Here is a 144179-nt window from a genome sequence, read left to right on the forward strand (position 1 = left end):
TCTCGCATGGAATAGCCTTCATTTCTCAGAACAAGAATAGACTGACGAGTTTCAGAAGAAAGTTCTTTGTTTCTGGCCATTTTGAGCCTGTAATCGAACCCACAAATGTCGATGCTCCACATACTCAACAAGTCAAAAGGCCAGTTTAATCGCTTCTTTAAAATCAGAACAACAGTTTTCAGCTGTGCTAACATATTTGCAAAAGGGTTTTCTAATGATCAATTAGCCTTTTAAAATTATAAACATGGATTAGCTAACACAACGTGCCATTGGAACACAGGAATGATGGTTGCTGATAATGGGCCTCTGTACGCCTATGTAGATATTCCATAAAAAATCTGCCGTTTCCAGCTACAATAGTCATTTCCAACATGAACAATGTCTACATGTTATTTTTTATCAATTTGATGTTATTTTAATGGACAAAAAAAATAGCTTTTCTTTCAAAAACAAGGACATTTCTAAATGACCCCAAAATTTTGAACGGTAGTGTATATATTCTAAATGGTATTTTTCAAGAAATGATCAAATAGTTTGACAACCCTGTTTGTAAGCTTTTAAATTATATAAATCTCAACCGTTTATCTTTTCCAGTGAGGAAGACATGGATGACTCATGGTATGGTGAGGTATGCAATCAAAGTTGTTGTTGTCAAAAGTAATTGATTTCAAATGGATTGTATCCTCCACTCTTAGAAAATAATTGTTATTTGCGGAGGTTTAGGGTTCTACCAAGAACCATTTTGATCAGAAGAACCCTTTTTGGGCCTCCGAGTGGCGCAGCGGTCTAAGACAAATCGCAATGCTTGAGGCATCACTACAGACCCGGTTTTGATCCCAGGCTGTGTTGTGACCGGGAGTCCCATAGGGCGGCGCACAATTGGCCCAGCGTCATCCGAGTTAGGAGAGGGTTTGGCCGGGAGGGGCTTTACTTGGCTCTAGCAACTCCTTATGGCGGGCCGGGCACCTGCAGGCTGACTTCGGTCGTCAGTTGAACGGTGTTTCCTCCAACACATTGGTGCGGCTGGCTTCCGGGTTGAGCGGGCGGTTAAGGAACGCGGTTTGGCGGGTCATGTTTCAGGGGGTCGCATGACTTGACCTTCTCCTCTCCCGAGCCTGTTGGGGAGTTGCAGCGATGAGACAAGATCGTAATTGGATAGAAGAAGAACCCCTTTTGGAAGACGGGTTATTTGTAAGGCAAAGGGTTCTACCTAGAACCTTTAACATCAAAATAACTGTTTTTGGAAGAAAGGGTTCTTAGATGATTTTTTAGAAGGCAAGAAGGGTTCTACATGGAGCCATATGTAACATGCTCTATTGAAGGGAGATTTTCAGAATTGTTTGTTTTACTGTAATATCTGTGTACATTGATTGGTTGATTAATTGTATGCTACACAAAGATAAATAGCATACCGTTTTCTAAACTAATCCAATCTGTTAGTAATTGGATTTATTGCACCCGTTACTGAGATGGTTGTTCCAGTTTATATGATTGAGGTTGTCTCACTGTTCAATTTACCCTACCCTGGCAGTCATTCTGAATGCAGGCTGCGGTTGATCAGCAATTCCACTTGTTGGATATTCTAACTCTGGGCTGCATAATGTGACTTGCAGGCCTGATATGGCCTGTAAACCAGGAGATTCCTAACACCATTGTGTTACGGTATAACTAGGCCCTCAAAGAAAGGCCTTATGATATATGTAATGTATTGGCATAAATAATGACATTTTAAAGTCTAATAAGGCTGGCGGATCTATTCATAGAGGATTCTTGAAAGAACCCTCCAGAGATTAAAGGGTTCTCGGTAGAACCCTTCATAGAGGGTTCTAGGTAGAACCATATACAGGGTTTTTTTTAAATTACACTACATAGAGGGTTCTAGATAGAGCCCTCTGCAAAGGGTTCTACCCAGCACCAAAAATGGTTCCCTTATGTGGACAAACCGAAGAACCCTGTATGCCTCTACTGAGCACATTTTTCTAATAGTGTATTGTAAGCGTGCATGTGGGGGTTGGCATTATTTCATGACAGGCCTACAATTGACTGGCTCAGTGAAAAACCCAGGGTACTGTTCAGTAGGGTACAACGTTAAAATGTTCCTCAATGGGAAATTAAAGTGTGTGTTCTTATTGGAACTCCCTGACCTCCCTGTTTTACTCTGTTTCAAAAGGTTTTCCACTCAAGTGGATCCAGTTGGTCACCATATTTTTGTTAAACAGATTAGGTTACCTGGCACCGCCAGAGTTCAGATGAAGTGTACTAGAACACACACAAAACAATTATGCAAAGGATTGGCTTTACATTTCCCTGGAATTATGTTGCAGTTTAACTGTCCAATTGTTTTGTTACTTGCTAGTGTAAACATTCAGTGAAAAGGAAGTTTTCCGATGAGCAGACTCTTGGGCTAAAATGTGAATTATAGAATATAATAGAATTTAGTTCTAATGGAAATGAGTCTGCTATTTTCAAAACCAGCTATTTACTTTCTCCCCCTACTTCTCTCAGTGCGTTCATCTGTGATACAAGTCAGTATTCGAGGTCCATCCATGTCAATTGTATAAATCTGAAGTAAAATTGTAATAATCTAAAAGTTCAAATTCAACTATGGTGAGAGCACCAGCCATATGGACACATTAATACACTGTCATTTATTAGCAAGCTAAAGAAATGAGAGCATAGAACTCAGAGATAGCCTATAGGCCAATGCAGCAGTAGGCCTATAACTTCTATTTTCAACTAAGTAAAACACATAGGCATAATGCCAACAAAAATAAAAACAGTAGAAAATATTGATTCTTTCAATCACATTCTTCTCTCTACCACGCCTGTCTGCTTCCCTTTCTATCTCTTGATTTGAGCTATTGCTAGTGACGTGCAACATAGTGTAAAATACCGGCCTGTGGAAATTGCAACATTGTATCAACTAGCCTATTCCGGACCCTCAGAGTTATTAGTTATGTAGTCTACGTGATGAGTTAAGACAATCGGAAATCAGACATTGCACTACCCAAATTGCGGGCTTCCCAAATAGGCATAGGCCTACACACTTGTGATATGATTTTTTTTTTAAGAAGCTAATGATCCTCTGTGGCTAAGTCGTGCTCCCTGGTGAAGTATTTTAAATGATTTTGTTTAGAAATTAATAATTATATACATTTGGCGAATCCATTTACTTTAGGGCAATCCAGCATCCTAACAGTGCCAGCTTTCCTTTCCAATTCGCAAGAGGCTGACACCAGAGAGCTGTATATAATGACGAGATGCTTATGTCTCCACCATTAACAATGGGAGTCTTCGTCCCAAAGATGAGAAGCAGGCGACAAATTTAGATCAGCATATTATTTCCATAGAAAAGCACTGGGTTTATTATGGATATATTTTGCCACCAGTGAGCCCTCTCGCTTAGCCTCTTCCTCTCTGCTGAAACTATATCACCGGAGAAATCATCCGAGCGAGCGAAACAGCGCCCCTCTATGTGTAGCGCATGTATTTGAAGCTGTCTGGCCAGAAATAGTATGACATGCCATACTCTTTTGGTTCAGACAGCATCAGATACATGGTCTAAACATACTGAGACAGAGGGGCACTGTTTCGCTCGCTTGGATGCTTTAACTGAGATTGATGCATCTTTCTGTCGGCCAGCGTCTCGGTCAAATAAATGATCAATATTTCATTTAGACGGGCATGGCGGTACGGTAGGGTGGGCGGGTCTGCCCCCCCCCCCCATAACGCCGGGTCGCCGGCCCTGTGATAGAGGAGAGGGTTGCGTTGTTGTGAACCTGGATGGAGAGCAACTTTCTCTTTTTTGTAAGATTTTATTTTTTAAACAAAGCATACGCATACAAATGACAACATACAAAAGCACACAGATTTCCACAACTTCGCACCTGCAACACTCCACCACCTGGCATCAAACTGCACCATTTTGTTTCTCTCCATTGCCCACGCACTTTCAACATTTAGATCACGTGTCAAACACAAGGCCAGCAGGGAGAATCCGGTATGTGGCACGTTTCTATTTGCCCGCGCAATGATTTGGGTTGTCAACTAATTTAGGCTCGCTTCCATACAGCCCGCGATGTGCATCACTACAAGTCACAGCAAGCACTGCCAACTTGCTGCACGATAAACCGCAGTACATTACCACCACACACCTCTCCTCCCAGACCCACACCCACACATGAGCCTGCTAGTGGTTCCAACGGTCATTACTGTAGCCTACAGAAAATGTAATCTTGGTTGTCAAAAGGTTACAAGATAAAGGATTCACACCCCACGCGGGTATAAATGACTAATAAAGGACAATAGGACACACTAGCAAGTATAAATTAGTCAACAGTTGAGTAATTAGGAAATTACAGTGGTGTAAAGTACTTAAGTAAAGTACTACTTAAGTAGTTTTTTGGGTATCTGTACTTTACTATTTATGTTTTTGACTACTTTTATTTTTACTTTGCTACATTCCTAAAGAACATTCCTACTCAGAGCTACAAAGGGAAAGTCATTCTTCTTTGAAAGTTGATACACTTGTAAACTCACTTTTGAGAAAAGGGCCTTTGAATGAAGCATGTAATGCTATAAATTATGTCTGAATGTTGGAGTATGCCCTTGGCTATCTGTAAATGTAAAAAAAAAAAAAAATAGAAAATGGTGCCATGTGGTTTGCTTAATATAAGACATTTGAAATTATTTATACTTTTACTTTAGATACTTCAGTATATTTTAGCAATTACATTTACTTTTGATGCTTAAGTATATTTAAAACAAAATACTTTTAGACTTTAACACAATTAGCATTTTACTGGATGACTCAGTCATTTTCTATTAAAGTATTCTTACCTTTACTCAATGTTGACAATGGGTACTTTTTCCACCACTGTGAAATTACAGCCTGATGCACTCGCATTGGTGAATTCAACTTTAATTGCACTGCTGCTATTGTGTATCCAGTTTATCGCGCAGCAGAGGGAACGTATACAGACAGACACATGCCATAGTCCTAACTAGGGTACTAAATTGTTGCAGTCTGGCTTCGGTTTTTAAAGATTGACATTGAATAACCGAAAAACAAAACTTGCAACAAAACACAATACAAAGGAGAAACATGTAGGCCTATTACAGCTAAATGTAAGCAGTAGCTTAGGCAGGTTTATCAACTACAAGACATTTTGAGTGCACCATACAGAAATACTGCATTCATCTGCACTGGTGATCCATGCAGTGCAAAAAAATGAAAAACCTGTTTTAAGATTAATGTTACAACAACCTAGCTACATTTTTGTTATTTTGAGTTATTGAATGCTTTTTGATTAGCATATTATACAAATTTGCAAGCATAGCAGCAAAGGCTGGACAAATATGATTTATCTCTTCTTTTGTTTTAATATGTAGAAAATGCTATATACAGCATCCTATGGACATAAGTGGACATTAAAAAGGGCCTTATTTTTTCTAATAAAAACTAACAGAATAGGATATATCTGGCCTGGGAATTCAGTTGTGTTTTTTCAATATGGCACTTGCTCTGATTAAGATTGACACCCCTGATTTAGAAAATAATGCATTTAACCTTTGCATTGTGTTAATGATGGAGGATTGGTTGATTCCCAGTTTTTAAGTATATATTTTTTCAAGGTGATTGACAAAAAAAGTATCATCCAACCCATCTCACTGCACCCTTATATGCCATGTCTTGAAATAAGCAAACAGACAGATTAAAAGAACATTTACATTTGTAATACACCTGACAGCCAACTTTCTAACTCCTCCCATAACTTTTGGACTTTATAGCATTCTCTGAAGGCATATATTATTGAGTCATTGTTGGTTTTACACTTAAGACGTTTTGTTATTTTTGTTATTTTTGTCTTGTGTGAAATACATTCTTTACGTTAGTTTATACTGGATTAAGCGTGCATTTTTGTTAACTGTAATTTCGTTAGTTATGTTCCAACATTCCCTCAATCTTGTTCCAATATCAGTTATTTTTAAGTCTTGGTTCCAATAGTTTATATTTTTTCCTAAGCGACTGTCAGTTGGATAGGCTCTGCAAGGTTTTGTATATCTTACCTATCATATGAATATCCTTTTGTGACTCAAATAGGATTCTCTCAAGATTGCTCTGATGTCCAAAAGATTTAAAATCAACATTTCTTGATATTAAACTTTTAAGTTGCATGTAGGTTCTTTGAAAATATCTACATTGGTCAATCCAAAATTGCTTTTTTATCTCTGTCATGGAAATACATGTATATTATATTACCAAGTCATTTAAAGTTTCTATGCCTTTAGTTTTCCATTTTGACCAATTTATCTGTGAATTCTGAAAAGCTATCCAAGGATTGTTCCATAAGGTTGTGTTTTTAGGGAGTGATATTGGTTCTAGTAGAATATGTTTCAGTTATAGTGTTCTTTACTATGAAGTTGTTAATGTTCTTAGCTTTATCCTTTGAAAATAGACACATAAAAGATTCTGAGGATCAGCATGTGCATCTTCAATATATAACCATTGTTCCTCTTTAGTGCATTTAACTATATGTCGCAAGTAAAATCTCATGGTGGCGAGTTGATACAATCAAAAACCACCCTTTCATTACTACTTAAACAGGACCCAGGTGGTAAGTATAAAGATCCAGTCCAAAAACTGGAGGCCTCTTACACTTCAATGTTGGGATACGAAAATCCTGACAAAATGTATAGCACATAGAATAAAAATGGTTTTACCGGATATTGCTCATCCTGATCTGATAGGTTTTTTACATGAATGATATATTGGAGATAACATACTAACAATTACTTGAAACAATTGAACATTATGAAACATCAAAGATTCCAGGCCTGGTCTTCATAGCAGATTTTGAAATGGCGTTTGATAAAGTACGACTAGAATTGATATATAATGCCTGGATTACTTTCATTTTGGTGAATTTCTTATACAATGGGTTAAAGTTATGTACAGCAACCCCAGATGTAAAATAGTAAATAATGGTTACTTCTCAGAAAGTATTGAGCTTTTAAGACAAGGCTGTCTGTTGTCTCCATATCTATTTATTATGGCCATTGAAATGCTAGCTATTAAAATGATATCCAACAAGAACATCAAGGGGTTAGAAATGTATGCCAATGACTCAAGTTTTTTCTTAAGTCCACAATCTGGATCCCTGCACAGTCTCATTGAAGATCTTGATCACTTTTCTAGCCTTTCTGGACTAAAATGTAATTATGACAAGTGTACTGTATTACGTATTGGATCCTTAAAAAACACAGTGTTTACACTACCTTGTAGTTTACCAATAAAATGGACAGATGGTGAAGTAGACATACTTGGAATTCACATCTCAAAAAATATAAATTAACTTACCACAATCAATTTCAATATAAAGTAAGCAAAAATAGATACGATTCTGCAACCATGGAGAGGTAAATACTTTTCTATTTATGTAAAAAATAACATTAATTAACTCTTTGATCCTATCACAGTTTACTTACTTACTAATGCCACTGCCTACTCCAGACGACTCATTTTTTAAATTCATATGAACAAAAATGTATTCATTTTATTTGGAATGTAAAGCCAGACAAAATTAAACATTCCTATTTACATAATGAATATGAGTTTGGGGGGCTAAAATGATAAAATATTTAAGCTTTAAAGCTTTCTCACTAAAAACTTCACTCATACATAAATTATACTTAAACCCAAAATGGTTCTCCAGTAGATTTTTAAGAAAGGCTCATCCTTTGTTCAGAAATTGACTTTTTGCCTTAATACAGATTACAACTTCTAATTTCCAACTAATTGAACATTTAATTTTGTTAATGATATTACAAATAGAAACGGAGGAGTTGTGTCACATATGAAGCTATCGAAAATATATGGGAATATTTGCTCAATCCAAACATACAACCTACTGATTGCAGTATTACCACAAAAATTGTGGTTCAAATTATTTAATGGAGAATTGTGCTGTATACGGTGGGGTCAGAATTAATTGACGCCCTTGATAAAGATGAAAAAAATGACTGTGTAAAATACAAATACTGAGCTACATGGTGTGCAAAAAAATGGGAAATTATATTATTTTTATACTAATACAATTGCTCAGAGAAAGTAAAACCAAAAAAATGCAACAAGGTAGGGGTCAAAATGATTGACACCTCTGTTTTCAATATCTTTCAAAACCTCACCTTGTGAGGATAACTGCACTGAAGCTTTTATGAGTTGAAAAAAACATTGGGAGTGATCTTAGACCATTCCTCCATACAAAATCCTTCCAGATCCTTGATATCCTTCGTTTGCGCTTATGGATTGGTCTCTTCAGTTCAAACCACAGCTTTTCAATGGGTTTCAAGTCCAGACACTGAGATGGCCATGGCAAAATGTTGATTTTGTGGCCGATTAACCATGTCTTTGTGGATTTTGATGTGTGTTTGGGGTTATTGCCTTGATAGAAGATCCACTTGCAGAGGCAACCAGGTTTTTATCTTAAATGTCCTGGTACTGGGCACTGGCGTACCACATTTCCCCGCAGCCTTGTGGGGCCCAGGTGTTAAGGATCAGCTTGGTGGAGGTGAGGTTGCATACCTTCACCAACTAGGGTTGGCCCATCAAGAAGTCCAGGACCCAGTTGCACAGGTCAGGGTTCAGACCCAGGGCCCGAGCTTAGTGATGAGTTTGAAGGACACTATGGTGTTGAAGGCTGAGCTGAAGTTGATGAACAGAATTCTTACATAGGTATTCCTCTTGTCCAGATGGGATAGGGCAATGTGCAGTGCGATTGCATCGTCTATGGATCTATTGGGGCGGTAATCATTTGTTTTTCAACAGGACAATGACCCAACACACCTCCAGGCTGTATAAGGGCTATTTTACCAAGAAGGAGAGTGATGGAGTGCTACATCAGATGACCTGGCCTCCACAATCACTCGATCTCAACCAAATTGAGATGGTTTGGGATGAGTCAGACCGCACAGTGAAGGAAAAGCAGCCAACAAGTGCTCAGCATTTGTGGGAACTCGTTCAAGACTTGGAAAAGCATTCCAGGTGAAGCTGGTTGAGAGAATGCCACGAGTGTTCAAAGCTGTCATCAAGGCAAAGGGTGGCTATTTAAGTATCTCAAATATTTCATATATTTTGATTTGTTTAACACTTTTTTGGTTACTACATGATTCCATATGTGTTATTTCATAGTTTTGATTTCTTTACTATTATTCTACAATGTTGAAAATAGTCAAAATAAAGAAAAACCCTTGAATGAGTAGGTGTTCTAAATCTTTTGACTGGTAGTGTACACCTCCACCTTTCTTGTTGACCTCATGGTAACATTTAATTCCTGTCCTGCAGCTCAGTTCAAAGGGACGACTGTATCTTTGATGTGTCTGGATGGTTTAATATATAATCCACAGCTTAATTATTAATTTGACCACGCTTAAATAGATATTCAATGTCTGATTTGTTATTGTTACCCATTTACCAATTACTGCCCTTCTTTATGAGATTTTGAAAAGCTCCCTGGTCTTTGCAGTTGAATCTTAGCTTGAAATTCAATACTTGACTGACTGACCTTACAGATGTTGTATGTATGGGGGACAGAGGAAGGGTTATTCACAAAAAAATCATGTCAACCCTTATTATTTCACACAGAGTGAGTAATTGTAACTTATTAAGTGATTTGTTAAGCCACATTTTACTCCTGAACTAATGTAGGTTTGCCGAAAGAAATGGGCTGAATACTTATGTAAAATGTGTAGAATAGCGTGAAATTAGCTATTAAACAGCACATTTTTCTGTCTTCCCCATGACAATGTGTAGAATTGCAGGAAATGTGCTTTAAAGGTAGACTCAGCGATATGAAGTAGATACAGAAAGTAACAACTAAGATTGTTGAAGCACAAGGCTTAACTTCTCCCCTGTTTTGGTCCTGTACCAGTCTGCATGCGCAGATACTGTGTGTGACTGTGTGAGAGCAAAGTCTTGCATCTTGCTCATCTCAATATCTGCGGTGCTGCTCGTTGCAACGTGATTTAGCTGAGTCTACCTCTAAAACAGCAACATTTTGTCTCAGCCTCATTTCAAAATGTGTAGAAGAGCATGATATTAGCTATAAAACTGCAAATTGTTCTCTTTGACCCTTGGCAAAATGTGTAGAATTTAGTGTCATTTGACCAAAGCACCGGTTCCAATCCAAGTACATTTGTTGAAAATAGAGCCCTTTGGCAATGCACATTTTGACTAGTGGATCTTCCAGCAAGACAATAAACCCAAGCATACAACAAAATCCACAAAGAAATTGTTAATTGGCCACAAAATCAAAATGTTTGAGTCTACGGACTTCAGAACCATGGAAAATATGTGGTCGATTGTATATAGAGAGCGTGCGACTCTTCCTTTTTTTGAATCAACTTCACTTAAAATCACAAAAGTAGAAAGCTTGGAATTTCTAATTTGGTAGGCAAATGTGGTGTTACCTGGCTTACACAATGCAGCCTGGTTCATTATGTAAATCTTTGAGTGATAAGAAATCTTAGAAAATTCCCTCACGCCAATGGGATGTTGTTTTATTCACAAATCACAAACATTGTATAGATTACATCAAATTACTGAAGGGAACACATTTAGGAAACTCATCCTTTTACAATGAGAAGCCATGGCTGACAGCAAAGAGTTAACTGCCACTCTTCTTAAGAGAGGCGGGAAGTTAGGGATGTCGTCACGGAGTTGCTCATACACCTGTAGCTAGGTAGAACCACATTCATCATACTGTTTACCTAGGTGAAAATAGCTCCTTATAAATATGACCTGAAGTCACATTGAAGCAAGCATTCCTACGCGCGCACCCTCTAGCATGAATTTGTCAGTATAGTGAGAACTTCATCACAGATAAGGCTGGCTGGCCATGATGACCAACAACCTCGCCTCTAACCCCACCAAGCAGGCCAGCTGAGGACTCTCTCAACTGTCAGAGCAGAAGAAAGCACTCCGACCACCTGATAGTGTTTGAGACACGGCTCCAGGTATCCTGCCTAATCCCCCTCTCTCTCTCTGACACATCACTGCCTCATGACCTGAGGGCCACAATCATCTGTTACAACCTGACAACTGAAACAGCCAACCAGAGAAGACCACTAGAAGAGAGCCTACATATTAAACTCATCCACCACCAGAGGAGCTTGGGACTTGAGCTTCTGCCCATCTGCACTGTGACTCACTGTGGAACTCTTCGGGCACCTGTACAAGAAGTCCATTGACAGACGTGAAGACAGATATCCAGAGTGACAGTCTACCAGCTCAAACACCATCAGCAGCCTGCTCCTCTGACCAGGTATGTCTACGGACACGCCTGGGTTTGGGAAAGATATTGAGGTGGATTTTTTTTAGAATGAAGTGGTAGACTGTCTTGAACTATGCAAGGTGATGATGATGGAGATGTTGATCAGTATGATTACTATGAGTTATATTATTGAGGATGACATACCATGGAACCAGTTTGATAGGAAGACTTTCAGACAGGGATTTACACTGTAGCAGTGAACTGTCAGAGTGTTGTATCTACCATGCCACTCTTTGCAGAAGGGGTCACAGTTGTACTGGACAAAGTGTCATCAAGACACTGATGAAGTATGTTTGAAGGAAACACTGTATTCAGTTTTTCACTCTGTTACTGTTTTTGGCAATTACAAATTCACTCCGATTTTTTTGCAATATCAGAGGTGATTCTCTTTCTTGTGGCATTTTCATGCACCTCGGATATAAAGTTCACGTGATCTGTTTCCTTTTGATACATTGACATTTCTTTGTTTTTCCTTGCATCCATGGAAAGAGCACCAAACTGCTTTTTAGTACACACAGGTTAATCACACACCTGCAATGTTTTTCAGTTTTAGTAAGCAGGCCCCAAGGGACACCAAACCAGTTCAACAGGTGTAATGAGAGTTTCACCACCCTCTTCTAATGACTGTGTGCCTGAACTTTGTTTGGAGGTTTAGATGACACACACACAGATGCACACACACACACTGAGAAATTATTTTTTAATGCTAGTAAAGTATCGAGATAAAGAAATAGGTGTGAATTTAAAGTAGCCCTCCCTTTGTTTAATGTGTAGGGGAATGCAATGAGTAATACATGACCAAATATCTTTCATATCGACTGAATGCCTCTGATATCACTTTAGAAATGGTTATCTATCAAGGTGTATTTTTGAACCCAGTGCTTTGTTCTAAAGAAGTATTTAATTCACGTGTATACAATAGTCACACACACGCACACATACCCACCAGGAAAACAGAGAAATGGAGCGCGATTGTAAGACACTACCTTCTTCATTAGAATGAATATATCTCAATTCTCAAACTATTAAAACATTCATGATTTGTACATGATGTTATACTCAAACAATAATTTCCCTTTATTGAACTATTTCATTATCCATAGAAGGCCCCCACTTTACAGTATTTGGTCCTCCGGCTATTTTAACTTCCCTGTAATAACTCACCAATTATGTTACACTTAGTATTGGAAATGATAAGCAATCAGCCAAAACCCCTCAAGCACTAAATGTAATAAAAACCTAAACGCATTTCCCACTTCATCACACAACTGCACTATACTGCCATTTATACACCTTAGTGCCAATAGCAAGATACAGCACATGTCATACATACATTCTGGTTCTGGTGCACAGAGACACAGCACTTCTCAACAGTCTCAATATTGAATGTATGTACAGTTTTTCATCTGAGCCCTCCTATTTGCTGGATCATTCTATACAATGTGAATACGGCCAGCACAGTATTATGAGCTGTTGCGGTTAAACCAGCACGTCAGAGGATACAATGCCACCTCCACCTCAGCTGTTACTCACACCGTGGATATGGGCTGGGTTATTTATTGTCCACCTTTTGTCTAATATGCTGTGAGGGCAGATACTTTCATTTTGCAATTAACCTCAAATACGTTTTGTTGACCTAAAAAACTTAACCCTGTCAGTGTCCACCAGTACCTGAGCCACCAGCCAAACACCCCAGGGCCTCAGTCTATAAGTGCTGATTCAGCTATCATGGATACAGTATTGTATGACATTGTGGACATTTATATAAATGAACTTACTGTATATTAATGACATGTTTTTTTTCAATGGTTTTGGTGCAAGTACTGTATGTGGTAAATTTTCACAACTCTAAGTACAAAAATCTAAACAGGTAATCAAAATGGCTCATGTGCACCAAATCTCTTTCAATTTGGATACCTGTTCATACCTGCTTTTCAAAATACAATATTCACATTTTTGTATGATTTTATTTTAATTTGTTGACAATACATTTAACTATCACTTTATCAATCTGCTCAAAACTGCTAACTGCTGAATCAAAATCGCATATCAATTTCCTCCCGAGTGGCGCAGCGGTCTAAGGAACTACATAGCAGTGCTTGAGACGTCACTACATCCTGGGTTCGATCCCAGGCTGTGACACAGCCGGTAGTGACCGGGAGACCCATGAAGCAGCATACAATTGGCCCAGCATTGTCCGGGTTAGAGGAGGGTTTGGCCGGCCGGGATTACTTTGTCCCATCGCGCTCTAGCGACTCCTTGTGGTGGGCCGGGTGCCTGCAAGCTAACTTTGGTTGCCAGTTGGATGGTGTTTCCTCCAACCACATTGGTGCGGCTGCTTTCTGAGTTAAGCGAGCAGTGTGTCAAGAAGCAGTGCGGCTTGGCAGGGTTGTGTTTCAGAGGACGAATGGCTCTCGACCTTCGCCTCACCCAAGTCCGTAGGGGAGATGCAGCGATGGGACAAGACTGTAATTGGATATCACGAAATTAGGGGGGAAAGGGGTTAAAGTACCAACAAAAGAATAAGTGCTGAACACTGTACAATTCTATATTTTTACATCATAAATGTATCAATTGAAATCCATTTATGTTGGAAAGTAAAACCAAATCATATATGGATGTGGCTGTAAATACTACATCATCGTCCTCCATCAGCCAGTGTGCTTCAATATTTCAAAGTGGAAAGAGGCACTATGTGCTACCATTTGGAATTATAGTGTGTTGTACAATGCACTGCTATAATACCTGGGTTGTATATAACAATATATTCCACTCATCGTCTGAGTATTATTGATACACTGTGAGCTGATTCATTTTGCCAAGGAGAGAGACATGCGATGCTGTTATCAGTTTACTTAGAAAGGTGATCTTCTACAATGTTGCATAGGGCAGAAATGGAATACACAGCACCTTGCTACACATATATATATTTTTACAGTAGCCAACTGCTTTACAATACCCCTACAATACCGTTATATCGGAAAATCTGTTCCACGTATGTACTGTGTAAAGATAATGAAAGTGTAAGACTGACGTATTTCTTAACATGGTCTTAACCTGTCATTGGTTTGCAAAAACAAATTGCATGTCAAGTTACTCTGGATAAGAGCGTCTGCTAAATGACTTAAATGTAAATGTAAATGTAAATACTCTATAGAAAAAAAAATACATTTAGAAATGTGTATCTTGTGTTTTTTGCTATTGGATTAAAAGGTAGTTAAAATTAGTAAATGGTGAGGCTGTCATTATTTTGTCCTGTGTGGCTGAGATGGTAGAGCACAGTGCTTGCTACACCAGTGTTGTGGGTTCGACTCCCACGGGGGACAAGTTACAAAAAGTATGAAAAATGTATGCACTCACTACTGTAAATCACTCTGGATAAGAGTGTCTGCTAAATGACGTAAATGTACATTTGATGTATTGATGGCAAAACAAAATGTTCTTCTGGTATTTAAACGAAAATCAAATCATCATGTTTATTGGTTGCATACACATATTTAGCAGATGTTATTGCGAGTGTAGAGAAATGCTTGTGAATATAATGTGAGAAATAACACACACATACACACACAAAATAATACTGCAAAGTTGCTTAGAAGTCAGGAACCAGGCGACCATGTCTATCAGTGCCATGTTATTTTTATGAACTCTAATCAAATCAAATCAAATCAAATCAAATCAAATTTATTTATATAGCCCTTCGTACATCAGCTGATATCTCAAAGTGCTGTACAGAAACCCAGCCTAAAACCCCAAACAGCAAACAATGCAGGTGTAAAAGCACGATACCCCTATCAAGAGTTCTGAACATAAGAATGCGGACATTACAAGTGAATCAGTTTAGAGTTTTGTAGTTTTGAAAATACACCACTTACATCTGAAAAATGTGCTTGAAAATAACTGATATACAGTGCCTTCAGAAAGTATTCGGACCGCTTGACTTTTTTCACATTTGTTACATTACAGCTTTATTCTAGAATTGATTAAATTGTTTTTTTCCCCCTCATCAATCTACACACAAAACTCCATAATGACTATACAAAAACAGGTTTTAGAAAGTTTTGCAAATGTATAAAATAAAAAAACGGAAATATCACATTTACATAAGTATTCAGACCATTTACTCAGTACTTTGCACCATTGGCAGCGATAACAGCCTTGAGTCTTCTTTCGTATGATGCTACGAGCTTGGCACACCTGTATTTGGGGAGTTTCTCCCATTCTTCTCTGCAGATCCTCTCAATCTCTGTCAGGTTGGATGGGGAGCGTCGATGCAATGCTATTTTCGGGTCTCTCCAGAGATGTCTGATCGGGTCGTTGTCCTGTTGGAAGGTGAACCTTCCAGGTTTCCTCCAGATGTGACACTTAATCTTGATTTCATCAGACCAGAGAATCTTGTTTCTCATGGTTTGAGAGTCTTAAGGTGCCTTTTGGCAAACTCCAAGTGGGCTGTCATGTGCCTTTTACTGAAGAGTGGCTTCCATCTGGCCAATCTACCATAAAGGCCTGGTTGGTGGAGTACTGCAGAGATGGTTGTCCTTCTGGAAGGTTTTGGTACCCTTCCCCAGATCTGTGCCTTGACACAATCCTGTCTCGGTGCTCTAAGGACAATTCCTTTGACCTCATGGCTTGGTTTTTGCTCTGACATGCACTGTCAACTGTGGGACCTTATATAGGCAGGTGTGTGACTTTCCAAATCATGTGCAATCAATTGAATGTACCACAGATGGACTCCAATCAAGTTGTAGAAACATCTCAAGGATGATCAATGGAAAAAGGATGCGCCTGAGCTCAATTTAAAGTCTCATAGCAAAGGGTTTGAATACTTATGCAAATAAGGTATTTCTGTTTTAAATTCTTTATAAATTTGTAAACATTTCTAAAAATCTGTTTTCACTTTGTCATTATGGGGCATTGTGTGTAGACTGATGAGGACAAAAATGGATTTCATCCATTTTAGAATGAGGCTGTAACAACAAAATGTGGAAAAAGTCAAGGGGTCTAAATACTTTCCGAATGCACTGTATTCCCGTTGATTCTTGAAGAATATAACTTAGAAATGTCTCATGAGTTTACCCCATCTGAACCCAAAATATCAGCTTGTTTTAATCAAATGTTTGTAAACAATGTAAAGGTAAACAAGTGCTGTATAGCCTCAAAACATGGTTAACATTGTTATTTTGATATCATGGATGGTCAGTCCTTGCATCCATATGAGTTTGAAAGTGGTTACATTCCTCCAGGCCCATCCCTCAGTTTTAAAAAGCAACCAAAACAGAGGGCAGGTGACCACTTTGTTATTGTTTCAATTAAGGATTCTAGCTTTTAATGGGACAATGCTACTTACTTCATCCTATATTATCACCTCTTAACCCAGTGATTATAATGGATATACTGGATGCCAGTATACTCACATGTAGTTTAATTTAATGCATTAGCACCCAGTCTTGACATTACATGATGTCTGTTACCTTATGTTTAAGTGATAATGTCTGAGAAGCCGGTGTTTGGAGGGTATATTAGCACGGGTGTTGTTAGGCCCGAGACGAGGCATTATCACTATCATAAAACGGTAGCCTATCGGTAAAGGACGCTGGGTCAGTATCCGAAAGGTTGCTGGTTCAATTTCCAGAGCTGACTAGGTGAAAAATCTATTGATGTGTCCTTGAACAACGCACTTAACCCTAATTCATATGGATAAGAGTGTCTGCTAAAATGTAAATAACAATTTACGTATTTTCATCAAAAACATTATGTTAATGAATTTATTCATACTATTTCATCCTTCCACGATATATAGTACCGACACAAATCTAAGGTTGCTAGCCAAGCCGGCTGGTCGTTTGTTCTTTCGGTTCGGTTGCCAGAGACGCGACCCGGTCTTAAATCTTTTTGTTCTGTATCTGGACGTGACCCAGTCCTTCGTTCTATTGTCAATGTTCTCATTGCTAGCTGGGCAACTACGGCTAATTTACAGTCACGTCAAACGGTGCAGTCAGAATAACAGCAAAGTAGCTGCATTTGCGTTTGTTTAAGCTGTTTTCTAGTGACATTTATCTGGATACATCCATAACAATGAGGTAATGATGTGCGATTTCGTCTGGCATAGAAAATGTGCACTCTCCTCAGGACACTGTTGTTCAGAGGACCTTGCCAACAACACAGCTAACACAATCACTTCAAACTAAAGCTGGAAAGACTGCAAACGGGCTGCATTTCGTTTAGTTTGACCTGTTTTCTATTGACATTTGCATACATCCATAAAGATTATGCCAGCAGATTCATGATTTTGACTGTCTGCGAAAAGCTGTCTGCCTGTCTGTCTGGTTAAGACACTTTTATTACTATGGGACAACTGTAGATCGAAGTTGAATATTGAAACAATGTTGCAAATGTCGGAGAGACAGACAGTAAGGTTTATACAAATCTCCACTGTTGGAAACTAAATGTTAGTCTAAAAGAAATGTGAGATAATGTCTAGATGCTTTTTATAGTGGAGATCAAGTTTATAAATTGCCTGCCTGGGCTGATGAGACAGTGGATTGCGCAGTCAGATGGAACAGAGTAAATAGGCATTTTAACGTCATAGATTTAGCCTGTGGTAATTTGTGGAATAGACACCATCTGGAATGCATTTTTAACCAACAGCATTCAGGATTAGACCCACCCGTTGTATAATCTCACAGAACCAACTATCAAACTAACTGTCATTTGTCACTTGTAGCGTTAGGGTAAAGCCCATTTATGCTTGATCTTGTAAATGTGGTTTCAGGCTCCATGTGGAGGATGTGACGTAATCGGAACCTCGGAGGCACGAAGAGGCCAAATTGAGCTATTTACTGCATCGCTGTGCACCTCCCAAATTTTGTAACAATGTACAGGGCTCCTTATAGCTCCGCACTGACATGATTGGTTGACAGTAGAACACAAACTCACTTCCTTGACAACTTCCCTCACTTCTGCTCCGCGAAGCACTTAAAGTATGAATGCCTTGACTTCTGCAGAGGCCATGTCCCTGTAAATCCTGCAGGCCAGTACAGACGTTGGATTGACCAAGCAGCGTCTGCATTGGTTGTGCAGCGCCTTTCAGGGTTTCTGTAGCTCTGACTAGGGGAAGAGGTTACTGATAACATGACAAAAAGTCAACCCTTTGAAATTCTTACACACCATACTCAAACGTGCTACTCTACACAATGAAGTGTTGTTTTTATGAAAATAGATTGGTTAATTCAACATTTCAAAGAAAGTACCAACAGAACAAACAACATTAATGAAATGTCATGTTTGCTTTCGGATTACTACTGTTTCATATTTTGACATTTGGATATGGTTTCAATGTTGCATTAAGACAACACTGTCTGAGGGAAAAGCTTGCCATGTGAATTGAAAAGGAAAATAAGCCAGTCAAATAAAGTGACTAGAAAATTGTAATTAGAAAGTGTCACTCATGGATGACAGATTATTTTTTTCACCAGACATGATACAATTTTTTTTTTTAAATTCTTACACCTAACATTTGCTATGTCGATATGTGAACTGTTTGCCATCAAGTTCGCTATTGTTTTGAGACCTTTCGGAAAGGGTCTTTTTGTGTATCCAGGATGAATCCCTTTATATAACATGCCTGATGAAAGTCTTCCTTTCTGATCTCCAGTACTGTTGAAGCTATGGGGAGTCCAGGCTGTGACCGCGTGGGGAGCACAGTGCCCCTTCCCCTGATGAGTTTCAATGACTACCCCTACAGTGTGTCTGCTCTGAGGGCCTGGGAGGAGGAGGACACCAAGCCGCCCCGTGGACTGATAACTGTGCCTAAACACACCGCTCCTGAACGCAGCCTGCAAGGGGTGTTCCTGCCCTGCTCTGACATGCTCTTCACTGAAGACAGCTTGTGGCTGTTGAAGAAGAAAGAGGCAGCACCCCCTGAGCCCCCCTGTAAGCCCTTGGAGCAGTGCCCTGTCATCGACAGCCAGGGCCTGGGGGTGGGCCTGGGATTGGAGGTCCCCTCTGGGCTAGAGGGACAGGTGGAGGAACGCTGTCTGGAGCAGGTTCAGAGCATTGTGTTGGGAGAAGTAATGAAGGACATAGAGACCGCCTGCAAGCTGCTCAACATTACCCCAGGTAGGAAAACTGTTTAACTACCAAGATATTGTGTGTCTGTAATTTGTTACCATATTGTTACCATGGTATTACGGTTATTATTACTGTTATTACTGTGCTGTAAACTATGCTACTGTTTCATACAGTGCCTTGGGAAAGTATTCAGACCCCTTGACTTTTTACATGTTTTGTTACGTTACAGCCTTATTCTAAAATAGATTTAAAAAATGTAAATCCTCAGAAATCTACACACAATACCACCATAATGACAAAGTGAAAACAGGTTTTTGCAAATGTATTAAAAATAAAAAACAGAAATACCTTCTTTACATGAGTATTCCGACCCTTCGCTATGAGATCAATTGATTAGACATGATTTGGAAAGGCACACACCTGTCTATATAAGGTCCCACAGTTGACAGTGCATGTCAGAGCAAAAACCATGATGTCAAAGGAATTGTCTGTAGAGCTATGAGACAGGATTGTGTCGAGGCACATATCTGGGGAAGGGTACCAAATAAACTATGCAGCATTGAAGGTCCCCAAGAACACAGTGGCCTCCATCATTCTAAAATGGAAGAAGTTTGGAACCACCAAGACTCTTCCCAGAGCTGGCCGCCCAGCCAAACTGAGCAATCGGGGGAGATGGGCCTTGGTCAGGAAAATGACCAAGAACCCGATTGGTTCAGTGAAGCATGGTGGTGGCAGCATCATGCTGTGGGGATGTTTTTCAGTTGCAGGGACTGGGAGAGTAGTCAGGATCGAGGCAAAGATGAACGGAGAGAGATCCTTGATGAAAACCTGCTAGAGCACTCAGGACCTCAGACTGTTGTGAAGGTTCACCTTCCAACAGGACAACAACCCAGACAGGACAAGCACACAGCCAAGACAACACAGTAGTGGCTTCGTGACAAGTCTCTGAATGTCCTCGAGTGGCCCAGCCAGAGCCCGGACTTGAACCCGAACGAACATCTCTGAAGAGACCTGAAAGTAGCTGTGCAGCAACTCTCCCCATCCAACCTGACAGAGATTGAGAGGATCTGTAGAGAATAATGGGAGAAACTCCCAACATACAGGTGTGCCAAGCTGGTAGCGTCACACCCAAGAAGACTTGAGGCTGTAATCGCTGCCAAAGGTGCTTCAACAAAGTAAAGGGTCAGAGTAAAGGGTCTGAATACTTATGTAAATGTGACATTTACGTGTTTTTTTGTTACTGTTTTTGCTTTGTTATTATTGAGCATTGTGGGTAGATTAATACAGATTTAAAAAACGATTGAATCAATTTTAGAATAAGGCTGTAACCTACCAAAATGTGAAAAAAGTCAAGGGGTCTGAATAGTCTCCAGAAGGGATAGACCTCATGTCTCTATCAGTCTCAGGGTGTGTCATGTTCACCACAGATAAACATGTGATCTGTCACTGTCTGTAGAATGACTAGAATAAGGATAAAAGAGCACTGAGAAAAGTCTCACAGTTGAAACACCCCATTATCCACTGTCAGATCTTTCTTATAAGGAAAGCAAACAAAACAGTAAAGGTCACCATTCACTGTAGAGTGCCCTTTTTTTATGCGACATTGCGACTTCTATGCTAATAAATAAGACTTCTATGCTAATAATATATTATTATTATTATTATCACTGCATTGTTGGGAAAGAGCTCTCAAGGTAAGGATTTTACTGTACTGTTTTACACCTGTTGTATGCTGTGCACGTGGCGAATAAACTTCAAAACTTGAATAATCTCTGAAACTTGAAACTTTAATACCACTGACGCTGGGCTAAACCCAATGACAGAAGTGTCTGGGGCCTCTCCGCCCTGTGCAAATGCCTCTGTTGACAATTCATAATTTCACACGCCTCATTTCACATGCTCACTCACTCACTACTTGTCATAGGGAAGACAAATATCAGTTCAGAAATTGCATACAGTACAATGTACCTCATCGCCTCTGCAGAACCCATGGAGTGGAACTGTGGGAACGTCCAGAAGTGGCTGCTGTGGACAGAGCACCTGTACAGACTACCCCAGGTGGGAAAGGTGTTCCAGGAGCTCAGTGGGAAGGACCTGTGCTCCATGACAGAGGAGGACTTCAGGCAGCGCTCAATGCAATGTGGAGACCTGCTGTTTGCTCACCTGGACATCTGGAGATCAGGTAGGGCAACTGACAACCTTGAACGGATCTGTTAATCAGACTGTGATATATATACACTGAGTGTACACAACATTAGGAACACCTTCCTAATATTGAGTTGCATCCTCTTTGGCCCTCAGAACAGCCTCAATTTGCTGGGGACTCTACAAGGTGTCGAAAACGTTCCACAGGGATGTTGGCCCATGTTGACTCCAATGCTTCCCACACTTGTTTCAAGTTGGCTGGATGTCCTTTGGGTGGTGGGCCATTCCTGATACACATGGGAAACTGTTGAGTGTGAAAAACCCAGCAGCATTGCAGTTCTTGACACACTGAAACTGGTGCACCTGGCACCTACTACCATACCCCGTTCAAAGACACTTAAATATTTTGTCTTACCCATTCACCCTCTGAGTGGCACACATCCACAATCCATGTTTCAATTGTATCAAGGCTTAAAAATACTTATTTAACCTGTCTCCTCCCCTTTATCTACACTGATTGAAGTGGACTTAACAAGTGACATCAATAAGGGATCATAGCTTTCACCTGGATTCACCTGGTCAGTCTATGGAATGGAAAGAGCAGGTGTTCTTAATGTTTTGTACACTTATATTATAACATGGCATATATTTAATTTATGGTGTGCGTAATTCCATAGAAAATTATTGAATGTTTAATAGCCACAAGCCAAATGAGTACTTGGCTCATTCACTATATAGATTGTACTGTAGTTTTCAGATATTTTCTTAGTCTTATGTTGAGATAACAAATGTGTAATCCTGTTCAATGTTGTTTTTGTCACAGCTGCGTGCATGAAGGAGTGCTGCACACCAGGAGATACCAAGTTACATAGTGCTGAGGAGACGTGTCCAGAGGCTGACTCATCCTGCTCAAGCCAGCCCATCCACCTGTGGCAGTTCCTTAGACAGCTGCTCCTCAAGCCACACAACTATGAACGCTGCATCCGCTGGCTCAACAAGGAGAAAGGTTAGTGGGCAGGGGAAAGAGGGGGGAGTGCAGACAGGTGTATGGTGTACATTTTAGCCTGGAATTTCAGCCTGTTCAGGTGGGATAGAGTTTTTGGCCCAGATCATGACATCACAATCTGATCGGATTATTCTGACCAATGACCAGTCATCTTTTATTTTGCATATGATTCCTCCTACTTTGAAAGGGTACGCAGGGTAGGCTCTAGATTCAAGATGGTCCGATGCGCCAATCAGGGCAGTGTATGTAAATATATTTAAATTCCTATAAACACGCCCACAAGATCAGACTGAGCATTTCAATGGCAAAAGCTTATTTTTATGAAATAGACACACGCAGTAATTTATTAGAAATATAGTGATGATTTAAAAGCTAAAATAAAAAGACTGGATGAGGGCTTTAAAGCTGAGGGTGTCCTAAAAGGTACACTGTAAGGGTGAGAACATTTGGCCATGTGAACTGACTTGGGTTATTCAACATTTGGGGCTTATTGTCCATTGGTTGCTGAAAAAAGTGAAATGTTCCATCTCTTGCATTTTATTTTTCCTTTGAATCATCAGGTATCTTCAAAATCGAAAACTCGGCTTATGTAGCCAGGTTATGGGGCCTCAGAAAGAATCGTCCAGCTATGAACTACGACAAGCTGAGTCGCTCTATCCGGCAGTACTACAAGAAGGGCATCATCCGCAAGCCTGATGTGTCCCAGAGACTGGTCTACCAGTTTGTCCACCCTGTATGAAGCTGTTGAGCAGCCAGCCAGAAGAGGAGAACACGAGTGGTGAAGACTGGTGATAACTAACTGAAAAGAAGCCTCTAACTGCTGTTTTAGCTCCAGCATTAACAATGCACTGCATAGACTGCCTCCTGCATTGTGCACTCCTGCCTAATTTCAATATTCTTATGTGTAACCTGATTGCATATGGGAATTTATTGTCACATTGCATTAGATATGTAATGTTTTACATTTCCAATATTGTTGAAATAATTTTAATATTAATTGTCCAATATTTCATTTTCACAAATGTCAATTCCATGTTTGTATACTTTTTCTCTTAATCACCAGTACATCAGCTACTATTTATTTCTTCATTTGTAATGGTTGCTCTTTTTAGTGCCATTTACATTTCAACATGTCCCTCCTTACAACCCATAGCACTTACAAATGTTACATTTTACATAATTAGTTCTCTGAAGCTTGCTTTGGAAACTACAGTGGACTAAGCTATGGTGAGTATATAATGTACTATAGAATGGATTGAATATGTTCACTGCTGATCTCTAGTAGCAGTCCGATGTTAAGGCCACTTCATAGGTCACAGTCACAGCTGTTTACCCCATACAGTAGGGCCAATTATGATCCTGATGTAGATTTGTAATATCACAGATCTCATTGAATTGAAATGATTTGACTCCGGTGCCCATTCCCTGGCGGAAGAATACAGTCTAATAGGAATTAGTGAATACAGTGAACTACTGTAATATAAGCATTTCAATACCACTGCCACATTTCAAGTGCTAGGAACTGTATGTGGAGTCGAACACCTGCGTCAGAGATTTAGTGATTGGATACATACAAATGTTGGAATATAATATTGAATATTTATAATGACAATGTGTAAGAATGTGTTTAAATACTGAATGTGTTTAAAACAAAGCAGCTTTTTTACATCAAGCACCCTAAGACTACAATCATAGCATATCATAACCCATAATGCAGAGTCAAAATCCATCCACAAAACACACACGGGACACAAAACATTTTGTTTGTATTCTCAACAAACTTGTTTTCCCCTTTCAAACCAATATTGTAATATTGACACCATCACAACAACTTTGATTCAGAATATCATCCTTATTATCATAATCATAATGATCTTTATGCATATTTAAATGAACCTTGTGTTACATTAAGATGAACAGGCACTACACCAGTTAGGAGATCAAATTACATCACTAACTATAAACATACACACGTCTGCTAATACAGGCGTTTCACAACATGAGCCGTGTCCCCCTTGTGTGCATCAGGAAGAGAAAAATCAACATTAAAAAAGCATTTACATATACACCGTTTTTACTGCCTCAATGAAGTTAGGTTTAATTTCCAACTCACAGTTGTACAGTTACAAGAGAATAAAATCCTTAAATTACATCATCATATACAAATCTGACAGCGTGGGGTATCATCACGCTCTTATATGGTACATTGACAATTCCATTGCGATGCAATTCATACGATATGGTACCTATTACTTAATATGCTTTCCATTGCTGTTATTTTGTTGTAATACATTTGCATGTATGATACTACATTTCGTCTTAGTATTTGATCACTTGCATTTTTTTATTATTATTTTATTTACAATTACACAACTCATACACGCTGAATGATAAAGATTTTTGTTTCCCAAAAAATATCTACCCGAGGTGTGTGTGTGTGTAAAGGCTATAAGATCATTTGATGATATTAGTTATTTTTGCTGGGTAGTTTACACTAAGATACATAACTTGTGAGCTGGTGATGTGTTCTCTCAACAGTGATACCAAGACCTGGTGAAATCTCCTCTGAAGCCATAACCAAAACACATCTTGCCAATATAATAATGTTCTATGACATCAAACTTGAGGCGGTTTAACCTCATGTTCATGACCCCTGTTCTGTGCAAAGCTTTCTGCTCTCACAACATTATTGCATGCCTGATTTAGATAGCCCACCATTGGCAAAAATATTTGAATCGGATAAACATCTGATAAACTAGATTTGTCAGCAAGTACTGTAATATTTTCTGTATATACAGTATGTGCATTTAAAGCAGGGGCTGAGTTAGGTGTGAGCATGTGAAGTATACTACCATGAGCAATCTAAAGTACAGTTAATTACTTCTGTCAAATAAATTATTTCTGATATACTGTAGTCACTGTGGTATGCTCTTGTCTTCCCCCCTGTGGATCAACTATTGAATGATCAAATAAATACTGAGACAACAGGTAGCAGTTAGTTGCATGACAGGGTTATGTGATAGTTGAGTTATTGCATGAGGAAAGAGTTTTATGTATTTCAGATTTCGGTCATTCTTTGGCTCAGTAGGGGGCCGATTCCGACCCGAGTTAAGTGGCGTAAATGGAACATAGTCCCTTTTAATGAACTTTTATCTCTATGCTTGTACTGACCTTGAATTTAAGCATTTACATTACATTTACATTTAAGTCATTTAGCAGACGCTCTTATCCAGAGCGACTTACAAATTGGCATGCGAATAGCATGCTATTCACCTGCTATTCATTCGGGGTAGAGATCTAAGATACGAAGGCGTGACGGAGGTTTGTCTACAGACACGCCATATTCTGACCGTGACCTAATTCCCTAATAATTCCACTACCTTGACACTGTAGCGAATCTGCCGGTTCCAATTGAAAAAAGCATCCATTTTTTTCTTATATAGAAATAACAGCATTATCCATGCACTGTAATGTTTCAATTGATAAGAGCTATTGATAAGAGCTAGGTAAAGTATTAATCTGTTTGGAGAAGGGGATTATAAATACACATAGCAATTGTTTGAGATGATTTTTCCTTATGATCCCAGGAGACGAATGTGAAACCAGTCATATGGAAGCTAACTGAAAATCATATCAACATGACATGTATTGCGGCCTCTTTTCCGCAGTGAAATAGGCATAAATAACTTTGCCATTATTTAGAATTTTAATTGTGTGCCCTCATCATTTGCGTGGATGAAATTTGGAGACCCAAGATATAGGCTTCTGTAGGGCTGAACCTGGCTAGTTGATGTTTGTGCATTTGAATGTTTTAATTATATACCCAGGTTTTTCTCCTTTTTATTTTACCATTTGAATCATGTTAAATATTAGCCAATATCGGGAGCCACCGTCAGTAATACCCACATACATTTATAAAACAGTCACTTTAGTGTCAGTAAAAAAAATAATTGTAGCTTACATTTTGCATCCTTCTATTCTATTCTGTTTACCTTTCTTTCCTCTGTCACCTCTGTGTAGTTGTTGCTGAGGGTTGCTAGCATTAGTGGATCATATTAGGCTAACGTTGTGCAATAATTTGGGACATGTAGCATATTTGAATCATTCTGGAACTCAGTAGCAGGTTTAACCTGGAGCCTGGCGCACGGTTCACAACGACTGGACCATCGTTGTCCAACAGTTCCATGATTAGGACTAGACTATTGTTCAACCCTCATACACCTTCCATTAATTCATGGATTGAATTTGAATATGATAACTTTCAGGATAATTCAAACCATTGTATTTTTTATTCATCAATATATTTCATGCATAAAGGCTTTCCAAACCTGTTTTTTAATGATTTATACATACATTCCTAACCCTTAAAATTTGCCTACATAATCTACAAGATCAGAGAATTTTTTTATCTACCAGCTGGTGCTGAAACGGAGATGATTATGCATATATTGAGATGGCTTTCTTTCATTGATCCCTATATTTGGAACCCGTTCTCTAGATGTATTCTAGTCTGTCGTCAAAGTTCTAATTAAAGGTTCACCGTATTTAAAGGGATGGCTTAAGATAAATGTACAGAAAACCCTATTGAATGAAAAATCCTAGAGAAAATCTGTTGGCCAGCAAGTGGGAGGGTTTATTAGCTGTTTAATGAAATGCATTCAGCACGCACAAGGGAACCACGCCTGCAAAGAATGTTAGGCACCTTCATAAGGTAAGTCTGAATACCAACTACTGAGAAGTGCAGTAGGAAAGGCATGTGTAGGAAAGGGCGTACACTCCTAAGTCAGAATTGGGCCCCTAGGAGAATGGGTTCATAAGTGCTTTTTGCTTTGTAGGGTTCTCCATGACAGTGGAATACAACATGTCTAGTTAAAAACAGCATGTCTCCATCCAGGCCCCTACAACTACATTCATGTCCACATTCTCATTTTATATCCTTAAAACATCTACATTTAAAGTTAATATGCCTGATTACGTCACCTGAACAATCAAACCTTTCTAGTTACCATTGACAGATAAAATAAAAGCAAACTGGTGATAATATCATGCCCACTGACCCCAAAAATACAGAATTCCCCTCACAGGTATTCTAGATAATACCTCCAATGAATTGAAATGAACAGGTATTGTAGATATACCCTGCAATTAACAGGTATTGTAGATATACCCTGCAATTAACAGGTATTGTAGATATACCCTGCAATTAACAGGTATTGTAGATATACCCTGCAATGAATTGAAATGAGATGTTATGATTTAAGGGTGGTGATGGGAAGAGAGAAAAAGGTATATACACCAACTCCACTTCCGTTTATGAAGTCAGACACAATGCTGTTTCTGTGTCTAATGGTGAACTCTGATCCTCTGCATTGGTTTTCATATCAGCGGATTTGTTGCATCTTGTAGCCTTAATATGGCTTGGAGGTTTAGGGAAAGCCTGTTGCATAGCACATTTGGAGATAAACACTTAGTGTAGCAATGCACACACTGGTAAAAGGGATTAGACCAAATCACAAAAAATAAAATCTATGGTACATTTTGTGGTACTTTTAACAATACACAGCATTCCCAATGTAAACATGAGGACTGAACACATAGCATTGAAAATGCTACACAAAATGGCACCATATACACACAATGCAGGCTGAGTAGCTTGTTCTGGTTAAACGGGTAGGTAGGTATAATTGGTTACATTATTGTCACACTGTTATAGGAGAATGTAGTGCAAATGTATTTTACATCAGCTGCATGATCTTTATATCAAACACAGCACAGATATGCAAAATGTGTCCCTGCATTGGCTCAATGTTATGTTTGAGTTTGTGTAGACTGGAATAAATGCTGCTCCTGTTTTAGTGTTTAAGTCCTCCCCACCTCAAATACTGGATGAATATAATATTGATATATTGTCTTTTCTTACGTTACTAAGATTATATTTAGTCAAGACTGCTTGGCGCATCTGTTGGGTAAGGGATGTGTTGTTCATAAGTCTCTGGCTCTGTGCAGTGCCATTGGATGGGACAGTCCGAGCTGCCTCCAATGGCATACCCTCCTCCTCTGGGGTCATTAAATCTCCTCGACGTAATTGGCCGGGTACAGTCCCTCTCGGCCTGTATCCAGGCGACCTCGACACCAGCCTTGGTCATCTTCATCCTCAGTCTTGGTCAGTTCATCACCTGTGAAGAACATCTCCTTAATCAACTTGCATTCCATGCTCTTTCCATGACTGAACAACATTATGGTCAATAGTACATTTGGACATCTTTGTTGTTTCCTTTATCACATCCCTATTAGCAAAGATCAGGCAGGATGTGCATCATGTTGTTAGGAAGGCCCTACTAACACCCTCTAATATAGGGACAGTCAGAAGACGATTGCTAATGACTAGCAGGTGCCTGTAATTGGAGGAAGTAGAATGTGGCCATTATTGACTAACCACTACAATCTTCCTCTGGGAATAAAGTGACTTTGGAATGGAATGCACAGATAAGGCAGGTCATTTCCCGTGACCTCATCTCCACCCCCCTATCAAGTCAGCTTGGCCATAATAAGCCATCTGGCACTGATAGTTGAGGTAAACTGCACTGTTGGACTCAAATCATAGGGCCAAGAATAGGGTTAAACTGGAAATACATCGTAGCCCAATTAAGAGACATCAAAGATGGTGAAGTGTTGTCGTTGCTTACCAGCTTTGAAGGTGAGCTCATCTTGTTCCTGTCCGTCATAATCATACAGAGCACGCACCCGGACCCCAGAAGCGGTCCCGGTCCCAGCACCCCCTTTTCCGGCGCTGCTAGAGTCTTCCTCAAAGGAGTTTTCATTCCCACCCCCATTGGTCTCACCGCCTGAATGAGCTGCAGGCGCCTCATCATCGGACCAATCAGTGGAGTAGGCCTGGTTCTTTTCATAGCTGCTCACACTGCAACAGAAGGGTTAGGAAGATACATGGGTTTGATCGGGAGAATTTCATAGATAATACAAACATGACTACTGTAGACTAGAGCAACAGTAATTAACAGAGTAAATGAAACACATCTATATAATCAATATATATCCAGTTAATTAAATGGAGACTGTAAAAAAAGGCATGTTAGATCCCGCGTGTTTGATGACATTTAAATGGTTTGACTAGGGTAGGTCCCAGTGTGGCAGTAGATGGTATGTGGCAGTAGATGGTGTGTGTAGTGTTTGATCAGTGTTGTGGTCCTCTCACCTGCCACGGTCACCAGGCAGTGCCACATGATCAGCGCTGATGCTGATCAATTGAAGGAAGACAGAAAAAGAAATGGTATGGCATCATGGGAGATATTGATTAACCCTGGCATGTCATTTTGTGTGTATGTGTGTGTTTTTTGTCAGTAGCAGTTTCACCAGTGGAGTGATCCTCTCACCTGCCGCGGTCTCCAGGCGGTGCGACGTGGTCAGTGCTGGGGGTCGGTGGGGCCCCAGCCGGCTTCTGCACCTTCTCCCTCTTAACAACAGCAGCGGCATCTGGGTTATAGTCCTGGAAGGCAGAGCAGATGATAAATACGTCTACACTGAAGCAGAGACTCAGATCTGGCCAATGGCATTTAACTTTTCCTTTTTAAATCAGTCAGTAAATCAACAATCTTCCAACTGAAAGCCAATTTACTGAACAGGGTTATTAAAAATACATACTTGTATCTGGGGAAAAATGTCTATGAATAGCTGAACCTTTGTTAGCCTACATGTTGTTGTAAATATTCCTGAACAGACAACTATGTTGAAGTAATGCAGAGTACCACACAGTACCTCAAACATGGGCCAGTTCATATGCATGCCAGGGCCATGGTGGTTGCTGAACCACTGCAGGTCCTCCTGTGTGTTGGCAGCCAGGATGGTGCGCTCCAGTTCTCTGTATACCGTGCCATAGCTGGGGAGAAGACAGAGAGCACATTGTAACACGCAGAGAGAGAGGGGGCCTGTTTAAGGGACAATAATACAGTAGGGCTGCCAGTGCAAACTGTCCAGCGCTGATGGTACTGTATTCCTGGAGGGTTTCTAGTTGTTTATGAAGGGCCAGCACTCACAACAACAGAGTGGAATGGTTCAAAGACAAGGTCATTCGGGCCCATTCATAGCACGAAGTGAGGCTACACAGAATACAGACAACACATTTGCATTCAAATTGGAGTAGTGAGATATGAGATGGAGTCCCGACAGATGGCATTTTTCCACCAAAAGGTGGAGACAAAAACACAGAATAACTGACAGTCAAGCCCTACAGATGATGACATTTCCTGGGTGATATTGCAAAAAATGTAGGCGTAAGATGCTATAATGGACAATCAAATGGACGATTCGAATTCTTCCAAACACATACAAGTTACAAGTGATGTTTCTGCTTTTACTGCTGTCACTGAGACAAGCTGTCTGTATTTGCATGAGTGTGTTGGTGAAAGCTGAGGCCTGGGTTTGTAGTTGTTAGCATACCATAACCCTATGGTTGATTTATGGGTTATCACCAATACTGTCGTCCAAAAGGCCAGTGTACTTAGTACTCCATACCACACTATAAAAGCCTACACTCATCCTCCATACTAATCATAAACCAAGACCAAACACCCAGGAAACAGCTTGAATGAACTCCTTATTCCAATCACCATGGAACCTGGCTTTGTATCACACGCAATTTGATTCACAGCCAAGAATATGACAAGCATTCACTCTGACATGATGCAATTTGTCTGAAATGTAATTAACTGCATCATTGAGATTTATCTATTTGAAACTAACTGTAATGAAAGCGACAACATAAATCAAGCACATTGGGAGTAGATTTCCTCTGAATGTGATGTTTAAAATAATCCATAGACTCAACTAATAACTAAAAATAATGCAGCTAAGCACTTAAAGAGATTAATGCTGTAATTAAGGTATTTTGACTGTATTATCAACACGAATGTTGAATTGTTTTTCAAGGCAGATTTTCTGTTGTGTAGATGATACCAATTTCATTATACAATGCATTTGGAAAGTATTCAGACACCCTTGACTTTTTCCACATTTTGTTACGTTACAGCCTTATTCTAAAATGGATGAAATTGTTTTTTTCCCCTCATCCATCTATAGACAATACCCCATAATGACAAAGCAAAAACTGAAATATTAAATTTACATAAGTATTCAGACCCTTTACTCAGTACTTTGTTGAAGCACCTTTGGCAGTGATTACAGCCATTACCCAAGTCTTCTTGGGTATGACAGTACAAACCTGGCACACCTGTATTTGGGGAGTTTCTCCCATTCTTTTCTGCAGATCCTCTCAAGCTCTGTCAGGATGGATGGGGAGTGTCGCTGCACAGCTATTTTCAGGTCTCTCCAGAGATGTTCGATCGGGTTCATGTCCGGACTCTGGACATTCAGAAACTTCTCCCAAAGCCACTCCTGCGTTGTCTTGGCTGTGTGCTTAGGGCCGTTGTCCTGTTGGAAGGTGAACCTTGCTCCAGTCTGAAGTCCTGAGTGCTCTGGAGCAGGTTTTCATCAAGGACCTCTCTGTACTCTGCTCCATTCATATTTCCCTTGATCCTGACTAGTCTCCTAGTCCCTTCCACTGAAAAACATCCCCACAGCATGATGCTGCCACCACCATGCCTCATTGTAGGGATGGTCCTAGGTGTAGTCCAGGCCAAAGAGTTCAATCTTGGTTTCATCAGTCCAGAGAATCTTGTTTCTCATGGTCTGAGAGTCTTTAGGTAACTTTTTTCCAAGTGGGCTGTCATGTGCCTTCTACTGAGGGGTGGCTTCCGTCTGGCCAGTCTACCATAAAGGCCTGATTGGTGGAGTGCTGCAGAGATGTTTATCCTTCTGGAGCTCTGTCAGAGTGACCATTAGGTTCTTGGTCACCACCCTGACCAAGGCCCTTCTCCTCAGATTGCTCAGTTTGGCCGCGCGGCCAGCGCTAGTAAGTGTCTTGGTGTTTCCAAACTCCTTCCATTTAAGAATGATGGAGGCCACTGTGTTCTTAGGATCCTTCAATGTTGTAGAATTTACCACAGGTGGACTCCAATCAAGTTGTAGAAATATATCAATGATGATCAATGCAAACAGGATGCACCTGAGCTCAATTTCGGGTCTCATGGAAAAGGGTCAGAATACTTATGTAAATAAGGTATTTTTTGCAAAAATGTTCAAAAACCTGTTTTCGTTTCGTCATTATGGGGAATTGTGTGTAGATTGATGAGTAAAACATTAATTTAATCAATTTTAGAATAAGGCTGTAACGTAACAAAATGTTAAAAATGTGGAAAAAGGCAAGGGGTCTGAATACTTTCCGAATGCACTGTATGTACAACATCTGTACAAGCCTGGGTTAAAACACATGAGTATTTAAGTATTTGTCATTTAAATACTTATTTTCTGTTTATTTGAGTATTTTCAAATAATGTGGTCAAATCAGCTACTTGTATTTTAAAGTAATTTCAAATAACTTTCTATAAATAGCCAAGAAGATGTACTTCATGTATTTCCAAATACATTATTTCAAATACCCCTACGACTAAAGGGTTTTGAATGCATTGAGTAATTAAATATCTGCATTTGAAAATACACTTTCCTGTGTCTGAGTATTTCCAAATTCACGCCAATACTTTTCCGAGTGTATTTCCAAATACATTCCAATATTCAACCATGTTAATTTTCCAATAAAAAAAACATTTTTTTTTTTTACATCAAAATGTCTTTAAAAGTATTGAAATACCCTAAATAGTATTTAAACACAGGTCTGATCCTGTACCAACTGAAAAGTTTTCCTCAATAACCCTTTCATTCAAAGGCCATGTGGGAGGATAGGTTGATGTAGGTTATGTAATAAAGGATGGGCTGTAGTATGTATGGGACGATAGAGGATAACACCAGTCACTGACCTTTGGTTCTCAGTGAGATTGAGGTGGCGTTTAATGTCCAGCAGGATCTCTTTAAGGAAGGTGAGTCTCTTGACCTCATGCTGCTGGCACTGGTCAAACACTTGCTCCATGCTCTCCTGGTATGGGGGAGTGACCGCACTCAACTCCGACAGAGACTTCTCATACTTCTCCTTAGCCTAGGGGATGATAAGGACAGCATCAGCTCTGACAGATAATGATGTCATTTTGACGTCATTACAACTAGACGTTTTGCACTCTGGGTTGAATACCAAGCAACCTGCATCCGTACACCGTGGGTGTGTAAGCATCTCACTCTCCCTGGCCCAGAGTAATCTGCTCTTGTCATCACCAGGGCTCCGTGAATAGAGTCGGAGATCCACCCTGCTGGATTACGTCCTGTGTGTTCACCACTGTAATCTCACCGAGTCGTCTTAAATAGTCCTGCATTGATTCTGTTTTTCACAGCTTTATTTCACTTGAGCCACTAACAGAAACAGAAACTAATAATAATGATCAGTCTGTTTGAGATATGATGTACGTAGTATACTGCAATAGCACACGCACTCACCACAGTGTTAATACCACTACATATACAGTCGAAGTCGGATGTTTACATACACCTTAGCCAAATACATGTCAACTCAGTTTTTCACAATACCTGACATTTAAAAAGTAAATTTTTTAGGTCAGTTAGAATCACCATTTTATTTTAAGAATGTGAAATGTCAGAATAATAGTAGAGAGAATTATTTATTTCAGCTTTTATTTCTTTCATCACATTCCCAGTGGGTCAGAAGTTTACATACACTCAGTTAGTATTTGGTAGAATTGCCTTTAAATTGTTTCACTTGGGTCAAACATTTCAGGTAGCCTTCCACAAGCTTCCCATAATACATTGGGTGAATTTTGGCCCATGCCTCCTGACAGAGCTGGTGTAACTACGTCAGGTTTGTAGGACTCCTTGCTCGCACACGCTTTTTCAGGTCTGCCCGCAAATTTTCCATAGGATTGAGGTCAGGGCTTTGTGAGGGCCACTCCAATACCTTGACCTTGTTGTCCTTAAACCATTTTGCCACAACTTTGGAAGTATGCTTGGGGTCATTGTCCATTTGGAAGATCCATTTGCGACCAAGCTTTAACTTCCTGACTGATGTCTTGAGATGTTGCTTCAATATATCCCTCATGATCCCATCTATTTTGTGAAGTGCACCAGTCCCTCCTGCAGCAAAGCATGCCCACAACATGATGCTGCCACCCCCGTGCTTCACGGTTGGGATGGTGTTCTTTGGCTTGCAAGCCTCCCCCTTTTTCCTCCAAACATAACGATGGTCATTATGGCCAAACAGTTCTATTTTTGTTTAATCAGACCAAAGGGCATTTCTACAAAAAGTATGATCTTTGTCCCCATGTGCAGTTGCAAACCATAGTCTGTTTTTTTTATGGCGGTTTTAGAGCAGTGGCTTCTTCCTTGCTGAGCGGCCTTTCTGATTATGTCGATATAGGACTCGTTACTGTGCATTAGCGTAGCCTCTTCTCTAGCCTGTCAACTATGTGTCTGTCTATCCCTGTTCTCTCCTCTCTGCACAGACCATACAAACGCTCCACACCGCATGGCCGCGGCCACCCTAATCTGGTGGTCCCAGCGCGCACGACCCACGTGGAGTTCCAGGTCTCCGGTAGCCTCTGGAACTGCCGATCTGCGGCCAACAAGGCAGAGTTCATCTCAGCCTATGCCTCCCTCCAGTCCCTCGACTTCTTGGCACTGACGGAAACATGGATCACCACAGACAACACCGCTACTCCTACTGCTCTCTCTTCGTCCGCCCACGTGCTCGCACACCCCGAGAGCTTCTGGTCAGCGGGGTGGTGGCACCGGGATCCTCATCTCTCCCAAGTGGTCATTCTCTCTTTCTCCCTTACCCATCTGTCTATCGCCTCCTTTGAATTCCATGCTGTCACAGTTACCAGCCCTTTCAAGCTTAACATCCTTATCATTTATCGCCCTCCAGGTTCCCTCGGAGAGTTCATCAATGAGCTTGATGCCTTGATAAGCTCCTTTCCTGAGGACGGCTCACCTCTCACAGTTCTGGGCGACTTTAACCTCCCCACGTCTACCTTTGACTCATTCCTCTCTGCCTCCTTCTTTCCACTCCTCTCCTCTTTGACCTCACCCTCTCACCTTCCCCCCTACTCACAAGGCAGGCAATACGCTCGACCTCATCTTTACTAGATGCTGTTCTTCCACTAACCTCATTGCAACTCCCTCCAAGTCTCCGACCACTACCTTGTATCCTTTTCCCTCTCGCTCTCATCCAACACTTCCCACACTGCCCCTACTCGGATGGTATCGCGCCGTCCCAACCTTCGCTCTCTCTCCCCCGCTACTCTCTCCTCTTCCATCCATCATCTCTTCCCTCTGCTCAAACCTTCTCCAACCTATCTCCTGATTCTGCCTCCTCAACCCTCCTCTCCTCCCTTTCTGCATCCTTTGACTCTCTATGTCCCCTATCCTCCAGGCCGGCTCGGTCCTCCCCTCCCGCTCCGTGGCTCGACGACTCATTGCGAGCTCACAGAACAGGGCTCCGGGCAGCCGAGCGGAAATGGAGGAAAACTCGCCTCCCTGCGGACCTGGCATCCTTTCACTCCCTCCTCTCTACATTTTCCTCCTCTGTCTCTGCTGCTAAAGCCACTTTCTACCACTCTAAATTCCAAGCATCTGCCTCTAACCCTAGGAAGCTCTTTGCCACCTTCTCCTCCCTCTTGAATCCTCCTCCCCTCCCCCTCCCCTCTCTGCAGATGACTTCGTCAACCATTTTGAAAAGAAGGTCGACGACATCCGATCCTCGTTTGCTAAGTCAAACGACACCGCTGGTTCTGCTCACACTGCCCTACCCTGTGCTCTGACCTCTTTCTCCCCTCTCTCTCCAGATGACATCTCGCGTCTTGTGACGGCCGGCCGCCCAACAACCTGCCCGCTTGACCCTATCCCCTCCTCTCTTCTCCAGACCATCTCCGGTGACCTTCTCCCTTACCTCACCTCGCTCATCAACTCATCCCTGACCGCTGGCTACGTCCCTCCCGTCTTCAAGAGAGCGAGAGTTGCACCCTTCTGAAAAAACCTACACTCGATCCCTCCGATGTCAACAACTACAGACCAGTATCCCTTCTTTCTTTTCTCTCCAAAACTCTTGAACGTGCCGTCCTTGGCCAGCTCTCCCGCTATCTCTCTCAGAATGACCTTCTTGATCCAAATCAGTCAGGTTTCAAGACTAGTCATTCAACTGAGACTGCTCTTCTCTGTATCACGGAGGCACTCCGCACTGCTAAAGCTAACTCTCTCTCCTCTGCTCTCATCCTTCTAGACCTATCGGCTGCCTTCGATACTGTGAACCATCAGATCCTCCTCTCCACCCTCTCCGAGTTGGGCATCTCCGGCGCGGCCCACGCTTGGATTGCGTCCTACCTGACAGGTCGCTCCTACCAGGTGGCGTGGCGAGAATCTGTCTCCTCACCACGCGCTCTCACCACTGGTGTCCCCCAGGGCTCTGTTCTAGGCCCTCTCCTATTCTCGCTATACACCAAGTCACTTGGCTCTGTCATAACCTCACATGGTCTCTCCTATCATTGCTATGCAGACGACACACAATTAATCTTCTCCTTTCCCCCCTCTGATGACCAGGTGGCGAATCGCATCTCTGCATGTCTGGCAGACATATCAGTGTGGATGACGGATCACCACCTCAAGCTGAACCTCGGCAAGACGGAGCTGCTCTTCCTCCCGGGGAAGGACTGCCCGTTCCATGATCTCGCCATCACGGTTGACAACTCCATCGTGTCCTCCTCCCAGAGCGCTAAGAACCTTGGCGTGATCCTGGACAACACCCTGTCGTTCTCAACTAACAACAAGGCGGTGGCCCGTTCCTGTAGGTTCATGCTCTACAACATCCGCAGAGTACGACCCTGCCTCAGAACAGGAAGCGGCGCAGGTCCTAATCCAGGCACTTGTCATCTCCCGTCTGGATTACTGCAACTCGCTGTTGGCTGGGCTCCCTGCCTGTGCCATTAAACCCCTACAACTCATCCAGAACGCCGCAGCCCGTCTGGTGTTCAACCTTCCCAAGTTCTCTCACGTCACCCCGCTCCTCCGCTCTCTCCACTGGCTTCCAGTTGAAGCTCGCATCCGCTACAAGACCATGGTGCTTGCCTACGGAGCTGTGAGGGGAACGGCACCTCAGTACCTCCAGGCTCTGATCAGGCCCTACACCCAAACAAGGGCACTGCGTTCATCCACCTCTGGCCTGCTCGCCTCCCTACCACTGAGGAAGTACAGTTCCCGCTCAGCCCAGTCAAAACTGTTCGCTGCTCTGGCCCCCCAATGGTGGAACAAACTCCCTCACGACGCCAGGACAGCGGAGTCAATCACCACCTTCCGGAGACACCTGAAACCCCACCTCTTTAAGGAATACCTAGGATAGGATAAAGTAATCCTTCTCACCCCCCCTTAAAAGACTTAGATGCACTATTGTAAAGTGGCTGTTCCACTGGATGTCATAAGGTGAAAGCACCAATTTGTAAGTCGCTCTGGATAAGAGCGTCTGCTAAATGACTTAAATGTAATGTTAAATGTAATGTAGATACTTTTGTACATGTTTCCTCCAGCATCTTCACAAGGTCCTTTGCTGTTGTTCTGGGATTGAGTTGCACTTTTCGCACCAAAGTACGTTCATCTCTAGGAGACAGAGTGCGTCTCCTTCCTGAGCGGTATCACGGATGGGTGGTCTCATGGTGTTTATACTTGCGTACTATTGTTTGTACAGATGAACGTGGTACCTTCAGGCGTTTGGAAATTGCTCCCAAGGATGAACCAGACTTGTGGAGGTCTACAATTTTCTTTCTGAGGTCTTGGCTGCTTTCTTTTGATTTGCCCATGATTTCAAGCAAAGAGGCACTTGGTTTGAAGGTAGGCCTTGAAATACATCCACAGATAAACCTCCACAGGTACACCTCCAATTAGCCTATCAGAAGCTTCTAAAGCCATGACATAATTTCTGGAATATTCCAAGCTGTTTAAAAGGCACAGTCAACTTAGTGTATGTAAACTTCTGACCCACTGGATTTGTGATACAGTGAATTATAAGTGAAATAATCTGTCTGTAAACAATTGTTGGAAAAAGTATTAACAAGAAATTTGTGGAGTGGTTGAAAAACGAGTTGTAATGACTCCAACCTAAGTGTATATAAACTTCCGACTTCAACTGTATTTTAAAACTGTTGTAATGACATTAGTCAAAATGGAATTGTCACCTGTTTGGTCGTGGTTGTCTCACCTAGCTATCTTAAGGTGAATGCACCAACTGTAAGTCGCTCTGGATAAGACCGTTTGCTAAATGACTAAAATGTTCATGTAAATGTTTGTCCTGACTGTCCACGAGAATCCAAATAGGTCACATCAGGTTTGCAACGAATAACTTCAATCAGATCCCCTTTCACCTGTAGAGGGGGAAGGAAAGAACTAGTGGGGATGAACAACTCATGTCTTGTTGTAAATCAAAGGAGAAGATCACTAAAGGAATGTGCTTTGTCTCAACAGACCTTTTTCCAGCTGAAACTCGAATACGTTGAAAAGCGAATACTGGAAAAATATTTCTAATGTAGAATGTGGGGAATGGTCAGAGGCGATCTATAGAACACTAATGTCATTTTTTTTGTTATTTTGTGATGTCATTAAAAATATTATAAAGGAAATACTGTAACTTGGAAAGTATACCCACCCAAGTTCCCATACTATGCGTTGTGCATGTAATAGGAAAAATGATGAAAGTGTTTGTTAAGAGAGGGAAGTGATGTGAAGAGCTATAAGAGATAATTGTTTTCCATAACGTTGCACTGTGAGTAGTCACCGCCCCGAAGTGAGGCCAGAGAGTGTGTCAGCCTACCCGAACTACCCCTTTCGAGCAAAAGGTATAAATTATGGGTTAAGAACACATTAGACCAGAAAAAGTGTGAAGCGCGCAGCTGCACATTTAAAATGGGTTGAACTTTGAATCTCAACATGAGGTGGAGAAGATAAACTCCCCTCCCTGACAATCACTGGTACGGCTGATTAGCTGACCGAAGTAAAGCATCTTCGAAAGCGAATTTAAGTAGGACCATCCTGTTACTCTGCTCAAGCTATCACATTACTCTACTCTCATCACCCTACTGGGTAACCATCGATACGGTTGGCTAGCCTATCTTCAAAGAAGCATCTTCAAGAGGGAATGGAAGGAAAGTCAACTCTGTAGTTCTGTTCAGCACTACATGACAAGTCACCGGATACGAAAAACTACAAAACCGGATACGAAAAACTACAAAGAAGGACAACAGTAGAATCAAATCAAATCAAAATCAAATCAAATGTATTTATATAGCCCTTCGTACATCAGCTGATATCTCAAAGTGCTGTACAGAAACCCAGCCTAAAACTCCAAACAGCAAGCAATGCAGGTAAAACAGAAGACTTGTTCAAACCATTTCAGACAATCAGAGCCTTACAAGAGTGCTGTGAAAGGGCCAACCCCCCTTTCCAAGGCTGTCCTGTTCACCGAGAGAACCCCGGCGGACCCAGGCATTTCACGTAAGTACATTCATGATTTCTTACTCAAAGCGGGCGGCAGTTCGTGTGCAAAGTATATGGTTACTGTAGGTGAAAGTTATTTCTGAACGTACCAATGTTAAGTGTCTCTGTGCCTCTCTCTCACCCTCTCCATCTCTTCTTTAACAAGCAGCCATGTTGTTATCATTCCGCTAGGGACCTGTTTTCAACGTATTAAGTCCCCAGTCAATAACCAGTGTTTATCCTGTGTTCCCATTTAATTAGCTAGTAAATAAAAAATTAAACCAATTTGTGTAGTACTGAATCATAAGTAAGGCTCATGTTTTTGCAGATGCCAGGAGGTTACGACTGTTCAGAATGATGATATGATACAAGTTTATGATTAATAAGTTGACTGTTTATAGATGTGATAGGTAAAAACCTTTTAGGGTTTAATTCGGGAGATGGTAAATCTTTAAAGAACCGCTCTCTTGGTGTCCCAGATCCTAATGAGTTAATTGTTACATTATTCATTTAACTGGTTAACAATTAAACATAGTTAGTTAATTAGATTAATAACAATCTTCAGATTAATATTAAAGTCATGACATGTTTGATATGCAAAACGTCAAATTCTATGGCGTAAAGTCTTACATTTTCATACATTTGTACAAAAAAGGTAGTCATGTCCTTTTTTCCATTTGTCGGGCCTCTGTCTCACCTTCTGCATGTCATGTTTGCACTTGTCTGTTTTCTCGTGGAGTTTCTTCTGCTGATCAGTTGTGACGGAGGCCTGTGTCTTCCCGTCTGCCTCTCGGGTGGCGGCCAGTTTCTCCTCCTTACACGCCATGTGGTATGTTTTCTTAGCAGTCTCCATCTGTGGAAGCACGTATACAATCTTAGTATCTCTATAGATACATTGTTAAATACTAATACATTTAAGCATGCAGGTGACTTAATTTAGTTATTGTTGAAAGGGCAATGTTCTTATCTGATGGTCAGCTTGGATGAGTGACTCAGCAAGACTCATTATACTAAACAAAACAGAACTAACACATAAACACCTGTAGCTATAGTACCTAGCTATTTGGCAGAGCAGCTTGTGTGCTGACTCAGATGTAGCTCAAATGACAAATGTTTTAAAGATGGCCTAAACACTACTTAGGCTAGCACAGACTTGAATATGTTCCGGGATTCTTCTGATGACATTGAGGAGTACACCACATTTATCAATAAGTGCGTCGAGGATGTCGTTCCCACAGTGACTGTACGTACATACTCCAACCAGAAGCCATGGATTACAGGCAACATTCACACTGAGCTAAAGGGTAAAGGAGCAGGAGGCTAACCTGGAAGCTTATAAGAAATCCTGCTTTGCCCTCCAACAAACCATCAAACAGGCAAAGCATCAATACAGGACTAAAATCGAATCGTACTACACCGGCTCCGACACTCGTCGGATTTGGCAGGGCTTGCAAACTATAACAGACCACAAAGGGAAGCACAGCCGAGAGCTGCCCAGTGACATGAGCTTACCAGACGAGCTAAATAACTTCTATGTTCACTTCAAGGCAAGTAACACTGAAACATGCATGAGAGCATCAGCTGTTCCGGACGACTGTGTGATCACGCTCTCCGTAGCCGATGTGAGTAAGAGCTTTAAACAGGTCAACATTCACAAGGCCGCAGGGCCAGACGGATTACCAGGATGTGTACTCCGAGCATGCGCAGACCAACTGTCAAGTGTCTTCACAGACATTTTCAACCTGTCCCTGTCTAAGTCTGTAATACCAACATGTCTCAAGCAAACCACCATAGTTCCTGTGCCCAAGAACACTTGGGTACAGGGAGGAGGTGAGGGCACTCAGAGTGTGGTGTCAGGAAAACAACCTCTCACTCAACGTCAACAAAATAAGATGATGATCGTGGACTTCATGAAACAGCAGAGGGAGCATCTCCCTATCCACATCGAAGGGACAGCAGTGGAAGGTGGAAAGTTTTACGTTCCTCTGTGTACACATCACAGACAAACTGAAATGGTCCACCCACACAGACAGTGTTTTAAAAAAAACATGTTTTAACCTTTATTTAACCAGGCAAGTCGGTTAAGAACAAATTCTTATTTTCAATGACGGCCTAGGAACAGTGGGTTAACTGCCTGTTCATGGGCAGAACGACAGATTTGTACCTTGTCAGCTTGGGGGTTTGAACTTGCAAACTTCCGGTTACTAGTCCAACGCTCTAACCACTAGGCTACCCTGCCGCCCCAGTGTGGTGAAGAAGGTGCAACAGGAGGCTGAAGAAATTTGCCTCTTCACCCAAAACCTTGATATACTTTTACAGATGCACAATCGAGAGCATCGTGTCGGGCTGGTACGGAAACTGCACCCCCCTCAACTACAAGGCTCTCCAGAGGGTGGTGCGGTCTGCACAACGCATCACTGGGGACAAACTACCTGTCCTCCATGACACCTACAGCACTCGATGTCACAGGAAGTCCAAAAAGATCATCATGGACAACAACCACCCAAGCCACTGCCTGTTCACACCGCTACCATCCAGAAGGCGAGGTCAGTACAGGTGCATCAAAGCTGGGACCGAGAGACTGAAAAACAGCTTCTATCTCAAGGCCATCAGACTGCTAAACAGCAATCACTAACTGAGAGAGGCTGCTGCCTACATTGAGACACAATCACTGGCCACTTTAATAAATGGATCACTAGTCACTTTAAACAATGCCACTTTAAATAAAGGCACATTAATAATGTTTACATATCTTACATTACTCATATCATATGTATGTATATACGTATTTTGTTGCACCTTGCCTATGCCACTCGGCCATCGCTCATCCATATATTTATATGTACATATTTTCATTCACCCCTTTAGATTAGTGTATATTAGGTAGTTGTTGGGAAATTGTTTGATTACTTGTTAGATATTACAGCACTGTCGGAACTAGAAGCACAAGTATTTCACTACACTCGCATTAACATCTGCTAACCATGTGTATGTAACCAATAAAATTTGATTGGATTTGGATTTGGTAACCTTCCTAAATGACTACCGACCCATAGCACTCACCTCTGGAGCCATGAAATGCTTAGAAAGGCTGGTAATGGCTCACATCAACACCATTATCCCAGAAACCCTAGACCCACTCCAATTTGCATACCGCTCAAACAGATCCAAAGATGATTCAATCTCTATTGCACTCCACCCCTCCCTTTCACACCTGGACAAAAGGAACACCTATGTGAGAATGCTATTCATACAGTTCAGCGTTCAACACCATAGTGCCCTCAAAGCTCATCACTAAGCTAAGGACTGGGACTAAACACCTCCCTCTCAAACTGGATCCTGGACTTCCTGACTGGCCACCCCCAGGTGGTAAGGGTAGGTAACAACACATCCGCCACGCTGATCCTCAACACAGGGCCCCTCAGGGGTGCGAGCTAAGTCCCCTCCTGTACTCCCTGTTCACTCATGACGGCACGGCCAGGCCTGACTCCAACACCATCATTAAGTTTGCTGATTTGTATTTATTTATTTAACCTTTATTTAACTAGGCAAGTCAGTTAAGAACAAATTCTTATTTTCAATGACGGCCTAGGAACAGTGGGTTAACTGCCTGTTCAGGGGCAGAACGACAGATTTGTACCTTGTCAGCTCGGGGGTTTGAACTTGCAACCTTCCGGTTATTAGTCCAATGCTCTAACCACTAGGCTACCCTGACGCAACAGCCTGATCACTGACAACGATGAGACAGCCTATAGGGAGGTCAGATACCTGGCCATGTGGTGCAAGGACAACAACCACTCCCTCAACGTGATCAAGTCAAAGGAGATGATTGTGGACTACAGGAAAAGGAGGACCGAGCACACCCCCATTCTCATTGACGGGGCTGTAGTGGAGCAGGTTGAAAGCTTCAAGTTCGTTGGTGTCCACATCACCAACAAACTAACATGGTCCAAGCACACCAAGACAGTCGTAAAGAGGGCACGACAAAACCTATTCAGGAGACTGAAAAGATTTGGCATGGGTCCTCAGATCCTCAAAAGGTTTTACAGCTGCACCATCGAGAGCATCTATATGTTATTCTTATCTCTTACTTATTTTTGGGGTATTTTCTGAAAACTGCATCGTTGGTTAAGGGCTTGTAAGTATCCATTTCACTGTTGTATTCGACGCATGTGACAAATAAAATATGCTTTGATTTGATTTGACTCCAGCGAGTCCCAGTCCAATGACAGCTGTGTAATGTGTGCGTCACCCATCCTACTCCCATGCAGTACCTTTGCAGCCAGACAGACTGATGCACAGCCAAATAGACTAATCAACCAGTTGTAGTCACAGAGGTCAGTCATGAAGACAGCCAAATAGCTACCCACATTCATACATTCACTGTATTGTACACTTTGTATTTAATAATAAAGTGGTTTTCCAAATCACTCTAAAAGTAACTGATATTCATGTTAGCCATGTAAGTACACATGATGTTGCAATAAGGAGGATACAACAGATCCCCTTCCCTAAAACTTCCTGTCCACTTACCTCTTTGAGCTTCTTGGCCCATGGTTTCTGGGCCTTCTTGAAGCCCTCGTCGGCCTCTTTGGCCTCCTTGAAGCCTCCGATCATCTGCTTGTGGTAGGCCTCCTTCTGCCAGTTCTTGACCTTCTCCAGGTCTTCGTTGAGCAGGCCGTTCTTCACCTCCTGGTGCAGCTCACTCACCTTCTCAGCCTCGGTCATCACACCCAGCCACGCCCTCTCCACGGTGCCATACTGGGGTCCTGGGGTTAGAGAATACAGGGGGACATTCAATCAAAACATATAGGTGTCAGAAAAAATGATTGAAAATGTGAACGTGACCAACTCAGTGGCCTTGTGGTCAGAGTGTCCGCCCTGAGGTTGAAAGGTTGGAAGTTTGATCCCCAACCGAGTCATACCAAAGACTGAAGAAATGGGATCCAATGCATCTCTGTTTGGCCTTTAGTATTAAGGAGATAATTGGGGGTAAGGCCCTGCGATAGACTAGCGTCCTTTCCAGGGGGTGTACTTGTACATCAAGCCGTCTCACGCTACTTGTACATCAAGCTGTCTCACGCTCCTGCTCTTATGAGCCATTCCAGTTTGCACAAGTTAAGCCTCCTCATCTTACAGAAAACACTCACAATACAATCGGGACAGGTGGAGCTGAGCAGTGAGTTAAATCAAAGGAATTTAACTTCTTGCGTCGAGCCATCCCGGATCCGGTATCGTGACTACAGCCTCAAGCTCATTACCATAACGCAACGTTAACTATTCATGAAAATCGCAAATGAAATGAAATGAATCTATTTGCTCTCAGGCTTAGCCTTTTGTTAACAACACTGTCATCTCAGATTTTAAAAATATGCTTCTCAACCATTGCAAAACAAGCATTTGTGTAACAGTATTGATGGCTAACGTACCATTTAGCGTTAGCATTCAGCATGCAACATTTTCCACAAAAACCATAAAAGCATTCAAATAAAATAATTTACCTTTGAAGAACTTCAGATGTTTTCAATGAGGAGACTCTGTTAGATAGCAAATGTTCCGTTTTTACAAAAAATATTATTTGTGTCGACTAATCGCTCCGTTTTGTTCATCGCGTTTGGGTAAGAAAAAAATAATAATAATAAGTCATTAAAACGCAAACTTTTTTCCAAATTAACTCCATAATATCGACAGAAACATGGCAAACCGATGTTTAGAATCAATCCTCAAGGTGTTTTTCACATATCTATCGACGATAAAATCCATCGTGGCATTTTACTTTCTGTTCTGAAGAAATGGAACGCGCATGGACCTACAGATTACGCACACAGGACACTGGGCGGGACACCAGGTAAATGTAGTCTATTATGGTCAATCTTCCAATGATATGCCTACAAACACGTCACAATGCTGCAGACACCTCGGGGAATGAGCGCGGGCTCATTCCTGGCGCATTCACAGCCATATAAGGAGACATTGGAACACAGCGCCTTCAGAATCTGGGGCATTTCCTGTATGAAACTTCATCTTGGTTTCGCCTGTTGCATTAGTTCTGGGGCACTCACAAATAATATCTTTGCAGTTTTGGAGACGTCAGAGTTGTGTCTTTCCAAGGCTGTCAATTCAATGCATAGTCGAGCATCTTTTCGTGACAAAATATTGCGCTTAAAACGGGCACGTCTTTTTATCCAATAATGACACAGCGCCCCCATAGGTTCAACAGGTTAACATGGGATGAAGACCTCAAAACAGACACCAAACAGACAATCCCAATACTGGCCTTTCTCGATCAGCTGTCTCCATCTCTTGGACCAGGCGGTCAGCTGGTCACCATAGGCCTTCTCAATCTTGGCACGTTCCTGAAGGCAGCCCATGAGGTCATTGCAGAGCCGGTGGCCGTCGTCAATCCGCTTAACGGCGCGCTTGTAGTTTCCCACCTGAGAATGGTCAGAGGAGGGTAGACATATGAGGTACAAGAGCAAAACACAAGGCTTCCCTACATATCAATGATTGAAGACGAGGATGCAGTCAAGTGCAATACTCAATATGCCAAATCTCTAAGAGCACTAAAATATCTTTAGGTGGAAATAACTAATCTGACGGGCCAACATAAACTGTAAAATAAGAGAGAGAGAGAGAGAGAGAGAGAGAGAGAGTCAAATAAGAAATGGAGATAAAATAGATCAAATAAATTGTTTAACTGTGGTGTAGTGACGGAAATGATAAATGATCTACTAATACCCTGGAGTAACAATAAAGAATCACCTGTACTCACTTTCATCATTCTCATACCACCTTAAGAGATGCCACCTTAACACAGGCATTGCAGTGCCTGCAGGGGGCATAAGCTCCTGGTGCATGACATAGGGAGGTGGGGGGGCGGCTCATGCCTGTGCATGTGTAGTTATGCAATGGCAGCGGCTTTGTGTGTGTGGCCATCGCTGTGACTTTTTCCACATTTTGTTAAGTTACTCTAAAACGAATAAAATATAATACAGTACCTTGCAAAAGTATTCAGCCCCCTTGGGTTTTTCCTATTTTGTTGCATTACAACCTGTAATTTAAATAGATTTTTATTTGGATTTCAAGTAATGGACATACACAAAATAGTCCAAATCGGTGAAGTGAAATGACAAAAATAACTTGTTTAATTTTTTTCATTTTTTAAAGTAAAAATGGAAAAGTGGTGCATGCATATGTATTCACCCCCTTTGCTATGAAACAAGATCTGGTGCAACCAATTACCTTCAGAAGTCACATAATTAGTTAAATAAAGTCCACCTGTGAGATTGGAGTATCTGTCCATAGGAACACTTTAAGCCATACACTCCACAGAGCTGGGCTTTACAGAAGAGTGGCCAGAAAAAAAGCCATTGCTTAAAGAAAACAATAAGCAAACACGTTTGGTGTTTGCCAAAAGGCATGTGGGAGACTCCCCAAACATATGGAAGAAGGTACTCTGGTCAGATTGCGCAAACCCAACACCTCTCATCACCCCGAGAAGACCATCCCCACAGTGAAGCATGGTGGTGGCAGCATCATGCGGTGGGGATGTTTTTCTATCGGCAGGGACAGAGAAACTGGTCAGAATTGAAGGAATGATGGATGGCACTAAATACAGGGAAATTCTTGAGGAAAACCTGTTTCAGATTTCCAGAGATTTGAGACTGGGACGGAGGTTCACCTTCCAGCAAGACAATGACCCTAAGCATACTGCTAAAGCAACACTCGATGGGGAAACATTTAAATGTCTTGGAATGGCCAGGTCAAAGCCCAGACCTCAATCCAATTGAGAATCTGTGGTATGATGTAAAGATTGCTGTACACCAGTGGAACCCATCCAACTTGAAGGAGCTGGAGCAGTTTTGCCTTGAAGAATGGGCAAGAATCCCAGTGGCTAGATGTGCCAAGCTTATAGAGACATGCCCAAGAGACTTGCAGCTGTAATTGCTGCAAAAAGGTGTCTCTACAAAGTATTGACTTTGGGGGGGTAATGCATGCTCAAGTTTTTCTGTCTTTTTTTTCTTGTTTATTTCACAATAAAAAATATTTTGCATCTACAAAGTGGTAGGCATGTTGTGTAAATCAAATGATACAAACCCCCCTAAAAATCTATTTTAATTCCAGGTTGTAAGGCAACAAAATAGGAAAAATGCCAAGGGGGTGAATACTTTCGCAAGCCACTGTAAATGTCCTCAATACACACAATACCCCATAATGACAAAGCAAAAACAGGTTTTTAGAAATGTTTGCAAATTGATTAAAAATAAAAAACAGAAGTACCTTATTTACATAAGTATTCAGACCCTTTGCTATGAGACTCAACATTTAGCTCAGGTGCATCCTGTTTCCATTGATCATCCTTGAGATGTTTCTACAAATTTGATTGGAGTCCACCTGTGGTAAATTCAATTGATTGGACGTGATTAAGGAAAAGCACACACCTGTCTTTATAAAGGTCCTACAGTTGACAGTGCATGTCAGAGCAAAATCCAAGCCATGATGTCGAAGGAATTGTCCGTAGTGCTCCGAGACAGGATTGTGTCGAGGCACAGATCTGGGGAAGTGTACCAAAACATTTCTGCAGGATTGAAGGTCCCCAAGAACACAGTGGCCTCCATCATTCTTAAATGGAAGAAGTTTGGAACCACCAAGACTCTTCCTAGAGCTGGCTGCCTGGCAAAACTGAGCAATCAGGGGAGAAGGGCCTTGGTCAGGGAGATGACCAAGAACCCAATGGTCACTTTGACATAGCTCTAGAGTTCCTCTGTGGAGATGGGAGAACCTTCCAGAAGGACAACAATCTCTGCAGCACTCCACCAATCAGGCCTTTATGGTAGAATGGCCAGACGGAAGACACTCCTCAGTAAAATGCACACGACAGCCCACTTGGAGTTTGCCAAAAGTCACCTAAAGGACTCTCAGTCCATGAGAAACAATATTCTCTGGTCTGATGAAACCAAGAATGAACTCTTTGTGCCTGAATGCCAAGTGTCACATCTGGAGGAAACCTGGCACCATCCCTACATTGAAGCATGGTGGTGGCAGCATCATGCTGTGGGGATGTTACTCAGCGGCAGGGACTGGGAGACTAGTCAGGATCGAGGCAAAGATGAACGGAGCAAAGTACAGAGAGATCCTTGAAAACCTGCTACAGAGCACTCAGGATCTCAGACTGGGGCAAAGGTTCACTTTTCAACAGGACAACGACCCTAAGCACACAGCCAAGACCATGCAGGAGTGGCTTCGGGATAAGACTCTGAATGTCCTTGTGTGGCCCAGCCAGAGCCTGGACTTGAACCCGAACGAACATCTCTGAAGAGACCTGAAAGTAGCTGTGCAGCAACTCTCCCCATCCAACATGACAGAGCTTGAGAGGATCTGCAGAGAAGAATGGAAGAAACTCCCTGAATACAGGTGTCCTAAGCTTGTACCATCATACCCAAGAAGACTTGAGGCTATAATTGCTGCCAAAGGTGCTTCAACAAAGTACTGAGTAAACGGTCTGAATACTTATGTAAATGTGTTCATTTAATTTTTTTGCAAAAATGTATAAAAACAGTTTTTGCTTTGTCATTATTGTAGCTATTAATACAGTTTATAAAAAACAATTTAATCAATTTTAGAATAAGGCTGGAACCTAACAAAATGTGGAAAAAGTCAAGTCTTTCCCGAAGGCACTGTAATGACCCGCGCATGTATTTGTATGTGCCCCTCTGTGTACGCGCACACGTCTGTGTGTGTGTGTGTGTGTGTGTGTGTGTGCGCTCGTGTACTGACTGCTATAATCCTTTACTGTGCTCTAATGCAGGCAGACAGATTATCAGGGATAGGACACTGACAGGACGAGGCAGAGACAGGAATGCAGCCCACAGACAAAGACCACTCAGTCCACTCAGCGAGGATGGGCCCTAGGCTGGGTGGGACTGGTGTGGGGTACAGTGTCTGTGTCAAAAACAAAGTCCCTTTAAGAAGAGTTTACAGTATATAGATAATATACAGTTTTGTATTTTTGCTGTGTTTTCTGTCAGACGTGTTTTTCATTTTAAACCAAACATCTAGCCCTACAAGAGTCCTTATGCTATTCAGTATGCTGTGGCCAGAGCTTTCTTGGCCGTGTATAGATTTTAGGGCAGGTGGATGTGGGCTGAATGGCTGCCTCAGTGCTGCTTCTAACTGAGGCTCTGTCGGTCGGTCTCTGTGACCCTCCTCCTACGATGACACAAAAGGGACTCTATAGTGCTCTATAGTGAATTCCATAGCACTAATTGGATATTTTCTGTGCAACAACATCAACGTATTGGATTAACCAACCATATTCCTATTGATCCTCATAGAAATGAAATTTCGTGACCTATAGTATCATGTTGTCAATAACTTTTTCACCAGAGAGGATGATGGTGGCCAGTGATCCTATGACTCATGTCTCCTAAAGAGGGATTGTTGTGTGTGACTTGGCTGATAAAGGTCTATAGGTTTCCCTTCATAGCCCAGATGACCTGTATGGATGGTGTTTCTGAAGTACCTCCCAAAAGCTGTCCATAGCGTCGTCAGCAGTAGCTTCATCGTAGGACCCCGACATTTTCCTGGTTGTGGTAAAGCAGGCTAAACTCTAAATGTGTCAGCAGCAGAGCTGGGTCCCTCACACACTGGAAGTGAGAGAGAGAGAGAGAGAGAGAGAGAGAGAGAGAGAGAGAGAGAGAGATTGCAATACATATACATGTAGAAAATACAATACAGTAGAACATCCTGCAACATTCATTATTTATTATATGCTATGAAATACGATACTTGGGCTTTCTATGGTATTCTGAAACCATATGTTTTCCATAACCAATCAGTGAGCAGCACTGATGAAAGGCTTCCTTTGGAGGCTCTGAGACCGTTCTAATAATGAAGTTAAAATAGGTCTTCTATCCCCATGCACACTGTTCTGTGGCCCCAAGGAACAGAAAGGCCATCTTCCACACGCATGTCCCAGAAACCACAGCACACCACAGGATCACTGTAATCATGGAGTTCTGACCCTGTATCGTACTGTTCAGTAGCTCAGCATAAACTGTCCCTGTCCCATGGCATGTTCCTTCTGGAAGAGTGCTACATTACACACATACTCACTGCACACAGACACACATGCATACTGTGCTAACACACATGGACACACACATAGACCCAACACAGACAGACTGGCAGGAACGCACACCACTCACACACACTCACTATATCTTCCTCTGAAAAGTCTACATGAAGTTACACAGCCCAGAGATCAGAAAAGAGACCAAAATAAACAAATTGCAGTCCTGTTTTAATTGATTTCACATAAACATCTAAGGTTATATAACTGTAGGTGCCTTCTAACAATGTGATTAAACTGCCAATTCATTTGTAAACCCTTCCTCCCTCTAAAACATATAGTGCTTCCTGGCTTTTCTCCAAGATTTGAGACGATTTGTATCTATTCCTTTGACGGCTGGTCGATTCTTCCCCACGAAGAATAAAATAGCACAGACTGGTTAGCGTTTATTCTTGTATTGAGCTCTAATTGAAACCTAATTCAGTTTGCTCTCCTTTACTGTCTCAATTAACTGTTCTTTAGTGGCATCTCCTTCATGCCTGGAAGTCTCCACAACAACTACCCAGCGCAAAACAGCAAGCACATGGAGGGATACACTACATTAAATAATGTTAAATGGTTTCCAAACAAGGTAGGAAACTAATTAAAGCTAGAATCAGGAGAATGTGTACCAGCCCAACAACAGCCCCTACACTTGATTTAGAACAGAACATGCTATGGTATGTTTCCTCAAACATAAAAAAATTGAGCAAAAACCTCAGGTTTGAAGTTATCATAGAGTAAGACACTTACTAGGTCATTCCACAAATGTGTCCCTTTTGGGTAGTGTAACTTGGTTGATTTTTAAAATGTATTTAACCTAGTTTTAACATTCTGTTATGACGAGCACATGTTCAACTTAATAAAAAACATGTTTTTCCATTCTGACTGTTAAATAAAAAAATGTCTATAGTAAGTGCCTATTTAGTGCCGAACAGGGTTGGTGATTTAATCTTAAATCATCCATAAATCCCCTTGTGACAGGGGGAATGGAATCTTGTTGTGTTCAAAAGTGAGGGGCAATTGAATGCAAGCTTCACAAAAAACAGTTATTTAAAAAAAAATTCTCGCCTGTCTATCCGTGGATAACAGGGTTTACGTGATATGCTCGACACACTTCAGTTTTCCACCACAAAACACCAGACAATGGCTGAAAGGATTAGAACCAGCTCACCTGATTTTACACTATGATTTAACTATTAGATATTTACAAAACAATAGTTACACCATATTAAAATGAGAGTTCACGTAACAGGGTTGACCTTAAAATGATGGACAGGTGTTTTTCTTTTCATAAAATGAATCGCCAATCACATTAACTAAACTCAAAACTAGGGCTTTACAATGATGGTGGAAATGTGGATAGAGTGCACAGAGGGACATGTCAATATGCTGGATTTGGGCACTTTATTGAATTGTGTCTGTGGTCTATATTAAATGGCACTTCAATCAATATAACATGCTTTTAAAGACCAATATTGGTGCCACATCTCTACTTAAAATATCAAAGGGACGCAAAAGTGACTCATTTCGTGGAACGATCCTACTAAGTTAGTAAGGAATTTTTAGGAGTAAAGGTGATAACCTATGTCTATTTGGCCTTATGCTGACTTCTCCATCTAGCATAGAGGACCAGTCAAAAATTTGGACACACTTACTCATTCAATAATTTTTCTTTATTTGTACTACTTTCTACATTGTAGAATAACAGCGAAGACATCAGAACTATGAAATAACACATATGGAATCATGTAGTAACCCCCAAAAAAGTGTTAAATAAAATTCACATTTAAAATAAAATAGAAATGAGGTAGTCACCTGGAATGCATTTCAATTAACAGGTGTGCCTCGTTAAATGTTAATTTGTAGAATTTCTTTCCTTCTTAATGTGTTTGAGCCAATCAGTTGTGTTGTGACAAGGTAGGGTTGGTATACAGAAGATAGACATATTTAGTAAAATACCAAGTCCATATTATGACAAGAACAGCTCAAATAAGAAAAGAGAAACGACAGTCAATCATTACTTTAAGACATGAAGGTCAGTCAATACAGAACATTTCAAGAAAGTTTCTTCAAGTGCAGTTTCAAAAACCATCAAGCACAATGATGAAACTGGCTCTCATGAGGACAGCCACAGGAAAAGAAGACCCAGAGTTACCTCTGCTGCAGAGGATAAGTTCACTAGAGTTACCAGCCCAAATAAATGCTTCACAGAGTTCAAGGAACAGACACATCTCAACATCAACTGTTCAGAGGAGACTGTGTGAATCAGGCCTTCATGGTCAAATTGCTGCAAAAAAGCACTACTAAAGGACACCAATAAGAAGAAAAGACTTGCTTGGGCCAAGAAACACGAGCAATGGACATTAGACAGGTGGAAATCTGTCCTTTGGTCTGATGAGTCCAACTGTGAGATTTGTGAGATGCAGAGTAGGTGAACGGATGATCTCTGCATGTGTGGTTCCCACCGTGAAGCACAGAGGAGGTGGTGTGATGGTGCTTTGCTGTTGACACGGCCAGTGATTTATTTAGAATTCAAGGCCCACTTAACTAGCATGACTACCACAGCATTCGATACGCCATCCCATCTTGTTTGCGCTTAGTGGGACTATCATTTGTTTTTCCAAAGGACAATGACCCAGCACACCTCGAGGCTGTGTAAGGGGTATTTGACCGAGAAGGAGAGTGATGGAGTGCTGCATCAGATGACCTGGCCTCCACAATCACCCGACCACAACCCAATTGAGATGGCTTGGGATGAGTTGGAACACAGAGTGAAGGAAAAGCAGCCAACAAGTGCTCAGCATATGTGGTAACTCCTTCAAGACTGTTGGAAAAGCATTCCAGGTGAAGCTGGTTGAGAGAATGCCAAGAGTGTGCAAAGTTGTCAAAGGCAATCATCAAGGCAAAGCGTGGCTACTTTGAAGAATCTAAAATGTAAAATATATTTAGATTTGTTTAACACTTTTTTGGTTACTACATGATTCCATATGTGTTATTTCATAGCTGTCATGTATTCACTATTATTATTCAATGTAGAAAATAGTAAAAATAAAGAAAAACTCTTGAATGAGTAGGTGTGTCCAAACATTTGACTGGTAATGTAATGGAATCACCTGGTGAACTAAGTAACACTCTGACCATTAGGGGGTGCAAAGGGTCGTAAACTTTCCGGTAAATTTGCTTAAATTCATCAAAAAAGTTTGCTTATAAAAGTGAACCTTTTTTTTCTGGGATACACACAAGGCAATTCTAGTTCTTGTGGCATATTTTGGTTAAACTATCCCAATTCAACGGAATTGCAACCCTTCGCATGCACAGTGCATTCTTCCATCACATGTGCAGTGCACTCTTCCATCACATGTTCAGCTGATTCTCAAGATCTTGCACACTAAGGAGAGGCTATTGAGCCCACACGACTACAATGTCTGAGCCAAGGACTACATGCTTTCTGGTAACTTTTGATTACAATACTGGGTGGGGTGAATATATTTTATACGACATACATGATTTTTTGTTAACAAGTAAATAGTAGCCTACAGCAAAGTGTGTTTAAATCATTTCTAACTTGTTAACAATTTCTGCTAGTTAGTTTTTGCTACCATGTGGGTTTAGCTTGCTTGAGCCTGCTAACTGAGGATTGTTAATTCACCTGTTTCCATACATGTTTCATTTTAAAACATGTATCTTACAAAGGAGTTGTTTAATCTAACTGCTTAACTATTTACCTGTACATGGCATTGTATTTGTAGTTTTTTTCCTCAACTTTACAGGAAAATGCCACGGGCACAATCTGATGTGTGGAAACATTTCACTGCAGCTAATGTAGAAGGAAAAGCTGTGTGCATTTGCAAATACTGTGCCAAATCATATTGTGAAGAATGTAAGAAAAATGCGGAATCATCTGGACAAGTGCATAAAGTTCCCTCAGCTCTCACAACAAACAAAAGTCCCTCTACTTCTATTCGAGGTGAAAATGATGAATCAGACACCTTATCGATAGCAACAGCTCATGGTCCTCCTGGAATCAGACGTTTTTTTGACTCAATGGAGGAACGTAGTCAGAGAAATGCTGATGAATATCTTGCTCGAGCTGTGTATGCAACTGGTTCACCTCTGATGCTCACAAGCAATGTGTATTGGAAGAGATTTCTGAAATGTTCTTCGTCCAGCATACAACCCCCCCAACCAGACATGCTTCATCTACTCATTTGCTGGATGCAGAGTTCAACAGAGTTCAGGTGAAGGTCAAGCAAATCATAGAGAAAGCAGACTGCATTGCAATCATCTCTGGTGGGTGGTTGAATGTTCGTGGGCAAGGAATAATTAACTACATCATCTCCACCCCTCAACCACTATTCTACAAGAGCACAGAGACAAGGGACAACAGACACACCGGTCTCTACATTGCAGATGAACTGAAGGCAGTCATCAATGGCCTTGGACCACAGAAGGTATTTGCACTGGTTACAGACAATGCTGCGAACATGAAGGCTGCTTGGTCTAAGGTGGAGGAGTCCTACTCTCACATCACACCCATTGGTTGTGCTGCTCATGCATTGAATCTGTTCCTTATGGACATCATGGCACTGAAAACAATGGATACAAGAGAGCCAAGGAAATGGTTAGGTATTTGAAGGGTCATCAAGTTATAGCAGCAATCTACCTCACCAAGCAAAGTGAGAAGAATAAGAGCACCACATTGAAGCTGCCCAGCAACACCTGTTGGGGTGGTGTTGTCATCATGTTTGACAGTCTCCTGGAAGGGAAGGAGTCTCTCCAAGAAATGGCCATATCACAGTCTGCTGATATGGACAGCCCCATCAAGAGGATCCTCCTGGATAATGTATTTTGTGAGAGAGTGGTAAGCAGCCTGAAACTCCTGAAACCTATAGCAGTAGCCACTGCACGGATTGAGGGAGACAATGCCATCCTGTCTGATGTTCAGACTCTGCTTGCAGATGTAAGAGAAGAAATCCGTACTGCCCTGCCCACTTCACTGTTGCTCCAATCAGAGGAAACTGCAGTTCTGAAATACATCAAAAAGCGTGAAGACTTCTGCCTGAAGCCCATACACGCCGCAGCGTACATTTTGGACCCCAAGTATGCTGGCAAGAGCTTCCTGTCTGGTGCAGAGATCAACAAGGCCTATGGTGTCATCACTAATGTGTCTTGCTACCTTGGCCTGGATGAGGGCAAGGTTCTTGGCAGTCTGGCGATGTACACTTCCAAGCAAGGGCTTTGGGATGGAGATGCAATATGGCAGTCGTGCCAACATATCTCATCATCCACCTGGTGGAAGGGCCTTTGTGGATCTGAGGCTCTTTCCCCTGTTGCCTCCATCATCCTCCAAATCCCACCAACATCAGCCGCCTCAGAGCGCAACTGGTCCTTGTTTGGGAACCCACACACCAAAGCACGCAACAGGCTGACCCAATAAAAGGGTTGAAAAATTGGTGGCCATCCGGGCATATTTGAGGCTTTTTGAACCTGACAACGAGCCATCCTCAACAAGGTTGGAAGGTGACCGTGAAGATGAGGCCTCAGAGTCTGATATTCAAGAGGTGGACATTGAGGAGGTCCAGAGAGAAGACATGGAAGTCTGAGAGGAAGACAACCAAAGCTTTAGTTTCTAGACTATCATTTTACAGATGTATGTTGAAAACGTTTTTGGGAGATGTAATGGGGATCATTCAATATTCACTTTTGTTGTTCAGTGAAATCATCCCATGTGAAGAGTCAACTCGATGAATTTAAATTCAATTCGTAACTAAATTGTTTTTTAAATTTCTATTGGAAGGATTTAATCATTTGCAATGATGTCTACTTATGATAAGGTATGATAAGGTTTATGTTTCTGTCTCCATATGATATGGTAAATATATCCAATGCAAAACACATCTACATATAAATGGTATTAATATTAATATATTTCCATTAATTCCCACCTCTGAATATTCCCCCTTCTGACCATGTTGAGTAAATCTTCAGAGGGAGCAGCATTTTGTTACCTTTATTTAACTACAGTTAAGAACAAATTCTTACTTTCAATGACAGCCTAGGAACAGTGGGTTAACTACCTTGTTCAGGGGCAGAACAACAGATTTTCTTTTACCTTGTCAGCTCAGGGATTCGATCTTGCAACCAACCAACCAACGCTCTAACCACTAAGCTACCTGCTGCCCCTGCATAAGTTGAGTGCTGTGATCAGTTTGACTTTTACACATGAAAGATGGGACTGGTAGAACTCAGAGGCCAATTTATATGCACATGATAGATAACAGCTCAAACGTTTCAGTCTTAATCTGTCACAACGCCACAATAATCATGAGCAGTTGGCATTAAGACTGAATTTGTGTGGTTTGTGTGGCTGTGCCTGCTACTTGAAAAAGTATGCAATAGAGAGGTACAGTGTTTCTACAGTGTGTTTACTTTGAACACATTTCTGCAGTATGTAACCTCAAAGCCTCGATGATGGGCTACTCATCTCAATCTGAACCAGGGAACATTTTGTACTGTGTGATGAATCGTGACACTAGCAGGAGCACCGAGGAGCACAGGCAGGGCAGCTATATTGCAGTTACAGTACAGCAATGGCTGAATCAGCCGCACAGTAACGCAGTGCAGTTTGTCAAACACAATATTTACAGTCACTGCGGCTCACACTGACAGATTTACTATGAGAGAGACCTTTAAATACTGTTGTTCGACGATGAAATAATATTGCCAGTTCTTTTCATATTCTCTGTGAAAAGAGAACTCCTCATGCAGAAAGAACAAGGACACACGGTTTGCCCTCCGCCTCCAGAAATGACCACTTCCTTGCCAGAGTAAAGGTTACAGCTTTGCTGAAGAGCAGGTGTATACACAGAGACCCGTGGGTGAAGAAAGAGCTCAGGGTCTCTCTGTGTACTGTCAGAGTCATTGCCCTGTAATTCTTTTGGGCAATAAGATCTATATCAGGCATAATAATCAGATGTCATGACTCAGCAAAGGCATTACATCTGTTTGATATGCTACAGACAATGTTTCAGCCAGCGGAGCCAAGACAACACGAGAGTGAGAATCTACTTCACTGTTTGTACTATAACACTCACAATACTTATTTTTCAATATGTCAATAGGCCGATGAGAAAGTAAAAGATGAAATTCCACACTTCAACCTGCTGGTCCAGTTCTCTAGATGACATCACTCACAAGCTATGACCCACCCATTATTATTGGTGTGATTCTCAGTTCAGTGAGATCATAGGTCCGTCTACCTGTCTGTCAGTCTGGCCCTCCAATTAGCCTATGGATCCTCCAGAGCCGGCTAAGCCCCCCTCTCCTTCTCCGTGGCCGACGTGAGTAAAACATTTAAACGTGTTAACCCTCACAAGGCTGCTGTCCCAGACGGCATCCCTAGCCGCATCCTCAGAGCATGCACAGGCCAGCTGGCTGGTGTGTTTACAGACATTTTCAATCGCTCCCTATCCCAGTCTGCTGTCCCCACATGCTTCAAGATGGCCACCATTGTTCCTGTACCCAAGAAGGCAAAGATAACTGAACTAAATGACTGCCGCCCTGTAGCACTCACTTATGTCATCATGAAGTGCTTTAAGAGACTGGTCAAGGATCATATCACCTCCACCTTAACGGCCAGCCTAGACCCACTTCAGTTTGCATACCGCCCCAACAGGTCCACATACTATGCAATCGCCATCACACTGCCTTATCCCATCTGGACAAGAAGAATACCTATGTAAGAATGCTGTTCATTGACTACAGCTCAGCATTCAACACCATAGTACCCTCCAAGCTCATCATCAAGCTGGAGGCCCTGGGTCTCAACCCCGCCCTGTGCAATTGGGTCCTGGACTTCCTGATGGGCCACCCACAGGTGGTGAAGGTAGGAAACATCATCTCTACTCCGCTGATCCTCAACACTTGGGCCCCACAAGGGTGCATGCTCAGCCCCCTCCTGTACTCCCTGTTCACCCACGACTGTGTGGCCATGCACGCCTCCAACTCAATCATCAAGTTTGCAGACGACACAACAGTAGTGGGCTTGATTACCAACAACGATGAGACAGCCTACAGGGAAGGTGAGGAAACTCGGGAGTGTGGTGTCAGGATAGCAACCTCTCAGTCAACGTCAACAAAACAACGGAGATTCAGGGAACAGCAGATGGAGCACCCCACTATCCACATCGAAGGGACAGCAGTGGAGAAGGTGGAAAGTTTTAAGTTCCTCGGCATACACATCACAGACAAATTGAAATGGTCCACCCACACAGACATTGTGGTGAAGAAGGCGCAACAGGAAGGTGCAACAGGAGGCTGAAGAAATTTGGCTTGTCACCCAAAAGCCTGACAAACTTTTACAGGTGCACAATCGAGAGCACCCTGTCGGGCTGTATCACAGCTTGGTACGGCAACTGCTCCGCCCACAACCGTAAGGTTCTCCAAAGGGTGGTGGGGTCTGCACAACGCATCACCGGGGGCAAACTAACTGCCCTCCATGACACCTACAGTACCCAATGTAACATGAAGGCCAAAAAGATCATCAAGGACAACAACCACCTGAGCCACTGCCTGTTCACACCGCTACCATCCAGAAGGCGAGGTCAGTATAGGTGCATCAAAGCTGCCACCGAGGTAACTGAAAAACAGCTTCTATCTCAAGGCCATCAGACTGCTAAACAGCAATCACTAACTCAGATAAGCTGCTGCCTACATTGAGACCCAATCACTGGCCACTTTAATAAATTGACCACTAGTCACTTTAAACAATGTCACTTTAAATAATGTTTACATATCTTACATTACTCATATCATATGTGTATACACTGTACCATCTATTGCATCTTGCCTATGCCGCTCGACCATCACTCTTTCATATAGTTATATGTACATATTCTCAATCATCCCCTTTAGATTTGTGTGTATTAGGTAGTTGTTGGGAAATTGTTAAGATTACTTGTTAGATATTACTGCACTGTCGGAACTAGAAGCACAAGCATTTCGCTACACTTGTATTAACATCTGCTAACCATGTGTATGTGACCAATAAAATGTGATTTGATTTGAAAAGCTGAGCTCATGAAGAAACCCATATGGCTCTACACTACACACCACTATAATATGGTTATTATACTATAGTGAATAAAGATAGATTTGAGCAATCAGGCCTGAGGTGTGATATATAGCCAATATACCACGGCTAAGGGCTGTCCTTTTACGCACGACGCAACGCATCAGCCCTTAGCCATGGTATGGTATATTGGCCATATATCACAAACACCCGAGGTGCCTTATTGCTATTATAAAACTGGTCTTTAATGGAATAAAAGCAGTAAAAATAAATGTTTTGTAATACCCGTGGTCAGCCAAACGGCATTCAGGGATCGAAACACCCAGTTTCTAATATGTTTTAAACATTCATTCATTTGGGTGAATGTGAAATGTTGTGTAAAACATGCTCCATTTTACAGGCATCCATACAATAAATTATATTGGATAAACACAAACCACACCTAAACATACAGTTGAAGTCGGAAGTTTACATACACTTAGGTTGTAATCATTAAAACTTGTTTTTCAACCACTCCACAAATTTCTTGTTAACAAACTATAGTTTTGGCAAGTCGGTTAGGACATCTGCTTTGTGCATAACACAAGTAATTCTTCCAACAATTGTTTACAGACAGATTATTTAACTTATAATTCACTGTATCACAATTCCAGAGGGTCAGAAGTTTACATACACTAAGTTGACAGTGCCTTTAAACAGCTTGGAAAATTCCAGAAAATTATGTCATGGCTTTAGAAGCTTCTTATAGGCTAATTGACATAATTTGAGTCAATTAGAGGTGTACCTGTGGATGTATTTCAAGGCTTTACCTTCAAACTCAGTGCCTCTTTGCTTGACATCATGGGAAAATCTAAAGAAATCAGCCAAGACCTCTCAGAAAAAACATTGTAGACCTCCACAAGTCTGGTTCAACCATGGGAGCAATTTCTAAACGCCTGAAGGTACCACGTTCATCTATACAAACAATAGTACGCAAGTATAAACACCATGGGACCACGCAGCCGTCATACCGCTCGGGAAGGAGACGCGTTCTGTCTCCTAGAGATGAACGTACTTTGGTGAGAAAAGTGCAAATCAATCCCAGAACAACAGCAAAGAACCTTGTGAAGATGCTGGAGGAAACAGGTACAAAAGTATCTATATACCCACAGTAAAACGAGTCCTATATCGACATAACCTGAAAGGCCGCTCAGCAAGGAAGAAGCCACTGCTCCAAAACCGCCATAAAAAAGCCAGACTACGGTTTGCAACTGCACATGGGGACAAAGATCGTACTTTTTGGAGAAATGTCCTCTGGTCTGATGAAACAAAAATAGAACTGTTTGGCCATAATGACAATCGTTATGTTTGGAGGAAAAAGGGGGAGGCTTGCAAGCTGAATAACACCATCTCAACCGTGAAGCACGGGGTTGGCAGCATCATGTTGTGGGGGTGCTTTTCTGCAGGAGGGACTGGAGCACTTCACAAAATAGACGGCATCCTGAGGCAGGAACATTATGTGGATATATTGAAGCAACATCTCAAGTCATCAGTTTTTTTGTCGCAAATGGGTCTTCCAAATGAACAATGACCCCAACCATACTTCCAGAAGTGTGGCATAATGGCTTAAGGACAACAAAGTCAAGGTTTTGGAGTGTCCATCACAAAGCCCTGACATCAATCCCGTAGAAAATTTGTGGGCAGAACTGAAAAAGTGTGTGGGAGCAAGGAGGCCTACAAAGCGGACTCAGTTACACCAGCTCTGTCAGGAGGAATGGGCCAAAATTCACCCAACTTATTGTGGGTAGCTTGTGGAAGGCTACCCGAAACGTTTGACCCAAGATAAACAATTTAAAGGTAATGCTACCAAATACTAATTGTATGTGAACTTCTGACCCACTGGGAATGTAATGACAGAAATAAAAGCTGAAATAAATCATTCTCTCTGCTATTATTCTGACATTTCACATTCTTAAAATAAAGTGGTGATCCTAACAGGGAATATTTACTAGGATTAAATGTCAGGAATTGTGAAAAACTGAGTTTAAATGTATTTGGCTAATGTGTATGTAAACTTCCGACATCAACTGTAACTGTATACTCTTTGAAAAAACTGTATAAAACCTTTTCTTTAGTGTCAAGTTTGTATCTTAGATTATCAACATTAAGATATATACATGTACACACACTTGTGACATTGAAAAGCTAACTAAATCACACCTAACCTTCAGCAGTATTACCATGAATGTGAAATAACAAGGGAAAAACAGACCTCATAACATTTCAAAATTCTCTTGTGAGAAAAGCTACATGGAAGGTCACAGTCTTTTTATGCATTATAACCACACAAACTATTATAGTGTCAAGGGTACATTGATAGATTGGGCACAATGTTTGTTGATACTAAAGGATAATGTGGACCCAAAGGTCCTCAGGTTCAGATGGTCACTAGGCTACACTACAGAATGAGAATTATTATATATTATTTTTATTGAACCTTTATTTAACTATGCAAGTTAGTTAAGAACACATTCTTATTTACAATACCTCCTCCTCTGGTACTCAGGATTGTAGAGTGCCACAAAAAAAAGTTATCATCACATGAGGGGAAGTGTGAGGGGGGGGGGGGGTCGGGAGACATGCTGCTTAGTTATTTGGGTCAATTCCGCCAGTAAGTTGCCTTCCTTCACAATGGATGGTGAGAAGGAGACGAGAAAAAGAGAGGAAGAGAGAATAATTGATTGATTCATCAATTGATGTTCAGTATGACAGGTGTCATATCTAAACATGAAAATATCTATATCAAGGCTTCAATATATTGCACATCATTTTTGTGTTACGTGTGGCTTCAAGGTCGGCAATTGTGCCAATCCAAACAGATACCCATTCGACTTCTTTTTTAGAGCAAGACTCGGAAGGTTCTTTTGACTTATTGTACCTGAACTGATTCCGTAAGCTGATGTAAGTAATTTACCGTCAGTATCTCAGAGAAACCTTCCCAAATCTTTCAAACCATAAGCCTATATCAAACCACGTCTACTATAAACTAGGTGTCCATATCAAAAAACTACCAGAACACAGTCTCCCTCAATAACTACACTTAAATGCAAGAGGACAGACCATTTAACAAACTGAAGGCAATTGAAATGACTTGAATAAGTAACATACAGCCAAATGTTATATTCAAGTTTTGATCCAAGCCGTGGGCAATAAATTAATCAAAGACTTCTCTTGAAGACAAAGTTTGCAGGATATTGCACTGTACAATAAATATTCTGCCATCTGTCTAACAGTACAGCAACAAGGAAATAAACTACGGCAAAAGGCAAAGCCATTATGGCTCACAAATTAGCAACAATATTCATTGTTTTCGCTTACCCTAATTGCACCCATGAAAACAGATTGAAGGACACTATCAAACAGAAAAGTATATCCACAAGCCCTTGTGGGAACCATATGCACGGGGCTACTCCCTCTTCAACTATTATTCAAGTATTATTTTGTAGTCCAGATCTGGCTTCTGTTGATGCATACATCAACAGAGAGAACAGAGGCTTCTGTTGATGCATACATCAACAGAGAGAACAGAGGCCTCTGTTGATGCATACATCAACAGAGAGAACAGAGGCTTCTGTTGATGCATACATCAACAGAGAGAACAGAGGCCTCTGTTGATGCATACATCAACAGAGAGAACAGAGGCCTCTGTTGATGCATACATCAACAGAGAGAACAGAGGCCTCTGTTGATGCATACATCAACAGAGAGAACAGAGGCTTCTGTTGATGCATACATCAACAGAGAGAACAGAGGCCTCTGTTGAATTTCTTTGTTTTGGGCCGTCTTAGCCAGACCCAGTGTGAATAAGCCAGTGTTTCTCAATGTTGGAAAGATAATCCTGCAACGTTCCAGCTGAATGGCTTAGAAGGGGAGGGAGGGTAAAGAAGAGGATAGGAGAAGATAGGAGGAGCAATAGAATATACATGCATTGCAAAGATAGAAAGAGAGAAGAAGTCTGAGATTACACTACCTAGCAGGGTGTGATTATGTATTGATAGACTAGCTAGATAAACGTGCCAGGCATCATACATTTGTGTGTGAGAGAGAGAGGTAGGGCTGTGTTCTGTGTGTGTGATTGTGTGTACATGCAAAAAAGCCACACACAAGTCTAGGGTTGCAACGGGAGGGTATATTACTGGAAACTTTAGATGTTTACCAGTAAATTACCAGCATTTTGGTATCTTTCAAGGATTTTATGTAATTTATCATAAGAAATCTAGTAGCATTTCCTTACACCCACAATAATATCTGCTAAATATGTGTCTGTGACCAATAAAATAGATTTGATTTGTTACTTCAGATTTTGAATGGTGTTCGTAATTACCTCTGGCCCTCTGTGTGGCATTATCACACGTAAAATATATGAAATAATTAAATAAGATGATTTTCTAATACTAAAAATGGAATGACAAATCTGTAAAACATTATCCTAAATATAAACCATCAACTTGTTTCATTTGAGGGTTTCAGCATGAAATACCGTTTATATTTTTGGGGTAATATATAAAGGATACACCATCGTAATAGGGCTGTTCGTGGCTCTTCTAAAGCCTTGAGAGACAACCACAACACACGTGTAAACCTATTACAGTAATCAGATTTCAGAGTCAGGGTCTAACTTTATTCTCTTACACCCCACCATCCCCCTTTCTGTCACTGATTAGAAAGGAAGCTGATTACCAAACCAGGTAGGTAGTTTACTCAAACACGCCTGAGCTCATCTAAAACTCACTCTTATCCAAACAATATGAATTCCATAATGGTGGTTGTCTGGCATCCAAAAGCAACTATCTGCCCTGTACTTTCTAGAACATGTTGGGTTCTTGAGACACTCTACCTGTCATGGCGGCTGCTATACAAAAAAAAACACTCTGAGAGGACCTTATATTGAGATGCTGGGAGGGAAGACACAAGGAGAGAGGAGGAAAGAGAGGCAAAGGCTCCTCAAGGGGAGAGAGAAGAAATTAGAGAAATAAAGATAGGGACGGGGAGAGTGAGGCTTCTGAGAGAGAGGGAGAGAAAGGGAGAGAGAGAGGGAAAGGGTGAGGCTTCTGAGAGAGAGAGAGAGAGAGAGAGAGAGAGAGAGAGAGAGAGAGAGTCAGGGAGGGAGAAGGGGAGAGAGGCTTCTGAGAGAGGGGGGAGAGAGAAAGAGAGAGAGAGAGAGAGAGTGTGAGGCTTCTGAGAGAGGGAAAGGGAGAGAGAGAGGCTTTTGAGAGAGAGAGAGAGAGAGAGAGGCTTTTGAGAGAGAGAGAGAGAGAGAGAGAGAGAGAGAGAGTCAGGGAGGGAGAAGGGGAGAGAGGCTTCTGAGAGAGGGGGGGAGAGAGAAAGAGAGAGAGAGCGAGAGAGAGTGTGAGGCTTCTGAGAGAGGGAAAGGGAGAGAGAGAGAGAGAGAGAGAGAGAGAGAGAGAGAGCGAGGTCTTTTAACAGGGACAGAGGGACAAATCCTCCTGTGTCCCTGGAGTCTTAACAAGATCATAGAGCCCAATACTGACTAGGCTCAACATGGCTAAGCCTGTCCCAAGTGAGACTGGGTGGAGCAGGTGCAGAGAGCGCAGGAAGCTGTTGTGAGCAAGACAGTTGGTGAGCGGAATAGAGAGCACCGATGGGTCAGAGTGGTAGCTAAATAGATCATGAGAGAGATGTGATTCATCTCCGGGGCGGGCGATGCCATGACAGCGGTAGGGTGGAATAAACAGGCTGTTGAATGTTGCCAGGAGAAAGACAGCGCTACAGAGCTGTGTGCTCGGTGCTTGCATCATCACAGATACCATGACAGCCAAGACCATCAATAAGCCTGTCACGTGACAGAAGGTTGGAGGGGTCAGTGTAGATGAGATGAGGGTGGGAAGCTGGCCATTACACAGATTAATCAGGCGAGAACATGAGGGGTGGTTAGGTGGATGAGGGTCATCAGGCCACTCCGCAATCAACTCCTATAGGGCCTCCACATGTCCATAACCGCATAGCACCTGCACTCTGGTGAAAATGAACAGGCTAGCTCCGTAAACACATCAGCAGTGTAAGTGAGTGAGTGAGTGAGTGAGTGAGTGAGTGAGTGAGTGAGTGAGTGAGTGAGTGAGTGAGTGAGTGAGTGAGTGAGTGAGTGAGAGAGAGAGAGAGAGAGAAACGGGTGTTTGAAGAGGCAGAGTGTGAATGTGATAAAGAGAGTGAGCGAGATAGAGAAGGGGGATTGTTGTATTTATCAGCATAACGTGTCCTGCCATGGGCCCTGTGCTCTGCTCTGTTCTGTTCTGTTTGCTGGGCCGTGGAATGATCAGAGCTGACGTGACCACCCAGATAGGGAGTCTGCAGCAAAGTAAAACTGTTCCTATAACCTTTCTCTCCCCAAAACCTGTACTGCTATACCCAGACAACAGATGATGTTCCTATAACCTTTATCTCCCCAAAACCTGTACTGCTATACCCAGACAACAGAAGATGTTCCTTGAAATTATTCTGGATGAAACTGGGGGAAACAGGACAAAAATTGGGCATCTGTGTCTCAATCATGTACAGTTATAGTCATTGGCTAGTGTTTCCCTTGGAGCAATGTGAGGGGAGTCAAAGGTCACATGAGGACGACAATGCATTCTGCCCCACCCCCACTACACACCCGCTGCATATTGTGATGAAAGAGACTGAAATGCTGCTGCGCTATATCAAATGTCCTTTCAGAGAGAGAGAGGGAATGAAGGCACCGCAGCAGTGAGAGAAAGTCTACAGGCTGCTCTTTGGAAGCTCTTTCAAATGAGGACTGGATCATTGACTGGAAGCAAATCTACACGAAGGCAGACTCTGACTGAGCAGTATTGAGCAGTATCTGAATGCACTGCAGCATGTGTGCGTGGGAGGCATTCCTCCTCGTGTGAGCAGGAGGGAAACCAGTATGATGAACAAATGGATGTGGGCGGGACAGCGCTACACACCATCAGGATGATAATACTGAGCTCAGCCAGAGAGATTCAGTACAAATACAGTAGCACGACTGCATTCACATTCCACTGAATGTCTGCTCAGACCTGGCCTTCAGGCACACAGGTGTAATACATCCTGCTTATTCAACTGCTCTCTGTCATCACGAGAGGCACATACACTCACACAGGAAGACAAATGAATCACCATTTGTACGGATTCCATTTCAGTGACTCAGCCCTCTGATTCAGAGGTGGCCTATGGTAGTTAGCATAGCCCTAGGGCTTGCTACAGGGCCAGGGCTTCTGGGTGGAGGGACACAACATTCAGCTCCCTCCCATGCCTTCCTCCCAGTCCAGCCCAGGATTGTATTCACTAGGCACCAAACAAAAGAAAACGTAACAAAGGGTGCTAGGATTTCCCCGGGGGACTAACTGGACAATATGTACCGCTTGTTCTCATTTTAAGTTGAACAAGTGCTTTAAAGCATTTTGCTACAATGTGTGCCATATTGAATACAACCCAACATTGCATTAGAGTGCAGCAGGAACAGCTGATGATGTCATTGCTCCAGCAGGCCAGAGACACTGACCGGTTACATGGGACAGGCTTAGCCATGTTGAGCTAGGTCAGTACTGGCCTCTGTGATCTTGTTAAGACTCCAGAGACACAGACAGATTTGTCCCTCTACCAAAATAACTCTCTCTCTCTCTCTCGTGGATAAAGCAGAATCAATCTATGTTCTCAGTGGGACGTGATACATTCCCCACCTTCACACCACACACTTCATTACTCCTGTCAAATCATCAACAGTCAATACACATTATCAACAAAGGGTGAACACAGCCCTGAGCATGGTACTGAGAACAAACACAGCTATAGGAAGAGTACAATAGCCACAGGAAAGGTATACATGCTACAAGTCATGCCAAGTAGACTAGCCACACAGCAAAGCCAAAACCTCGCTATAAGGTTATGTATCGAAATAAGCAGCTTTGAGACAAAGGAGATGATTGTGGACTACAGAAAAAAGAGGACCGAGCACGCCCCCATTCTTATCGACGGGGTTGCAGTGGAGCAGGTTGAGAGCTTCAAGTTCCTTGGTGTACACATCACCAACAAACTAACTTGGTCCAAACACACAAAGACAGTCATGAAGAAGGTACGACAAAACCTATTCCCCCTCAGGAGACTGAAAAGATTTGGCATGGGTCCTCAGATCCTCAAAAGGTTCTATAGCTCCACCATCGAGAGATTGGTTGCATCATCATCGCCTAGTATGGCAAATGCTCGGCCTCCAACCACAAGGCACTACAGAGGGTAGTGCGTACGGCCCAGCACATCACTGCGGCCAAGCTTCCTGCCATCCAGGATCTCCATACCAGGCAGTGTCAGAGGAAGGCCCTAAAAAGACTCCAGCCACCCTAGTCATAGACTGTTCTCTTGGCTACAGCCACCCAGTTATAGATTGTTCTCTCTGCTACCGCATGGCAAGTGGTACCAGAGCGCCAAATCTAGGTCCAAGAAGCTTCTAAACAGCTTCTACCCCCAAGCCACAAGACTCCTGAACACCTAACCAAATGGCTACCCAGACTATTTTCATTGACCCCCTTTACACCGCTGCTACTCTCTGTTGTTATCATGTATGCATAGTCACTTTAATAACTCTACCTACATGTACATATTACCTCAACTAACCAGTGCCCCCACACATTGACTCTGTACCAGTACCCTCCTGTATATAGTCTCGCTATTGTTATTTTACTGCTGCTCTTTAACTACTTGTGTCACGGGTGTCGTTGGAAGTGGACCAAAGTGCTAGAGGTCGACCGATTAATCGGAATGGCCGATTAATTAGGGCTGATTTCAAGTTTTCATAACAATCGGAAATCTGTATTTATTTAACTAGGCAAGTCAGTTAAGAACACATTCTTATTTTCAATGATGGCCTAGGAACGGTGGGTTAACTGCCTTGTTCAGGGGCAGAACAACAGATTTTCACCTTGTCAGCTCGGGGGATCCAATCTTGCAACCTTACAGTTAACTAGTCCAACGCAATAACGACCTGCCTCTCTCTCGTTGCACTCCACAAGGAGACTGCCTGTTACGCGAATGCAGTAAGCCAAGGTAAGTTGCTAGCTAGCATTAAACGTATCTTATAAAAAACAATCAATCATAATCTCTAGTTAACTACACATGGTTGATGATATTACTAGATATTATCTAGCTTGTCCTGCGTTGCATATAATCTGACTGAGCATACAAGCATACAAGTATCTGACTGAGCGGTGGTAGGCAGAAGCAGGTGTGTAAACATTCATTCAAACAGCACTTTCGTGCATTTTGCCAGCAGCTCTTCGTTGTTCGTCAAGCATTGCGCTGTTTATGACTTAAAGCCTATCAACTCCCGACATGAGGCTGGTGTAACCGAAGTGAAATGACTAGCTAGTTAGCGGGCGCTAATAGCATTTCAAAGTCACTTTCTCTGAGCCTTCTAGTAGTTGTTCCCCTTGCTCTGCAGGGGTAACGCTGCTTCGAAGGTGGCTGTTGTCGTTGTGTTCCTGGTTCGAGCCCAGGGAGGAGCGAGGAGAGAGACGGAAGCTATACTGTTACACTGGCAATACTAAAGTGCCTATATCCAATAGTCAAAGGTATATGAAATACAAAATGCCCACCCCAAATCACACCCTGACCAAACCAAATAGAGACATATAAAGGCTCTCTAAGGTCAGGATGCGACAACTTGTTACTTTATTTCTTATTCTTTAAAAAAAACTGCATTGTTGGTTCAGGGCTTGTAAGTAAGCATTTCACTGTTGTATTCGGTGCATGTGACTAATACAATTGGATTTGATTTGATTTTGACATGCAGATAAAGGTCCCCAAAGCACACACATTGCTGGGTCGCTCGTCTTTTCAGTTCTCTGCAACAAACACTCAAACTGGACAGTTTTATCTCTATTTCTTAATTCAAAGACTCAATTATGGACACTCTTACTGACAGTTGTGGCTGCTTTGCGTGATGTATTGTTGTCTACCTTCTTGCCCTTTGTGCTGTTGTTTGTACACTGTTTTGTGCTGCTACCATGTTGTCCTACTGCCATGTTGTGCTGCTGCCATGTTGTGCTGCTACCATGCTGTGTTGTCATGTGTTGCTACCATGCTATGTTGTTGTCTTAGGTCTCTCTTTATGTAGTGTTGTCTCTCTTGTCGTGATGTGTGTTTTGTCCTATATTTTTTATTTCATTTATTTGTATTTGTAATCCCAGCCCCCGTCCCCGCAGGAGGTATTTTGCCTTCTGGTAGGCCGTCATTGTAAATAAGAATTTGTTCTTAGCTGACTTGCCAAGTTAAATAAAGTTTAAATAACATAAAATAAATAAATAGAGATATTGATAGAGCTTAATGCAAGGTTTGAATTGCAGTCGTTTTATCAAGTGCCTCAGCATTTCTATTTATGAATTGCCTGCGCACACACTGCATATTACACATTTATCTCTGTCTTGAAAATCCTCACTGCACACACTGCATTAGCAATCATTTTGATTACAGAGCTTCAAGAAGAGAAAAAACGTTGATGAAAATTTTAAGCAGAGTTAAATGGTACAGCATGGTTTTCATCATGTTGCTGTAAACATACGTTTGCCAATAAAGCCCCTTTCTCAATTCAGAGAGAGAGAGAGAGAGAGTGTGTAGATCCCCAGGCTTTACACGACTGAAATATCACGGTAGGCAAAGATGTTTGCTTTATTCAAGAAATAAAAGGCAGTAATTGCAGGACACACACATACAGTATCAGTACACACACACTCAAGTACACACTCTCTGGCAGTATTTACTGTGAAGAACCGATGAATGCCTGATGTGTTTACGTAATTAACCGACAACAATGACATGCATTTCCCAAATACAGTACATCAAACAACTCTCTCTCTCTCTCTCACACACACACACACATCCCTCACACACACTGATTTAACAGTGTCCAGAGTGCTGCTGCAGTGGTTATGTAACCCACAAGCCTTCTGCCACAAGCCTCCTGGTGACAGTGAGTGTGGTAAAGAGAGAAAACCATGGGAGGAGGGGAGAGAATGATGGAGAGCAGAGGAGGAGAAAGAGATAGGGGGCGGAGGAAGACTGACATATTGTAAAGGGTGTTAAAGGGGAAGGGAAGAGCATGCACTGTACAGGCAGCAGCAATGGCTGTCCGCTCTACCACTTCCATCGGATGGGGAGAGAGATGGTGAATGTAGACAGGGCTCTCATGTCCCTCCACCCTGGTCCAGTTTTTCCAGAGCCGAGGCACAGAGATGGAAGGAGCAGGGGGAGAAGGAAGGCGATACTGAATCTGAGAGCGGAGCTCTTCAAAAACCAGCCTTTCCCTCCATTTAGCTGCCTGACGCTCCCCAGAACACTGATTCTTCAAAGGCACGGTAAATACTGCCAGAGCGTGTTTTTTTTATTTTTTTTTATTTCACCTTTATTTAACCAGGTAGGCTAGTTGAGAACAAGTTCTCATTTGCAACTGCGACCTGGCCAAGATAAAGCATAGCAGTGTGAACAGACAACACAGAGTTACACATGGAGTAAGCAATTAACAAGTCAATAACACAGTAGAAAAAAAAAAAAAAAATGGGCAGTCTATATACAATGTGTGCAAAAGGCATGAGGTAGGCGAATAATACAATTTTGCAGATTAACACTGGGGTGATAAATGATCAGATGGTCATGTACAGGTAGAGATATTGGTGTGCAAAAGAGCAGAAAGGTAAATAAATAAATAAAATAAAAAAACAGTATAAAAACAGTATGGGGATGAGGTAGGTGAAAATGGGTGGGCTATTTACCAATAGACTATGTACAGCTGCAGCGATCGGTTAGCTGCTCGGATAGCTGATGTTTGAAGTTGGTGAGGGAGATAAAAGTCTCCAACTTCAGCGATTTTTGCAGTTCATTCCAGTCACAGGCAGCAGAGTACTGGAACGAGAGGCGGCCAAATGAGGTGTTGGCTTTAGGGATGATCAGTGAGATACACCTGCTGGAGCGTGTGCTACGGATGGGTGTTGCCATCGTGACCAGTGAACTGAGATAAGGCGGAGCTTTACCTAGCATGGACTTGTAGATGACCTGGAGCCAGTGGGTCTGGCGACGAATATGTAGCGAGGGCCAGCCGACTAGAGCATACAAGTCGCAGTGGTGGGTGGTATAAGGTGCTTTGGTGACAAAACGGATGGCACTATGATAGACTGCATCCAGTTTGCTGAGTAGAGTGTTGGAAGCCATTTTGTAGATGACATCGCCGAAATCGAGGATCGGTAGGATAGTCAGTTTTACTAGGGTAAGCTTGGCGGCGTGAGTGAAGGAGGCTTTGTTGCGAATAGAAAGCCGACTCTTGATTTGATTTTCGATTGGAGATGTTTGATGTGAGTCTGGAAGGAGAGTTTGCAGTCTAGCCAGACACCTAGGTACTTATAGATGTCCACATATTCAAGGTCGGAACCATCCAGGGTGGTGATGCTAGTCGGGCATGCGGGTGCAGGCAGCGATCGGTTGAAAAGCATGCATTTGGTTTTACTCGCGTTTAAGAGCAGTTGGAGGCCACGGAAGGAGTGCTGTATGGCATTGAAGCTCGTTTGGAGGTTAGATAGCACAGTGTCCAATGACGGGCCGAAAGTATATAGAATGGTGTCGTCTGCGTAGAGGTGGATCAGGGAATCGCCCGCAGCAAGAGCAACATCATTGATATATACAGAGAAAAGAGTCGGCCCGAGAATTGAGCCCTGTGGCACCCCCATAGAGACTGCCAGAGGACCGGACAGCATGCCCTCCGATTTGACACACTGAACTCTGTCTGCAAAGTAATTGGTGAACCAGGCAAGGCAGTCATCCGAGAAACCGAGGCTATTGAGTCTGCCGATAAGAATATGGTGATTGACAGAGTCGAAAGCCTTGGCGAGGTCGATGAAGACGGCTGCACAGTACTGTCTTTTATCGATGGCGGTTATGATATCGTTTAGTACCTTGAGCGTGGCTGAGGTGCACCCGTGACCGGCTCGGAAACCAGATTGCACAGCGGAGAAGGTACGGTGGGATTCGAGATGGTCAGTGACCTGTTTGTTGACTTGGCTTTCGAAGACCTTAGATAGGCAGGGCAGGATGGATATAGGTCTATAGCAGTTTGGGTCCAGGGTGTCTCCCCCTTTGAAGAGGGGGATGACTGCGGCAGCTTTCCAATCCTTGGGGATCTCAGACGATATGAAAGAGAGGTTGAACAGGCTGGTAATAGGGGTTGCGACAATGGCGGCAGATAGTTTCAGAAATAGAGGGTCCAGATTGTCAAGCCCAGCTGATTTGTACGGGTCTAGGTTTTGCAGCTCTTTCAGAACATCTGCTATCTGGATTTGGGTAAAGGAGAACCTGGAGAGGCTTGGGCGAGGAGCTGCGGGGGGCGGAGCTGTTGGCCGAGGTTGGAGTAGCCAGGCGGAAGGCATGGCCAGCCGTTGAGAAGTGCTTATTGAAGCTTTCGATAATCGTGGATTTATCGGTGGAGACCGTGTTACCTAGCCTCAGTGCAGTGGGCAGCTGGGAGGAGGTACTCTTGTTCTCCATGGACTTCACAGTGTCCCAGAACTTTTTGGAGTTGGAGCTACAGGATGCAAACTTCTGCCTGAAGAAGCTGGCCTTAGCTTTCCTGACTGACTGCGTGTATTGGTTCCTGACTTCCTGAACAGTTGCATATCACGGGGCTATTCGATGCTATTGCAGTCCGCCACAGGATGTTTTTGTGCTGGTCGAGGGCAGTCAGGTCTGGAGTGAACCAAGGGCTGTATCTGTTCTTGGTTCTGCATTTTTTGAACGGAGCATGCTTATCTAAAATGGTGAGGAAGTTACTTTTAAAGAATGACCAGGCATCCTCAACTGACGGGATGAGGTCAATGTCCTTCCAGGATACCCGGGCCAGGTCGATTAGAAAGGCCTGCTCACAGAAGTGTTTTAGGGAGCGTTTGACAGTGATGAGGGGTGGTCGTTTGACTGCGGCTCCGTGGCGGATACAGGCAATGAGGCAATGATCGCTGAGATCCTGGTTGAAGACAGCGGAGGTGTATTTGGAGGGCCAGTTGGTCAGGATGACGTCTATGAGGGTGCCCTTGTTTACAGAGTTAGGGTTGTACCTGGTGGGTTCCTTGATGATTTGAGTGAGATTGAGGGCATCTAGCTTACATTGTAGGACTGCCGGGGTGTTAAGCATATCCCAGTTTAGGTCACCTAACAGAACAAACTCTGAAGCTAGATGGGGGCGATCAATTCACAAATGGTGTCCAGGGCACAGCTGGGAGCTGAGGGTGGCCGGTAGCAGGCGGCAACAGTGAGAGACTTATTTCTGGAGAGGGTAATTTTCAAAATTAGTAGTTCGAACTGTTTGGGTATGGACCTGGAAAGTATGACATTACTTTGCAGGCTATCTCTGCAGTAGACTGCAACTCCGCCCCCTTTGGTAGTTCTATCTTGACGGAAGATGTTATAGTTGGGTATGGAAATCTCTGAATTTTTGGTGGCCTTCCTGAGCCAGGATTCAGACACGGCAAGGACATCAGGGTTAGCAGAGTGTGCTAAAGCAGTGAGTAAAACAAACTTAGGGAGGAGGCTTCTGATGTTGACATGCATAAAACCAAGGCTTTTTCGATCACAGAAGTCAACAAATGAGGGTACCTGGGGACATGCAGGGCCTGGGTTTACCTCCACATCACCCGCGGAACAGAGAAGGAGTAGTATGAGGGTGCGGCTAAAGGCTATCAAAACTGGTCGCCTAGAGCGTTGGGGGCAGAGGATAAGAGGAGCAGGTTTCTGGGCATGGTAGAATATATTCAGGGCATAATGCACAGACAGGGGTATGGTGGGGTGCGGGTACAGCGGAGGTAAGCCCAGGCACTGGGTGATGATGAGACAGGTTGTATCTCTGGACATGCTGGTTGTAATGGGTGAGGTCACCGCATGTGGGGAGGTGGGACAAAGGAGGTAACAGGGGTATGCAGAGTGGGTCTAGGGGCTCCATTGTGAACTAAAACAATTATAACTAACCTGAACAACAGTATACAAGGCATATTGACATCTGAGAGAGACATACAGCGAGGCATACAGTAATCACAGGTGTTGAATTTGGAAAGCTAGCTAAAAACAGTAGGCGAGGCTAATCCGCTAGCACAACAAACAGCAGGTAAAATGGCGTTGACTAGGCAACGGGGCCGACAGGTAAGACAAACAAGCAGAAAGGAGTACCGTGATTAATGGACAGTCCAGCGTGCGTCAGCTATGTAGCCAAGAGATCAGTGTCCAGGGGGCAGCGGTGGATGGGCAGGGGGGCTGGCGAGTGATTCAGGTTTTTTTTTTTTTTTTTTTTTTTTTTTTTAACTAACAATGACTAACTAGCTTGTAGCTAGTTAGCTGGTTAGCGTCTGGAGGTTCTTGAGTGTCATAAAAATAAAAATAAGAGTAAAAGTAATAGCGATTCCGTATCACATTGGGTGAGGCAGGTTTCCGGAAGGTATAAACAAATTAAAAATCAAAAAGAGATAGAAAGTAAATGGGGTCAGAGAGTGATTGGGACGCGGTGGTACAGACGGTTAGCAGGCCTGTGCTAACAAGCTAACAGTTCGTAGGCCCGAGCTAGACAAGGTAGCAGTTAGCGGACCGGAGCTTGACAAGCTAGCCGTTAGCAGGCCGAATTAGCAAGCAGGGAGATAGCGAGGGCTAGAGAGTTAACCTTTGGGGGACGTCGCGATGGGGTGAGTCTGTTTATTTATTCCTCTTCATGCGGTGAGCTGGAGATACAGCGATTCGAAAGCTCAAGGGCCTTGGCCAGCAGATGGATCTTTGGCGATGTCGCAGCGGAGAAGCCTGTTGAAACCCCTCGGACGATTATGTCGGCGGACCAGTCGTGATGGATCGGCGGGGCTCCGTGTCGGCAGTAGAGGGTCAGTCGAGGGTCCAGGCCAATTGGCAAATTAGGTATTTTTGGACCTCTTCGGGTAGTCGGGAGATGGGCTTAGCTCGAGGCTAGCTCCAGGCTAACTGGTGCTTGCTCTGGGACAGAGACGTTAGCCAGGAGTAGCCACTCGGATTGCAGCTAGCTATTTACGATGATCCGGTATAAAGCTTCAGAGCTTGCGGTAGGAATCCGGAGATGTGGTAGAGAAAAAGCAGTCTGATATGCTTTGGGTAGATGTCGCGCTGGTGTCCTAGTTAGCGTTGAAGACCGCTAGCAGTGGCTAGCTAGTAGCTAGTTAGCGGCTAGCTTCTGATGAGGGTTCCGATTCTAAAGCATAGAAAAAGCAGATCCGTACCACATTGGGTGATGCGGGTTGCAGGAGAGTATATTCAGCCTGTGGTTGGGAAGTGAGATTAAAATATGTACGAAATATATACGGAAAAAAGAGGAAAAAAACTATATTTACACTATACAGGACGGGACAAGACAAAACACACGTCCGACTGCTACGCCATCTTGGATTTTAGATGTGTGTGTGTGTGTGATCCCCTGGCCTAAATCCATCTTAATGTATCATTCATCTTAACCTGAATGATGTAAAAAGAGGATAGAGACAGAATGTAGAAGTGTTTGTGGAAGAGCTCACATGATGGATGGTTCGCTGCTCTGAGGTGCAAATTGATGTTGTGACAAGCAAGTATAGACATTAGATACCTTGATACTCTCACAATCCTATATACAGAATATATGTTAATCTATCATTATCATAGACAAGGTGAAAATAAAACGGCAGCAGCACACTAATGATGATTGACATGAATCTACATGCTATCTAACACCATGTCTACCTGCTGACATTCATTTACAGCTTAGCCCATGTAACACTTACACAACATCTTCATAACTGGCTTACTACAATGTTTATGTTGTCTCAGAGAGAGTTTAGCAGATGCATAGGTGCAGAGCTAATTGTACCATGTCTGGGTCTACTACGGGTTTGGTTGTATAACAAAACATACTCCAATCGTAACCTCAAGTACATCAAGGCAGTATATTAGCAGCACTAACATGAAATGACAGACCATGCCTGACAGTTGAGATACAATAACAGGAGAACTGTCCAGTCCATAAGCATCTTATGCTTCTATACGTAAACAGCTCGTATGGCCACAGGCAGATCAGTCACTATAAAGGTCTTGGTTGAAGAAGGTTCATCAGACTATGTAGTGTGTGCATTTTGACTCTAATGGACAATTTGACTACTATTTTCCTTCTTGTAGTTTTCTACACTGTTGGATTGCACATTTTCACGTGTGCTGAATCACAATATACACACACACACACACACACTCCCTATTTTCCACCAACACAGATGAGTACACATGAGTGTCTTGGAATGTGGTAGCTCGAACTCTCCTTCTAAGCAGCTCCATCCCTCCCTCTCACCCCAGCTCAGACAGCTGTGGGTACCTGGACTAGAGCAGACCCACAGAACTGGGCTAACCAAACACAGCCTAAGGAAGTTGTCTGACAGACCACACGGAGTAAGTGATCAAACAAGGAACTTAGTAATTATTCCTGAATTATTGTTTGACGGTGTTTGTGCTATTTTAGAGGAGATGATGAAAGCGCTTGTGAATTCATAATTCTTGAACTGCAATCCATAGACGCTCCACTCAAACAAGAAGACCAGGTGAGACCAAATGTATAGTTCAAAGGTTAAAGACGAGAGGACACCAAGGCCTGGTCAGAGGAGGTCTAGGGTATGTGGACATAGGTAAGTATTTACTGTATGTCACAGGTTACATTGGATGGAACAGAATGGCCTGTTAATCTGAGTGTAGTGCCCTCTTACAGAACCCCCCCCAGTGAGCCCGGGCCTGTAAAGGAATGACCACCTCATGACATATTAGTGATGTGTAAGTCGCTCTGGATAAGAGCGTCTGCTAAATGACGTAAATGTAAATGTAAATGTGCTGCTTTTAATTAGCCCAACGGGAGCGTTTACCTATTTAAACATTTATGAACCAGATGGCCATTAGAACAATGCTTCAGAGACCAAACTACAGCCAACAAACATGTGGTTCCTTTGAGAAGCCTGATGAGCACTGCAGGTCTATTGCAACCCCAAGTATACAGACAATCCTACTAAATATATACTACATATACTAAATCATAGAAAGGCTTAGAGACAAAGAGGACAAGGTTGAAGACTCACATTCTCCACTGGATGGGAAATCAGGTTTCCCTTGGAGAGAGCTGCTGTCCTCTACAGGAGGTCACCTACACAGAGAGACAGGTTCAGGGAGACGTGTTGCAGACGCCCTCTATTTTCTGCAGTCTTATTTGAATAAACCTGACCTGACCATAATTCTACATGAGAGAAGATAAAATGTCAGTGTGGCACCTTGACAAAAAAGCAGACCACCAGACACAGCACAAAGGATGGGTGGTAACACTATTTTTAAGGGTACATAAAACATGTATCTTAGTTTATAGAATAAAACGAAAATGTTAATTTTACCCAAACACATACCTTTGTGTTTGGGTATATAAATAGTAAAACCAGAGAAACTGATAATTTTGCAGTGGTCTCTTAATTTTTTCCAGAGCTGTATATACAGTACCAGTCAAAAGTTTGAACACACCTACTCATTCAAGTGTTGTTCTTTATTTTACAATTTTCTACATTGTAGAATAATAGTGAAGACATAAAAAAGTGTTAGAAAATATATTTAGATTAGTTTATTTGAGATTCTTCAAAGTAACCACCTGTCATGACTCTCTCTCTCTTGATTGAGGATCATAGGTGCCAGATCAGCTCGGCACAGGGCTGACAGATAGCCAGACTCCCCCCTCCTCCTCTCTCCCACCAGAGATTTATCACTTAACAACCGGATTGTAAATACCTGGCAGAAACTCTCCCTTCTGCTCTGCAGTATTGAGTTAAAAATAATTTGTGTGTAGAGAGACTTTAACATCAAAAGACTGGACATTGGAACATTCATTTTGGAATCCAAACAATCGGAATGGTTGGTGGGGATCCAAACAATAATCATGTCATGTAATTTGTTGTTTTGTGATGTCATTAAGGTGTCATTAAGGATGGTATAACAAGATAACTGTAGCTCTATAAGTGTGCACGTCCTAGTTATCGGAATTCCATCTAAATGTTGTAAAACTTATATGATTAAATATGAAACTATTCGTGAAAAGATAGCAATGTGATTTTAGCCTTCTAAATGAGAAATTGTAATTCAAATAAAGTTTTATCTAGTCAGTAACCACGCCTACGTGAGCACAGACATTATTCTGGTGTGATGAAACTCATCCTTTGACCAGGGTGCTTAAAAAGGACTCGTAACAAAACCAGAGAAAGTGAGGACAATCCACACGTTGAAATGGTTGCAATCTCTACACCACCAGACAGTGTGGAGCGGTGGCTACATGGCTGACAAATGGTTTAAAACTACAGCACCAGAAAATGGTGAAACTCTCGACGAGTGAATAGATACAGCTGCAGACTGTGAATGTGTCTATGTAAAATAGTCTAGGAAACTCAACCGAAGACGAGAAAATAATAACATTTCCCCAAAGACCAACGCGTGTGGAACATCTGAAGGATCCAGTCTAACAGACACTCAGAGACAAAGTAGCCTACTACAACTACAAAGGACATTGTGACCTCTGGCAAACCAGAGACTTCTGTCAAACTACTTTTCATAGATGGACCGGGTGATTTCAACAGAGAGACGACAAAGACATTCAAACGTAAATATGTGTTGCATTTCTAAATCCGAAAGAGCGGTTGTTAGGGTGCTAAATATTATTTTTACGATGAGCGTATTTTCCACATGTATGTACAATAAGCCCACTCTCTGTCTCTCCCGCTCTTTCTTTTTCCAACCCTTTTATTGTGTAACAAGCCGTCATATCGGGTTAGTCCACTAGGGACTTTTCATTGCATTATATTAGTAATCAATAACCTATAACGTCTGTGTGTTTATGTATTTCTGTGTGACTGTTTAGTTACTTAGTAAATCAAGGATTGCGTACACAAAGCGAGGTACAGAAATGATTTGTCAAGATCGGTGTGGAAGGACTTGACTGGGCTACACAGACCCCCGACCTCAACCCCATCGAACACCTTTGGGATGAATTGGAACGCAGACTGAGAGCCAGGCTTCATCGTCAAACATCAGTGCCCGACCTCCCTAATGATCTTGTGGGTGAATGGAAGCAATTCCCCGCAGCAATGTTCCAACATCTAGTGGAACGCCTTCCCAAAAGAGTGGAGGCTGTTGTAGCAGCAAAGGGGGGACCAACACCATGATTTTGGAATGAGATGTTCGACAAGTAGGTGTCCACATACTTTTGTCATGTAGTGTATATATATATATATATATATATATATATAGGCTACTAAATAACATTTCCAGTGGCACACTGACTCACCTAATGGTGAAGATGAAGCCATAGGCGATGCGCGGGTCTCAAGATGAGCTACTTTGAAAAACAGTGCTGCTGTTCGCAAAAAAATGGGAGTTGAGAAGAAATGGGTTCTATTGGTTCTACAGACAGATTAGTCTTCTCTTTTCAGCAGTAGGCATTTCCAAACTGTACGTTTTCCCACGATTGTATTTTGAAATGTTCAAAAGGCAACAGATAGCCTCAACCAACCATAGAAATATAATCCATAGATGGCTGTTCCCATTCAAGTCAGGACTGGCAGCCATTGCTAGAGTACCCATGAGTTTAATAGTCAAATTGCCAGGGTAAAGGGTTCCAAAACCCTTCAATGGAATATATGTCTATGCAAAAAGCTGTACATTTGGAGCGCATGCTGGCCAAATTGTGTAATAGTGTGCAACTGCAGCCCACAATTGTTCCTGCATGTGAGTCTTCCATTGGTTCCTGCATGAACCCCCACCCCCCCACTCCATATCTGAGTTTTTTCTCCCCTGCTTACTAGCTTACTCCTCACTAGCTAGCGGTAGACAGTGTCCTTCAGTCCCGCCTACCGAACACCTGCCCTCACCGTTGTTAACAGAAAGAACTGTGGGAAAACAGTGGCTGACAGGTGGGGCGACGGACACTGTCTACCGGTGGCCCTAGCACAGCTGGCGGGAGGCTGGGGCGACACTGTGTGCTAGCTTGCTAGTTAGCTAGGAGAAATATTACCGGAATTATACCGGTATTACCGGTTAAGTACACAAGGGGGTGCCGAAAATGCACAAAAAAAGTCCATTGGGCGTTTATTACCAGAATGCTAGCGAAATTACCACAAGTAATGGCGAATTTCAATAGAGGCTGCTGCTAAATATGCCTATGAGCGCAAACAAAAATAAACGAATTGCAAAGACAGGCAGTTCAGCTCATAAAGTTATACATAGGAGCTACCGAATATCATTTTTTGTGAGTTTGGACATTTACAAGTGAATGTTGAACGAGAGATATTGTGCAATGAACAAAGTTTTGACGCATGATTGTCTATAGGAAGAACAGTACTGGCTCTGGAGCATGTGTATGCTACACATTGGGGTAATGGGTCTGCCTGCTCTGCTTGGAGAAGAGGGGAGAGGAGAAGACGGGCCAAGAAAGGAGGGGGGGGGGGGGGGGGGTGCAAGGAAATCAAGATCGTGGCAGCTTTACAAATAACTTATCCAAATGGCTTTGACTTCTCAAACACGACAGAAAGCAAACAGAATATGATGTCCCTTCACTTGATTAATTCAGCCACTTACTTAGATTAAGTAACAAATTAAATTTAGGGGTTGTGTTAATGCAGAATTCCGCATTTTTCACGCAGGAAAAAGTGTAAACGCAGATGTAAAATGCGTCTTAATGTAATTTCTGCTAGGCATCAGACATATTCATGCTTCATTTGCACTTCCCCACTCAGATGAGAATTCATGAACGGGCATTCAGTGCTCTGACTGATGTGTAGCCACTTTTTCCAGTACTTTTCTCGGGTGTAGCTAGCCAACTTTTCTCTGGTAAAATGCTAGATTAACTTTAAAACATTAGAAAATGTAGCTGGCTACATTCTTTCTATGATAAACATTAGATATATGATGGCCATGTATCATTTTTGCAAAAAAGACCTTGCTTTTTCATTGTAAGCTCATTTACTTGTGAGGCTGCCAGCCAAATAACATTGTACGTCTGTTGTCATCTGGTGAAAATTAAGCTATTTTCTGACGAATGTGTTGCACTAATGTATTTTCTGTGAAGGAAAACTATGGTTGCACTTCCCTGATCACTCTTTTGAAGCAAAAAAACACTTTTGACTTTCAATATAAAACACCATCCCTGTCAATACACAGCTGGATTCACCTGCTCCCGCTTTCTCCCGTTGTGCTATTTACAAACAAACACACGACTGGTACCAAAGACAACCGTGCCCAAAAGGCAGGGTCGAAGGACACCATCTACCGGTTGTCCCCGCCTCCCGCTAGCACAGTAGACGGGAGGCTAGGGCGACACTGTGTACTAGCTAGGTAGATAGGACACTGTGCCGCAAACTAACTTAAACATTTACCAATAGAAGTATAAAGAGGGGTTCCTGCAGATGCAGGAATGCCCACATGCAGGAACGCCCCGAATTGCGAACTGCAATTGCACCCTTCTCAAATTGCGGCCTTCCCGACTGTAGGCAACCAGTAACTACCACAATAAAGGAAACACTTGAGTAAATGAGGGATACAAATAAGATGTTATGGGGTGCATTTTCCTGGCAGGTTTAGGTCCACTTGTAGAATCTATGCCAAGTCGCATTGAAGCGGTTCTGGCAGCTTGTGGTGGCCAAACAACCTTTTAAGACACTATGTTGGTGTTTCCTTTATTTTGGCAGTTACCTGTATTTGCTTGTGGCGACATTATGCTTTCTGTTGTATTTTGAACATTAGTAGCAGGCTCCTGTAGTTGGATATTTAAAAAATACCCCCCAAAAACCTTATTTTTCTTTTATGGGCCAACCAACCCAACACAACATTTAATGATCCTTAGGTGTAGCTGGGTGTTTGATAATACAGTTGCCAAAATGTAGCACTGACCATACTCAGTGGTTGTCTTCTACAGCAATTTTGTAAATCTGATATCAAATTCCAAATGACACATCTCAAAAATACAATGTCTTCTTTAATGTTTCGCAAAGCTCCATCTGTTAATCCTCAGTTATATTTCAGCATGTATTAAAAAAACAGATGAACACTGAAGAGGAGGAGGATTAAAAACTACCTAGAGTGCCCTATTTCATTATGGTTAGCTTCCTCTGTTGTGATCAAGCTTGCCATCTCCTTCCACTGCCGTCCCTCTGACAGACCATTCACTGGCGGCAGAATTAGAGTGCATTCCATTACTCTCTGTATGATAACCACAGTGATGTGACAGAGCTGTTGGTTGCATGACCGCAAATCATAATGCAATACTAATAACAAACTCTTAGGCTGTAAGCAGCAGCAGCAGCTTCCACAACCACTCTCAGAAGCAAAGACAAGTGAAGCATGTTATTAGACCTTCAAAAAACCCACAAATGTGTTTGTGATTAAAACCCACACATACACAGGCTACTGTGGATAACACTGTGAGCCAGGGGAAACAGGCAAAGGTTAGTAGGGCCTATATTATATGTAGATATTATAATTCTAACTAATTGCCCACCACACACTTCTCTGAACTCAGTTATGTCATTGGACCAAAACAAATCCATTGCAACAGGTTCTCAGAAACAAAGTGCTGTGTGAATATTTAAGATACTCTTTAAAGAGGTAGGGTTTCAGAGGTTTTCGGAAGGTGGGCAGAAACTCTACTGTCCTAGCACCAGGGGGAAGCTTGTTCCACCACTGGGGTGCCAGGACAGAGAAGAGCGTTTACTGGGCTGAGTGGGAGCTGAACCCCTGGAGGGGTGGGAGGGCCATGAGAGAAAGATGGTGTAAGAACGGAGTGCTTGGGTTGGAGTGCGGAGTTTGAGCAGATCCTGACCCACGGACATGACACTGAGAAATTGAACTAATCCAAGATCAGTGACAGAATGACATTGTGCGGGAGAACAAATAAATGGGTGAAGGCAGGAAACAGTTCGTGTTAAGAGACTTGGATGCACAGCACGCTCTCTTTGAATGTTGGCGCCAGCTTTACAATAGCTTTTCCTCGAAGAGATTATGTGGGCACTTGTAGTGCGTGTTTTAGCACTGCAAGGGCCTCCTCCTTTGGGCTCCCGAGTGGCACAGCGGTCTAAGGCACTGCATCTCAATGCTAGAGGTGTCACTACAGACCCTGGTTTGATTCCAGTCTGTATGACAACCGGCCATGATTGGGAGTCCCATTGGGCGGCGCACAATTGTCGTTTGGGTTTGGCTGGGGTAGGCTGTCATTGAAAATAAGAATTTAACCACTAGACTACCTTAATAAAGAGAAGTGTAATTCAAGTATAAACTCAGTTTGTGTCAACAAGAAAGATTATTTTTAGTCATCTGATATTGAACAGTTCCTGTTGAAAGACTCAACTCCAAGGTAGGAAAGTGCATGGAGTCCGCTAATAAAAAGCAAACCCTTACAGCTCCTTACACCGCACTAAATTGGATTATGCCCCTTACTGCATCGTCTCCCTCCTCTGCAGCCAAATCACTGAATCGCTGACAGACGTGCAGAGGGTGTGGTTCAACCCACTGACGGCAGAGCTCAACATAGCACCATGGACAGCTCCACCCAAGTGACGGAGGACAGAACAAACGGCCGTCTACCTTCCCTTCCTTTGCATCAATAAACTATGCTGAGGCAGTTGATCCCCTCGTAGACCTTGTTGACACCCTGATGAGGGAGGCATGAACAACCCATTTCTCTGAAGGACCTGACGTCCCCTCATTTATTGCCCAGTTCTCAGTTGTAGGCTACCTCCTACAAGACCTTGCTCTGTGAATAAGGATTTAATAACATCACACCCCACGGTTGTTTCATCAGCCATAACTAGTGGTGCAGAAGAATCACTAATGATATAAACATCCCCAAACTGCATAAATGTTTATACATGTGCATTCTACCGGTCTATCTTGTGTTTTGACTGCACTTAGACAGACACTACATGACCAAAAGTATGTGGACATCTGTATGTGGACACCTGCTCGTTGAACATCAATCATGGGCATTGTTAGCAACTGAGGTTATTCTTCAATAACACAGACAGCAAAGCAAATCAGGGGGAGAAAATATATTTATTTGAGCAGGACAAATCATAGGTGCTATGCTGAAAAGTAGACGTTCAGTCTTCCCTTGTCCTTCAGTTTTTCTCCACAGAACAAAGGACAGGATGCCACTTATAACCCCCCACCCTAGTCTGGGGTTGACCAATCAGAAGTAATGGCCCAAAAAAAAGTATCCCACTCCAGACTCAATGTACAGACCAATGAAAACGTGGCCCACGTAGCACATGTAGCTCTGAGTTCATGACTGACATCCCACAGATCCTAACTGAAAACTAACTCCTACTGATTGTAAATCCTAGTCCTCTCATCCTCTGAGTTGTGTATTTATCTTCAAAATATTCTTATAGCATTAATATGGAGTTGGTCCCCCCTTTGCTGCTAGAACAGCCTCCACTCTTCTGGGAAGGCTTTCCACTAGATGTTAGAACATTGCTGTGGGGACTTGCTTCTATTCAGCCACAAGCACATTAGTGAGGTTGGGCACTGATGTTGGCCGATTAGGCCCGGTTCGCAGTCGGCGTTCCGATTCATCCCAAAGGTGTTCGATGAGGTTGAGGTCAGGGCTCTGTGCAGGGCAGTCAAGTTCTTCCACACCGATCTCGATAAACCATTTCTGTATGAACCTCGCTTTGCTTTGGGGCATTGTCATGCTGAAATAGGAAAGAGCCTTCCCCAAACTGTTGCCACAAAGTTGGAAGCACAAAATCGTCTGGAATGTCATTGTATGCTGTAGTGTTCAGATTTCCCTTCACTGGAACTAAGGCGCCTAGCCCGAACCATGAAAAACAGCCGCAGACCATTAATCCTCCTCCACCAAACTTTACAGTTGTCACTATGTATTGGGGCAGGTAGCGTTCTCCTGGCATCCCCCAAACCCAGATTCGTCCGTTAGACTGCCAGATGGTGAAGCGTGACTGCTCTAGCGTCCAATAGCAGAGAGCTTTACATCATTCCAGCTGACGCTTGGTATTACGCATGGTGATCTTAGACTTGTGTGCGGCTGCTCGGCCATGGAAACCCATTTCATGAAGCTCCCGAGAAACAGTTCTTGTGCTGATGTTGGTTCCAGCAGCAGTTTGGAACTCGGTAGTGAGTGTTGCAACCGAGGACAGACAATGTTTACGTGTTACTCGCTTCAGCACTCAGCGGTCCAGTTCTGTTAGCTTGTGTGGCCTACCACTTCGTGGCTGAGCCGTTATTGCTCCTAGACATTTCCACTTCAGAATAACAGCATTTACAGGTGACCTGGGCAGCTCTACCAGGGCAGGAATTTGATTAATTGACTTGTTGGAAGTCACTGAGCTCTTCAGTAAGGCCATTCTACTGCCAATGCTTGTCTATGGATATTGCATGGCTGTGTGCTCGATTTTATACACCTGTCAGCAACGGGTCTGGCCGAAATAGCTGAATCCACTCATTTGAAGAGGTGTCCACATACACTATGTATACAAAAGTATTTGCTTGAGACACTTGATAGGAAATACAATTCCATCAATGCCAATAATATTGTTGATTCGTGAGAGAGGAGCGGCAGAGATTCCACCAAGAAAAACAATAAGGCTTTCAAATACAGTAGCGATGGCTCCTCACTGTGATATGACAGGCTATTACATAACGTCAGAACGGAATGCCCTCATTAGTATGCCATACCCTAATCTGCCTCCTGATTTTCTGGCATTACATTGTACAAATGTTGCACATGGGGGACCTGATAGCCTACTAAACAATAAACATAGACTACTATTCGTCGACTGCTTTATGGAATAGTATTCAGAAGCATCATTGCGAACTTGTTTATTCGTCCAGGCTACCTCCATGGTCTTGTTTATCTCACTGTTAGTTAGTGCTAGGAGGGAGCATAAATGGCAATCTAACAACCTTGACCACCAAAAAGGACGTGTGATGGTAGCATCTGCGGCCAATAGCCTGCAGTACTTTCTTCTAAATTAATTTTATTCGATCTATTCATACACAGGTTAAATTACATTGTTACAATTACCCATAAGAAAAGGCTTAGCCATAATGCTTCAATTTGACAAGGAAAACAGGAGCATATAGCCTGTAAACGGCTAATTTATTATCATTGTGTGATCAAAGAGGAAACATCTGCATGGTGGGAAACAATCTGTTGTAGAATATTATGTAATACAAATATATAATTCACGTAGCCTAAAGCAATAAGACAATTGCCAAATACGACATAAAGCAAACCAAATTTTCCAGATGACAAGTGAAAACATAAAACAGCAGTATTATACCCTTTACAACATACAAAACAACAACATACTAGGCTAGATCAAGGTCTTGACCATTTAATAACAATGCATTCGTATATGCGTTTCATAATTATGAAGAATATGTCGTCAAGAGATAAAAAAAACGTTTAAACAACACTGGATTGCAATCTAACGTTGGTCAGGTAAATTCATGTAAACGGTGGGAACCATGCGAGGAAGATTCCTTCATCCCCGTTTCCCTTTGCTAGTAGGCTACACAGCGTTATCTAATCATCGACACTATGTAACGTCCACAACGGACAAACTTGTACGGTTGACTTACCAGGGTGTTCGCGTGTTATCCAAATATTTCAGAATTTTTATCAGTTCTCTTTTTTGCAATGACAGAAGGCGACCCTTCTTTTGCAAGAGCCTCTGCATCTGCGAGATCACGATGCACGCAGCAAGGGGGAGCTGCAAAGCACCCGTGCACATTGGGGGATGGTCCAACGAAGTCATTTGCCTCATTAAATACTTCAATATTGTCCACCATTAGAGTACTGTCATGAAAATAATAGGGCGGATTGGAAACAGTTTGGTCGTTCTACAGTTACTTCGATATAGACACATTGTAGGCTATGGTGTGTTATGAATAGAGAGTGCTGCGAGGCTATGGCCCATGGGTGCAGTCAAGATTGTCGACATATTGATAATTGCAAATGTTTTGAATAGCCCTTAAATATGACTTAAATGTCTCAACGGGCATAGCACAACTAGATGGAATTTTGATAGTTAAGTGTAGACATCCACTTTAGCTTTGAAATTAAATGACACTCTAAATTACTGTTTTTCTCTCAAAGAATTGACTAACGCCTCAATTACACCGATAGGGTTTTGCGCAAAATAGTATGCAGCATCCAATCAAATCAAAGTTTATTTGTCAAGTGCGCCGAATACAACAGGTGTAGATCTTACAGTGAAATGCTTACCTACAAGCCCTTAACCAAAAGTGCAGTGGTACCTGTACAGAGTGGTGCACCAGTAAGTCGGGCTATTTTAGGTAATATGTACATGTAGGATTATTTAAAGTGACTATGCATAGATGATAAACAGAGAGTAGCAGCAGCGTCAAAGAGGGTTTGGGGGGACACAATGCATAGTCAGGGTAGCCATTTGATTAGCTGTTCAGGAGTCTTATGACTTGGGGGTAAATGCTGCTGAGAAGCCTTTTGGTTCTAGACTTGGCACTCCGGTACCGCTTGCCATGCGGTAGTAGAAATAATAGTCTATGACAGGGGTGGCTGGAGTCTACCCTCTGTAGTGCCTTGCGGTCAGAGGCCGAGCAATTGCCGTACCAGGCAGTGATACAACCAGGCTCTTGATGTTGCAGCTGTAGAACCTTTTGAGGATCTTAGGACCCATGCCAAAGCTGTTTAGTTTCCTGAGGGCGGAATAGGCTTTGTCGTGCCCTCTTCACGACTGTCTTGGTGTGCTTGGACCATTCTAGTTTGTTAGTGATGTGGACACTATGGAACTTGAAGCTCTCAACCTGCTCCACTACAGCATCGTCGATGAGAATGGGGGTGTGCTCGGTCCTCCTTTTCCTGTAGTCCACAATCATCTCCTTTGTCTTGATTACGTTGATAGGTTGTTATTCTGGCACCACCTGGCCAGGTATCTGACATCCTCCCTATAGGCTGTCTCATCATTGTCAGTGATCAGGCCTACCACTGTTGTGTCATCTGCAAACTGAATGGTGTTGGAGTCGTGCCTGGCCATGCAGTCGTGGGTGAACAGGGAGCACAGGAGGGGACTGAGCACGCACCCCTGAGGGGCTCCAGTGTTGAGGATCAGCATGACAGATGTGTTGTTACCTACCCTTACCACCTGGGGGAGGCCCGTCAGGAAGTCCAGGATCCAGTTGCAGAGGGAGGTGCTTAGTCCCAGGATCCCTAGCTTAGTGATGAGCTTTGAGGGCACTATGGTGTTGAACACTGAGCTGTAGTCAATGAATAGCATTCTAACATAGGTATTCCTTTAGTCCATGTGGGAAAGGGCAGTGTGGAGTACAATAGATATTGCATCATCTGTGGATCTGTTTGAGCGGTATGCAAAATGGAGTGGGTCTAGGGTTTCTTGGATAATGGTGTTAATGTGAGCCATGACCAGCCTTGCAGAGCAGATCATGGCTACGGACTTGAGTGCTACGGGTCTGTAGTCATTTAGGCAGGTTACCTTAGTGTTCTTGGGCACAGGGACTATGGTGGTCTGCTTCAATCAGGGACATGTTGAAAATGTCAGTGAAGTCACCTGCCAGTTGGTCAGCACATGCCCGGGGCCGTCCTGGTAATCCGTCTGGCCCAGCGGCCTTGTGAATGTTGACCTGTTTAAAGGTCTTACTCATGCCGGCTACGGAGAGCGTGATCACACAGTCGTCCAGAACAGCTGATGCTCTCATGCACGCCTCAGTGTTGCTTGCCTCGAAGCAAGCATAGAAGTGATTTAACTCATCTGGTTGGCTCGTGTCACTGGGCAGCTCGCGGCTGTGCTTCCCTTTGTAGTCTGTAATAGTTTGCAGGCCCTACTTCATCCGATGAACGTCAGAGCCGTGTAGTACGATTCAATCTTAGTCCTGTATTGGCGCTTTGCCTGTTTGATGGTTTGTCAAGGGGGTAGCGGGATTTCTTATAAGCGTCCGGGTTAGAGTCCCGCTCCTTGAAGGCAGCAAGCTCAGTGTGGATGTTGCCTGTAATCCATGGTTTCTGGTTGGGGTATGTACGCACAGTCACTGTGGGGACGACGTTGTCTTTGCACTTATTGATGAAGCCAGTGACTGATGTGGTGTACTCCTCAATGCCATCGGAAGAATACAGGAACAAATTCCAGTCTTCCAGACCGAGTCACTGGTGCTTCCTGCTTTAGTTTTTGCTTGTAAGCAGGAACCAGGAGGATGGAATTATGGTCAGATTTTCTAAATGGGGGGGGCGAGAGAGAGCTTTGTATGCGTCTCTGTGTTTGGTGTAAAGGTGGTCTAGAGTTTTTTTCCCCTGGTTGCACATCTAACATCCTGTAGAATGTAGGTAAGACTGATTTGAGTCTTCCTGCATTAAAGTCCCCGGCCACTAGGAGTGCTGCCTCTGGGTGGGCGTTTTCCTGTTTGCTTATTTCGTTATACAGCTGACTGAGTGCGGGTTTAGTGCCAGCAGCCGTCTGTGGTGGTAAATAAACAGCCACGATGAAAACTCTCTTGGCAAATAGTGTGGTCTACAGCTTATCATGAGATACTCTACTTCAAGCGAGCAAAATCTAGAGACTTCCTTCGATTTCGTGCACCAGCTGTTGTTTACAACAGGGGGACGGTGCACACAGACCGTCCCATCATGTGGTTGTGTGTGCACAAAAGTGCAACAATCACCTTCTGCTACCATTTCTGTCAAGCCATCCATGCCTCTATCACACCGAGAGTGAATTTGCATTTTGGTACACCAGAAGTACATTAATTTCCAATTGAAAGCTGTTTTGCCTTGCATCATTGCATTACATTTACATTTAAGTCATTTAGCAGACGCTCTTATCCAGAGCGACTTACAAATTGGTGCTTTCACCTTATGACATCCAGTGGAACAGCCACTTTACAATAGTGCATCTAAGTCTTTTAAGGGGGGTGAGAAGGATTACTTTATCCTATCCTAGGTATTCCTTAAAGAGGTGGGGTTTCAGGTGTCTCCGGAAGGTGGTGATTGACTCCGCTGTCCTGGCGTCGTGAGGGAGTTTGTTCCACCATTGGGGGGCCAGAGCAGCGAACAGTTTTGACTGGGCTGAGCGGGAACTGTACTTCCTCAGTGGTAGGGAGGCGAGCAGGCCAGAGGTGGATGAACGCAGTGCCCTTGTTTGGGTGTAGGGCCTGATCAGAGCCTGGAGGTACTGAGGTGCCGTTCCCCTCACAGCTCCGTAGGCAAGCACCATGGTCTTGTAGCGGATGCGAGCTTCAACTGGAAGCCAGTGGAGAAAGCGGAGGAGCGGGGTGATGTGAGAGAACTTGGGAAGGTTGAACAAGAACTTGGGAAGGTTGAACAATTGCGTTGCAGAGGCAGTTCCAGTGCGTTCTGTGTGGTGTATATGTTAGATTTATCAAAAGGTATGTGTCAAACTGTGTGTAGACTGCTTGACAGAAATGGTAGCAGAAGGTGAATGTTGCATAAATATCCAGATGATGCTGCATACCATTTTGCGCAATAAAGCTTGAGGCGCTGTGCATACAGTTTGATGCATACAGATTCGATAAATCCAACCATAGCCAATCATTGCCTTGACAAAAGCTGAAACAGGCAGGTATTTACATCCACTCAGAACATTACTACTTTTTGCAAATATCTTAAAGTACATTACATAATTAACCTATGAACTGTAGACTAATCATGACTGCTGATGATGTGACGTCACCAAAAATATAGAAAACCATGTACCCTGAAAAATACATGTACCCTGAAAACCATAACACTCAAACCAAATGGTATACGCACACCCGCACAAAAACATATTGAATAATCAGGGACGTTTTAATTTCTCACCGCTGCGCTGGATACCACATCAATACGCATGCGTCGGTCTCTCCGGCTCCGGTCTCAAAACGAGAATCAAGGTAGAAAAGCGGCCTACTTTGATTATTCTGTATTATCTCAAACATCGTACGAAATGGCGTTGTCATAAATTAAAGTCGTGTTTGAATTGTGCTTCTTTAAATAGTCGAACGTCTATTTATGCTTGAATGTTGTTTTTTGGCCCTAAACGTCTGTTTCTAGCTAATGTTAGCTTCACGACTGATAACTATGTGGCGGCAGCTAGCTTGCCAAGTGTTCTCCACTGATACAATAACACGATTTAGCATTACTGTGGTGGCTTTATAACTAGCTAACTATAGCGTTCGAGTATATCCCGGTTTATTCCTTTAAACATTTATCGAGGGACCCAGGAAGTAACTAATGGGTTAACATTAGCTAACTAACCAGCTGAGAACGTTAACAAAGCGAGTAACAAGCAGCTAGCTCTAGCCACTAATTAGCTAGCGAACTATGCCAAATTGCCTTGACACAGACGAGTCCTCAACCTTTCTACCATATTGTTCGTATATTCTGTGTGGTCTATTGGATGCTAGCTAGCTGTCCCAAGCTAGAAATGTTTGCTGCCAACTAGTTAGCGGTAGCTCACTAAGTCAAGTTAGTTACACGTCTTGAATTTCCGGATACACACCAAGAATCAGACATTTGATATTATTTTGATGCCGGCAGTGGGTCAGGTAAGCTGCAGTATGCCGCATTCAGGTGCTGGTTGGAACTAGGAAACTTGGAAATGTCCGATTTGATAACTGGTTGAACGCAGCAGGTGTATAAATGCGACCAGTTTGCAGGAACCCCTCTTTATACTTCTGTTGGTCCGTTTTTTAAATTGTTTAATCTTAGGACAGGCGGGAGGCAGGGGTGCTCCAGTAGCTTTTTTTTGTTTTGCTTTTGCTCACTTTAATACATTTATTTATTAACAAATATCAACAAACAAAAGAGGAATAGTCACATGCAAACAAGCATACAAACAAACGATTTACATTGCCAGGAATACTAAACAAACAAATCATATTCATTAATACAAGTTTTAATTGCATTTTTGTTTTTCGTTTTAGTTAGTGGTGCCATATTGTTGAAACTCATTAAGTGAAAAAAGTTAGGTTTTGAATTAGACAATTTGCATTTGTGAATATGAAATTTACCTAGTATTATTAGCAGTTGAATTAAATATACTACATCTTTATGTCAGAATTTCTGAAATAAATCATATCAAAACCATGAAATAGTACAACCGGTCCTATTTTTTTTGTAACAAAATTATGTATGTCAATCCAAAACATTCTACTATAAATACAGGCAAAGAACAAATGCAAAATTGTCTCCTCCATTCCACAGAAATCACAGTTGTATACAATATTCAGCTTGATGTGCTCCAGTAGGTGACAATGCACAATAACTGTTGGTTGACAGCCGCAGATAAACCCCATAGAAGAAGGGACGACAAAGATAGCTAGCTAGCTAGCTGTACACCAGTAGACAAGATCATTTGCCCCTGCCTGTCGGGCACTGTTTTCACACAGTTCTGTTCAGGACTGCGAGGGCTGTCGGGAGTGAAGGACACTGCTAGCTTAGCCAGCTACACCTAGGGAGGACTCTGGTACACTGGAGGAGGGTGTAACACTGGTAGATAACTAGCATGCTAGGTAGCCCACGGTGTCGCCCAAAGATTTGAATAACTAACCGAGCCTGTTGTTTCCAATGGGAGTAAATTAATCATAGTGGGCAGAACAAGCAAGTAGTTGGGCAGAGCCAAAGACGAGCTAGTGAGGTCCTATTCGTATGGTCTAGGATTTATTTGCATATTTCTGGTAGGGATCGCCTACTCTGAAGTGTGCGTTTGCAATAACTCAATTACAGGCTGACTACACCGCTCGCGTCACGTGTGCGAGCGTTGCAAAATACATTTAGAAATCTATATTATTGCATTATTGCACCCACACTGCTCGCACACGCCAATGATCGTCTGCGTTGCCAAACGCTAAAATAGAAGTAAGCTGTGTGAAGCAGATCGAGCTGCAAGTCCTGCCTCTCCCATCTCCTCATTGGTTTATAGAAGCAGGTACCCACGTGCCATCTCCTCATTGGTTATACCCACATGGGTGACTGAAAGACGAACAAGGTCAGTGCCGGTAATGCACCTAATTTATGAAAGTTGCCAATCGCAATATAAAGTCGAGAAGAAAAAGCCTGGGAGGAGAGATGACTAGAAATGATTCGGTTGACCGTTTTATGTGTGGATTAATTGTCGGAGTAGAGGACCTTGTGCATTTCAAGTAAAATAACATCTCAATTTTACTAGGCAAGTCAGTTAAGAACAAATTCTTATTTTCAATGACGGGCTATGACGAACTGCCTGTTCAGGGGCAGAACGACAGATTTGTACCTTGTCAGCTCGGGGATTTGAACTTGCAACCTTTCGGTTACTAATCCAACACTGTAACCACTAGGCTACCCTGCCACCCCAATGTTTATATCCCAGGACAAATTAGCTATCAACAGCAAGCTAGCTAAATAAGACAACTTCGCTAGCAAGTGCTAGCTTGCTAAATTGTAATAAATGTTTAATGCTTTTTGACCTGTCCCCAAATTTATGTAATTGGTTCAGAGTTTGTTTTGATATTTTAACCTGCATGTTGTGATCGCGTGTGGGGGGACAAAATAAATGTATGCACGATGGCGCACGCGCACAGCCGGTTTGGGTTCTGTGTTATTCTAAACAATGCAAAGGGTAAAGTCTACAAAACGCAGTCCACTCTGTTTGTTACAGATTCAAGTTTTGGAAAATTGTAATTGTTTGGAGATCAAATGTTTTATTTATGAGAACATTTTCAGAATGTTATCCAAAATCCATCTCGCTCAATCTTCTCCCAATGCCAGTCCCTGGGCTTCCTCTCATCACCATATTTGGAAGTGAGTGGAAACGCCAACCGGATGCTTCACATTTATACATCTGGTGAAATATCTGGCTCATTGTTCTATCTGTGGTATTGTCCTAGCCTTCTGTCTCCTTTGCTAGCGGGAGGCGTGGATGACGGGTAGACAGGTTTTCTCCGGTACACAGCGGGGGGAGGCGAGGGCAACACCGTGTACTAACTTGCAAGCTAGCACAGAGTGTCGCCTTGGGGGTGACAGGTAGACAGTGTCCTTCGCCCCCGCTTGTCGGGCACTGTTTTCCTCAGTTCTGTTAATGACGTTGAGGGCAGGTGGGAGAGAAGGACACTGTCTACCGATGTTTCTCCCGATCAAAACTGAAAGCGCGAACCACTGCATTTAACCACGGCAAGTTGAATGCAGTAATATGGTTGAATACACAGTGCAGTAAGTCGATCAAACAGGAAAAACGTCAGTACAGAGACAAAGTGGAGTCACAATTCAACGGCTCAGACACGAGACGTATGTGGCAGGGACTCCAGACAATCACGGATTAGAAAGGGAAAATCAGTCACGTCACAGACACTGACATCTTGCTCCCGGACAAGCTAAACACCTTCTCCTGCTTTGAGGATAACACTGTGCCACCGACACGGCCTGCTCCCGAGGACTGTGAGCTCTCGTTCTCTGTGGCCGACGTGAGTAAGACATTTTAAGCATGTTAACCCTCACAAAGCTGCCGGCCCAGACGGCATCCCTAGCCGCGTCCTCAGAAGATGTGCAGACAAGCTGGCTGGAGTGTTTACGGACACATTCAATTGCTCCCTGTCCCAGTCTGCTGTTCTCACCAGCTTCCAGATGTCCACCATTGTTCCTGTACTCAATAAAGCAAAGGTAACTGAACTAAATGACTATCACCCCATAGCACTCACTTCTGTCATCATGAAGTGCTTTGAGAGGCAAGTTAAGGATCGTATCACCTCCACCTTACCTGTCACCCTAGACCCACTTTAATTTGCATACTGCCCCAATAGATCCACAGACGATGCAATCGCACTTCCCTATCCCATCTGGACAAGAGGAATACCTATGCGAGAATGCTGTTCATTGACTACAGCTCAGCCTTCAACACCATAGTGTCCTTCAAACTCATCACTAAGCTCAGGGCCCTGGGTCTGAACCCTGTCCTGTGCAACTGAGTCCTGGACTTCCTGACGGGCTGCCCCCAGGTGGTGAAGGTAGGAAACATCACTTCCACTACGCTGATCCTCAACACTTGGGCCCCACAAGGGTGTGAGTTCAGCCCCCTCCTGTACTCATTGTTCACCCATGACTACGTGGCCACGTACGTCTCCAACTCAATCATCAAGTTTGCAGACGACACAAAGTGTGAGTAGTGGGCCTGATTACCAACAATGATGAGCCTACAGGGAGGAGGTGAGGGCCCTGGCGGAGTGGTGCCAGGAAAATAATCTTTCCCTCAACGTCAAGAAAACTGGAACTGATTGTGGACTTCAAGAGACAGCAGAGGGAGCACGCCCCCATCCACATCGACGCGACCGCAGTGGAGAAGGTGAAAAGCTTCAAGTTCCTTGGCCTCCATATCACTGACAATCTGAAATGGTCCACCCACACAGACAGTGCGGTGAAGGAGGCACAACAGCACCTCTTCAACCTCAGGCTGAAGAAGTTTGGCTTGGCCCCATAGACCCTCACAAACTTTTACAGATGCACCATAAAAAGTGGTTACTCAACACTGCACCTGAGAGGCTGCTGCCCTATGTAAATATAAATGGAATCACTGGTCACTTTAATCATGTCTACATACTGTTTTATTCATTATGTATATTCTGTATTCTACTGTATTCTACTCAGTGCCACTCCAACATTGCTCTTCCTAATATTTCTTAATTCCATTATTTTATTTGTATATTTGTGTGTATTGATGTGAATTGTTAGATACTACTGCACTTTTGGAGCTAGGAATACAAACATTTCTCTAGACCCGCAATAACATCTGCTAAATAGGTGTATGTGACCAATAAAGTGTGATTTGATAGCTAGCAAGGACTCCTTTTTTTGGGGGGGGTTTCATGCAGGAACCAATGGGGAAATGACAGAGTTCCGACTAGCACGTGAACGCAGCATTCGTATGACCATTATCTTATTACACTTCATGGAGGTCTCAACGGCACAGCTGATGCATGTTGACATGAGCAACATGAGCTTAGCATGTTCAACAGGTGACGGACATGTTCTTCTCCTCCCCTCCAGATGCTGATGCCCAAGAAGAATCGTATAGCCATCTACGAGCTACTCTTCAAGGAGGGGGTGATGGTGGCCAAAAAGGATGTGCATCTGGCTAAGCACCCGGAGCTGGCCGATAGGAATGTGCCCAACCTTCACGTAATGAAGGCCATGCAGGTTAGATGTTATACTTTCTTCTGGTGCCTCATATAGTGTTACATGATGGAGAATGAAAATAGAGACTTAAGATGGGATAAACTTTATTGTCCCCAAGGGGAAATTTGTCTTTGACACGCAATAAACTGGGGCGGCAGGTAGCCTAGTGGTTAGAGCGTTGGGCCAGTAACTGAGCTGACAAGGTAAAAAATCTGTCATCTCTGCCCCTAAGCAAGGCAATTAACCCACTGTTCCCTGGGCACCGAAGACGTGGATGTCGATTAAGGCAGCCCCTCGCACCTCTCTGATTCAGAGGGGTTCGGTTAAATGCGTTCGTCACATTTTAGTTGAAGGTATTGAGTTGTACAACTGACTAGGTATCCCCCTTTCCCCTAGCAGAATATGTCCTCAACTGTTGCCCTTGTCCTCAACTTGACTGTGACTCTCCCTCTGCAGTCTCTGAAGTCAACTGGGTACGTGAAGGAGCAGTTTGCCTGGCGCCACTTCTACTGGTACCTGACCAATGAGGGCATCCAGTACCTGAGGGACTTCCTGCATCTGCCCCCAGAGATTGTTCCCGCCACTCTGCGTCGTCAGATGCGCCCTGAGACCGCCCGGCCCAGGCCTAAAGGTAGTCTGCATATCATGACCATGTCTGTGTCACCTGGGGCCTGTTCGGGAGGGTTCAAAGTTCAGATATAAATATATATTGTTGAACAGATATGATTGTCATGTAGAATAGAGGATCATAGCCACTCTTCATTCTATTTATTTGATTTTTGTATTGTACTTCCATTAGTAATCCAGGGTTTACTGTTTCCTGTAGTCAGTCAGCAGGTTCCCTTCATGGATGAATAGTGGTGAATGTTGTGGGTGTTATAGTAGTGTGCAGATCAGAGGAGTGGTGTAAAACATATCCTTCTGTTTCAGGTATGGAGGGTGAGAGAGGTGAGCGGCCAGCTAGGTTTAACCGTGAAGGAGGAGACCGAGACAACTACAGACGTTCTGCTGCACCACGTGAGTACTCAAGCCACCTGTTTATTACGTTCAATAATGATGCACCAATATGGAAACACTGAGCCGATGCTAATATTTGCTTTGCCATGGTGGCTGATAGGGCATTGCAGCAAATGGTAAACTTTATGTAAATGACCTGAATCTCTACTTGTCTGATGATCATACTTTTTGTCCTTTTAGCTGGTGCAGACAAGAAGGCTGAAGCAGGCGCTGGTGCAGCTACTGAGTTCCAATTCGTAAGTAAAGTATTTAAAATCAATAATGGGTGCCATGTCTTATTGTAGCCTAATGCCCACTTGTCAATTGAGATCTTCAATGATTGAAAATTTACCAACTGGTATTGTGTGTTGCAGAGAGGCGGATTTGGACGTGGCAGAGGACAGCAACCACCACAGGAGTAAAAGACTGACTCTGTTCTTGTACAGTATAATAAAAGGGGATTGCTGTAATCTCAGTGTGTCATGAATTTCTAATGGCATTGGATGGTGATCATAAGATATATACACTTCACAGGAGGTTGGTGGCACCTTAATTGGGGAAGATGGGCTTGTGGTAAATGGAATGGTATCCATGAGTTTGATGCCATTCCATTCGCTCTGTTGCAGCCATTGTTATGAGGCGTCCTCCCCTTAGTGGCCTCCTGTGATACATTTGAATTTGTAGGTGGTAATGAGACAACTTTTATTTTTAATCTAGAGGAGTTGACGAACACATTTCTCCAACTGGAGTCAACAAGAAAATACAAAGAAACCCTAAGAAAAGGGAACACTGGGTGTTTTATTAATTGGCAGAATTGTTTTACAATCTTCAGTCTTCACATTTTGTTGTGTAATTCCCCATTGAAGAAGAAATCAGTGATATGTGTATTTGAATTGCCCCCGATTGGACCATTGCATATAATGATTTGGATTTGACAATTTTTCAGTTTACATCAGTCATCTAGAAAGATACATATTTCATCATTGGATTTGCTTTATATGCTGTTAAGACCATTAAACTTACCAGTAAACTGAAGTCATCAAGAACAGGAACATATTACCCAGAACTGCCATCACCTAGTTAGATGACCCATAACCACTAGATGGCGCCATCACAAAATCTTATGACACGGTTGGGTTCAGTATGATAGAACTTTGCGCAATATTGAATTCAATGTAAACTACTGTACTGAATGACCAGTTGAAAAACACTTATGGTGGCCCAGGGGGACATTATCATATGGTGTGCATCACAAGTTTTACGATTTCAGATGGTCACACCCACCAAACGTACCTCAAAGGTTGTTGCACTGTGCACACCGTTTTGGGGGAAATGTGTCGTTCAGTGCAAACGTTAAAGCGAACTGAACACACCCCATGACTCACAGACAAACACCATGGGGCATACTGAAACTGCCAATCCCTACTGGCCATATAGTGAGAAATAAAGCCATGTATGTACTTATTAGAAAGTAAGGGGGATACCTAGTCAGTTGTACAACTGAATGCATTCAACTGGAGTGTCTTTACAATCATTACGTCCTGGTGCAATATGACTTATGTTTTCTTAGGTCTACCATGAGTAGGCCTGACCTTTTCTATTTTCACAAGTTAAAAAACACCACATATTCCCTATGTTCAGGTTCCATGTAAAAATAAAAGAAAATCAAAAAACCTCAGGCAGTTACTAGTACATAAATGTTGCATAAACAGCTAAAAAGTAAATGCAATGCATCCATCTAAGCAAAGCTAGCTAACTGAGGGCCTTACATACCACGGGTCTAGGGCCATTTTCAAGGATAGGACTAGGCTGTTGTGTAAAACGTAAAAACATTGCCAGAGGAGATGAATAAGGCTGAGAACGAACTTAACAGCTCTTTGTGCCAGATCAGTTGGGTCAATGGGTACGTTTGGCACAATCCAGCTCAACAAGAATATAATATTCTCATTCTTTGTGCCCTAAATTATGCTCAGTTGAGAAATATTCTGCCAGTTCTGCCAGAGCCAGTCAGTTACATGACAACTTACATATTTTTTTCTTGGGAGTTTTGGGGGTCCTGAAACAAGATTTTATAAAACGTCATTATTGAAATTGGCACATACCTACTAGCCCATCAGGGCAAAGTACAGTGTGAAGTAGAATCTACACATCAATTTTCGTGGGCCAGGGTGACAAGCAAACAACAGTACCAAACTCCAGGGCCAGTAGTGGAGAGTTGGTCTCTGCATTGACATAGGCTAGAGAACATTAACATATCTACCAATCCCAGTTATTCTTGTTCACAAGTCTTGACTGGGCCAGAATCACTATGGTTCTGAGACTTATCAGCATCCATCCATTCATCAGATCAATGGCATTTGATTGATTTAAATGATCAATTTGAACAACCAATGACGAACCTACCTAAAGTAGACAAATAATATATTAAGAACTATTTAAAAGTGCATTTCAAGAAACAACAAAAACCTAACAAAACAAATATAGCTAACATAAAAACAAAAGTCCAGTGTTCATTTAAGGGAAAATGCAGAATTATATCACAGTGTAAACATTTGTTAGAATACAATTTAGAATTGATGGATTCACATGAACGTAAATTTGCCCTCACCAAAACGTGCAGGTGATTTACCTTGTTATTGCATCTCCTGTTGTGCAACATCTCTTCCTGCATCACACACACACACACACACCAATCAATCAACAGCCCTCACCTTACATCAATACAAACACCGAGAGATTAGTACAGACTGAAAAACGTCCGTCATATGCAATCAATCACCATCATACCATTAGAAAATAAATATGAATATTAACAACAAAGTAAATGGATATAGAATTATCAAGTGAAAACCATGAACACATCCATTTTACTGGGGTCCAGAGTATGACAAACACGTTATCCAGCAGCGGCATAATCTTCCAAGTGCCATTTTAAATTAGCTTTACTAGTCAAGCATAATAAACAACACCTGATGACATTACTACCCACCTCCTGATGCACAACATGATTCAAAAACTCTGCAAGAGCACGTCTCCTGCACCAAAAACTAGTTTGGGTTCTTGTTCCTTTCCCATGAGGATCAGATAACCAGAAAAACAGAGAATTATGCATGTTATTTCATTATAAAAACCAATCAATATATTATCTTTATAGTCTAGACTGACAACAAGACGTGCAGATTATTTACATTTCAATGATTTGGTTAGATGTGCCCTAGTGTGATAACAAAAGCCGAAGCTACTATGGGAGTGTTTTTTATGTCAGCCCCCTTATCAAAACTTCTCTCTCCAATCACCAAAGCTTGTGCTATCGTCACAATTGAGCCCGTTTTGTACCAGATAATTCCATTCCTACAGATTACATCACACAAGACACACCCATGTACCTTAACCACACATACAAAACAGGAAGCTTTCCAACAAGCCCATCTAACCATTAACCAAATAAATGCATTTTTAGATGATTAGAAAATATATGAAAAGAAAACAAACTACAGAAAATGTCATACAGAAAAAGCCTGTCATACTGTATAACTCTTAACTCTTAGACTAACGATCTGTCACAGTACATGGTGAGAGGTTATGTCATTCTTATGACTGCCATGTAAAGGGGTGTGGCAACTAAATGGTAAACACACAGCATAGCAATACTTTACATCACCACAGCAGAGAGTTGCATTCAACAAACCTCACATTTATGACAGAGAGGAATGAGGGACCGAGGAAAAGGAGGAGTACCTTTGGGAATACATCATGCAATTATTAATAAAAATCAAGAAAAAAAACATTCAAATTACAAAGTATTATATCTTCTTCGCCCAACACTTCAAGTCTGTACCTCCACTCTGGCACCAAAAAAAAGGCTGTCAAGGCAAACATTTCTGTTGATGTTTTGAAGTTTAAAAATAAGTAGTAGTAGGAGGAGGAGCAGGATTAGGTAAGAAAAAGAAGCGGGTAAAAGATGTGGAGAATTCTCCAGGATTTCTGTGTTTTACTTATACTTCCATCTAGAGTTATGGTTGATGTTGTAGGTAGGGGAGTGGTCTCCTCCCCCTATTGTGGCCACCAGGGGCGTCATGTTGTTGCTCAGGAAGCCCTGTTGTAGGGCCGCAAAGTACGAGGCCTGCACAGGCTTGTGGCACTGCAGCACCCTGCTGGCATCATCGGTCTTAAACCATTCCCTTTTTCTACCTGTCAACAGAGGGATAACGAGCGGAGTTTGAAAGGGGGCTACAAAAACAGGTTAAGTCTAGATTAACTCAGGAATGAAATGCCTATGAAGGATTTACAATAGTAGTAGTAGTGGTAGTAGTAGCAGCAGTTGTAGCATCTATTATGATCAGCTGGTCAATCTGTTGCCGATTAATCAATTTGATCACACATAACAAAATAGATTTCCAGTCATCACAGCTTTCACAAACACCACAAAAAAACTAGTAACAATGTACCAATATTCACAGAGTCCTCCCAGTCTTCTAACATCTCTGTAACCATTAGGACATAGACATACAGTGCCTTGCGAAAGTATTCGGCCCCCTTGAACTTTGCGACCTTTTGCCACATTTCAGGCTTCAAACATAAAGATATAAAACTGTATTTTTTTGTGAAGAATCAACAACAAGTGGGACACAATCATGAAGTGGAACGACATTTATTGGATATTTCAAACTTTTTTAACAAATCAAAAACTGAAAAATTCGGCGTGCAAAATTATTCAGCCCCCTTAAGTTAATACTTTGTAGCGCCACCTTTTGCTGCGATTACAGCTGTAAGTCGCTTGGGGTATGTCTCTATCAGTTTTGCACATCGAGAGACTGACATTTTTTCCCATTCCTCCTTGCAAAACAGCTCGAGCTCAGTGAGGTTGGATGGAGAGCATTTGTGAACAGCAGTTTTCAGTTCTTTCCACAGATTCTCGATTGGATTCAGGTCTGGACTTTGACTTGGCCATTCTAACACCTGGATATGTTTATTTTTGAACCATTCCATTGTAGATTTTGCTTTATGTTTTGGATCATTGTCTTGTTGGAAGACAAATCTCCGTCCCAGTCTCAGGTCTTTTGCAGACTCCATCAGGTTTTCTTCCAGAATGGTCCTGTATTTGGCTCCATCCATCTTCCCATCAATTTTAACCATCTTCCCTGTCCCTGCTGAAGAAAAGCAGGCCCAAACCATGATGCTGCCACCACCATGTTTGACAGTGGAGATGGTGTGTTCAGGGTGATGAGCTGTGTTGCTTTTACGCCAAACATAACGTTTTGCATTGTTGCCAAAAAGTTCAATTTTGGTTTCATCTGACCAGAGCACCTTCTTCCACATGTTTGGTGTGTCTCCCAGGTGGCTTGTGGCAAACTTTAAACGACACTTTTTATGGATATCTTTAAGAAATGGCTTTCTTCTTGCCACTCTTCCATAAAGGCCAGATTTGTGCAATATACGACTGATTGTTGTCCTATGGACAGAGTGTCCCCCCTCAGCTGTAGATCTCTGCAGTTCATCCAGAGTGATCATGGGCCTCTTGGCTGCATCTCTGATCAGTCTTCTCCTTGTATGAGCTGAAAGTTTAGAGGGACGGCCAGGTCTTGGTAGATTTGCAGTGGTCTGATTCTCCTTTCATTTCAATATTATCGCTTGCACAGTGCTCCTTGGGATGTTTAAAGCTTGGGAAATCTTTTTGTATCCAAATCCGGCTTTAAACTTCTTCACAACAGTATCTTGGACCTGCCTGGTGTGTTCCTTGTTCTTCATGATGCTCTCTGCGCTTTTAACAGACCTCTGAGACTATCACAGTGCAGGTGCATTTATACGGAGACTTGATTACACACAGGTGGATTGTATTTATCATCATTAGTCATTTAGGTCAACATTGGATCATTCAGAGATCCTCACTGAACTTCTGGAGAGAGTTTGCTGCACTGAAAGTAAAGGGGCTGAATAATTTTGCACGCCCAATTTTTCAGTTTTTGATTTGTTAAAAAAGTTTGAAATATCCAATAAATGTCATTCCACTTCATGATTGTGTCCCACTTGTTGTTGATTCTTCACAAAAAAATACAGTTTTATATCTTTATGTTTGAAGCCTGAAATGTGGCAAAAGGTCGCAAAGTTCAAGGGGGCCGAATACTTTCGCAAGGCACTGTATGTTCTGTGCTTCCTCTCTGTGTTCTGAGAAAGAGGAAATCAAGAAAAATGGTTAGTGCTCAAGGTTAGGAGGCAAACAGTGGAAATAAACTAGCAGTCCCTCCCACCCCAAGTTTAAAGACAAGCAACACAAAGACATGGAAAATCCTTTTCAGCTCACCTTGAAAATTCCTAGTAGTCGCCCCAATGTCCCCTTGACACCAGCCTGGAAAGACAACATGTTCAGTAGAAATGAAACAGCAGATTAAACCTTGAATAACGATTCTTAGTAAAAGCAGGACACTGCAATGTTTTCACATTTTCACCCGATGAGACCTGGGGGTTCTGAGAATTGCTGCCATTTTCAGTTCCAGGGCGGGGGCAACGTCATGGAGGAGAGGGAGGGATCAGCTCCTATTAACATGGTATCATTGCAGTACTTTCTTCTTCAGGTTACAGTTTTACTCTATTTATAAACATGGACTCTCAATCAAGAGGCTCCTCAACCCATTCAGTGAATAGCTTACATAGAAGAACGTTTAGATTTTTCAGAGCTGAAATAAGGGCTGCTAAGTCAACTAGTGTAAAATTAGTACATCAACAAAACCCTGCAATAACATTTGGCCAAGACAACAATACATCAGATTGTGTTTCCCTAACAAATGAGCTCAACGTTGATCACAAGGAACTCACAAATGAGGCTGAATACAGTTAATGGAAAACTAATAAACGTAAAAGACTAGAAGATCTGAAACCCTACCTGAACCCTACCTCTTTAAAGAGTATCTTAAATAATCCCACAGCAACCCCCCTCGCCCCCCCCCTAAAAACTCAATAAAAAAATAATTCCCATCTGTGAACTAACACACACATTTGACTTCCCCCACCCCACTAGCACTGCCTTTGCTGATAGCTACTTTATTTCTGAAAAATGTATTTACCGGTACTGAGATATTTGGTTGTCCCACCTAGCTAACTTTAAGATGAATGTACTAGCTGTAATTTGCTCTGTATAAGAGTGTCTAAAAGTGTCTAAATTTACTAAAAATGTACATGTTTAAAGATGGCATTATCCCATTTGTTCAACAGAAAAGGTTAGCTTCAGTTCAAATACCGTATATACCCTCTAAGAACTTTAGGCAACAATTTAGCATGAGAGTAACCTTTCTATTAACACAATTATGCTCAGGGACATCGAGTTTTTTGGGGGGAATCAGATTATTAATGAATAAACACGTTATAAAAGTGTAATTACCTGTCTATACCAGCTAGCTACATAGCCGTCTTTGTATCAAAGATAATTGTGTAGTCTAGAGCGATTTTCTAGGTTAGCTAGCCAGCTATTGTCGTTCTTTTAACGCAACGTAACGTAACGTATCAACACTGCTAGCTAGCCAGCTAGCCCCCGAATAGCAGCACTGTAGATACTATTATACTCAACGGAACGACTTGATTAGTGCAGTGTCAACAACGCAGCCACTGCCAGCTAGCCTACAAAGTCAACAACGCAGCCACTGCCAGCTAGCCTACTTCAGCAGTACTGTATCATTTTAATCATTTTAGTCAATAAGATTCTTGCTACGTAAGCTTAACTTTCTGAACATTCGAGACGTGTAGTCCACTTGTCATTCCAATCTCCTTTGCATTAGCGTAGCCTCTTCTGTAGCCTGTCAACTATGTGTCTGTCTATCCCTGTTCTCTCCTCTCTGCACAGACCATACAAACGCTCCACACCGCGTGGCCGCGGCCACCCTAATCTGGTGGTCCCAGCGCGCACAACCCACGTGGAGTTCCAGGTCTCCGGTAGCCTCTGGAACTGCCGATCTGCAGCCAACAAGGCAGAGTTCATCTCAGCCTATGCCTCCCTCCAGTCCCTCGACTTCTTGGCACTGACGGAAACATGGATCACCACAGATAACACCGCTACTCCTACTGCTCTCTCTTCGTCCGCCCACGTGTTCTCGCACACCCCGAGAGCTTCTGGTCAGCGGGGTGGTGGCACCGGGATCCTCATCTCTCCCAAGTGGTCATTCTCTCTTTCTCCCCTTACCCATCTGTCTATCGCCTCCTTTGAATTCCATGCTGTCACAGTTACCAGCCCTTTCAAGCTTAACATCCTTATCATTTATCGCCCTCCAGGTTCCCTCGGAGAGTTCATCAATGAGCTTGATGCCTTGATAAGCTCCTTTCCTGAGGACGGCTCACCTCTCACAGTTCTGGGCGACTTTAACCTCCCCACGTCCTCTTTTGACCTCACCCTCTCACCTTCCCCCCCTACTCACAAGGCAGGCAATACGCTCGACCTCATCTTTACTAGATGCTGTTCTTCCACTAACCTCATTGCAACTCCCCTCCAAGTCTCCGACCACTACCTTGTATCCTTTTCCCTCTCGCTCTCATCCAACACTTCCCACACTGCCCCTACTCGGATGGTATCGCGCCGTCCCAACCTTCGCTCTCTCTCCCCGCTACTCTCTCCTCTTCCATCCTATCATCTCTTCCCTCTGCTCAAACCTTCTCCAACCTATCTCCTGATTCTGCCTCCTCAACTCTCCTCTCCTCCCTTTCTGCATCCTTTGACTCTCTATGTCCCCTATCCTCCAGGCCGGCTCGGTCCTCCCCTCCCGCTCCGTGGCTCGACGACTCATTGCGAGCTCACAGAACAGGGCTCGGGCAGCCGAGCGGAAATGGAGGAAAACCCGCCTCCCTGCGGACCTGGCATCCTTTCACTCCCCTCCTCTCTACATTTTCCTCTTCTGTCTCTGCTGCTAAAGCCACTTTCTACCACTCTAAATTCCAAGCATCTGCCTCTAACCCTAGGAAGCTCTTTGCCACCTTCTCCTCCCTCCTGAATCCTCCTCCCCCTCCCCCCTCCTCCCTCTCTGCAGATGACTTCGTCAACCATTTTGAAAAGAAGGTCGACGACATCCGATCCTCGTTTGCTAAGTCAAACGACACCGCTGGTTCTGCTCACACTGCCCTACCCTGTGCTCTGACCTCTTTCTCCCCTCTCTCTCCAGATGAAATCTCACGTCTTGTGACGGCCGGCCGCCCAACAACCTGCCCGCTTGACCCTATCCCCTCCTCTCTTCTCCAGACCATTTCCGGAGACCTTCTCCCCCTACCTCACCTCGCTCATCAACTCATCCCTGACCGCTGGCTACGTCCCTTCCGTCTTCAAGAGAGCGAGAGTTGCACCCTTCTGAAAAATCTACACTCGATCCCTCCGATGTCAACAACTACAGACCAGTATCCCTTCTTTCTTTTCTCTCCAAAACTCTTGAACGTGCCGTCCTTGGCCAGCTCTCCCGCTATCTCTCAGAATGACCTTCTTGATCCATATCAGTCAGGTTTCAAGACTAGTCATTCAACTGAGACTGCTCTTCTCTGTATCACGGAGGCGCTCCGCACTGCTAAAGCTAACTCTCTCTCCTCTGCTCTCATCCTTCTAGACCTATCGGCTGCCTTCGATACTGTGAACCATCAGATCCTCCTCTCCACCCTCTCCGAGTTGGGCATCTCCGGCGCGGCCCACGCTTGATTGCGTCCTACCTGACAGGTCGCTCCTACCAGGTGGCGTGGCGAGAATCTGTCTCCTCACCACGTGCTCTCACCACTGGTGTCCCCCAGGGCTCTGTTCTAGGCCCTCTCCTATTCTCGCTATACACCAAGTCACTTGGCTCTGTCATAACCTCACATGGTCTCTCCTATCATTGCTATGCAGACGACACACAATTAATCTTCTCCTTTCCCCCTTCTGATGACCAGGTGGCGAATCGCATCTCTGCATGTCTGGCAGACATATCAGTGTGGATGACGGATCACCACCTCAAGCTGAACCTCGGCAAGACGGAGCTGCTCTTCCTCCCGGGAAGGACTGCCCGTTCCATGATCTCGCCATCACGGTTGACAACTCCATTGTGTCCTCCTCCCAGAGCGCTAAGAACCTTGGCGTGATCCTGGACAACACCCTGTCGTTTTCAAATAACATCAAGGCGGTGGCCCGTTCCTGTAGGTTCATGCTCTACAACATCCGCAGAGTACGACCCTGCCTCACACAGGAAGCGGCGCAGGTCCTAATCCAGGCACTTGTCATCTCCCGTCTGGATTACTGCAACTCGCTGTTGGCTGGGCTCCCTGCCTGTGCCATTAAACCCCTACAACTCATCCAGAACGCCGCAGCCCGTCTGGTGTTCAACCTTCCCAAGTTCTCTCACGTCCCTCCGCTCTCTCCACTGGCTTCCAGTTGAAGCTCGCATCCGCTACAAGACCATGGTGCTTGCCTACGGAGCTGTGAGGGGAACGGCACCTCAGTACCTCCAGGCTCTGATCAGGCCCTACACCCAAACAAGGGCACTGCGTTCATCCACTTCTGGCCTGCTCGCCTCCCTACCACTGAGGAAGTACAGTTCCCGCGCAGCCCAGTCAAAACTGTTCGCTGCTCTGGCCCCCCAATGGTGGAACAAACTCCCTCACGACGCCAGGACAGCGGAGTCAATCACCACCTTCCGGAGACACCTGAAACCCCACCTCTTTCAGGAATACCTAGGATAGGATAAAGTAATCCTTCTCACCCCCCCCCCTTAAAAGATTTAGATGCACTATTGTAAAGTGGCTGTTCCACTGGATGTCTTAAGGTGAACGCACCAATTTGTAAGTCGCTCTGGATAAGAGCGTCTGCTAAATGACTTAAATGTAAATGTACTCCAGTGCTAGCCTCTCTACACTGGCTTCTGTTAAGGATAGGGCTGATTTCAAGGTTTTACTGCTAATTTACAAAGCAATACATGGACTTGCTCCTACCTATCTCTCCGATTTGGTCCTGCCGTACATACCTACACGTACGCTACCGTCATAGGACGCAGGCTTCCTTGTTGTCCCTTATTGCCCCAAACAACTGGAGCCAGGGCTTTCTCCTGTAGAGCTAATTTTTTTAATGGAATGGTCTACCTATCCATGTCAGAGATGCATACTCTGTCTCAATCTTTAAGTCTTTACTGAAGACTGATCTCTTCAGTAAGTCCTACGATTGAGTGTAATCTGTCCCAGGGGTGAGAAGGGGAACAGCAAGGCACTGGAGAGATGAACTGCCCTTGCTGTCTCTGCCTGGCCGGCTCCCCTCTCTCTACTGCGATTCTCTGCCTCTGACCCTAGTGCTCTTCCATGCCATCCCTAGGACGGGTGTGTCACTTGAGTGGGTTGTGTCACTGAGGTGTTCTTCCTGTCTTTTTCACCCCTCCGTCTCAGCCTCCAATATCTATGCTGCAATAGTCTATGTGCCGGGGGACTAGGGTCAGTCTGTTCTATGTGGTGAAATTCTCCTGTCTTATCTGGTGTCCTGTGTGAACTTCAGTATGCTCCTCCTAATTTTCCCATCTCTCTCTCTAGCTGAGGAGGACCTGAGATTTATGACCATCAGGATTACTCCTGGCTGGCCCCAGTCCATCTGGTCATGCTGCTGATCCCGATCTGCTGTTTTGCCTGTGGCTATGGAACCCTGACCTGTTCACCAGACGTGCGATCTTGTCCCGGACCTGCTGTTTCGACCTTCTTTCTCTCTCTCACTCTCTCTACCACACCTGCTGTCTTGACCTCTGAATGCTTGGCTATTAAAAGCCAACTGACATTTACTCCTGTCGTGCTGACCTGTTGCACCCTTTATAACCTCTGATATTATTATTTGAACCTGCTGGTCATGTATGAACATCTTGTAAAATGATCTGGCATTAATGGCCATGTACTCTGATAATCTCCACCCAGCACAGTCAGAAGAGTTACCCCTCTGAGCTTGGTTCCTTCCTATGTTTCTTCTTAGCTTCCTGCCCTTCTAGGGTGTTTTTCCTTGTCACTGTGTTTCTGTATCTGCATTACTTGCTCTTTGGGGTTTTATGCTGGGTATCTCTACAAGCACTTTGTGACAACGGCTGATGTAAAAAGGGCTTTGTAAAATACATTTAATTGATTGAGAAGGTGTATGACATAAATACATTGAGTTGACTGACTAAATATATGAAGACGTTCTTTAATTGAGTCTTCAATATGGGATAAATTACATTATTATGTATGCGATGTGTATTTTCAAAATAGTACATATTTGAAACAGTATGTTAAACTTTCATTTAGTCTCCAATATGCGATAAATATTATGGAATATGAGATGAAATGGAAACACTTTACTTGACAGACACCCAGTGTCATAACCCATGGCCATAACCATGTCATAACAGCTGACAGAACTTGTCAAAACAGTCATAACATTGTCATGACCCAGATATTTACACCTGTTGTGATATATATTGTGTTATTTTATGACACTTACAGTTGAAGTCGGAAGTTTACATACACTTAGGTTGGAGTCAATAAAACTCATTTTTCAACCACTCCACAAATTTCTTGTTAACAAACTATAGTTTTGGCAAGTCGATTAGGACATCTACTATGTGCATGACACAAGTCATTTTTCCAACAATTGTTTACAGACAGATTATCTAACTTATAATTCACTGTATCACAATTCCAGTGGGTCAGAAGTTTACATACACTAAGTTGACAGTGCCTTTAAACAGCTTGGAAAATTCCAGAAAATTGTCATGGCTTTAGAAGCTTCCGATAGGCTAATTGACATAATTTGAGTCAATTGGAGGTCTACGTGTGGATGTATTTCAAGGACAACCTTCAAACTCAAACTCTTTGCTTGAAAAGTAACTATATCCACAGTAAAACAAGTAAAATGAGTCCTATATCAATGTAACCTGAAAAGCCGCTCAGCAAGGAAGAAGCCACTGCTCCAAAACCGCCATAAAAAAAACCAGACTACGGTTTGCAACTGCACATGGGGACAAATATCGTACTTTTTGGAGAAATGTCCTCTGGTCTGATGAAACAAAAATAGAACTTGAAGGAAAACATTGGGAGGTTTGCAAGCCGAAGAACACCATCCTAACCGTGAAGAACGGGGGTGGCAGCATCATGTTGTGGGGGTGCGTTGCTGCAGGAGGGACTGATGCACTTCACAAAATAAATGTCATCATGAGGCAGGAAAATGATGTGGATATATTGAAGCAACATCTCAAGACATCAGTCAGGAAGTTAAAGCTTGGTCGCAAATGGGTCTTCCAAATTAACAATGACCCCAAGCATACTTCCAAAGTTGTGGCAAAATGGCTTAAGGACAACAAAGTCAAGGTATTGGAGTGGCCATCACAAAGCCCTGACCTCAATCCCATAGAACGGGGTGGCAGGGTAGCCTAGTGGTTAGAGCATTGGACTAGTAACCGAAAGGTTGCAAGTTCAAATCCCCGAGCTGACAAGGTCCGTCATTGAAAATAAGAATTAGTTCTTAACTGACTTGCCTAGTAAAATAAAGGTTTAAAAAAATTGTGGGCAGAACTGAAAAAGTGTGTGAGAGCAAGGAGGCCTACAAACCTGACTCGGTTACACCAGCTCTGTCAGGAGGAATAGGCCAAAATTCTCCCAATGTATTGTGGGAAGGTTGTGGTAGGCTACCTGAAATGTTTGACCCAAGTTAAACAATTTAAAGGCAATGCTACCAAATACTAATTGAGTGTATGTAAACTTCTGACCCACTGGGAATGTGATGTAAGAAATAAAAGCTGAAATAAATCACATTCTTAAAATAAAGTACAATAAAGTACATACATTTAAACTCAGTTTTTCACAATTCCTAGCATTTAATCTTAGTAAAAATTCCCTGTCTTAGGTTAGTTAGGATCACCATCCTAACTAACCTAAGACAGGGAATTTTTACTAAGATTAAATGCTAGGAATTGTGAAAAATTGAGTTTAAATGTATTTGGCTAAGGTGTATGTAAACTTCCAAATTCAACTGTATATAAGAGTGTCAAAACCCACATTTATTGGAAAAAAAAATCCCTGCCAAGAAGTTTCCTTCCGTTTTAAAGTTTGTTTTTTAAATCCTTTGTTGTTTTTGTAATGAATTCTTTGCAGTCATGTTTTTCATCATATTTTAAGTAACTTGTAGAAAATACACTTTATGACATCCGTTGTCATTTTACATGGACCAACAAATATACACTTTATGACACTGTCAAGAAGCATTATGACCATCATAATCATATAAGCCAGATCGGCCTACCACGTACATTCCCTTATATCAGTCATCAGTCAAAAATAGGGTGTCTGGTCCTACTCCTGAAATCTGCTCCTGCATTCATCCCAGTCATCAGCAACAGAGCATTGGGGTATGTGCATGTCTGACATCAATGTCTGCGCAATTACAATGAGAATTTAATATGGTCATAAAAAAAGCATACATACAACAAACATACTGTTGACATGTAGGCTATGGTGTAATATAATATTTTGCCTTGTGTGGTAGGTTTTGTGGGCTTTGACACTTATGTAGGTGTCATAACCAGCCATAAAGTAACACAATATATGTCACAATATGCAGTATGTGTCATGAAAGTGATCATATTATAACAGGTTATGACAAGTTATGTCAGCTGTATTGACATATTATGACATGGTTATGACCATGTCATAACATGTTATGACACTGGGTGTCAAGTGTTAAGGATGAAACTAACCCAGTAATGAATTAGCTCTTCAATTAAAATCCATTGAAATATTTTACATGATCATATTTGACAATAGGTTACAATTATTAGAAAAATCCAATCATGGCTTTTCATCAGTGCCTTTATACGTTTAGATGTTTCTTTGCTGCAAGTCTGTATTTTTGGCCTATTTCTTGACATCCAAATGCAATCATAGTTGATGTATGTGGAGTCTCAATCACTGAAAAGGGTTTAACCGAACTACCGCCTGGGAGGCACGTGTTTCCGCGTGTGATGCGTGTTGATACCGAATTGAAACAAGAAAAAGTGTCAACAAAGTCCATACAATGAATGACGTTACTGGATATAAACATATCACATCATCATCACACAATTCACTGCCGACACAATCTGTTTAGAAGTGGTTCAGAGATCAGAGCTTCTCTCCCTGTCAAAATATTCCGCGTGATACCGTAATGTGCAGTGCATGCCCGGACGCAAATTCTACAGCGCAGATGGCTTGACTGAGGATTTTCGTTTGCGGGATAGGTTGTAGTCTGACAGCAGTATCAGACTACAGAGTGCGCACCTAGGGGCCTGGTATATATACACTGCTAAAAAATAATAAAGGGAACACTAAAATAACACGTCCTAGAACTGAATGAATGAAATATTCTTATTAAATACTGTTTTCTTTACATAGTTGAATGTGCTGACAACAAAATCACACAAAAATTATCAATGGAAATCAAATGTAACAACCCATGGAGGTCTGGATTTGGAGTCACACTCAAAATTAAAGTGGAAAACCACACACAGGCTGATCCAACTTTGATGTAAGTGAGGCTCAGTAGTGTGTGTGGCCTCCACGTGCCTGTATGACCTCCCTGCAACGCCTGGGCATGCTCCTGATGAGGTGGCGGATGGTCTCCTGACAGATCTCCTCCCAGACCTGGACTAAAGCATCCGCCAACTCCTGGACAGTCTGTGGTGCAACGTGGTGTTGGTGGATGGAGCGAGACATGATGTCCCAGATGTGCTCAATTGGATTCAGGTCTGGGGAACGAAAATAAATGCCACCCCACACCATGACTGACCCACCGCCAAACCGGTCATGCTGGAGGATGTTGCAGGCAGCAGAACGTTCTCCACGGCGTCTCCAGACTCTGTCACGTCTGTCAATGTGCTCAGTGTGAACCTGCTTTCATCTGTGAAGAGCACAGGGCGCCAGTGGTGAATTTGCCAGTCTTGGTGTTCTCTGGCAAATGCCAAACGTCCTGCACGGTGTTGGGCTGTAAGCACAACCCCCACCTGTGGACGTCGAGCCCTCATACGACCCTCATGGAGTCTGTTTCTGACCGTTTGAGCAGACACATGCACATTTGTGGCCTGCTGGAGGTCATTTTGCAGGGCTCTGGCAGTGCTCCTCCTGCTCCTCCTTGCACAAAGGCGGAGGTAGCGGTCCCGTTGCTGGGTTGTTGCCCTCCTACGGCCTCCTCCACGTCTCCTGATGTACTGGCCTGTCTCCTGGTAGTGCCTCCATGCTCTGGACACTACGCAGACACAGCAAACCTTCTTGCCACAGCTCGCATTGATGTGTCATCCTGGATGAGCTGCACTACCTGAGCCACTTGTGTGAGTTGTAGACTCCGTCTCATGCTACCACTAGAGTGAAAGCACCGCCAGCATTCAAAAGTGACCAAAACATCAGCCAGGAAGCATAGGAACTGAGAAGTGGTCTGTGGTCACCACCTGCAGAACCACTCCTTTATTGGGGGTATCTTGCTAATTGCCTATAATTTCCACCTGTTGTCTATTCCATTTGCACAACAACATGTGAAATTTATTGTCAATCAGTGTTCCTTCCTAAGTGGACAGTTTGATTTCACAGAAGTGTGATTGACTTGGAGTTACATTGTGTTGTTTAAGTGTTCCCTTTATTTTTTTGAGCAGTGTATATAAATTATGCACAGATTTGACTGTACTCTATGCCTACATTAAAATCCACGCCAACGTTGCTTAAATTTGTCCTGAAAATATGCAATTAATGTAAATGTTTCATAAGAATGTCTGACTAAGGCTATAGAAAAAATAAAGTATGCAAGAACAAGAGGATTTTGTAACAGATAATTGTGTAACAAAGCATAGTGGTAAGGATCATTTGCCAACCCTCATCCTCAAATGTGGTATAAGGTAGGCTATGAAACATTGTTATTATTATTATTATTTGTGTATGCCTACTTGATTTACATTTTACTGCAATGTTAGGAGCCAGTAACATAACCATTTCGCTGCACCCGCTATAACATCTGTTAAACGGTGTACACGACCAATAAACTTTTATTTGATTTAGGTAAAAACCAATTCCAAGTAGTATTGTTTATCGTCTATACATGCACACAGTACAGGTAGGCTAACTGACAAAATAATGGAAACACTTGAGTAAATGAGGGTTCTGGCGGCTCGGTTATGGTGGTGGGGTGCATTTTCCTGGCATGGTTTAGGTTTACTCAACCGCTTAGAGGGCAAGGTAAACGCTAGTAAATACACAGCCATTCTAGTGATCACCTTCAGCCTACTGTATGGTGAATCTTTCTATCCTGATGGGAGTGGATGACAATACCCCCATCCACAGGGCATGAGTGGTTACTGAATGGTTTGATTGATGAGCATGAAAACTATGTAAACCAAATGCCATGGCTGTCTCTGTCATCAAATCTCAAGCCAAATGACCACTTATGGGAAATTCTGTAGCAACGCTGAGACAATGTTTTACACCACCATCAACAAAACACCAAATTATGGCATTTCACGTGAAAGAATGGTTGTCGCATCCTTTCAATAGAGTTCCAGACACTTGTAGAATTTATGCCAAGGCGCCTTGAAGCTGTTCTGGTGGCACAACCACCACTTTATGTTGGTGTTTCCATTATTTTGGAAAGCTGTATGGTGTATTTATTTCCATGAAATAAGAACATAATTATAGCCTACTGAAATTCATGTTTTCATTAATAGGTCATTATAAGTAAATAGGCTATGCATTTTTACCATGTTATTATCACTATTCCGAGCTATAATGTAAAGTCGTATCGGACATTTTACGGAATGCACCTTTCAGTGGGCCTTAGACCGCTTTCCGCTCCGTCTTTGGCTGTGGGTGACTTCATCGTTTGGGCCATGGATTGGTGGAACTGAGACCATATCATGCACACGTGACCCCTCTTTCTGGGAATGTTCCTGGAAAGACGAGCGCTCCGTCAACAAGGAAAACTAGGAAAGGAAACAATGTAAAACGAAAAAACTCAGTGCCCAGACCCTAGACTGGTAAAGAGTACACACTGATAGACTGCCAGGTCGTGCATTTAGAGGGCAGATCGTGACATATTGTGGATTGTTTGTTTAATATATCCCTGAAAATATCATACATCATGCAGGATACCAAACAAGTGCTCCAGATCTTTCGTTGCGCTGTGTGGCTCAAGGCTTCAGTTTGAATTGCTGAGGACATGAACTGTTTAACCAGTGCAGGTAAAATGAATAATCAGTTGCAGCAGCCAATATAAATGTTCTGCGTTATTGAATGTATGTTCTCCAATACAGAAGAAGCCTAATTGTAATGCGGTTTCTATGCCAAAAAGTGGTTTATGCGCCAAGAAGACGTGAATTGAGAGATTCGGCATCATATTTTGTTCGCAGCATTTAGCCTATTAATCATTTTTTTAATACAATCACATCACACTTTACTCAACATACTCTTAAGTAGTAAGCTACTGAATCTCATTGCATGTTCTATATTGGCTATCGGCGATGAAGTCTATGTTTGGCTATAGGATGTATCCAGACTACCGTTGCGCAAACTAGACCACTTTCATGTAGAATGGTGAAACATTTAAATAAACTGTGAAAAACGTGAAATATTCCTAATTAGTGTCATTTGGTTCTAGGAGTTAGGCTGCAGAAGATCTTCTGAAAAGGCTATTTCAAGGGTTAGACCTCTGGGGATTTCAAGAACGCACTTAGGCTCGTAAAGGTGAGAAATAGCCCAATTTCAAAAGCCGATTTTATAAATATAATTATAGGCCTAGATGTGAGCCTACAACTTTAGTCTAAGACATACTGTATTTTCCATTAAGATTTGACGAACGACCATAGTAGTTAATGTAGTGAGTGGAATTATTTGGACACATATAGGACGCATAGGCTATTCAACACAGCAAATTATTCAAATCATGCAGTGACGCTAACACAAGTTAATTTATAGGGCTAAGGCGTCACAATGTCTGACTTTTGGAAATGGAAATTCTTTAAATCATTTTTATACAACTGATTAGGCTCCTATCAATTTGTATGTATGAGCTTTAGTTGATTTGTGTGTATGTTAACGTTCTTTTTAAGACTTTGGATGGGATACATACAGCTAGGTGTCTAAAACAGATTGAGAACCATCGGATGCCCAAATCCTCCGGTGTACCATTGCCTTCAGGCCCAATGATTATTCCGACCAGTGCCCCCGAGAAATCGCTCAATGCAGTCTGGCTAAAGGACAGCGAGCTGGAGCCACGTCGAATTGAGTCAAGAGAGGATGCCGCACGGTTGCAAAGAGCCATGTCTCACCTTCAGGAGTCAGGTTGGCATATTTTCGTTATTGTAGGCCTACATTTCGATTTATGGACTATTGTAGTCAGCTGTCTGTGAACACATTGTCTGTCTCCTTAGAATGCTCAGACAACAACCATATTGCATTAGACCTACAGCCGATTGAAATGTCATGTTACATTTTTTTTTCACTATTCAAACTTTATATCTGACATGAATGTAGCCTAACATTTAAATTCAGATGACATTATGTAAGGAATGTTTGACAGACTAAACGTATTGCACACTTATGCATCTAATATTTCCAGCTGCATGTCCCTCTCCCTCTTGCTCATGCTCCCCTCTGTGTGTTTTGCAGGCTGGTACTGGGGCCCCCTGACAGCTGCTCAGGCTAAGCAGGTTCTGATTGATGCTCCAGAGGGGACTTTTCTTTTGCGGGACAGCTCCTACCAGGGATACCTCCTCACCCTGTCTGTGAAGACCAGCCTTGGCCCCACACACCTCCGTATAGAGCACGCCACTGGCATGTTTGGCTTTGACTCTGTAATTGTGGCACGGCCACGACTGCGGCGGTTTGAGGGTGCTGTAGATCTGGTGCAGCACTATGCCCTGACTTACAAGCATCTGGCCACTCAAAATGACACAGGGGGGGGTAACCCTTCGGCCCCTACAGAGAAAACTCTGCAGCTCAAACTCACCCGGCCCCTCCATAAAGTCTCCCCTAGTCTCCAGCACCTTTGCCGCATCACTATCAACCAGCATTCTCGCTGTCACCAGGACTTACCCTTGCCTAGGCGGCTACGGGACTTTTTGCTGGAATACCCTTTTGTGTTGTAGGAAATGTTAATCAGATTTTTTGATACTCCTGAATTGTACTGTTAAATCTGACAATTTCGATCAATGTCCTAATATAGTGCTGAAAAAAATAACATACAAAAGAAAATAGATAAGAGCTTTGTTATTGCTTTATAAACAGTATTGAAGAAAGATTATTGCATTAGAAATGGACCACATTAATTAAAAACACAATACACTATTTCACCTCATACCATGGCTTTTATTGTGGGGGATTTTTGATTAATATGAATCATGAAGATTTCCGGACCATAGTCTTGCTGCAAAAGTGGCGGATCTGAATGTCCTATTCATTCCTATTTTTTCTGAATCCTGGAGTGTAACTTGGTCATTATCAAGGTTGTGTAGTTTTAGCTGATCTCACTAAGGTTTTTTTTTATTTTTAAAAGACTGTCATTGTGGTAATCAATTTCAGGTCCAACTTAGGTTTCCTTATAGATCTTTGAGATGCTGAAATAACCATCTCTTGAACTGAGGAATAACACAATAACAAACAGCAAAATGCTGCTTGTGAAGCTTCCTCATATCCTTCAACACTGCCTTATGTGTAAATGAGTGTTCTTTCTATCATGGTTTATTTGCGACCATTTTGCAGAGCTATTTGGATTTGACATTGATCTGTTTTCATGTGTGACAGTAGCCAAATTAACTCCATTAATATTGTTGTTCTTTTTTATGATGATCACTGATCTATGTCTCAAGGTCGGGGGAATTGGCCAATTGAAACAATATAAGAATGCAATGCGAGAGAGTGTGGCATGTTTTCTCTTTTTTTGTGGTTATACTTTGGTTAAGTTGTTTAACAGGGAACATTAAAATCTTGTATTGGTAAAAAAAGAAATCACTGTCTCTGTTTGTTTATAATTTTGGACTTGAGGGAATATGATTAAATATAGAATTGTTGTTTTTAGTCATTAGACTGAATACGTTCCAGAACATATTAGTTACTATAAGCCTCCTATGGGAGGCTACAATAAACCCAAATGAACCTAGAAGATATGCTAAATTAATGGACCATTATTTGTGTTTCCATGAAATGTTCTGCTTTTTAAATGTGAAAATCAAGTATAAGCCTCATCTATTGATTTTGCCACAGAGCAATTACATGTTTTTAGATAAACCATTTTGTAATAAAAATGTGATCTTTTATAACTGCCCATTTTATACCTGTCCCTGTATCTGCCTCTTGAGAATGATTGAGAATAGCAAAGGTGCATTATGACAGTATTTTGATTAATCTCTTGACCTGGTTTGCTCAGCTTCAGCTCACCGCTCTTTCTAGGAAAGTAAAGACAGGGAAAAATGCAGTGCTCTTTAAGGAAACCATAGAAACTACGAACAATAGTGTGTGTGTGTGTTTGCTGCAGGGTGTGTGTGTGTTTGCTGCAGGGTGTGTGTGTGTGTGTTTGCTGCAGGGTGTGTGTGTGTGATGGGGGAGGGGGGAGGAGTTCTGCACTTGTAAGCCCTCTTTTACCTTTCCCAGAATGATTAAGCCTGTTTCTGTTTGACCCCATCTTCACCCATAGGTTCTCTGGTGAAGGTTCTCCGGTGTTTCCTTTAATTTCAACATGGACATTCATTGATTATTGTACAAAAACAATCTCCCCACTCCCAGCTTACGTCATTACAGAGAGATACTGCATGAGTGCACAGCAAAGGTTGGGGCTTATGCTGTAGTCATATGATATATCACTAATGCAGAGGTGTGTGTGTGTGTGTGTGTGTCTGAGTGTGTGTGTTTTTGTTGAGTGACTCACCATTCCTGGAAAAAGGATTCCTGAAGGCTGCTGCAACCACAACTCACCCCTAGATGATTATCACTCAAAGCACCAACTACAGAGAGCGGAAGAGAGATGGACAGACAGAGAAAGACAGGGTGTGGGATAAGACCATTTTGAATAATCACTTTTCATAATTTGCCATATTCATTCATGGCTTCTGTTTCTGTCTCAATAGACATCTTTATTACAGTTCTTTTTTATTACACACTCTTATCTACCGCTTACTTCCCAGTAAGGGACTTCCTTAGAAGACCCTGACCTTGAACATAACGTACTGTTCTGTAAATTATTGAAATAGCGGGTATGATTAATGAAAATACATTTATGACCTTTTTACTGTAGATTGAATAAACACAAATATACTTCTTCAGAGTTCATCCTCTTACTCCGGTGTAGAAGTGCTCTTTAGAACTTCCCAAATAATCACATTATTCTAGGTTCAAACTGCAGCAAAAACAGCAGAGCAACAAGTCCATGTACAGTACATGTCCATGTATTGAATTAATTTAGGTTTACCTAGACCCACAAGTAAAAAGATGATTTCATCTCCCCAGAACCAACATGAGTTGAGGTCTTACAATAGGACAAACTTACTCATGCCAAATATGATTGCTCTTTACTTTCTCCATCCCCTCAAAATCAAATCAAATGTTATTTGTCACATGCTTCATAAACAGGTGTGGACTAACAGGCCCTTCCCAACAATGTAGAGAGAAAAATATAGAAATAACAGAAAAATAATAACACAAGGAATAAATACACAATGAGTAACGATAACTTGGCCATATACACGGGGTACCAGTACTGAGTTGATGAGCAGGGGTACGAGGTAGATACTGCATGTATATATAGGTAGGGATAAAGTGACTAGGGAACAGGATAAATAATAAACAGTAGCAGCAGTGCATGTGATGAGTCAAAAGAGTTAGTGTAAAAAGGGTCAATGCAGATTATCCGGATAGCTATTTGGTTAATCATTTAACTATTTGGCAGTCTTATTATAGCTTGGGGATAGAAGCTGTACAGGGTCCTGTTGGTTCCAGACTTGGTGCATCAGTACTGATTCCCATGTGGTAGCAGGGAAAACAGTCTATGACTTGGGTGGCAGGAGTCTGACAAGTTTTAGGGCCTTCCTCTGACACCACCTGGTATAGAGGTCCTGGATGGCAGGGAGCTCGTCCCCAGTGATTTATTGGGCTGTACGCACTACCCTCTGTAGCACCTTGCAGTCGGATGCCAAGCAGTTTCCATACGAAGTGGTGACGCAGCCAGTCAAGATGCTTTCAATGGTGCAGCTGTATAACTTTTTGAGGATCTGAGGGCCCATGCCAAATCTTTTCAGCCTCTTGAGGGGCATTGTCGTGCCTTCTTCACGACCGTGTTGGTGTGTTTGGACCATGCAGTCAGTCAAGATGCTTTCAATGGTGCAGCTGTATAACTTTTTGAGGATCTGAGGGCCCATGCCAAATCTTTTCAGCCTCTTGAGGGGCATTGTCGTGCCTTCTTCACGACCGTGTTGGTGTGTTTGGACCATGCTCTCGACCCACTCCACCACAGCCCCCTCGACGTGGATAGGGGCGTGCACGGACATCCGTTCCCTGTAGTCAGTGAAAATGTCAGGGAAAATGTCAGGGAAGACTGACACGGTGAACTCCCCAATAATATTGGGTGAATCTCAGAACATATTCCAGTCAATCCTAGCGAAACAGTCCTGTAGCTTTCTCCATCCCTGACTAATGACACATATTTTTCCTAATGTTCACCATAAGTCACCATGGTCTACCTACTCTATGGCTCACACAATACATGTTTGTTTCCCCCCAATTTTGACTAAGGATTGTCAATTATTAGCCCTATGTATTCTCTCATTGTGTCTGCCTGTAGTTATTTGTATTAATTACCAAACATGATCCATTACATGATCCAATTGTCATGCATCTCCATCCCTCTTTCCCCATTTACAATATAATTTCAAATGTTCTCTGAACTGGCTGCCTATGAGACAGAAAGAGACATCTGTTTACACATGCTGGTTCTCTGTTTTCTAGGGTTTAGTGAGGGGAGGGGACTGGTGGTGCAGAGCCGGAGGGATGGAGGGTGAGAGAGGGATGCGCAAAGGCAGCTGCACTCAGAAAAAATGGAATTGCAATTCCAGCAGTCTTTTTCCTGGAAGTAGGGAAATACTGTGAGATTCCACTCTCTCACTGCTCCCACCACCTCTTCCAGCCCCCATCCCCCATACATGCCTAGCCCCTCATACATGCATGCATAAGCTACTCCAACACAAAGGCATTTCCACCTCAATATGCCCAGTGAAAAATAAATCAATATTGTTGCATATGATTGGGCTCTGGAGTTTTTCTTGATCCTATTACCTGGCCAGAAAAAAAGTATTGACCCTAGTCGAGGATTAATTCCACCCTTACAACTAAATCTCAACCCACCATACAACTATCCACCAAAAAAGAAAAAAGAAAACTAAACACAATACATAACTAGTATACCAAAGAGTTTAAGTGGCTATGACAGTCCTTGAATGCTGTACAGTATGAGTTTTGCGACACCTACCGACACATCAGGGGCATAGCTATCATTCACCCTCTGTTTGTTCCAGAGACGTTTCATTGGTTGCTTCCATCCGTTACTCATTGCTTGCATTCGTGGGTTGGCTTGTCAATCAAAGTGCTATTTTGTTTTCTTCCTGGTTAGCTTCACAGTGACAGAGGAGCAAAAACATTCGGTGAGTGTTCATTATAACTACTTTTCTAATCATGGTAAATTGGATACATAATTTAGAGCTAGCAATGTGGTTATCCGCAAGTGATACTCTTCTAAAACACTTGCAATTATTAAGCCAAATGTAAAAATAACTTGAGCTGCGCCAGCCAATAAGCTGTGCTGTCAGATTGGTATGCGACAGCTAGCTAGCTAGAGCTGCTCAATTTAGTAAGCTAAACGCACGATGTATGACATTGCTTGCATAACAACTTTAACGAACCAAGAAATAAAGATAATAGGCTAGCTAACATCGGATTAGTAGTAGTGGCTAGTAGTTAGAAAGCCATCATTACAACCCGGTGTCGTGACTCGTGCGGTAGTGGTGGCCAGCAGCAGTTTTTTTTGCTTGTTCACGTGCTTCGCCCTGGGCGCTGCGCAGATTCATTCAATTCTTCTTATCTAAATCTTTAAATTATTTGTATGAGTGTTATTTCACGAAATCAGATCTCAACATGAGCAGCATTTTACCCAAATCCACCCGTATGGACATCGTGTGGATCACATGACTATAGAATTGTATGGCATATCCAAATAGAGTACCACAGAATGAGTCATAATACCCATACAACCTAGCGGTCAAAGAAGGAAATGGTTCCAATCGTTTTTCCACAATGGATTCTTCCCATAGGGGATTTTAGAAACGGCTAAAATAAGGGCTATGTTTCGTGTAGGATTACCCTGGCATGGTGTTTTGATAACCGTGTACATCTCTCTAGGGCAAGGTGACTTATCAATATATTGACCTGTATTTACCCCCCAAAAATGAAATGATAATTAGCTGATAATGTGGCAATCATAAAGACCTACAAATGCCATGATGATTTGGACGAGACTGCTGAATTGAGGTAAAGGTAAGAATCGCTGGATTAACTATCTAATGTTAGCTAAATTTTGTAATGAATAAATTGGCTAAATTCCTTTTAAATGGGCAATTCTGTAAAATGTCTTGTGCCCGTTTTAAATTGACACAATGCCTGTTAGCAAAGGTGTCAGCTAGAGATGACGTGCAGGAGCTTGCAGTGATTTGTAGTCTTGTATGATGTCTACTTTGACTCTAATTAGCTTTTTAAAATCTAAGAGTAAATAGAGCTGAGCTGAGCTTGGCCTCTAAGACCCTCAGAAACTTCTACAAATGCACCATTGAGAGCATCCTGTCGGGCTTTATAACTGCCTGGTGCGGAAACGGCACTGTCCGCAACCACAGCCCAACGCATTGCCGGGGGCACATTGCCTGCCCTCCAGGACAGTTACAGCACCCGGTGTCACAGGAAGGTCAAGAAGATCATCAAGGACCACAGCCATCCGAGCTACGGCCTGTTCACTCCAGTACCATCTAGAAGGCGAGACTGAGAAACAGCTTTTATCTCCAGGCCATCAGACTGTTGAACAGTCACCACTAGCCTTAGTCACTATTCTAGCCGGCTACCACCCGATACTTTACCCTGCACCTTACTGCCCTGTGTACATAGTTATTTAACACTGGTTACTTTAATAAAGTTTGCATACTGTTTTACCAACTTTAGGTGTATATACTGTATTCTATATAACTACTGCTGTACGCACCTTTTCTATCCATATACTGTCCATACTGTCTTTTCACACCATTATATTTATGTACATTATATATTTTTATTTTCTGTTCTCACTTTGCTCATTATGATGTTTCTCAATTTTCTGGATTATGTGTGTATTTATTTATTTGTATTGCTAGATATTTCTGCACTGTTGGGGCTAGAAACACAAGCCTTTTCTGCACCTGCTATAACATCTCTGTACCTGACCAATAAACTTTGATTTGAGCTGCTCAAAGTGACAACCATTTGAGAGCTGCGCGCTCTTGCTCCCCATCGGATTATTCCACTCAAACTAGGTTGTGTATGGGCGTGTGTGATTATTAATCTACATAACAAACTAAGAGTTTCAGGAATTCATCTGTTTTTTTCATCATTTTTATACAGTAACCTAGATTGAAAAATAGCATTATTACAATATTTTTTCCACAGGCTGAAGCGTGCCACTGATGTGGATGATTGACTCGCCTGGAGGGTTTCCAAAACCTCCCCTGGCCAGCGGGCAGCCCTGTATGTTGAGCCCTGATCTATATAAAATCTGGATTAGGATTTCTCTGCCTTTTTTCCCTCTTTTGTATATTTCTTACCAGCATGTGGTCTTTTGCCTCCATCAGGCATATTTCACACTGATTTGTGAAGGAAGAGGAGACCATGTGGAAGTCACATGAACAACAAGGATGAGACAAAAACAACTGGGAGTTAACTTGTTGAGGAGAGGACTGCTGCCGCCCAACTTCTCCCTCCAACTGGGGATTTGCTGCCTGTCCCACCCTCCACCCAAACATATGCAATGAACAGCACTACTCAGCCCCCTGCCATCATAGACGGGGATGTGGCAGTCAGTTCCGTGTTGGTACCATTCTTCCTCATCACCTTTATCGGGATAGCTGCAGCTGTGGTGAGTGGCTAACAGGGACATCACATGTTGGCCTACATCGATACAGTGAAGAATTACTACTTTGATGAGCTACAGCTTAAATTTTTTTTTTTTTTACCAGCTTAACTACATTTTCTTTAATTGCAGGTGATGTATGTGCGCAGGAAGAGAAGGTAACTTGCTTTTATGAATTCATTTTATTCTCTTCTTTATTGCTCTCAGCATGTGTATGGTTGCTTATTAAATTGGCCAACTCCTTTTGAACAATACCCAGAATTCCTGCAATAATGTCCAAAAAGAGTCTTCTTACATTGGTCACCATGTCACGGTATACTCCTTTCCTATTGTGTGTTTTAGAATTGACAGGCTCCGGCACCAGTTGCTTCCAGTCTATACCTACGACCCCTCAGAAGAATTACATGAAGTTGAACAGGAAATGCTGTGGAAAGAGGAAGATACTAAGGTATGATTTAACCCTCGTCTTGGTCTATGAATCAATTGATAAGCTGCAGTAACATCTGGGATCCCTCCCTATGTGGCACTTGTATTCCATACGAAAAATAAAATGTGAAACTTTTACAAACACTAGATGGCGACATTGGCCACGCATAAATATAGGCCTTTTTTTTACATAATGTAGTCACAGATAGAGGAAGGAGACGGATGTCTCAAAGGATGTATACATCTGAAGCATCCATTTAGAACCTCTACTCACCACCAAGTATGGTGATGAGAGGAAGTCCAGTGGTGGGGAATGTGAGAAGATGGAGCTAGATGACATTTGTCTGACATTGTGCAAATGTTCTCATCGATGAAACATTCGATATCAATACAGTTTTCTGTTCCCAAAATGACAATATTTTATGAGCAGCGTGCACTAAGTTTTGTAGACTTGACCCTTTGCCAAAGTTTCAAGAACTTGCATTGTTTAGGAGGAGTCCAAAGGCAAATTTGAGTTATTGCACATTCACACTTCACAGAGAAGACGTTCCCTAATGGAAATATGGAAATGCGTGCTAAAAAGGGCCAATAAGATCTTGCAAACCCGTGCTTGGCTCTGCCCACCTCCTTGCTTGTTCTGCCCACTATGCTTAATTTGCTCCCATTGGAAACAACACTGAGATATAAAAATTTAAAAAACTCTGCTGGCCAGTATCTTTGATGTAGTAGTATAAAATGGAGCAACTTGTGGCTCATCTTTGTTTGTAAATTAAAAAAATAAAATAAAGATCAGTCAAGAAAGTAGAGCTGTAGAATAATCGCTTATATGTGAATTAGAGTACGGAGCAGTCTGACTGCGTGTTGGATGCCTTTCTATCTGATTCTTCCAGACAATTTTGTCACCTGACATGCTATCACTTTCCATTTGCGTGCGGTATAAACTCTGTGTCGTCCACGTGGGGGAAGAACTCTGAGCTGGGTCTGTTGGAGCTTGGTCTGTTGTTTCCAACATGGGTGTAAGTCAGTTCAGCTTTAGGCACACTTTGTGAGTCACTCACAAGGTGTTGACTTCAAATACAACAGCAATGAGGAAGATGAGTTGATCTAAAATCTAGTATGTGTCTTCAGGTGGTGAAGGGTTGGGCACGGTCCTACCAGCAGCAACGTCCCCTGTTGATGAAAGATGCCCATGCATGAGTGTGTTGGAGCAGGACATCGATCTGTGCCATCCTACAGATCAGTGGAGTTAACCCTTGAGATGCCAGATTTGTCAATCATAAAACACAAAGTTTCTTTTAGGAAAAGCATGATAAATAGGAACAGCCTGTCATACCTTTGCATCATCATCTTTGTCATTATCATCCATCAGTCATCACCATCTCTTTTGGAGCATTTACTTTGTACAGCGTCAGCCTCTAAGCTAAGGGGAGGTTGGTTATTATGTGAACCTCTGAAGCCATGCCCGTTTTCACGAAAGCCATACCCTAAACCACGACACGTTGGCTAACTACTAGTGGACATTATTTATTTGAGACTATTTATTCATTATTTTTTTAAACTGTGTTTGTGTATGATTATGTGGGTGTTACTGCAACATTTGCCTTAATGTCCATTGTTACTGTTTTAAGTGGTACTATACCAGTGAGATTAGCAAAGCCTTGACCTTGGGTGGGATGCTTCCCATTGTACTACTAGTTTTAGTGGTGTAAAATTAGGTTACTATGTCCCTCACTATTCAATGTCATAAGTTACACAGATGTGCAGTCAATCAATTTGAGTCCTGCAATTTTCCTTGTTTGTTGCACTGTGAATACCATTATCAAAGCAACCAAAGTAATACCTCCTTCTCGTCATCATCCAGATATGTGATGATAAAATGGTGGTGAAGAGAGAGCAAGATTGTTTCCTGTTCTCTCTCTATTTTGTTTCACTTGAGTTGTTTCAAACATCACATTCAGAAATAGGATGTGCAGAGAGAGAGCCCTCTGGCTGTATCTGGGATGTCACATAATGGCCAATGAATGTAGGTAGTGAACCAGCCTCCCCTACCCCACCCACTCCTCTCCATTATTTAGCTGTGACTACTGCCCTAAAAATGTCCTGTCTGGAAGACAGGGCAACAGGATTGTTGTTCTTCTAGCAGAAGAATGTCATAGGCCTGACTGTATGCAGGAAACCTCATGTGTCGGTAAAGAAATGAGTGAACAGTGATTCATCCTTGTATAATGTGCTCTAGTCTAGGTTACCCACCTTTCCTCCTTGCATTTGTGAATGTCATTCAGGATGAGAGATGAAGGCTCCCATTTGAAATCAACCATCTTATCAGCGCATGTATATGTATGTAGGAGTCCACTCAATAATTTAAACAGGGAAATATCATGTATTTCCATTAATTTGAATGTGGAATTTAGACTTTTGATTTGAATAATTGACTTTTTCCTGAATGCTAACAGCTACGTATTACGCTCCACTATTTATAAAGTCGGAGTTAATTCCCATGCACATTAAACAATGCATTTAAAATGCGGAGTGTGTTCTGAAAAGAAAATACAGGATAGACTACTGATGAAAATACAAATTCTACATGTAATTTTGACATCACTTATCAAGATTTTGCACACTTGTTCAAGACTGATTTATTTTTGTTGCTTTTCAATTGAAGCACTAATTGTCTGTCCATGAAGTAAACGTGTATGCATCTTAGTGAGAATATGGACTTTTTATAGATGGTCTGGATGTAAAGCAAAAATAAAATGGAAAGGAGTTCCTATCCTGTCTTTTGTAATCATTTGATATCAGTAACAATTGGAGAAACTGAAAGAGCGGGGATAAGCCAATTATAAACTGTGTAATAGGTCTAGAGTATACATTAGTCTGGCTTAAGTTATTCTCAAAAGACGGTGAAGAGGATGCAGGACAAGGCATGACCAAAAAAAAGTATAAATTCTTGTATTTATTGACCCTTTCTGGATACAAATTGTCATAGTGCGCAATAGAAATATAGACATTGTATATTAAAAAGAATGATCCCATCTCATTAACTTGAATGAATTACATAACATGGATGATGTTGGTACATAGTCAAAATAGTTGCAGCTGTGAATGGATATATGTAATTACCGGAGTTCCACATGAGCATCATGCATCCCAAATGGCACTCTAACTATATAGTGCTCTACTTTTGACCAGGGCTCTGGTCAAAAGTAGTGCATTATAAAGGGAATAGGGTGCCGTTGAGGAATGCATACATGGAAAAGCGCCTGGTGCCAAAGCCGCACCGAGGTCTACAACAGAATAACCTGGAGAGAACACCCAGTCTTTGTCACTAAACACACATGACAATCTGAATCAAGCAAACATTTCAGTGCACCAGAAGTAGGATTTATTAAAAAGATAAAACACACCGTCTAATCTACCAGTCAGCGAACACAAATTTGCAAAGCTGACAGATCTTCATGACTTTACACATTTTTGTGACCCGTCTCTGTACGCTCGCTTTAAAAACAAAGAGGAGCAGAGGGGGGTGTGAGAGCACACCTTCACTAGTAGCTAGGCAGTCTTTAAAATACCAAATAACAGTCAGATTAAAAAAAGACCACGTAATACAAACATTTCTCACACACTTGCCAGAGTTGACATTGTACATTTGAAACCAGTTGAATAATGCAATATGGGAAAGTTTAAAGTAAGCTGTCGTCAAGTGAGGTATGAGATTCTGGGCCTTGTCAGGCCCGTTGCAGTTTTCCGGGTTTTTATAACTGAGATTGTAGCAGCTTATAGGTTTGGAGGAGAGACCCAGTAACTGGACTGTGATCTTGAGATCCCTGACACTGAGAAACACAAACAAAACAACATTGTTTTTCTGGAGTAGACAGCAGGCACTGACTATCCTCACAGAAAAAGCAGAATATTTCAACATCCTGTACAAAGTGATGACGACACACAACAGGCCTCGTAAAGCAGTGAGAGGGAAAATGGAATGATCAGCTATTATACAGACCCATTGGATAAAACAGTGCCACAACAGTAACAATCCAGCTCTTAGTTTGGCCAAACGGTTTGTTACACAGTTCACCTAGAGCTGACCAAGTGGCCATGGGTTGCAACAAATGCTGTAGACTGGGAGGACCACATTAAGAGGAACAGCAGATGCCACAGAGTTCAAAAGAAGTTTCCTGGAGTGTTGAGAGAATGTAGCTCCCCAATCAATGAATCCCTACCCATCCTTAAGCCATTATGACATTATTATGACGAGTTTTTGAAGCAGCACAATTACTCAGGTATTTGAGGGCATGTTATGACCCAGAGGAACACGATAAAACACAATCAGTCCGATCAAATCTTTGATTAGTAACAGTACACTTTAGTTAACACAAGCCTTTTCCAGTGTAGCCCCGAAGAGGCTATAGGGAGATGAGCACAAGCCACATCAGAGGCTAGTTAGGTGACAGCTTATTTTGGATGGGAGGGGGAGGAACAATTCTGCACAATCAAAGAAGTAACAGGGAGAGGTCTTCTACAGAGATTATAAATGTCTATAATAATATATTTAATGCTCATACTGTATTTTCTCCATATCAGCTTCTCCGCTGGTAAATTGATGTAAGGGATAGATTAAGCACTTCACACTTAAAAACAGCAAGTATAGGCAAAATTCACCTCTTGTCCAATAGAAAACAAGTTTATATGACCCACCAGCTCAACATACCGGTGTTAGGGAAAAAATGAGTAACACTAAGCCGAGAGAATGTGCTATACACTGTCTTTTGAAAGAAGCGTGTCCAAAAACTCATCCGAATACATTTTTGTCCAGTATAAAAGACTTGCAATACCACGACATACACATAGAGAAACGGTTGTCCATCGCCTGTACTGTGATTCTTTGATAGATATGCTTGTTAAGAAACATCCATTGGTTTTCCAGTGCAGTTGCAAATAGAGGTTGGATGAAGTGTGATGTTGACCCTCTAGCGAGAAGGCAAGAAAGTGAACTGTAGAAAAGAGGTTGGGGTGGCACCGGTATTGGAGATTCAGCCTAGCTCTGGTTGACAGGGAGTCAGTATGTTGAGTGAGGTAGCATGGGTTGCAAGTTTACTGGTCTTTCTCCCCCTCCTCTTCAGATGATTCCTGGGTTGCCTGTTCCTCCTTTTCCTGAAAAGACACCAAACACAGACCACAGTCAACCCATGTTTCTACTGGTTCACACCACAAATATAAGACAGTAAGAAAAGGGGATCTGATTAAATATAAGTCACCAGAAGTGCATCAATCTTTCAACTACAATAACTGCCTTGCAATATGAACAATGGTATCTATGGGGAGTCTTTAGGATTTGGGAGGGACTTGTACAGTGGCCTTGCTAGTGAAACATCTGAGTATTGAAGTGGAAGAAGGAGTGTACATGTTGATCACATCTCACTGATAAACAAAACCAGCGTGAAAGTCCCCTAGAGCCCCCAGGGGAGGACTTGGCCATCTGTAGTGACTCATCTGAGTGGTGAGTCACACGGTGAGGCATCCTTCGCTCCCTCCCGTCTTACCTCCCCTCTACCTCAAACTCCCACCAACTCCTCCCACTGGTGCAGGAGAGTTCATTCATAAAAAGAGAGCGCAGTTAGGTGGGTAACTATGGGTCATTCCCCACTGTGACCAATGCAACACAGGCTTCTGGGAGTAGGCTACACTCACACTTATTTTATTTAAGGCCTGAGTATGCTTACAGTGGAGGCAAAGTTTGGTTGGTTTGTGCCGGATTAAACTGTCGCTTTTAAATCATTTTGCAACAATTCCTTTATTCTAGACATTTTTGGAATGGATTGAAATATGTATCACTATGTCAACAGTGATGTATGAAATTGTGGTTAAGCCCATAAAAAAATGTAATATAATAGATTTAACTTAAACATGTATTTTCAACTATACCTAGTCTGTTTCAAAGACTCACTCAAGACAATGAACTCAACATACACTTGTGCAGAAATCAATAGTAATTTAAAAAAAAAACAGAAGATTGGATGTGTGAATATGTATAAAATACTATGTACATAATACAAAGCACATACAATACGGACCAATGGGTCTGTGTTTCCGATCAGTAACAGTAACTCCAGTGCAATATCGAATCAATAAACAGCATGTCTGTAAGGCAAATACAGTTCCTCAATAGCTCTATAACATAGCATAAACAGAAATGCATAGCATCCTTTAATACGTCTCTCAGTCCAGTGCAGGCTTGCTTGCCAAGACTTCCATGAGCTCTTTCTCCTGGCTCTCAATCAGGCCCGGGAGATATATAGACTTAAAACATTTGTATAGATCTGGCGGATAACTGGCCTCAAATGTAACCATAGCTTCCAGCATACAGCTTGCATGCAAACTATTCCCTAGCCTCCCTCTTGCCTGCTCAATCTTTTCACCCTGTTGTAAATACAATGAATACATTTTGACAATGGAAAGATAGCGCACATAAGGGCCCTCACATAAGGGCCCTCAGAGTCCGAGGTCTCCTCTGGGGTTTGTTCTCCCTTAAAAAGATAAATAAAGAAAAGGACATGAGTCATCATGAAAGTATAGTTAGGTACAGTTATGTACAGCTAAGGGTTACAGTTTCATCAACAACAAATTCAATACTACAAAACACCTAATGAACACATTCTCCTTAACGCAAAGCTCAACTACAAGCAAAACTAGATTATTAACAATCATTGGCTTACCTCGTCCCAGCTGTCTTCAGAATCGCGTGAAAACGAGTCCCACGGGTCAGTTTTTAGGCCAAAATTTGCCAATTCCTCATTCGGAGCTATTATCAGTGCCACCTGGAATGTGCGTTGTTTCAAAGAGGACGCGACAGACTCCAGGTGTAGTTGACTTCACACCTGGTAGCTGGTTGTTGCAAACAGAAAAGGTTAAGTTGAACGTTTTAATTTGCACACAATGGTTTCCATGTTTTTTTATGGTGGAAGAGCAGTGGAAGATAAGCAGAAGCCACTGGAAACGTTCCCACAACTTTATTCAACCAATCACAGGGGGTGCTGGGGTTGAAGTTCGCCTGGGACGACGAGTTTGCTTGTTCGTTTACGTCCTTTTGTTTCTACGAACAAGCCAAATTTCGCTGTAAGCATGCTAACTAACAGCAGTGAGCATGTGGAGGGGAACCAAACAGTGACAATTTAAGAGTGAGTCAGAGTTAAAGATAATATTAACACCTATGATAATAAGAGCTACTCTTACCTCTTTCTTGGGTCTTCCCCTGCGTTTCATCCCTGCAGTTGAGGCTGCTGGTGCCTTCTGTAAAATGAGGGAAGAAAAACTAACAATTAATCTAACTGCACAGAAACCTGCTAATCTACTGTCACTAGAGGGCACTAATACTCATATTAGGAAGCAGATGGTTTGAGGGCATTGGGTTCATTGGCTATTATCTCGGGAATCTGACAGGAACTGCACACAGGGCACTCCAGCTCGCTGGCCACCTGGTCTGGGGCTCAGAGACAGCTGGTGAAATTGGGCAAGAAGAAACGAGCCCACTTCAGATCCATCCTTGCACACGGGGTTGGGTAGGTTAGTTTCTAAATGTAATCTGTTACAGTTACTAGTTACATGTCCATAATTGTAATCGGCAATGTAACTTTTTGATGACCTAAATCCATACTTTCTGTTACTTTTAGAATACTTTCACCTTAAGAGGCTTTAGAAGACAAAAAGGGATCCATCAAACGCATTTGGTGTGTCATCATAGTGCTTCCTGACTTATGGTCAGACTCGCTCACATGGGAAAATGAAAACCTTTTAATGCTGAATTGAATGTCATTGAGAAAACAGAACGGTTTCCTTATTATGTCTCATCTTTTAACTAAATGCAACCTATTACCTTCCTAAATGTAACTAGTTATATCTAGCTGTCCAATAACATGTTCTGATGAAATGGCTTGTCCTGCACTTTGTTAAAACCTTGGGTGCATTGAGTGAATGTTGCAAAAAACATTTTGGTTCCTTTCTAAATGTGTTAAAAATGTAAACATTTGTTCAACGCTGAATTGAATGTCATTGAGAAAACAGAAAGGTGTATTTTTTTTTTGCAAACATCTTTTCTGAATTTAAAAGTAATTCAAGAAGTAATGTAGTTTTTCAAAAGTAATATTTTTGCAAATCAGATTACATGTAAACAGTTACTCCCTAACCATGCTTGCACATAAACACACATGCATATATACACACTTATATCCTTTTCCTACACACACACAGCGCCTAGAGGAGCGTGGGGGTTGGGGCGAGGGATAGAACTTGTCTGTTGCTATGGTGATGCGAGGGAGAAAAGAACTAGGGCTGTGTGTTGGGGGGTAATGTCAGCTTGCGGCCTCTGCACCTGCACCACACTGTGCATGACAAGCTACAGGAAGCTGGAGGACAGGAAGTCAGGGGGAATTAACTGAAAAAAATGGGCGTCTCTTTAAGCAGCCAGCAAACCCAAGATCTTACAAATGGAAGCTCTGGCGCTGCTATTTTTTAGACTTGAGGTGAAAAGGGCCAAAATAATTACAGTTAACCTATAAATCATACTTAACAGGACATCCTTTGAACAGGAGGAGGTGAGACAGTGGTGGAAAAAAGTACCCAATTTTCATATTTGAATAAAAGTAAAGAAGCCTTAATAGAAAATGCCTCAAGTAAAAGTAATCTGGTAAAATACTACTTGAAAAGTCTAAAAGTATTTTGTTTTAAATATCAAAAGTAAATGTAATTGTTAAAATATACTTAAGTATCAAAAGTAAAAGTATAAATAATTTCGAATTCCTTATATTAAGCAAATACAAATAATTTTATTTTTTACAGATAGCCAGGGGCACTCTCCAACACTTAAGACATCATTTACAAACAAAGAATTTGTGTTTAGTGTGTCCGCCAGATCAGAGGCAGTAGGGATGACCAGGGATGTTCTCTTGATAAGTGTATGAATTGGACAATTTTCCTATCCTGCTAAGCATTCCAAATGTAATGAGTACTTTTGGGTGTCAGGGAAAATGTATGGAGTAAAAAGTACACGATTTTCTTTAGGAATGTAGTGGAATAAATGTAAAAGTTGTCAAAAAATTGAAATAGTAAAGTACAGATACCCCAAAATACTTTACACCTATTAGATTAGCTACCACTGTGATCCTTAAAGATAATTAAGAGTCATGGCTACATGACTATTTCTTAGTACTTGACTACGAGGATGAGGTTGAAAACTAAGGGTAGTATCAAGTTAAAACCATAAGGACAACTAAAACTATAGGAGCTGGTGACAGCTGTTCCATCTGACCCTAATGGTAATCTATGGTCAACAGTGGCCTGCACGATCAAATGTCTAATGTGGTTTTTGCAGGACGACTGAAAGGTGGCTGCCAAGCCTAGTTGACAGTCTAGCAGGTTAAATTCATTCGGTTGAGTAAAATAGGGCTAACATATTGCCTTACCTTGCCCTTGGTGACAGTCTTGTTCTTGCTACCCTTTGGCCTTCCCCTGGGCCTCTTTGGAGTAGGGGACCCACTGGGTTCCTGAAAGAAAAATATGGGAAATGGTCAGGTGGACAGCGCAGCGTTACATTTGAACAGTCAAAGATGCCAACGCATAAAATGGTGGTTCTATAGTTGTTGCACCCGAAGGTTTGACACTATGGACGTAATGATGAAGGAAGTGTCTTTTTATGGAGGGCAAACAACTTAGTCTAATTCCATGTATGATGTGATACGACACGCAGCTTCTTACATGGAATACTTTGTTATTCATGACACTAAGAGTGCACTGTTCAAGGTCAGCGCAACTGACACCTGTTGCTACTTTAAGACTAACAGGTGGTCACAGCCACATTGCCAAGTTCCATTAACTGTAACAAGCTGACAGTGGTTTAGATGACAGTGGTTTAGATCAGACCAAAAATATAGTAGTTGTGAATAAGAGATATGTAGGAAGTATTGGTATTGTATAACACAAAGATAATATACCACTGTGCAGACCTGTGTTCAGAATAGACTTCTATGGCAGATTTTAACTGTTGCATCAATTGCAAAACTCATTTGCCCAAAACAATACATTCAATGTAACAAAAATGCTAACATGATCACTCAACAGGGATGGTGGTAGTTCAACAGCAAACACAAATAAACATGATTAATGCATTTGGCTGTATATTATGGAGGTGCAGGTTTTTATTACCTCCTCAGTCTGTTTACAGCAGCAGCTACTAGCAACAACGCAATCCAATACCAACAACACCCTCAGGAGAGTGACAGCAACATGGACCAATCATTGCTTTTACTCCGCTTATATAAACCAATCAGTTGGAAGCAGAGGTGGGGTATGTGGGTTACCACTGGTTTAAGGGGTTCAGGTTACATATCAATGACAGCCTGCCAGACCAACGGTTGATCGTCATTACATATGCACACAGCCAGGGCTGGTGAGGAGGGGGTGGGGAAGGTAAAAAGAGAGACCTATCCAATGACTCTTTACACTAAGTCACATCAAGAGAAATGACACAATGGAGTCAGGAGTTCTCCATGGTGAAACTACATAGGAATAAGACACCTCTGACGGACAACGCTACTGCGTTGCGGTGGGTTCTGAAACCTACTGCAGGGTCAGGTTTTGGTTGACCAGTTAACTTAACCAGGAAAACTCTGTGCCCTAGTTGTTGTGGGCATAACCAGGCCCGGGAGCCATAACCAAGTAGGGCAGTGTTTCCTGGTCACACATGATCTATCATACAGAAGAAAGGTGGTGTTGTTTTATAAAGCTCCTTACATCAGAACCACTTTTCACCTGTGGCTGTTTCCTTGGTCTTCCACGTCCCCTCTTCTCTGCCCCCTCCTCTTTTGGTGAGATGGTACCCTTGTCACTCATGTTGATTTGTAATCCTGAGATTAAAAAAGGAAAATAACGTTTTAATAATAGGGCCGATATTCACAAATTCATGTAAATAACATATACCACAGTATGATACTAAGAAATCTCCCAAAAACAATACCGACTCATTTGTTGTTATTTCATTAGCAGTCTTATTACAGTGTAATTACATAGTAGGTACAGTGCCATAATAATGTATATTGCATTTGACTTATCCCAATGTATTTGCAGCACTGTTTGTTTGTGTCTCATTTGTGCTCCATTAGTGGTATATGCTACTGATACATAAACAGGGTATGCCAGTCAACCAGCTTGTGTGAACCGATTGTATTGCCCAGGGTTTCCCAAACGAGGTCCTGGGCCCCCCCACCCTGGGTGCACGTTAGCCATAGCACTACACAGCAGATTAAAAACAATCCAAGCTTGATAATGAGCTAGTTATTTGAATCAGTTGTGTAGTGCCAGGGCATTAACAAAACGTGCACCCAGGGGGGCCCCAGGACCGAGTTTGGGAAACCCTGGTATAGCCTACATACAGCACGATTCCGCGCAACGGAGACAGTGTACACCAAGCAAGTAGTGAAATGTCCTGGCTTGCTGTAGGCTGCAACAGCTCAGCAATGTTTAAAGCCCAGTCGCTACGGATACCCAGTAGATTCAGTGCGTAGAATAGGCAAATGAAAACAAAAAGAGAATAAACGAGGTAGACCGTCTCTCGAAATTCAGTCGGCATAGATTGTATGCAATATCGTTGTATGAGTACAAAAATCAGCACACCCGAGGTTATCAAATAACATTTACAACATTTACGCTTATCAGCCTATCGAATTATATGTCAAAATAACACGTAGGCGTGACTGTATGCAAGGTCAGTTTTGTGTTCACCGCAATGGTTTGGATTACTCCTACCTTGATCTCTTGAAGATTATGGCCCTCGAACGAATTCCCGCACAAACCAGTCGCTTGTTTTACCGGTTGAATCCTTTAACTAAAGCTCTTGTTATATATTCGACAGAGGCTACACAACGCCCGCCCCTTAAATTCCAGTCTGTGCAGCACAGCAACTAGAGAAGCAGACTATAGAATAGAGCCCCTAGACTAGAAGTAAATGTTTTTTTATTTACCTGATTTAAAATTTAAACTGCCGATCCAAAGCGTACTAAAAATAGCTGTCTGTCTCTCTTCAAGATAAAGAAAATGCGCCAGCCTCAAGGAGTTTAGGGCAATTTAAAGAGGCGTCCTCACAGTAGCGATAACATTGAGGGCGGAGATATGATAAGTGGGCCACCCCAACACCCGTCATCCACCCCCAACCCCAGGTGGGCCCTGGAATCGAACCCACTACCCTGGCGTTACAAGCGCCATGCTCTAACAACTGAGATACAAAATACTACCCCAGCAATATACAATTATTAAATATTTCCCTAGGTTTATGTACCATCAACTCATTTTTTTTAATGTGATGTTTATTTCATAGAAAGTAATTCCAAGATGACTACAAACAGTACTGGTCAAACGTTTGGACACACCTACTAATTCCCGGGTTTTACTTTATTTTACTATTTTCTACATTGTTGAATCAGAGTGAAGACATCAAAACTATGAAAAACACATGGAATCATGTAGTAACCAAAAAAGTGTTAAACATATAAAAATGTATTTTATATTTGAGATTCTTCAAAGTAGCCACCCTTTGCCTTGATGAAAGCTTTGCACACTCTTGGCATTCTCTCAACCAGCTTCACGAGGTAGTCACCTGGAATGCCTTTCAATTAACAGGTGTGCCTTTTTTAATTTGTGGAATTTCTTTACTTCTTAATGTGTTTGAGCCAATCAGTTGTGTTGTGACAAGGTACGAGTGGTATACAAAAGATAGCCCTATTTGGTAAAAGACCAAGTCCATATTATTTCAAGAACAGCTCAAATAAGCAAAGAGAAATGACAGTCCATCATTACTTTAAGACATGAAGGTCAGTCAATACGGAACATTTCAAAAACTTTGAAAGTTTCTTCAAGTGCAGTTGCAAAAACCATCAAGCGCTGTGATGAAACTGGCTCTCATGAGGACTGCCACAGGAAAGGAAGACCCAGAGTTACTTTTCTGCAGAGGATAAGTTCATTAGAGTTACCAGTTCGGATTGAATGACCTTCAAGTAATGAAGGACTGTCACGACTTCCGCCGAAGTCGGTCCCTCTCCTTGTTCGAGCGGTGTTCGGCGGCTCACGTCACCGATCTTCTAGCCATCACTGATCCATTTTTCATTTTCCATTGGTTTTGTCTGGTCTTCCTTCACACCTGGTTTCAATCCCATCAATTACATGTTGTGTATTTAACCCTCTGTTTCCCATTATGTTCTTGTCAGAGATTGTTTGTTTTGTATGTTCGTGATTTATGTATTGGTGCGCGACGGGTTCTTGTACCCACTTTTATTTATTATGTACTTTGGTTTTGGAGTTAAGGGCTATTAAACTACTCCATTTATACCAAGTTCGATTCTCCAGCGCCTGACTTTCCTGCCACCTACACACACGACATTACAAGGACTGTCGTTTCTCTACATAATTCCATGTGTTGCTTCATAGTTTTGATCAAAAATCAAATCAAATGTTATGTCACATAAGACAAATAGACCTTACTGTGAAATGCTTACTTACAAGCCCTTAACCAACAGTGCAGTTCAAGAAATAGAGTTAAGAGAATATTTACTAAATTAAGTAAAAATAAAAAGTAACATAGTAGAATTACATAGCAAGAACGAGGCTATATACAGGGGGCCCAGTACCGAGTAAATGTGTGGTGGTACGGGTTAGTCGAGATGTTTTCACTATTATTGTCATGACCGTGTGTAGAGACGGACCAAGGCGCAGCAGCGGAGGTTGAGTTCCATATCTTTATTTCTAAGTGAAACTTAAGCAAAACAATAAAGAAAGAACGAAACGTGACTAAGTGGTGCACCTGTACCAATACAAAACAATATCCCATAAACACAGGTGGGAAAAACAGCTACTTAAATATGATCCCCAATTAGAGACAACCATTACCAGCTGCCTCTAATTGGGAATCATACAAATCACCAACATAGAAAATAAACTTAGAACCCCACATATAAATAAATAAACTAAATCACCCCCAGTCACGCCCTGACCTACTCCACCATAGAGAAACAGTGGCTCTCTATGGTCAGGGCTTGACAATTATTCTACAATGTAGAAAATAGTCAAAATAAAGAAAAACCCTTGAATGAGTAGGTGTGTCCAAACTCTTTTGACTGGTACTGTATACTAGAAATCAAGTAAATTAAGTTGTATTGTATTGTTTGTAGTCTATTCTATTTGTCCTCTTGCTCAGTTGTGCACCGGGGCCTCCCACTCCTCTTTCTATTCTGGTTAGAGCCAATTTGCGCTGTTCTGTTCTGTGAGTAGCACACAGCATTGTACCAGATCTTCAGTTTCTTGGCAAATTCTCAAATGGAATAGCCTTCATTTCTCTGAACAAGAATAGACTGATGGGTTTCAGAATAAAGTTCTTTGTTTCTGGCCATTTTGATCCTGTAATCAAACCCACAAATACTGATGCTCCAGATACTAGTCTGAAGGTCAGTTTTCTTGCTTCTTTAATCAGGACAACAGTTTTCAGCTGTGCTAACATAATTGCGAAATGGTTTTCTAATGATCAATTAGCCTTTTAAAATGATAAACTTGGATTAGCTAACACAATGTGCCATTGGAACACAGGAGTAATGGTTGCTGATAATGGGCCTCTGTACGCCTATGTAGATATTCCATTTTAAAAAATCAGCCGTTTCCAGCTACAATAGTAATTTCCAACATGAACAATGTCTACACTGTATTTCTGATCAATTTGATGTTATTTTAATGGACAAGAAATGTGCTTTTCTTTAAAAAAAAGGACATTTCTCAGTGACCCCAAACTTTTGAACGGTAGTGTATATTTTTTAAAATTTAACTAGGCAAGTCAGTTAAGAACATATTCTACCCCGGCCAAACTCTAATCCGGACGATGCTGGGCCAACTGTGCGCCGCCCTATGGGACTCCCAATCACGGCCAGTTGTGATACAGAGTGGAATCGAACCAGGGTCTGTAGTAACGCCGCTAGCACTGAGATGCAGTGCTTTAAACCACTGTGCCACTCGGGAGTCCATTTGTGGGGAAAAACACATTCTGATTGGCTGGGCCTGGCTCCCCAGTGGGTGGCTGCACCTTTGGTGCACCCTTATCCAGTCATGTGAAATCCATAGATTAGGGCCTAATTTTTTTTCAATTGACTAATTTCCTTATATGAACTGTAACTCAGTAAAATCTTTGAAATTGTTGCATGTTGTGTTCATATTTCTGATCAGTATAGATAACAAAACATGAAATTTAAAGAAACAATGGAAATCTCTGTTATCAGATATATCCTGAATACTGCCCTGTTTCTGCATGACTAAACTACCAACATGCATAGTCCTCCTCCTCCATAGGTAGACCACTAGACTAGACCTATATCTGTTCTTGAATGTAAATCCCCCCATCTGGAGTGAATGGGGTCACTATACATGTGAAACAGATAGGTGTCACACCGTTAACTGCTGTCCCATTGGGACACACTGGGACACACTCTTAGCAGCAAATGGCTCCGTATCCCTCACTCTGCCAAAACATAGGATAAGGGACAGACGACAATGGGCCATCTATGTAATGGAGAAGTGTATTATACCTCGCCACCTCCCCCTCAGACACACACCTCCCATCCTCCAAAATAGGACGGAACAGGAACACTTCCCAATCCCTACCCCCCTGGCTCAACAAATGCTTTCCATGTGCCTGCTAGACTGCTATATGGTTTTCTATAGGTTCCTTCTGTCTGTCTAGGGCTCAGTTTCACACCAATAAGCCAACAAAAACAAATAAAACAACAAATTAATTTAAGCTGCCCTACATAAATAAAATGACACATTCTTGCTGTACCTTTGCATAAATGTTCTATGTTGATAAAGCATGGATTATAAAGAAATAGGGAACTGTGAAGTAAAATGTAATAATGCTGTAATTACAAACAGCAGGATGATATGTTTATAGTTGGTACTTCTGTACGTTAACAAAAAAAACAGTTTAATAGCGAGGGTACTTTTGACACATTTTCTGACCCAGTTTCAGTTAGATCTTTTCAAATTTTAATGAGATTGTGATGGTGTCAGAGGTAAATAGTTAGGTAAAGGAATTGTTAGGTACATAGAGATTTGAGCATGTGGGTACAGAATCTGGTGAGATATACAGTGTATGTATGCTACTGTACATGGTGGTCAGATAGGATGAGTGGGTTAAAGGGGGGATTGGATGGGGGGGTGAATGGAGAGAAGTGCTCTTTTTCTGAATGAATCCAATGTTCTGCTCAGCATGTGCTTGCCTGGCAAGCCAGTTCTCCATCTCACTCTATTCACTTCCTTCCGCTCTTTCTTCCCCCAGTCCCCCTAACTCATCCACCCCCAACTTCCCCCCATGTCTCTGCTATGCTCAGGCTGAGTCCCTCTATACTGGGATGAACACAGGGCAACCAGCCCAGAGAGTGTGTGTGCCTAAGGAATGTCCTCCTCCCAAATATGGGATGAGCCCTGCTGCTGAACCATGCAGCATCAGCCTGGAGCAGGATGGGGGGATGATGGACTGTAGCTGATATTACTTTTAAATATATATATATTTATTAGACATAGCAGAACTGTGTAAGAAATAACAGAACTGTGTTCAAGTACATGTGTTCTCACATGGGGAAAAAAGTATTTTCTAATACCCTTTTCAAAAACGTTCCCCCAGTAAAGTATTTGAAGTATCACTGAGTATACCAAACATTAGGAACACCTTCCCAATATTGAGTTGAACCCCCCTTCCTCCCTTTGCCCTCAGAACAGCCTCAATTCGTCGGGGCATGGACTCTACAAGGTGTCGATGTTGGCCCATGTTGACTCCAATGCTTATTTTTAAAGAAGTCTCTAAGAGCTTTGCAGACCTGGATTGTACAATATTTGCACATTATTATTTAATTTATTGTTTGTTGATCATTGCTAGACAGCCATTTTCAAGTCTTACCATAGATTTTCAAGCTGATTTAAGTCAAAACTGTAACTACGCCACTCAGGAACATTCAATGTTGTGTTGGTAAGCAACTCCAGTCTACACTGAGTATACAAAACATTAGGAACACCTTTCAATTGTCTCACGGCTTAAAAATCCTTCTTTAACCGGTCTCCTCCCCTTCATCTACACTGATTGAAGTGCATTTAACAAGTGACATCATACCTTTCACCTGGATTCACCTGCCCAGTCTATGTCACGGAAAGAGCAGGTGTTCTTAATGTTTTGTATACTCAGTGTATAATTACCACCAAAGTATTTCACAGAAAGTTGACAACACCTGTATTCTAAATTGTGAGTACTGTGGCATTACAAAGCTGTCTGTTGAAAGATAACACTCAGGCTTGAATATAAATAGTTTAATTTCAATAGATGAATAATCATGCAGAATTCAGCATTCCAAAGTGATAAGAAAACTCCCCATGTAGCAGCTGTACAAAAAACAAATAGCTTTCTTATCACTAGCCACAAAAGGCTGCAAAACAGTCCAGCTAAAATTCAGCAACAACACACAATGAAATACACCAAAAAGCAAATCCCGTCCAATCCAGACTCAAAGCACTCCTTGAAGCACCTGGCTCCTGGAGACCACAGGCAGCTCTATGGGGAATCCTAAAACTCTGGGGGGGTCTTGGCCCATTTTGTCATACTAACCCCCCTTCTCCTGTATTTCTTCCTCCTCCTATATGCTCATCCACCCCCCCACTCCCCCTCCAGCACATTCTACACATTCAGCCCATTCTAGAAATCCATTTTTAGGCCCTGTGCAAACCGCAGAGCTCTGCAGCCAAACCGGCTAACAGATGTGGACAAAAACATCCTATTCCTGCCTGCGCCTGGGTTTCCCCCTGCATGTGCAGCTAGAATTGGCCCAGGCTGGATCTAGAAATGACTCATACTACACACACACTCGTGCTGCAAGATGGAGATACGGAAGAAGAAGAGAGAGTGAGAGATTGTATAGAGAGAGAAAGAGAGACGAAGGGAGGGAGAGAGGAAAGAGGGAGGGAGAGAGAGACATATACACATACACTTAGCACAGTTCTCCAGACATAACCTCAGGAGGGGTGAATGAGGGAATAGGGCAGACGGGGATGGGAGAGGATGTCATTTTTCTTAGCGGAGGGGGCGGATGGAGGT

At 42.4% G+C, this 144179-nt stretch overlaps 6 protein-coding genes and 3 long non-coding RNA genes across 16 annotated transcripts; 4 read left to right on the forward strand and 5 right to left on the reverse strand.

The window, feature by feature from the left end:
* Positions 1-10810: 10810 nt before the first annotated feature.
* On the forward strand, positions 10811-25268 carry LOC115102311 (SAM pointed domain-containing Ets transcription factor-like). The gene is made up of 5 exons (XM_029622134.2): positions 10811-11321; positions 18985-19448; positions 21385-21582; positions 22369-22551; positions 23112-25268. The coding sequence occupies exons 2-5, from the start codon at positions 18998-19000 to the stop codon at positions 23288-23290; spliced, it is 1011 nt and encodes a 336-aa protein (XP_029477994.1). The 5' UTR covers positions 10811-11321; positions 18985-18997; the 3' UTR covers positions 23291-25268.
* Positions 25269-27161: 1893 nt separating this feature from the next.
* LOC115102310 (protein kinase C and casein kinase substrate in neurons protein 1-like) lies at positions 27162-88070 on the reverse strand. Of its 3 annotated transcripts, XM_029622132.2 has the most exons (12): positions 87918-88070; positions 78374-78438; positions 50558-50681; positions 46313-46469; positions 44569-44804; positions 40733-40888; positions 33438-33613; positions 30325-30445; positions 29943-30055; positions 29765-29806; positions 29238-29470; positions 27162-28727 (listed from the first exon to the last, which is right to left on the reverse strand). In XM_029622132.2, exons 3-12 carry the CDS (start codon positions 50612-50614, stop codon positions 28618-28620), a joined length of 1401 nt encoding a protein of 466 aa, XP_029477992.2. In that variant the 5' UTR covers positions 50615-50681; positions 78374-78438; positions 87918-88070; the 3' UTR covers positions 27162-28617. The 3 variants fall into 3 exon arrangements, with proteins under 3 accessions (XP_029477992.2, XP_029477990.2, XP_029477993.1); XM_029622130.2 differs by lacking the exon at positions 78374-78438; XM_029622133.2 differs by lacking the exons at positions 29765-29806; positions 78374-78438.
* A 3996-nt stretch (positions 88071-92066) lies between these two features.
* On the forward strand, positions 92067-98933 carry LOC115102312 (small ribosomal subunit protein eS10). Its single transcript, XM_029622135.1, has 6 exons — positions 92067-92216; positions 97339-97488; positions 97924-98098; positions 98398-98484; positions 98665-98720; positions 98838-98933. Exons 1-6 carry the CDS (start codon positions 92085-92087, stop codon positions 98883-98885), a joined length of 648 nt encoding a protein of 215 aa, XP_029477995.1. The 5' UTR covers positions 92067-92084; the 3' UTR covers positions 98886-98933.
* A 308-nt stretch (positions 98934-99241) lies between these two features.
* Positions 99242-103008, reverse strand: LOC135562932 (uncharacterized). The gene is made up of 2 exons (XR_010460163.1): positions 102912-103008; positions 99242-102654 (listed from the first exon to the last, which is right to left on the reverse strand). It is a non-coding gene; the product is annotated as an uncharacterized LOC135562932 (long non-coding RNA).
* Positions 103009-103098: 90 nt separating this feature from the next.
* Positions 103099-105097, reverse strand: LOC135562931 (uncharacterized). Its single transcript, XR_010460162.1, has 2 exons — positions 104765-105097; positions 103099-104628 (listed from the first exon to the last, which is right to left on the reverse strand). It is a non-coding gene; the product is annotated as an uncharacterized LOC135562931 (long non-coding RNA).
* Positions 105098-116256: 11159 nt separating this feature from the next.
* LOC115102313 (suppressor of cytokine signaling 2-like) lies at positions 116257-119415 on the forward strand. Of its 2 annotated transcripts, XM_029622136.2 has the most exons (4): positions 116257-116651; positions 117068-117153; positions 117519-117750; positions 118078-119415. In XM_029622136.2, exons 3-4 carry the CDS (start codon positions 117573-117575, stop codon positions 118554-118556), a joined length of 657 nt encoding a protein of 218 aa, XP_029477996.2. In that variant the 5' UTR covers positions 116257-116651; positions 117068-117153; positions 117519-117572; the 3' UTR covers positions 118557-119415. The 2 variants fall into 2 exon arrangements, with proteins under 2 accessions (XP_029477996.2, XP_029477997.2); XM_029622137.2 differs by lacking the exon at positions 117068-117153.
* On the reverse strand, positions 119089-123600 carry LOC115102314 (uncharacterized). Its single transcript, XR_003859434.2, has 4 exons — positions 122924-123600; positions 120332-121953; positions 120049-120129; positions 119089-119852 (listed from the first exon to the last, which is right to left on the reverse strand). It is a non-coding gene; the product is annotated as an uncharacterized LOC115102314 (long non-coding RNA).
* On the forward strand, positions 123021-128792 carry LOC115102315 (small integral membrane protein 29-like). Of its 3 annotated transcripts, XM_029622138.2 has the most exons (6): positions 123021-123095; positions 125137-125214; positions 125319-125602; positions 125729-125754; positions 125939-126044; positions 127151-128792. In XM_029622138.2, exons 3-6 carry the CDS (start codon positions 125495-125497, stop codon positions 127217-127219), a joined length of 309 nt encoding a protein of 102 aa, XP_029477998.1. In that variant the 5' UTR covers positions 123021-123095; positions 125137-125214; positions 125319-125494; the 3' UTR covers positions 127220-128792. The 3 variants fall into 3 exon arrangements, with proteins under 3 accessions (XP_029477998.1, XP_029477999.1, XP_064861503.1); XM_029622139.2 differs by lacking the exon at positions 125137-125214; XM_065005431.1 differs by lacking the exon at positions 123021-123095 and having other exon boundaries at positions 123602-125214.
* Positions 128793-128957: 165 nt separating this feature from the next.
* On the reverse strand, positions 128958-138156 carry hmga1a (high mobility group AT-hook 1a). Of its 3 annotated transcripts, none has more exons than XM_029622142.2 (5): positions 137816-138156; positions 136823-136917; positions 135478-135558; positions 133253-133309; positions 128958-131173 (listed from the first exon to the last, which is right to left on the reverse strand). In XM_029622142.2, the coding sequence occupies exons 2-5, from the start codon at positions 136901-136903 to the stop codon at positions 131114-131116; spliced, it is 279 nt and encodes a 92-aa protein (XP_029478002.1). In that variant the 5' UTR covers positions 136904-136917; positions 137816-138156; the 3' UTR covers positions 128958-131113. The 3 variants fall into 3 exon arrangements, with proteins under 3 accessions (XP_029478002.1, XP_029478001.1, XP_029478000.1); XM_029622141.2 differs by having other exon boundaries at positions 136805-136917; positions 138031-138152; XM_029622140.2 differs by having other exon boundaries at positions 136805-136917; positions 137816-138150.
* Between the last annotated feature and the right edge of the window lie 6023 nt (positions 138157-144179).

Source organism: Oncorhynchus nerka, linkage group LG20, assembly GCF_034236695.1.
Source record: "Oncorhynchus nerka isolate Pitt River linkage group LG20, Oner_Uvic_2.0, whole genome shotgun sequence".
Classification (NCBI taxonomy): Eukaryota; Metazoa; Chordata; class Actinopteri; order Salmoniformes; family Salmonidae; genus Oncorhynchus; species Oncorhynchus nerka.

What these genes read in the sequence shown, in the direction of transcription:
- LOC115102311 (XM_029622134.2), top strand. Translation starts at nt 18,998, where the DNA reads ATGGGGAGTCCAGGCTGTGACCGCGTGGGGAGCACAGTGCCCCTTCCC. An exon ending in GCTGCTCAACATTACCCCAG is followed by an intron (nt 19,449 to 21,384) that starts GTAGGAAAACTG and finishes TCGCCTCTGCAG; the next exon opens with AACCCATGGAGTGGAACTGT. An exon ending in CCTGGACATCTGGAGATCAG is followed by an intron (nt 21,583 to 22,368) that starts GTAGGGCAACTG and finishes TTTTTGTCACAG; the next exon opens with CTGCGTGCATGAAGGAGTGC.
- LOC115102310 (XM_029622130.2), bottom strand. Translation starts at nt 50,614, where the DNA reads ATGTCGGGGTCCTACGATGAAGCTACTGCTGACGACGCTATGGACAGC. An exon ending in GAGACAGCTGATCGAGAAAG is followed by an intron (nt 44,805 to 46,312) that starts GCCAGTATTGGG and finishes CTCTAACCCCAG; the next exon opens with GACCCCAGTATGGCACCGTG. An exon ending in CTGCCTGGTGACCGTGGCAG is followed by an intron (nt 29,471 to 29,764) that starts GTGAGAGGACCA and finishes CTTCTGTTGCAG; the next exon opens with TGTGAGCAGCTATGAAAAGA.
- LOC115102312 (XM_029622135.1), top strand. Translation starts at nt 92,085, where the DNA reads ATGGTATACGCACACCCGCACAAAAACATATTGAATAATCAGGGACGT. An exon ending in ACGTAATGAAGGCCATGCAG is followed by an intron (nt 97,489 to 97,923) that starts GTTAGATGTTAT and finishes CTCCCTCTGCAG; the next exon opens with TCTCTGAAGTCAACTGGGTA. An exon ending in CGCCCGGCCCAGGCCTAAAG is followed by an intron (nt 98,099 to 98,397) that starts GTAGTCTGCATA and finishes CTTCTGTTTCAG; the next exon opens with GTATGGAGGGTGAGAGAGGT.
- LOC115102313 (XM_029622136.2), top strand. Translation starts at nt 117,573, where the DNA reads ATGCCCAAATCCTCCGGTGTACCATTGCCTTCAGGCCCAATGATTATT. An exon ending in GTCTCACCTTCAGGAGTCAG is followed by an intron (nt 117,751 to 118,077) that starts GTTGGCATATTT and finishes TGTGTTTTGCAG; the next exon opens with GCTGGTACTGGGGCCCCCTG.
- LOC115102315 (XM_029622138.2), top strand. Translation starts at nt 125,495, where the DNA reads ATGAACAGCACTACTCAGCCCCCTGCCATCATAGACGGGGATGTGGCA. An exon ending in TCGGGATAGCTGCAGCTGTG is followed by an intron (nt 125,603 to 125,728) that starts GTGAGTGGCTAA and finishes CTTTAATTGCAG; the next exon opens with GTGATGTATGTGCGCAGGAA. An exon ending in GGAAAGAGGAAGATACTAAG is followed by an intron (nt 126,045 to 127,150) that starts GTATGATTTAAC and finishes ATGTGTCTTCAG; the next exon opens with GTGGTGAAGGGTTGGGCACG.
- hmga1a (XM_029622141.2), bottom strand. Translation starts at nt 136,903, where the DNA reads ATGAGTGACAAGGGTACCATCTCACCAAAAGAGGAGGGGGCAGAGAAG. An exon ending in AGGTGAAAAGTGGTTCTGAT is followed by an intron (nt 135,559 to 136,804) that starts GTAAGGAGCTTT and finishes TTTTTCTTTCAG; the next exon opens with GAACCCAGTGGGTCCCCTAC. An exon ending in AGACTGTCACCAAGGGCAAG is followed by an intron (nt 133,310 to 135,477) that starts GTAAGGCAATAT and finishes CTCATTTTACAG; the next exon opens with AAGGCACCAGCAGCCTCAAC.